At 38.7% G+C, this 144179-nt stretch overlaps 2 protein-coding genes across 2 annotated transcripts in view; one reads left to right on the top strand and one right to left on the bottom strand.

The window, feature by feature from the left end:
• Positions 1-33509, bottom strand: part of STAG1 (stromal antigen 1) — a 402070-nt gene extending 368561 nt beyond the window's left edge. Inside the window, exon 1 of the mRNA XM_049628788.1 lies at positions 33208-33509. The gene's annotated coding sequence lies outside the window, so the exon portion shown is untranslated. The remainder of the gene's footprint in view (positions 1-33207) is intronic.
• Positions 33510-95492: 61983 nt separating this feature from the next.
• On the top strand, positions 95493-140482 carry SLC35G2 (solute carrier family 35 member G2). The gene is made up of 2 exons (XM_049628790.1): positions 95493-95824; positions 138940-140482. Exon 2 carries the CDS (start codon positions 138958-138960, stop codon positions 140194-140196), a length of 1239 nt encoding a protein of 412 aa, XP_049484747.1. The 5' UTR covers positions 95493-95824; positions 138940-138957; the 3' UTR covers positions 140197-140482.
• Positions 140483-144179: the final 3697 nt, after the last annotated feature.

Genomic DNA, 144179 nt, shown 5'->3' with positions numbered 1-144179 from the left:
CAGAGAACAGGAAAACAATGGAGAATCAATGAAACTAAAAATTAGGCTTTTTAAAAGATCAACATAATTGACAAATCCTTAACTAGACTATGAATAAAATAGACAAAATACAAATAAATAAGATCAGAAATGAAAGGACATTGTAATAGTCCCCCCCAGCCCCTACACCCTTATTGCTTCCTGCTATTTCAATTACCTGTGGTCAGTCATGGTCCAAAAGCAGGCGATCCTCCTTCTGACTTATCAGAAGATAAATAGTAGCCTAATGCTACGTCACAATACCTATGTCATTCACCTCACTTCTCTCATCACAGAAACATTTTATCATCTCATCATGTAGGCATTTTATCATGTCACATCATCACAAGCAAAAGGGTAAGCACAGTACAATAATATATTTTGAGAAAACATTCTCATACCTTTTATTACAGTAAATTGGCTCTTATTCTATTGTACTTTTAGTTACTATTAATCTCTTACTTTCTTCAGTGATGGTCAAGGAGCTTTTGAGTAAGAGTAATCTCTTACTCTCTTGCCTAATTTATAAACTAAATATATCATAGCTGTGTTTGTATAAGGAAAAACACTATATGTAGGGTGGGGTACTACATGTAATTTCATGCAGTCACTGGGGGTCTGGGAATGTATCCCCCTGGATAAGAAGGAACAAAGGACTACTTAATTTCACAGAATATAAAAGGACTGTAAGAGACCACTATGAACAATTACACACTTATAAATTAGATAATCTAAATGAAAAGGACAAATCTGTAAAAACATGGAAATTACCAAAACTATCTCAAAGAGAAAAAAAAACCTCAACATGCCTGTAACAGGAAAGTGAATACTCAAAAACTCCCAAAGAAAAGCACAAGTCTAGATGGCTTCACTGGTGAACTCTACCAAACATTTTAAAAAGAACATTGGAGGTGGTTCAAGATGGCAATGTGGGAAGATCGTGAACTCACCACCTCCCACAGACACAAAAAACCTACAGCTACATATAAAATTACCTCTGAAAAAGATATGAAAACTAGCTGAACAGCTCCTCCAAAACAAAGGATAAAAGTGCTACATTAAGACATGAAAGATAGGGAGAGTCTCCTCAACAATCCTCTCTCACCCTCCTTCACCCTCAACAATCCAACTCCCACCCCCCTTCACCCCAGCATTACAACCCACAATCAGGAAGGATCTCACAACTACAGAGTTTCTCTCTGAGAAGCAAAGGGGTGTGCTCCACACCAGGCACCTCAACCCTTGGGACCGTCACCAGAGAGATAAGCCCCCAACATGTCAATCTTTGAAAACCAATGAGGCTTATGGTCCCAGAGGACCACAGGACTAGAGGATTATAGGGAACAGAGATTTCACTATTAAAGGGCTCACATAAAAACTCAACTGCCCTGGGGGCCAGCACAAAAGGGATAGTTTGAAAAGCTCCTTGACCATCACTGAAGAAGATTCATTTGCTAATATTAAAAGCATCAACCATACTGGCACAAAAACAGACACTTAGATCAATGGAACAGAATAAAGAACCCAGAAATGAACCCACAAACATATGGCCAACTAATCTTTGACAAAACAGGAAAGAATATCCAATAGAATAAAGACAGTCTCTTCAGCAAGTGGTTCTGGGAAAACTGGAGAGCAACATGCAGAAGAATGAACCTGGACCACTTTCTTATACCATACACAAAAATAAACTCAAAATGGATGAAAGACCTAAATGTTAAGACAGGAAGCCATCAAAATACTTGAGAAGAAAGCAAGCAAAAACCTCTTTGACCTCGGCAGCAGCAACTTCTTACTCAACACATCTCCAGAGGCAAAGGAAACAAAAGAAAAAATGAATGGGACCTCATCAAAACAAAAGGCTTCTGCACAACGAAGGAAACAATCAGCAAAACTAAAAGGCAACCAACAGAACAGGAGAAGACATTTGCAAATGACATTATCAGATAAAGGGTTAGTATCCAAAATTTACAGAGAACTTACCAAACTCAACACAAAAAAAACAAAGAATCCAGTGAAGAAATGGGCAAAAGACATGAACAGACACTTCTCCAAAGAAAACATCCAGATGGCCAACTGACACATGAAAAAATGCTCAACATCACTCATCATCTGGGAAATACAAATCAAAACCACACTGAGATACCACCTCACACCTGTCAGAATTGCTAACATTAACAACTCAGGCAACAACAGATGTTGGCGAGGATGTGGAGAAAGAGGATCTCTTTTGCACTGCTGGTGGGAATCCAAACTGGTGCAGCCACTCTGGAAAACAGTATGGAGGTTCCTCAAAAAATTAAAAACAGAACTACCTTATGACCCAGCAATTGCACTACTAGGTATTTATCCAAGGGATACAGGTATGCTGTTTTGAAGGGACACATGCACCCCAATGTTTATCAACAATAGCCAAAGTATGGAAAGACCCCAAATGTCCATCGATGGATAAATGGATAAAGAAGATGTGGTGTGTGTGTGTGTGTGTGTATACACACACATACATACATACACACACACACACACACACACACACATATACGCACACACGCACACACACACACACACATATACATACAATGGAGTATTATGCGGCAATCAAAAAGAATAAAATCTGGTCATTTGCAACTACATGCATGGAACAAGAGGATATTATGCTAAGCAAAATTAGTCAGAGAAAGACAAGTATCGTATGACTTCACTCATATGAGGACTTTAAGATACAAAACAGATGAACATAATGCAAGGGAAGCAAAAATAATATAAAAACAGGGAGGGGGACAAAACATAAGAGACTCTTAAATATAGAGAGCAGAGGGTTGCTGGAGGGGTTGTGGGAGGGGGGATGGGCTAAGTGGGTAAGGGGCTTAAGGAATCTACTCCTGAAATCATTCTTGCACCATGTACTAACTAACTTGGATGTAAATTATAAAAAATGAATATAGAAAGTAAAAAAATAAATATAATAAAACTAACTTCATATCTGTTACCAAAAAAAAAAAAAAAAAAGCATTAGCCTGAGGTACAGGAGACTATTAGAACTCCCTCCAGGGACAGAGGCATTGACAGATACCATATTTGCATACTCTTCCTACCTTGCCAGCGCCAGTGCTGGCAGGAGCCAAATCTGTACTCTCCCTCTAACCTGCTAACACTTCCAAGTGTGCTCTGCTCCCATATGACCTCCACTATCCTGCCAAAGCCAGGGGCTGTGTGTAGGCAGGGTACACCCTTTAATGCCTAGCCCTGATGTCCAGAGAAGATTGTGCTTCTGGGGTCCATGGATCTGAACCAGAGAGACAGTTCTTGGCAGTCTACCACTCCCAGGGCACTGCATAGACAGCAGACTGAAACACATCCCAGTCTTTCTGTGCAAAGGTCTATTTACTTGTACTGAAGCTTCAGCCTAAAGAGCATAATTCAGAATTGCCACTCACAAAGAGGCTACAAATGTGCTCTCAGGGAATGTAGGTCAGTGGACACCATCTTTGTGTTCTCCCTTGGCCTTGCTACAGCTTGCCGTTATCTAACACAAGATATCATACTCTCCAAGAGCCCCAATTTTTGCAACTGTCACCAAGAGGACACCTCTAGATTGCCTGGTCTGGAGTCCAGCATGATTTACGACTGCCATCCCACTGGACTGTGTATATCTCTGAGAAATTAAAGCCTCTCCCCACAGATCTAGCTTCTAATTAGCCTGAAACCAGAGGTGGACTGAGATCCCTCCCTCTGGAATACTCACAGATCTTGGCACTTCCTCAACAATTGAACTTATAAAGAATAAATTAGGCTGCTTAGACAATTACAAAGGCTAAAGAGAAAGCCAAGAGCTAGGGTAAGTTTGTTTAAAGGATAAGGTTTATCTCCTACACAAGGCCACTCCTTCAGGACTGGGAGAGATAGCTGTTTTGCTTAATACCCAGACAAAAACATGGAGAGTCGGGCAACAAAAGGAGACAGAGGAAAATGCTACAACCAAAACAAGATAAAACCCTGGAGAAAAACATTAATGAAAGGAAGTTAAGTAAATTTACCTGATTAAGAGTCCAAAGTAATGGTCATAAAGATGCTCACTGAATTCAGGAAAAGAAATCAATGAACACAGCAAGAACTTCAGCAAGAGACAGAAAATATAAGGAAGTACCAAAGAGAATTCCCAAATCTGAAAAATACAATAACTAAACTGAAAACTATAGTAGAGGGGTTCAACAATACGCTAGATGAAGCAGAAGAAACAATCAGTGATCTGGAAGACATGGCAGTGGAACTCAACAAAACAGAGAAAATAAATATAAAAATAATCATCATCATCATCACTATTATTAGTGATAATAGTGATTATTATTATTTGAAAAAGCAAATCAAGCTTAAGGAACCTACAGAACATTAAGCAGAATAACATTCACATTATAAGGGTTCCAGAAGGAAAAGAAAGGGACAGAAAACTTAATTTTAAGAAATGGCTAAAAACTTCCCTAACCTCTGGAAAGAAACAGACACCCAAATCCAGGAAGCCCAGAAGAGTTCCAAACAAGATAAACCCAAAGAGACCCACATCAAGACACATTATAATTAAAATGCCAAAAGTGAAACAAAGAATCTTAAAAGCAGCAAAGACAACAACTTCTTATATATAAGAGAACCTGTATAAAGCTATTAGCACATTTCTCTGAAAAATCTCTGCATACAAAAAGGAAGATACAAAATATACTGAAAGTGTTGAAGGGAAAAAACTTCCAACAAGAATATTCTCCCAGCAAAGCTATCATTCAGAACTGAAGGAGAGAGAACAGTCTGTTCAGACAAAAAACAAAAAAAAGGCTGAGTCCATTTCAACTAAATCAGCCCTACAAGAAATGTTAAAGGTTGTTCTTCAAGCTGAAAAGACATAAATTATAAGGGAAAACACACACACACACACACACACACACACACACACACACACAAGAAAGTGTAAAAATCTCACTGGTAAAGGTACATATAGGATAAACTAGTAGGTTCATTAGTTATAAAGCTAATATGTAGGTTAAAAGGTAGAAGTGGTAAAAAAAACCAATTACAATCATTAAGATATGTACAAAATTTTAAAAAGTAAAATGTCACATTAAAAACATTAAAAGGGGAGGCAGTAAAAACAGTTTCAGAATGCATTCAAACTTAACTATTATTGGAAGTAGGAAGTTAACCTGCTATCCTTAAACAGAAAGTCATCAAACCAAAAGGGAAAAAGCAAGAGAAGAAGAAAGGCATAGAGATGAACTACAAAACAGAAAACAATGAACAAAATGACATTAAGTACATACCTACTAATTAGTTTAAATGTAATGGAAGTAAATATTTTAAAAGACACAAAATGCCTGAATAGATTTAAAACAACAAGGGGCACCTGGGTGACTCAGTCAGCTAAGCAACCAATTCTTGATCTTGGCTCAGGTCATGATCTCAGGGTTCATGAAGTGAAGCCCCACATCCAGCTCTGTACTAGTAGCGCAGAGCTTGCTCGGGATTCTCTCTCTCTCTCTCTCTCTCTCTCTCTCTCTGTCTCTCTGTCTCTCTGCCCCTCCCCTACTCATATGTGCACTCTCTACTCTCTATCTCAAAATAAATAAAAAAACAACAACAAAAAGGGGCTCCTGGGTGGCTCAGTTAAGCATCTAGGCTCCACACTGGGCATGGAACCTGCTTAAGATTCTGTCTCTCTCCCTCCCCCTCTGCCCTTCCCCTGTTCAAGCTCTCACTCTTATATACATATAAGAAATGGAAATGGAAACATATATATAGAGTATATATAGAGAGAGTATATATATAATATATACATATATAATATATACATAATATATACATACATAGTATATATATAGTATATACATATATAGTATATACAGTATATATACAGTATATATATATAGTACATATATATATATACTATATGTATATAAAGAAAGTGAAGAAATGGAAAAGGATACAGACTGAAAGTAAAGAAATGGAGGTTTCATGCAAATGGAAACCAAAAGAAAGATGGGGTACTTATTGCTTTTGCCAGACAAAATAAACTTTAAAACAAAGACTGTAATAAGACAAAGATGGGCATTACATAATGACAACAGGGTCAATCCCCAGCAACAAGATACAACAGTTCTAAATATTCATAAACACAACACAGGAACACCTTAATGTATAGAGCAAATATTAGCATATCTGAATGGAGTAATTGATACAATGCAATAATAGTAGGGGGATTTAATACCCCACCACTCACATCAATGTAACCACCCTGTCAAAAATCTATGTAGTCAAAGTTGAAGAGTCAATGTAATTATCTAGTTTAAAAAAAAAAAAAAAAAAGGAAACAGCCTTAACACATCAGTTCCATAAAAACAAGCATATACAGAAAATTCCATACAACAGCAGAATATAGTTTTTCTCAAGTGCACATGGAGTATTCTCCAGGATAAGTCATATATTAGACCACAAAAACAAGTCTCGATAAATTTAAGAAGACTGAAATGTATCAAGCATCTTTTCCTATCTCAATGATCAGAAACTAAAAATCAACTGCAAGAAAAAAAATTAGAAAAATCACAAATGGGGCACCTGGGTGGCTCAACTGGTTAAGTGTGTGACTCCTGATCTCGGCTCAGGTCATGATCTCACAGTTTATGGGTTCGAGCCCTGTGTTGGCTCCACATTGTCAGCAGATTCTCTCTCTCTCCGTAACCCCTCCCCCCGGCTCAAGTTTTCGCGCACACGCTCGCGCTCACTCTCTGTCAAAAATAAACTTAAAAAAAAAAAAGACTACCTAAAAACTGTTAGAATAAATGAATTCAGTAATGTCGCAGGATACACATATGCTGCATTTTTATAATCACTTACTTTTAATGTTTATTTACTTTTGAAAGAGAAAACATGTGCAAGAGCAGGGGAGGGGCAGAGAGAGAATCCCAAGCAGGTTCTGCCTCCTGAGCATAGAGCCTGATGCGGGGCTTGAACTCACAAACCGTGAGATTATGACCTGAGCCAAAACCAAGAGTCTGATGCTTAATCGACTGAGGCACCCAGGCACCCTGGATCATAGTTTACTTCTTAATACCACTTTAATAATGGAAACAAACATTAACTTCACCCTTACTTACTCATGACCCTGAGATCATGACCTGAGCCAGAATTAAGACTCTGAGGGTTAACTGACTAAGCCACCCATGTGTGGCTTATCATTAAGCTCAATTAATAAGGCAAGGATAAACAGACTAATTTAACAGGATGGAGGATCAGAGACAGACCACGCATATATAGATATGTATTACAAAAAGATGACACTGCAGAGCAATGGGACAGCTTTGTGACACTGTGTCTCATTATTTATAAATGGTGCTGGAACAACTGGATATCCATCTATATGGAAAAAAAAAAAGTTAAAACCTGACCTAACACTATACATACACAAAAATCATTTCCAGATGAAGTACATCCCTAAATGGGAAAGGTAAATATTTCTTGGTGATATAGGAGAATAACTTCATAATTTCCAAGTAGGGAAAACAATTTTTAAACAGGGCAAAAAAGCGCTAAGCATAAAGGAAAAGACTGAAAAATGTAAATATATAAGAACTTCTCTGCACCAAAAGTTAGCATTTAAGCACCTCACCCAACTACAGAATGGAAGATATTAGTAATCTATTGAAACTGACAAAATGCTCCTATTCAGATTATATAAAGAGCCCCTATGAATCAAAATATAGACAATCCAAAAGAAAAATGGACAAGTGACAACAATCACTTTACAAAACAGCGTATCAAAAAGGCCCAAGTTGAGGTGCTCAACATCAATAATAGCCAGTAAAAATACAAATAAAAATGCTCAAAAATGGCTAAAACTTTAAAAGGCTGGCAACAAGTGCTCAGGAGAAAATTAAGGAAAGGCAATTCTAATATACTGCTGGCAAATTTAAAGTCTGGTAGAACCACCTTGGAAGCAACCTGTCATTTTCTAACCTGGTCTACCTTAGGACCAAGATATTTTATTCCTAGACATGGATCCAACAGAAATGGCTACCCATGTGCATTAAAAAGATACAAAGCAGTGTTTTAAGAAGCATTATTTGTAATGGCCCCAAACTGAAAATTATCTCATGCACATCAAGAGTAAAATAGATAAACTGTGGTATAATCACACAATTGAATACTAAAGTAATAAAAATGAACTGCAGATCCACACAACATGGATAAATCTCAAAAATGTGCTACTGAGTGAATGAAACAATACTCAAAACATACAGAGTGATTATGTCTACATGAGATCCAAAACCAGACAAAGCCAAACTATATAGCATTTAGAGATACAGACTTAGGTAGAAACGTTTTTTTTAAACAAGAAAATTATAAACATAAAAGTCAGGCTAATGGTTCATTTAGGGGAAAGAGGTAGGGCTTTAATGCAAATAGGCATGCCATGGAGGAGTTTCTTCAGTGCTGACAATGTTCTAGTCCTTGACCAAGTAAGAATTTCATAATGTTTATAATTATTTAAATAGTACATTTATGTTTGATGCACTTTATGTGCTTTATTTCACAATTAAAAGTTCTCAAAAGGCTTATTAATGTGAAAAGTCTACTAGACATTTCAGACAATTACTGTAGCTAAAAAAGATATATATCAAAGGTGTGTGTGTGTGTATATATATATATATATATATTGACATGAATAACTTATAATGGTTCCCATCACTTAGATAAAGACATCACTTTTGGTCTGATTACAAATGGTTTCTGCTCTGGCCTTGCTCTTGCTTAGTAATGATGAAGTATAGAAGCAGAAAAATGTTTACCTTTAGCCTGTAAGGCTGACCTATGGCATGCAAGTTTCGATAAGAATCAAATACGTGCTGGTTACTACATCCTTAAAGGGTCTCATGACTGCCTGCATATCTCACCAATAGTTAATATCAAACTGAATGATAAGCACCAGAGAAATAGTGCTAAAGTAGTTTTATGAGTAGAAAATCAAAGAAACATTTATGATCTAATACTCCCTGCACATCCCCTCTCCCTTGAGCACTAAGCATATAACTACCAGCCTCATACAGCACAAAGGGCAGTCCTTTCTGCCCATGAGTCCTGTCTCCATCCTTCTTAAATAAACTTACTAAATTGCACTATACAACGTCTCAAGAATTCTTGACCATCGCGCTTCACAACCCTACTCCAATACAAATGCCTGCACTTTCCTTCGATCAATCTTTATCAGCTTGTTTTATCTTGGAAAAAGATAAAATCCTTAGGGTTAAATCTTCCAAATAAGAGTTTTCCAATGAGCAGTAATGCAAACCACTAGTATCTAAGTAGTTTTGGGTGCTATGCTAACCAAGTTTTTTAAGTTATACTTGTTTACTGATTTTAACAGTTATTTTTTATTTATGGCAAGTGACATTAATTTCCCACTCACTATAATAAATATATATTCGTTTCCTTTTGAAATGAATTCAGAGAAAAACAACAATTTTAAAAACACACTAAGTAAATAACAGCAATGGTAGTAAATACCTATTGCAAAATTGATGACATTTGTACCTGAATAACTCAAGTTCTGCAAATACTACTATGATCCATAACTTTGACCATGTGCTTCTATGATGCTTATCCTACAAACCCAATTTAGCCATGTAGACAAGAAAACATGACTCAAACAAGTTCTCTTCTGTAAAAGCAAAATAAATTACTGACTAAACCCACAAATATGGCTATATTACAACTACCTTCTAATTAGCTAACTGGCCAAAGCAGCTTTTAACATTTCAGTGCTTGGGGGGGGGGGGGGGCGGGGGGTGTTAAAAACATCTGTTAATTCTCTCCCTTGTATACAACGGTCCATAGTAGAAAGAAGCATAAACTTTTAAATTAAAGCTGTCCTGGGCTCCAATGCTGACAGTAACTAGTTGTAAGCCGACTTTCTCCAAATTATTACACTTCTCCAAGCCTTAGTTTTCACATATATTATAGTGAGGAAACAATATATCCCTTCTGCAAATTATTTCACATTTCTGAACCTTGGTTTGGAAAGAAGATAACAATACATCCCTTCCAGCATTGTCCTATGGATTAAGTTGGAATTTATTTAAATGGCTCATCACAATTGTACTTAACAGGCCCTTATAAATAGTTGCACTCTGTCTCTCGTCTGGTCTTTGCTCTTCTTTATAAATGCATAGAGCATAAAGCCACACAGTATTGGTAACCCTGTCCCAACACCTATACCCAAAAAATAATCCACATGCACTTATTTAACTTCTTCATTTTGTCCTCTGGACAATCATGAGTGAACTAAGAACAGATATTATAATATCTCCACGTCACAAGTCAACTGAGGCTCAAAAAAAGCAGAGTACCCATATAGATCAGTAGAACTAAAATGAAAGCCCTACATTTACCATAAATAGGTACCAGTGATTTTGATGTTATAGGCATTTTAGTCCTAATAGACTAAATATAGTCCTACATATCAGGAAAAGAAAACCTATAGTGTTTTCAGAAAACAAACAAAACAGACCATGGATCTGAGAGTATCCACGGGCTCTATAATCCAAATCAGGAATCACATTATGGAAAGTAACACTTAAAACTTTAATTTTTAACGCAAGTGAATTCTGAATGTAAATGATAAAAGTCATTTTCCTAAAATGGTAATAAATTCTAACTAGAATTGGCAGATTCCAGAGGACCTGGCTGGCTCAGTGGGTAAAGCATGTGACTCGATCTCAGGGTCGGTAGTGAGTTCAAGCTCCACGCTGCGCATGGAGCATACTTTAGAAAAAAAAAAAGCGGCAAACTCCTTCTAACCTCATTCCGTGTTCCAAACATACTTATTCTCATGTAAATGGACCAAATGGTAATACAACCCAGCCTCCCTCAAAACTTCAAGATTTTTTTCCCCTGGAGGTGGAGAGGAAAATATACAATCTAAAAATTCTAAAAAAGGAAGAGATTTCTTAACAAACAAAAACAAACTCATGTTTATATAAAAGCATTCCAGGGGCGCCTGGGTGGCTCAGTTGGTTAAGCCGCCTACTTCGGCTCAGGTCATGACCTCGCGGTCGGTGAGTTCGAGCCCCATGTCGGGCTCTGTGATGACAGCTCAGAGCCTGGAGCCTGTTTCAGATTCTGTGTCTCCCTCTCTCTGACCCTCCCCCGTTCATGCTTTGTCTCTCTCTGCCTCAAAAATAAATAAATGTTAAAAAAAAAAATTTTTTTTTAAAGCATTCCAATTCCTCAGATTAGATCTGTTTTCAGTATTTACATTTTTAAATAAAGATAGACATACTTCAACTTTTCTTTCTGCATCTCACTCTTCAAAAGTAACAAATTATTAATAGTAAAGAATTACTATGATCAGCTGTAGGTAGGACAATTGCAATGTTTATCTTTAAGATGTCTAGAATTTGCTTCAAAATAATATGGGGGAGAGGGTTGCTAATATGGGTATAGATGAAACAAGACTGGGCATGACAACAAATTTGAAGCTGGGTGATGAGTATGCAAGGATTCACTAAACTTTTCTATCTTCATCTGCAGATTTTAAGTTATCTAAAATTAAAAGTTAAAAAAAAAGTTGTTTTTAACAAAGTGATAAATTTTGACCACTGTTCTATGGAGTCCTTTAACTTACTGTATTGAAATTTTTCTTTTTGTACTGAAATTTTTCAAATAATCACATTCACCTAGCAGAAAATCTGGGTTTTTAAATATTCAGCATCATATTTTTGCATTTAAGTGGAATTTTAGTATTTTTTTCCCAGCTGGAGTAGTAAAATCATGAGATGCTAGGATTCTTGTTTGCTGACAGCAGTTAATGTCATGTGATATTGTAATCTAATCAAATACACATCCTAAATATTCTGATAAAAAAAAAAAAGGCGGGCAAGCTGAAACTCTCATACACTGGTAAGCAGAAACATAAAGTGGTACAACGATTTTAAAAAGAGTTTGGCAATTTCTTAAAAGCTAAACATAAATTTACTAGATGATCCATCAATTCCTTCCACTAAAAATGAAGTATGTCCACACCAAGATTTTTACACAAATGGTCATAGCAGCATTACTTACAACACCCAATTGATAAATGGATAAACAAATGGAATACTCTTCAGCAATAAAAAGCAAAGTACTGAAACATGCTATAACATGTATCATCCTCAAAAACATTGTTAAATTTGGGGCACCTGGGTGGTTCAGTCGGTTAAGCCTCTGACTCTTGATTTCAGCTCAGGTCACAACCTCACTGTTGTGAGACTGAACCCCGCATCAGGCTCCATGGTGAGGAGCCTGTCTGGGATTCTCTCTCTCTCCCTCTCCCTCTCCCTCCCTCCCTCTCTCTCTCTCTCTCTCTCTCTCTCTCTCTCTCCCTCCCTCCCTCCCCTTCTGCCCCTCCACTGCTCACATGCACACACATGCTCAATTGTTCTCCCCCTTTCTCTCTCTAAAACTAAAGGAAAATAAAGTAAAACTGAAGAATAACTTTTTAAAAATTTTAAAAAAAACCCACATTGCTAAATGAAAGAAGCACAACAAAATATCACATATTGCATGATGCCATTTATATGAAATGTCCCAAGAAGGCAAACTTATACATACAAAAAATTGTTTAGTAGGAAAGTGACTGCAAATGGTGTAGTTTCCCTTTGGGGTGATGGAAATATTATAAAATTAGATTGTGCTGATGACTGCATAGTTTTGCAAATTAACTAAAAATCCCTGAATTATATACTTAAAAATGAGAGTATTTCATGTTGTAAATTACATAAGTGTGATGGAGAAGGGGAAGTGGAAAGGAGGAGGAGGATTATAGTGCCTCTGGGATAAAAGATAAGTAGATACATGGATCTTAAAGAAGTTAACTTGGGGGCACCTGGGTGGCTCGACTGGTTAAGCGTTTGACTCCTGGTTTCAGCTCAGGTCATGATCTCACAGTTCATGAGTTCAAGCCCTGCATCAGTGTGGAGCCTGCTGTGGACTCGCTCTCTCTCTCCCTCTCCCTCTCTCTCTTTCAATAAATAAATAAATAAGGGGCACCTGGGTGGTTCAGTTGGTTGAGCATCCAACTCTTGATTTCAGCCCACGTCATGATCCCAGGGTTGTAGGATCGAGTCTCGCATCAGGCTCTGCACTGAGCATGGATCCTGCTTAAGATTCTGTCTCGCCCTCTGCCCCTACCCCTCTCTGTCTCTCGCCAAAAAAATAATAAAATAAAATAAAATACTGGGGAAAAATAAATAAACCAACAAAACTTTGAGAATCAAATTAGGAAGAATCAAACATAAGATAAGTCATCTGTAGAATGAAGTAAATACAAGGTGGCACAGGAAGCAGAAGCCAAATCTTGCCCATGACTAGATGAAAGCTGAAACCAAATAAACTGAATAGTGAGGAGTGTTCAAACAAATTAAATTTGGCAGTTTGTCTCCAACACTGTCCCTGGATAGAGTATACTGACCCAGATCTGCTACAGTGCAGATTTGTCAGGCTATCACAGCTCAGTAACACTGACAACTAAAATGATCCAACTCGCTTTGGATTCATTCCAGGTTTCCTGGTCAATCTTCAGATTATAATCTGTGTCTGATACAGGTCTTCCTACAAGAGAAGGCACTGTTGGTGAGCACAGTCTATTTCATTTGAAGTTACATTTCTCAATGTATATCAATAATGTGATACTCCAGACTTGAAAACACCTGAAACCTGTATCACTCCAAGATGTAAATAAAGTGAACTTCTAAACATATCAATTCTGAGAACCAGAGTCTGATACATAGTTCATTGGTACCTGTCACGCTTAAGAACTGACTCATCAGGCAGTCAGCCTTCCCTAGAGACACACTACTGCCCTGCTGCATGATTCTGAAAACTGCAACTTGTATTTTGTTTTACAAACTGGATGAAGGCTGCTTAGAAATCTGCAAACGTACAAAAGGTCACCCAAAAAAGACAACTGCTTATATTCATATTTCATAGTTTACAGAGCACTGTTACATTAGCTCATTTACTAGCCAACACCCTCTGAAATGACCAGGATTACATGTTTATTTCCAATACAAGTGAGGGAGTTAGGTAAAAATAATTTACAAAAGGGCATGCTGCTAATAAACACACTGACCTGGATTAAAATCCAGGTCTTTAGTCTCTGAATCCAGTACTACTTCTACTTTATTCACTGCAGTCTCTAAAAGGCCAACCCAATAAAACCAAGAAGGCCTATGTTTCTGCCAGGAAAACCAATGATTATTTTCTGCAGTCTTATGAGCAATCAGAGAAATTCTCTAATAAAGAAGATAATCTTACTGGGATCAGAACAGACTACAACAGAGGAAAATGTTCAAATGTGAATAAAGGAATAAAATAAAATATTTATAAACAATACTGAAGGAAGTACTAACAGAAACAAGTAGCTTAATTTGGATCAAATGAAGAATTCTAATTTCACATGTAAATGAAAACAAAAAAGTGCCTTCTTTTAGACTCTTGCTACAAAATCTAGTTAACGCTCTCTTGTATTTTTGTATCCTTTATCAAAAGGAATGACACTGCTTATAGATAAGGGTGAAGTTAATGTTTGTTTGCATTATAAAAGTGGTATTAAGAAGTATACTATGATCCAGGCCTCCTGGGTGCCTCAGTCGGTTAAGTATCAGACACTTGGTTTTGGCTCAGATCATGATCTCACAGTTCGTGAGTTTGAGCCCCACATGGGGCTCGGCGCTGAGAGCGCAGAGTCTGCCTGGGATTCTCTCTCTCTGCCCCTCCTACTCTCTGTCTCTTAAAATAAACTTTAAAAAAAAAAAAAGTATACTACGATCCAGCATTCCACTGTAGATATAATCACCCAAAAGAAATGAGAGTTTATGTTCACCACAAAACTTGTATAAGAATGTTCACAACAACTTTATCACGATACCCAAAAAATGAAAACAGCCCAAATGTTCATGCACAAAAATTCACACTACCATAGCAATAAAAAAGAATTGCTGATACATGCCATTATATGGATGAATCTCACAAAAATCATGTTAATAAGTAAAAGAAGCCAGACAAAGTACAAATTTAACTGGTGGCTACAAAAGTTGGAACACACGTGGGAATGGGAGAGTGAGAACTGAGAAAAGATAGAGAAAACTTTCTGGAATGCCAGAAATGTTTTATAAACTGATGTAGGAGATTGCACAGGTAAAAATTCATCAAGCTTATAAACAGTGTACTTTATGTACTAATATGTTATACTGCAATTTTAAAAAATTGGCATAAGACAATTATTTGGAACCTTTTATACAATATAGAACTTCCTTTAATCTTCAATTTCAAAACACAAAACTACTCTGAGAATATAACTGTAATTGAGAAAAAAGTGATTTTATACTAAAATTAGTTCACAGTAGAGTTAACCAAAATTACCCTGAAGATACATATTTCAAATTCTGTTCTAAAATGTATATCTCAGCGTCCTGTCGAGGTTGCCAAAAAAATAAATTAAATTAAATTAAAATATCTTAGTTTATTGCATGCCTCCACAGGATGGGCACAGCAAATGTCAGGATAATCTCTATCCAGCCTCGTTTCAATCATTTCAGCATCTTCCAGAACTAAAATAATTAAATCTAAGTTTCTCAATGAATAGATGAGATCATCTACTGAGAGAGATGAAGGGTGCTATAAGAAGAGTAGAAATTTTTAAATAACTGCTATAAGAAATGAGAAAGAACTAACTAGGAAAAAAAAGGATTACTGGGTAATGATGGGGGTCCAATTAAGATCGGAGAGCTGGATATTTAGTGGCTCCAGTCTGCAAAGTTGTGATTTTCTCCAGATGTGCTTAGTAGCCAGGCATACAGAAATAAAAAGATTAACTGATCCATGGTTGAATGTTGGACAAATACAATAAAGAGACAAAAGTACACCGCAGCTCAACCTATCTCAAAAGTTAAATAAGGTGCCAGGCTAGCTAAGAAAATTAAGGCAGAAGGGAGAGAAAAGCTATCAAAGGACTAAAAGACTCTTTAAGACTGAAAACAAACTATTGCTATGTAAAAAAATAAAATAAAATAAAAAAGTTCAACAACATACAAAAATTAATGAATAGGTCTTTTATAGCAAAGTACTATTTATTATTTTAGAAACTGGAATGCTCCTCGCAATTCTACTTTACTTTTTTTAGAGAACTAGAAAGGTTCCAAATGCAAACATCCAAATGTTTAAAGTATTCTAATTGCAAATCTATTTGTTCCTCAACATTTCTATGTAAATCCAATGATACTTTCAATCAACAAAGGAACCTTCCAAATATCTTGGTGCATCAGTGAACCTTTACCAAAAACATTAATTGTAATCAAGCTAGTCACCCAACACATCAATACGATACCTTTTAATAGACAAGAATTTGTGTGTGTTTGTATCCGCTTAAAATGAGGTCATATGTCAAAAGAATTACTTCCTATTTCCAAGTTCTGTCTAGCTTGACCTTAGAATGAAAGTGGCCAGTAATAGCATGTAATAAATGAATGAATAAAGTAAGCAGGAAAAGGTGGCTAAAACGATTTAGAAACAAATAGCACAATAACAGAATCTGACGAAAGAATATTATCAGCATATATAACGTAACAATCACTAATTAAAAGGCTTAAAGTAGGGGCGCCTGGGTGGCTCAGTCGGTTAAGCGTCCGACTTCGGCTCAGGTCATGATCTCACAGTCTGTGGGTTCGAGCCCCGCATCAGGCTCTGTGCTGACAGCTCAGAGCCTGGAGTCTGTTTCAGATTCTGTGTCTCCCTCTTTCTCTGATCCTCCCTGTTCATGCTCTCTCTCTCTCTGTCTCAAAAATAAATAAATGTTAAAAAAAAATTTTTTAAAAAAAAAAAAGGCTTAAAGTAGACCAACCAAGCATAGTCTATGGTAGAAATCAAATTGCTCAATTTGGTTGAACATAAGTACTATTTATTGAATACCTATTACTTCACCCAGCACTGTGCTATGTATGTGTGCTATGGAGCACACAAAAGCACATCTCTTCCCTAAAGACACGTAAAAGTACAGAAAAGAAAACCACACCTGAATTATCAGTTTCTCACAATACAAACCATACTTAAGTGCCAAACAAGTAAAACAATGTCATAGTAGGGTATTTGCAACCTAACCAATGAATTATTTTTCTCTGAAAAGGTAATCTCAAAAAAAAAAAAAAAAAAGAAAGACTACGATTTGGGCGAAATTAATTAGAAAAAGTGTCACTATCAGACCTGAGAGGAGTATCTGATGTTTCTGTGATGTCTGGCTATGGCTTGAACTAAACCGCCACAGCTGTGTTCCTGCTGAAAAGTGGTGGTAGTAAGAGATTTGGGTTTTGTACATCGAAGAAATTATATTCACATACACATGCATATATGCACCATTTATACATACAGGAACTCTGCTTTGGTTAATAAAATTTCAGTGTATCTGTTTTAGGTGACAGTTACCATCCTTTTAACATAACAGCAAAACTATTAGCAAACTGGTTTTTCAAAGCTATGTAAATTAAACTAGAACTTACAGTGTAATGTGAAAAAAATGGCAGTTAGGTTGTCTGGCCAAAATTAAGATATATTTGCCTACAACGTTACTCTGTACTAACTGTGCTGCTAGTACTGGCATACACCCTCAAAACACACATGTACACAATTTCATCACTTTTATTTCATCACTTAGCTTATATAATATTGCCTAAGAACTATTTCTTAACTTGTTGCCTCTTTACCCATTCAACAAATTCTAACACTAGGTAAACAGCTCACTGCAAATGCAAATTTTCACCTCCCAGTGATTTCCTTAAAAGGTAAGCTTCCATAACACAAAACCATTCCTACTGTAAACACCAGTACCATTATTACCCCTATTCCCAAGGAACTATCACACCAATACAACCTAACCCTCCCCTCCTCCATTCCACCCCCATTGAAATCTAATATTCACACAGCAGGTGAAGTGTAAGTTCTCAACCTTGGCACTATCAACATTTTGGGGTAATAACTCCTTGTAGGGGGCCATCCTGTGCAGTGAATGTTTAGCAGCATCCCTGGCCTCTACTCACTGATGCCAGTAGCATATACCATCAGCCCCAGTTGTATCAACCAAAACTGTCTGCAGACACTGCCAAATGCCCCCTGGGAAGAAGCAAAGTAACTTGTTGAGAACCACTGAATTAGAGGGATGTTTTTAAATAATAAAATGTACACTCATTAGAGCCCTTACTAACCTAAATATACCCTACATAATCCCAACTCTGGCCTACCTCTCTAACCTCATGTAATACCACTAACACTCTTCCTGCATTATGCTCCCTCTATAGTCACTATGACCTTCTCTCACTTCCTAAAATACCACAGCCATTTCTGGTATAGAAATTTTGCTTTTGCTCCTCTTCCTTGTGCTTGATTCTCGCCCAGGTTCTGTGCATGTCCCAGCTTAAATTTCATGTCCTGGAAAATGCCTTTCCTGACTGTATATATGTATATATCTCATTATTACCCATTACAGTAACTAATTTATTCCCTTTATAGCATTCATCAGTACATGCATCAATATAGCATAATCACTACATGATTATTATGTTTACCTGATTCTTGACTGTCTCTCACATGAGGACATATCTTGTCTGTCTTATTTCTAGTAAGTAGCCAAAATGAAATGAACAAACTTATAACTGGAGAATCTTAAGTACCAGATGAACTGGCATCAATGATAACCTCAGCACAACCCCCACTGCATTCCCCACCTGTATTTACCATCATTCCCCCTTGAAGTGGAGGGGAGGAAAATGCAAGAAAGAGGAAGAGCCAACAATGCTCGTTTGTAAAATATCTTTGCCAACATCATATTCTCTGAAGGGCTGTGTAGCATGCCATATGTAATGAACCTAAAGCACTGGAAAGGTGTGATAAAGAGACTGTATTCAATAAATGGTGACTATGTATGTAAAGCACTAAGCACAATACCAATAGCAGATAAATGAAAAACACCACTTTTTTTTTTTTTTTAAAGTAGGCTCCATGCCCAATGTATGGCTTGAACTCACAACCCTGAGATCAAGAGTCACATACTCTGAACCAGCCAGGTGCCCCGAAAAATGCCACCTCTCTTGCCCCTTTTTATTTTTTAATTTTTTTTAACATGTTTATTTATTTTTGAGAGACATAAAGAGAGCACGAGCGGGGGAGGAACAGAGAGAGAGGGAGATACAATACAAAGCAGGCTCCAGGCTCCAAGCTCCAAGCTGTCAGCAAAGAGCCCAACGCAAGCCCGAACCCAGAAACTGTGAGATCATGACCTGAGCCGAAGTCGGACGCTCAACCGACTGAGCCACCCAGGCGCCCCCATCTCTTGCCCCTTTTAATCTCACTCTACCACAAGCTTGCTCTGAATATGGTTAAGAATAGAACTCCGTCCCCAAAAGATATTTCCCTTTCTGCACCTCCACGAACATACTGGGTGTAACGTAGATTAGTTATTCATATACACTGACTAGGGAAAGCCAAATATCCATTAACCAAAACCAATTCATCACAAAATGAGCTCAGAAGTACATTGCAATTAATGTCAGTAAACAAAATAATCATATTAAATATTCAGTTTTTGGACCCAGCTTTAAATTAACCTTGGGTGGGGAGGGGGGATCAAAATTGCTGTTTAATAATATCAGTGTTGGTTACTAAAAATACCTACTACATCTAATACAAGTCTACTTATAGGAAATAAAATAGTAAACTGAGTTCATGATTAGACTCAAATAACAACAAAGGGCAAAATACTATAAAGTACTACATAATATTTAGTTAATAATTAGAACAAAATTATTTCTCTTAAATTACCTTTAATATACTATTTCTAACAGCATTCTGTAATGCATTTGGGAGTTTGAGGAAAGTGATATTGCAAAGGGAGCATAAAGGAAGCCAAATAGCCAGTCTGAATCCTCGTCCTGCTAATTACTAGTTATGTGACCTTTGGAAAATCACTTCACTGGGTCTCAGTTTCCTCATCTACAAACTGAGACTTAACCATAGTACCCACCTCACAGAGTTGTAAGAATTACATAACATATTAAAATGCTCAGAACAGTGTTTGATGTATAAGAAATCCTATTAGCAATATTATACGATATTATTATATTGCTGTTAACTACTATGATATAATTTTGTTTCTTAAACATGTGCATCACTGCAGTAAGTTCTATTGAACAACACTGTATCAGACCACAGGGTAGTTATAATGCCTGGTGAGATAATGCGTATCTTTTTCTTCTCTAAGTTTTTTAGGAAGAGCTTAGAAAAAAAAGCACTCTAAACCCAAAACATTTTTTTTTTTTTAATCTAGTAACTTTCACATGTAACAAAGAATTTTGGTTTCAGTCCTATTTAACAAGTCAAAGAAGAGTGGGGAAGAAAAGAGACTATCTCTAAGGATCTCTTTTCTGAGAGATAACCAAATAAATGGACTTTTTCATTCCCTGTCCACCCTATACATCAAGCTATCCACTAAACTCAGCAAATGATACCATGCTTAGTTAAGGAATTACCTATTATATTCAAATATAATTGTTAACTAAAAAAGCAAATTTGTGATGTAGTAATATAAGCTTCTCTGACACAGTAAATAAAAGATCTGAAGTTGCATCTAACAATTAGCCTGATTTTTAAAGTACACATTATGATAAATGGTTTTTAGGACAACTGCAATATCTGCAACTTAAAAATACTTGATTTCTATTGGCAACAAAACCACAAGTATTGCTAGTGCATCTGTGATTTGCTGCACACATTCGAAATCAAAGAAAATGCCAAATCTTGCCTATAGGTTAATGAAGATAAACACGTGATTATGTTCTAATCAAAGTTCATGAGCCCTGGTTTAAAAAGATTGCTTTAAGGGGCGCCTGGGTGGCTCAGTTGGTTAGGCATCTGACTTCGGCTCAGGTCATGATCGTGAATCCAAGCCCCACATCAGGCTCTAAACTGACAGCTCAGGGCCTGGAGCCTGCTTCGGATTCTGCGTCTCCCTCTGTCTCTCTGCTACTCCCCCACTGGTACTGTCTCTCTCAAAAATAAACATTACAAAAAAAAAAAAAAAAGGGTTGCTTTCAGAGATTAGAGTCACAAAACCCTGTATTCAAACTCACCACTTCCTAGCTAGGTAATACTGGGAAAAGGTACTTAACCTCTATACCTCACCTGTGAAATGGGAATAATACCAACATAAGACTTCTGTGCTATCTAGGGGCACCTGGGGGTGTCTCAGTTGGTTGAGCATCCTACTCTTGATTTTGGCTCAGGTCATGTTCCCAGAGTTGTGGGATCTTAAGTCTCTCTCTTTCTCCCTCTGTCCTTTCCCCACCTTGTGCTCTCTTTAAAAAGAAAAAGAAAAAAAAGAAGATTGCTGTGCCATTTCATCACTATTATGCTACTAGATACAGTATTTAACACACCTTCAAAAAACGTATATACTATTATAATCAGTAACCAAGGTCTGACAATTATATAGTTCATAACCTTCACTGTGCATCAGAAACTCAGATTTGTGGAAGTTGATCTGAGGTAGATCCCAATCACTGGTATATTTTTAAAGCTCCTACATGATTCTAATGTGCAGCCACTGGCCTAAAGACAAAGTTCAAACTCTTTAGTTTGGCACACTAAGAATTCTTATCACTACTTACAGCTCTATATTTTAATCACTCCTCCACAGGTAACCAATATTCTGAACACACACTGAACTAACACTTCCTCAACAAGTGGACTATAGTAGTACCTCTCAAACTTCAGCATGTATCAGAGACATCAGAAAGACCTGTTAAAAATTGCTGATGTCTCTCTGCAAAATTTCTAACTTAGGTGGACTTGGGAAAGGTCCAAGAAGATGTATTTCTAAACAAGCTCCCAGATAATATTGACACTGCTGCTGCATGGACCACACTTTGAGAACCACCAGGCAACCCTAGATCACAACCCTGTCCCTTTATATTCACCTAAAATGGCATTCCTATCTCCACCATCCCACTCTTGACTGGCTAACTATCACTTTTCTTTCAAAACTTACTTAAGAATTCACTTTCAGGAAGCAATTGCTCATTTCATCAAATCACCTCAAGGCACTTATCACATACTATAAAACTTGACTAGGAAAAAAAACCACTATAGAATGTTCTTAATGGTACACTAATGCTAGCATATGCGACTACAAAAGTTAGGTAAAGAGGCCTCCTTTGGATGAATTTTAAAAAGGTGAAAAAGGCAAATGGACAGTCTGTCAAACAGAATGAAATCTGGATTTCAGCCCTCACCTACTCCCTTGGCCAGACACCTTTATGCAAAGCACCAATTCTACAATCAATCATGACAGCCCTGGCATAGCATTACTACTAAAACACAAAGGAAGTACACCTAGACCAACCCCGGATATGAGGAAAGGAGGGAGAGAAGGAGCAATAAGGCTATCAGGAAAGGATGGAGAAGGTATCAGTTAAGTACTAAGTCATGAGTTATTTTCTCTCTACATAGAACAACAAGAACTGTTTTAATGTCTTTATACCCACAGTGTATGGCTCACTGTAAATTTCAATAAATGCATGAATGACTTACAATGAATAAAACTGTATGAAAACAGTTGCTAATATAGCTCTTTCTCACCAAATAAAGAAGCAAACACACACCCATAGCTGGCACCAAAAGCTATAAATAACTATCTAAATAATAACGTTTTGGTCTGTACACTTATCAGCTAGAAGAAAGCACAAATTTTTCTAATAACCAGATGGGAGATCAGAAGGCATAAGGAGCCTGCAGAAAATACACTTAGGTATTTCAAAATTAAAGACTTTCAAATCAAAACCTATGCGTTACCTGATTCAGAGTTGATTTCCTGAGTATTTTTCAGTAGACACTAAAAAATGTACAGGAATCTTGGAAACTAGGTCCAAGACACTAATTTCACAATGAAGAAACTGAGACCCAGAGAAGTAATGATTCAAAGACACATAGCTAATTAGTGGTAGAGCTGTAATTAAAACTCAGGTCTCTACCCCTTCGCTAGTTTTCTAATACCATGCTGCCTTTACATTTATAAAATAAAATACTAAATATTCATAACTTAAAAACTTGAGGGTTTTGTTCTTTGTATCCCATTTTTATGAAAGGACAAAGCAGTCACTCACCATCTTATTTTGTCTAAGAATTTTCTCAAAGATGTAACTTTGAACATAAGTTCTGCTCTCAGTAAAATTCATTCCTAATCTCTTTGTATGCAAAATTACACATGCAAAACTAATATTTGTAAATAATAATCCTGATACTACAACCATCAAAATGTCTCAATTACCAAGAAAGGATTACAATACCTTTACAGGAAGCAGTACATTCTTAAGAAAGAAAAAAGATAGGGGAGGGTGGGTGATGGGTATCAAGGAGGGCACCTTTTGGGATGAGCACTGGGTGTTGTATGGAAACCAACTTGACAATAAATTTCATATATTGGAAAAAAAAAAAGAAAGAAAAACGAGCCTAATTTTTGAAATATGTTTAACAATAAGCAGAAAATTCTGGCTATAAACCTCATCTTAGTTAACCAGAATATCTCATCCTCTAACCACTCTTATTAATAGTTTTAATCTAATAGTAGTTCTATGTGCTGATAAGACAAAATTAATTAAAATTCTTTGCTTCTGGAAAGTAACCTCATCATTTATAATTTTATTCACCTTTTAAATGCAAAATTAATGTCCTTTGAATTTATGTGCAATGCAATACAGTCTAATAGTTAAAAGCTAACTTTTTAACTTCTACAGCAACCCATGACAGAGGTATGTTTCGGTTTTTTGGTTTTTTTACATACTTATTTTTGAGAGAGAGACAGAGCACGAGCAGGAAAGGGACAGAGAGAGACAGAAACACAGAATTCATAGAAGGCTCCAGGCTCTGAGCTGTCAGCACAGAGCCTGACACAGGGCTGGAAGTCACTAGCTGTGAGATCATGACTGAGGTGAAGTCGCACAACTTCACCCACTGAGCCACCCAGGCGCCTCCAGAGGTATGCTTTTATTCCCGTTTTAGAGATGAGAAAACTGAGGGTTAGAGAAGTTAAAGAACTCACCAAGTTTACATACCTAGGAAAGGGCTGCATTACAATTTAACAGAGGTGGGGTGCCTGGGTGGTTCTGTCAGACTCCTGATTTCAGCTCAGGTCATGACTTAGCAGTTTGTGAAATCAAGCCCCTTGCTGGGCTTTGCATGGACAGTGTGTAGCCTGCTTGGGATTCTCTCTCTCCCTCTCTGCCTGTCCCATGCTTGCGCACATGCTCTCTCTCTCTCACAAAATAAATAATTAAGCATTAAAAAAAAAAAGATTTTAATACAGGCAGTGTGACTCAGGTGCTAGCAATTCTCTTAGACAATGGCTTTCTTGGCCATTTATCATGGGATAGTGTTTCCTTCACCTGTAAACATACAAACTTTTTGACTATCCCTAACAACGTAAGACACACAGAAATGCATTTTCCTCCCAAAATGGAATTTAAGCTCTAATAATAAAGTAGAACACAACTTAAGATATTTTTAGCTTTTATATCCTGCATGTCATAAAAATTTCTGCACATTTGCTACTTTATACTATCTCTACTAGAGGAGAGAGGACACCTACCTCTCACTGCTATACGTGAGACAGAAAAATTAATAACCTGATATAATTAGGGTCAACAGAACTTTGAGAGTAAGAGGGAATCAGGTACCTCAAAAGGGACAACCAGGTCATGTTCATGCTTGACTATGTATAAAGCCCATTTTGTCTGCCTCTCTAAGATTGAGAAGATAGGCAATGATCTCTCAAATCTCTACCTGGACCGTTAAACCAATTAAACAATTAGAAGAGAAATTTTGTCAGAGAGCCTAAAAACAGTACCAGTAATATTTAATTATTGTCACCATGAATAGAAAAGAAAGGGACTCTGCTGAAAAACTCTTCTGACTCTTGTTTGTGGCTTCCATTTACTATTTCAGGGTGGAAGCCAGCTCCCCATAATTCTACATTTTATGCTTCCAAAGTATCTTGAACCTAACCCCCTGCACAACATTTCATGTATTATTCCTGTTGGTTTCCTTTACTGCTTTGGGGTTTTTGTTTTAGTTTTTAATCTCTCCTAATAGAACAGAAACTTAAGAGCAAAACCTATGTATTTATGAATTTTATATACTCACTACTCATCATGGAGTCGACCCTCAAAAATATTTATCGAAAAAAATCTTAACTGGATTCCCATCATAGAGATAAGACAACGAAGACCTCCAGAAATTAAATGTTCCACCCAAGACCACACAACCATCATATGGTGGAACAGGGAAGAAAACTAAATCTCTATAAAATAAACTTCAAAATGCAAAGGATTTCAATATGCAGAAATGAGGCTGAGAGAAAAATGACCTTTTAAGAGATTTAGAGTCTGGATTCAGAAAGTAAGCCTGGGCTGGCTTAAATACTGGCTGTATCATTTATTAGCTGTACAGCCTTGGGACAATCAATGTACAATACTACACAGGATACTGTGCCTCACGAACACTACCACTTATCAGATCTTGTGATGCCAACAATAAATGCAATAAAACAATTGGAACAAATGAAAATATATAGAGGATGATAAGTGCTGGCAAAGTTATCAGGAAAGATTTTACACAGACAGATCCTACAATTCAGTATTTACTTTTTATTTTTTTCTTTGTGAGCTGTATCAATTATGCAGCACAATACATAAAATCTCAATAACAGTTTAAAGAACTGTTTGCTTTTTAAGCAAACACCCCATATACCCCCTACTAAGGTCAACAAACAATACTCCAAAGATTTCTTTACATTGTGCCTCTCTCCCATCACAAACTTGGGAAGTTTAATCTAATTAATATTAAATTTAATCTAACCTATAAAATGGATAACAATAACTACCTCATCAGCTTACTGCAAAACATTTATTGATACATAGTAAATGCTCAATACACATATAAAACAGAACAAAGATGGGAAGATAGGCTAGGATACAGGTATGTTAATCCAATTTGCGGAAAGCAAAAACTCAAAGAGAAGCATAGTACAGAGATAGAGCTGAAAGGCTAGGTTGTAGCCATATGAGAAATATAAGGAAAACTAAATCACAAATAACATAGGGAAAACTAAGAAAATTCACTGGGCAGTTTTGGGAGACAATCCTCCATGGGTCTCTCACTTTTCTGCATATCTTCAAAACAGAGGCACTGAATGCCCATGTCCCAATCTTTTCAAGAATATTAGTATAGTGAACAATCTTGGAAAGACAAACAGCATCTCCTTCAAAGAAAATGGGAAGCATGCTTACCATTTATCATAAGGATTCAAGTTTCCCCACTGCATATACAGATCTTAACACTACCATAGTGCATAAAAACTGGGGCTCAGAGATCTGATGCAAATGCTGATTCTGTCATTAACTAGCTGTATGGACTTGAAAAAATTAGTATACAACACTACACAGGATACTGTGCTTTATAAACACTGCCACTTACCACTAATGGTATTGCTGTAATGCATTGTTCTTTACCTCTGATCAAGGAGCCCCATGGCTCCTACCAGCATCCATTAAACTGTGGCAGGTTAACTTGTTAGCCTTCAAGTAGGGTAAAATCTCAGGCCTTTCACCATTCATGACATTACCACATAATCAATGTCTATTGTAAGTGAAAGATTCCACTTCCATATTATCAGAAAGAAGAAAAAGCAAAACAACTACATGCTGCCTTCAAGAGGTATATGTAAAATACAAAGAAAAAAAGTTTTTTAAGTAAATCAGTAAAAAAGATATACAATGAAAAGAGTAAGCTCGAGAAAGTTGAAGTGGCTATATTAATATCACATAAAGTAGACCTGAAAAGTATTACCAGGGATACAGAAAAATATTTCTTAATGGTAAAAAGATCAATTCATCAGGAAGACATATTATAAACTGTATGTGCCTAAAAACAAGAGTTTCAAAATACATAAAACAAAAATTGACAAAATTAAAGGAGAAATAGATAACTGTAAGAAATAGGCAATTATGACTAAAGTCATAGTTGTATATTTTAACCTCCCTCTCAGCAACTAAAAGAACTAGAACTCTCTCCAAAATTAAAAAACAAACAAAAATAACAGCAAATACACAAATGACTTGAAAATGCTACACCTTAATCTAATTGATATTTACAGAATACTACACTCAACAACTGCAGAATACACATTGTTTTCAAGTGTGAAAGATACATTTACCAACACAGACCATGAAACAAGGTTCAATAAATTTAAAGGAATTAAAATCATACAGTATATTCTCTGACCTCGAAATTAAGTTAGAAATCAATAACAAGATCTCTAAAATCATCCCAAATGTTTGAAAATTGAACCCATTCTTAAGTAATCCACGTATCAAAGAAATTACAAAGCAAATAAACTACTTCAAGCTGAGTAACAAAAATACAACATATCAAAATCTGTGGAATACAGCAGTGTTTATAGAAAAATCGATAGTTTTCAATGTTCATATTAGAAAACAAGAAATGTCTATGGAGCACCTGGGTGGCTCAATCAGTTAAATGTCAGACTTCAGCTCAGGTCATGGTCTCACAGTTCATGAGTTCAAGCGTCAGGCTCTGTGCAGACAGCTCAGAGCCTACAGCCTGCTTCAGATTCTGTGCCTGCCTCTCTCTCTTCCCTCCCCCCACTCACACTCTCTTTCTTCCTCAAAATAAACATTAAAGAGAAAAAGGAAGGGAGGAAGGGAGGAAGGGAGGAAGGGAGGAAGGGAGGAAGGAAAGAAAACAAGAAATGTCCAAAATTTATGACCTAAGGTTCCACTTTAAGAAGCTAGAAAAAAGAGATGGGGCACTTGGGTGGAGCAGTCTGTTGAGCAGCTGACTCTCAATTTCAGCTCAGGTCATGATCTCACAGTTCGTGGGACTGAGCCTCTCATCAGGCTCTGCACTGAACATGGAGCCTGCTTGGGATTCTCTCTCTCCCTCTCTTTACCCCTCACCCATCTAACTTTTCTCTCTCTCTCTCTCAAAATAAATATTTTAAAAAGAAACTACAGAAAAAAGAGCAAATATGTAGAAGAAAAAAATTATAAGGAAAAGAAAAAAATGAGATAGAGAAGATGAATGGAGAAAAGTAGCAATGTTATTACCTGAAAAGACAGTAATACTGGTAAACCAAGAATGAAAACTGGTTAAGAAAAAAAGAAAGAACATACACCACCAGAAATTAAAGAGAAGATACCACTACAGATCCTACAGACATTAGAAGGATAACAAGGGAACCTTGTAAACAATTTATATCAATAAATCAAATGAGATGAACAAATGTTTAAATACAATTTATCAAAACTGACATGATGAAAAAAATCTAAACAGCCATATGTCTACTAACAAAACTAAATTTGAATGTTATCAAAAACCTTCCCCCTCCCCCCCCCAAAAAAATCCCTATCTAGGTGGTACCATTGGTGAATTCTAGTAAACACTCAATTGAGAATGAATATCAATGCTAGACAAATTATTTCAGTAAACAGACCTATTTTATGAGGCCATCATAACCATATACTGAAACCTGACAAAGACATTACCACCAAAGAAAACTACAAAGCAATATCCCTTATGAATATCTCCAAACCCCTAAACAAAACATTAAATATGAAACATGAAATACTCCAAGTGAAAATTACCCTAGAAATCAAGGATAAAACAAATTCTTCTGCAAAATTAACTGTGTCAATTTATACCACTGCCAAAAGCAGTATAATTTCTTCACATTCTCACCAACACTTGATATTATCAGAATGTTTAATGTTTGCCAATTTGACAGAAGCAAAATGGTTTCTTCTTATGGTTTTACTTGGCACCCTCCTGATTACCAAGGTATAATTCACTGCTCTCCAGTTCGAAGTCACGATATCACTTAGGTGAGATGCAACCAACATTCTTTATTTAAAAAACAAAATCTGAAAATATCTGAGAGCACTACATAAAGGCTAAATACTATTTCATGAAACTTTTATTTCGTGTGTGTGTGTGTGTGTGTGTGTGTGTGTGTGTGTTTGTATTGGGTCACAATGTAAAATTTTTTTGTTACCTGTGAGCTTCTAGCAAGTTAAAAGCTATTACTGTAGCTGTTTAATTACAGCAAAACTCTATGAGATATTTGGGCAACTTAATAGTGCACCCTTTCTGCCCATAGCACAAAGGAATGTATTTTATAAAAAAAAAAAAAAAAAGTAGGATTTAAGATGTCCTTCAAGCACAAACTGGCAAAAACAGAATTAAAAGAGGAGGAGGAAAAACCTAAGGGAAGCAATAAGGGATGAATTATATGGAGAAAAGATTCTATAAAACCAACTGGTCTATGACCTACTTAAAGCTCACTTTAAAAGAATCCCATTTCTCAATAAAACAGGGTTTCTCTCAGCACTAAGGTAGGAAGCTGGGATCCTATCCTCTTAACTATTGAAATGACAGAAAGCTAACCCCTCCTTCTCTGCAGGCATTCCCCTAATTCCCATCTCAAGATTCATCTCATCCTGGGGCTTAAGTAAGAATATTCTTTTAGGTCTCTACTTCCTGCTTTAGGTAGAAATACCTTAACTCTAAAAATTTATATGCTTATTCGGCTAACAAAGATTTACCAAGCCCCTATTATATCACCTATTAAGAAATCAAATTTTATCCCCCTAACAATTTTAACTCTTTATATTGAAGAGCTATATTCTTTAAATTCTTTATTCTTTAAAGCTTGATATCCTTAACTATAACTCTCCTAATTGCCTCCTCTTGAAAATATTTTGCTTCTTGGACTCAAACCATCCCACATACCACCTTCTGCTACCTTCTTTGTTCCACCAACAATATCTCTGACCCTTACAAATAACTATTTTCGTAAGAACAACTTCTTTACAATCTGCAGACCAATCAAGCCACAGCAATTGCCTGCTGCAATCAGTATGTGAATCTACCTGTCACTTAATGGCTTAAGCATTAAAATCTCTTACCTTATTAGATTCAATCTTATCTCTAAAATGGGTAAAACAATAGGTATGAAGGAATAATGATAATTAATTTCCTACTGCCTTATTACCTGAAGTTTTTTAATTCTAGTTTTTAATTTCCTTTAAATGCAATAAAATATTTTTATAGAAGGAGGCACTTAAAATGAGGTACGAGGAAATAATGGGAAAGTAAAAGGTTTAAAGACAAGTAAGTATGAGTAAATTTATCAAGTGGGTTATTGCTCTCCCTCTGTGCTCTCCTTATATGTCTGGATTCTAAAGACTCAAACGTAAAGATACCCCTTTCCCAATGGCAGGCAAAATTCTAAGAACTCTCAATGACCCACATCCTATAAATTACCTTCCCTTTGAGTGTAGGGGACCTGTAAACATAATGGGGTATCATTCCAGTGGTGGTTACATGGCAAACAGATTTTGCATATGTATTTAAGGTCCCTAATCAGTTGAGTATGCCAAAAAGGAAATTATCTTGGGTGGGTCTGGCCTAAGGAGATGAGCTTTAAAAAGGGGTCTTAAAGGGGAGTCTAAAGGTCAAAAGAAAATGAACATACTCCGGGGCGCCTGGGTGGCTCAGTTGGTTGAGTGCCCAACTTCCGCTCAGGTCATGATCTCATTGTTCATGGGTTTGAGCTCCGTGTCGGGCTCTGTGCTGACAGTTCAGAGCCTGGAGCCTGCTTCAGATTCTGTGTCTCCCTCTCTCTCTGCCCCTCCCCGCTCGCGCTGTCAAAAATGAACAAATGTTAAAAATAAAAAATAAAAAATAAAAAGAAAAGAAAGAAAGGATGAAAAGGAACATACTCCTTTACTATAGGATTAAGCAGCAAAGAAAAAAGGGGAAAAATCGAAGAAGAGAACTTCCAACTACCTCCATTTTGACATCAGTCTGTACTTTCTAACTGATTAAACTCCTCTTTCCAGCTCCTCTCTTAAATCAGGCAAAACACCCAAAAGGCAAAGCATCCCCTGATGGGACCAAAACTACACCCACAAGCAATAAAGACTGCACTGAGCCAGTAAGACCCATTGTGACTGATGCCTGGAGCCAGGTGCTCTTGTACCCATGCACCCATGCTGCAAAAAAGATGTATCTTTTTCCCCAGTACACTATATGCAACTGCACTGATTATGAAGATACACAGATCCACAATCAAAGGGAAAAGCTAAAATTGTATAAAATGTTTAAGCTTTGTTAAACTACCATATACTTTATAATCTTCCATTTTAGTGATGAGAAAAGTAAGGCTCAGAGAGTGATATCCCAAAGACAATAAACCTGGGGAATGTTTAAAGTAACTTCCAGAGCTCTTTCCCCTACACCACAGCCCCCTTAAAGCTTTAAAAACGCCATTGAAATCAACAGTTAATTTTATTACTGTCTTCAAAGCAAACAATCCTAGTAACATAATTTCCCACCTTTCACATCTATTTCAGTAACTCAGCTTTGTCAGAACATCAAAACTAAAGTGGATACTGAGAAATTTCCACTCAAAAGTAGTCTGGTTGTAAAAATGACCATCGGTAAACTGCTTGAATAAATTTAAAATACATTTATTATAAATGTGAAGAAAAAAATTAGCAAAACACCTGTAGGTTTCCCAGAACTTTATTTAGAAAACAATCGGTGTTATGTGTTTACAAAAATCAAAAGTAGACACCCTTTCCATATCTTTCAGTATTTCTCCCCTTGTGCAATTTTTTAAATCTGAAATCATCACTGTAAATATGAGAACATGGCACAATATTTCGTACAATAAATAAGTCCTTTTATGTTCACTGTTGCGTATATTTCACCATAAAAATTTGCAATTTTCTTAAAACACACATGGAAAACTAAAAGGTAGAGTCGTATTCAAATTCCACAAGTTACAAATCACAAAACTTTCTTTATACTAATTCAAATACTTTCACAAACACTGTATTTCCTAGGAAGATGAAAAATATAGTCCTTTCTAGTCACGACCACGCGAAGGAATAAACTATATTCATCACCTTAAGAATTTTAACAGCAAATAATTCGCTACCGTCACATACAAACAGCATTGTTTTGAGTCTATAAGCTTCCAAAACCATCCCATGATTTATACGCCCCGGGCACGATTCTCTGCAATGTGAAGAGAATCGATAACATTTCAAATGTGGGTAGAAAGGGTGACGTGACAATCCTAAGACCTGAAAATTTTTTAAGTCCCTAGAGCACACAAGAAGCACCCAGTTCAGACACTCCAATCGAGGCCCAGGTCCAACTCCAGGCACTCCAGTTTCCCAGCTCTTCACCCCGCCCCCACCCCGAGAAAGGAGGGAAAACAACTTTTATTGGCCTCTTCTCCCGGGGAATTGGCAAACTAGCGGGGCAGTGCTCCGGTCTGGACACGTTTTACAGTGAGGCCTCCGTCGGGGGCGGGGAGGGCAGATAGCGGGAAAGCCTGGCTTCGAAGCCCCCTCTCCCCCAGTCGCAAGCCCCCTGCCCCACCCCACCAAGAAGAGGCCCCAGCCGGCCGCCACGCCGAGCGACCCCCAGGCCCCTCCGCTGAGGCGAGCTTGTTGTCATGTGACGCCGCCGCCGCTAAAACACCGCAGAAACGCAGGGCGGCGGGCGGCGAAAGGCATTCGCACCAGCCCGCCTCGGCCCGGCCCCGCCGGGCGCGGGCGAGTCCCGAGAGTCCGGGCGGGGGGGGGGGGGGGGGGGGGGGGGGGGGGGCGGGCTTGGCGGCGGGCCCGAGCGCGCCACAAAGGCTTCCGCGCCCGTCGCTGTAGTGCCCGAGCGGGCGGGGGCACGATTTTCAGGCCCGCGGGAGGGGTGGGGAGGGACGAGGGCTCTGGGGTGCCCGCCGCGCCCACAGCCGCCCCCTGGGCGCCCGGACGGCCAGCGACCGCCGCGCCCCGCACAGGCCCACGCGGCCTCCCTCCCCCGCGCGGGGCCCGCGCCCGGCCCGCCCGCCCGCTCCTCGCTCGCGCTCTCTCGCTCTCTCGCTCTCGCCCGGCCTCCATCTTGGATCCGCGCTTCCAGCCCCCGCGCCGCTGCCGCCGCATTCCCCCTTTCCCGCCCCCCGCCGCCGTCGCCGCCGCCCGCACTCACCTCAGCTGCCCATCCGGGCGCCGCCGGCCGTCGACCTAGTTTCCCCCCAAAAGTCTCCGGTGTGTTATTCCCGATGTGGGGGGGTTGTTACGGGGTGGTCGCCGGGGGTTCGGGAGCGGGGGCCGCGCCTTCAACGGAGCTGCAATCCTAACCCGCCATCTGGTGGCATTTTCCACACGCCAATGGCGCCGCTGCAGACTTGGGTCCGGACCGCCCTCTGCTGGCCGCGGCGCTTACTGCCTAGCTGACGGGACGGGCCTGCCCGGAAAGGGGAGGGAGCTGAGGCGCGAGCTGGGGACCGCAGCGGGGACGCGCGCAAACGCTTTCCTGTGGGGATTGCGCGCACGCGCACCAGCGGGGCGGGAAACGTGGCCGCTGCGTGGAGACCCCGCCCCCACACGGAGCCGTAGCCTAGCTCAGCCAATCGCAATCGGCGGATACCTCTTGGTGAGGGCGTTGTGGACCGTTCTTGGGCCGCCTGAGGCTGGCAGAAAGACGGCCACGGTGGCGCCTGCGCGCCCTGCTAGCCGAGTTGCCGCCCGCCATTTTCGGAGCTTTTCCGAGACCTGGGAGGGAGGCCCGCCCCCGGCCGGTTCACTGAAGCCCCTCCCCAGGTCGCGAGACTGGCGCTTCCCTGCAGCCTCGTCTGACTAGTGCTGCCTCCATCCCACGTCCGGGAATCGCTCTGCGGAAATAGGAGGGAGTGAAGGTGCCAAGCTCTTCATCCAACTCTCCTGGGTCTAACGAGGGCCTCTGAGCTTAGCATTGTATTAGCTACCTTTTGTTGACTGTTGGGAAGACGGTTTTGCGAGCGAGGGTGAAAAGGTTTCGAGAACTGTTTAGGCCCTCCCTTGCCGACCTAGACGCTACAGTGCCTGCCCCAGGCCGATTGGCGTCGTCCCTGCCTCTGTAAAGCAGATCCTCTCCGTAGTGCCGGCTTTGCATAAGGCGGCAGCATTGGCTAGTTAGTGAAAAAGGAATGTAGCTGCACTGGGAAAATACAGCCTCAGCTTTGAGAGTTCTCTTCCCACAGCGTAGGACAACTCTCAGTGGCTCTGAAATGAACGTATTGACTAATGTGAAATGTAACCAAAATATGTCCTTGAACGTCGCCTCTTCTACCCGCCTTTCTGTGGCAGTGGCTCCTACATTTCACCTGCTCACAACTTTTCAATACAAAAGTGAATCCTTAATCTCCCTGGTCAGCAGCCCCATTCATGACAATTCTTTATTGCTAGAGCCAGCTCTGTTTTAATATTGCCTTAGAATCCCTCAAATCCTTTAGTCTTCAGACCCAATTTCCAATAAATTACCCCTATTACCTGTTTCTTTCCCAAAGGTCACAAAGTGTGTGGCTGTTTCACTGGAGGAAGTCACAGTCGACCTAGACGGGTATGAATTCGTGACTGGCCTCCCATCTATAAATTTTTTTTTTTTAACTAATCTCTGGTTGACTTCTCATATTTTCCTCAAAGACTTTACAGCTTTCCTTATTAAAGGTTCCAGTCCCAATCCATACTAATAGGTAACTTCATTTAGTTTCCTGGAATCTAAGCTCGAATTCCCAATTCTGGTTTGATTTCTCTCCATCTTAAAATATCTGTAGTCACATTCTGTTCATGATCTCAAAAATTCTCATCAAATTAGCCTGTTCTCCACTTCTCTCCAAAGCCAGTCCTCCCTGGACTATGAATGCCATCCCTTCCCACTTCCTTCCACCACTACTTTCTTAAGGTCTTGTATCTTCATGTCCTTATCCGTCAGTTTCTTTTCTGCTTTTCAACACAGTTTCCATTGTCTTTTTAAAATTTCTATTCTATTCTCTTGAGTAACGATACTATCAACGTTCCTTTCACTGTCACATTTCTGACAGGGTGTAATCACCACCTCCATTTACACTTTATTCCTTAGTTTGTATTAATCAGGCTATAACAGCAAAATGAAATTACACTTTAAGGTCAACAGAGTTCTAATTTCCAGCCATTCTTTCATTCCTCATTTTCTTGGCATACCAATCCCTATCCTCTCTTTAAAGCCCTATTTCCCTTTATTGTAAGACAATTCCTATTATCTACAACCCACCTGGTTTACTGGTCTTATTCCTTTGCTAGCTCCTCCTCTTTCTTCCATCCAATAATTCAACTCCTAGCTCTCTGTTCTTCTCCACTATATTCTTTCACTTAGGAAGTCTCCCAAAATAGGGGTGCCTGGATGGCTCTGTAGGTTAAGAGGCCCACTCTTGACTTCAGCTCAGGTCATGATCTCACGGTTTGTGGGTTTGAGCCCCACATAGGGGCAGATTCTGCACTGATGGCACGGGGCCTGCTTGGGATTCTCTCTCCCTCTCTCTGCCCCTCCCCTGTTCTCTCTCTCTCAAAATAAATAATCTTTAAAGAAAAATTTTAAGTCTCCCAAAATTACTGTTTCTGATTTTTCCTTAACTAAGATTCCTCATGTTCAGCTTACTTGCCAGGAAGCTCCAGCTCAAAATTTAAACATTTAAAATAAAGCATTTGGGGGGCACCTGGGTGGCTCAGTGGGTTGGACGTCCAACTTCAGCTCAGGTCATAATCTCACAGTTTGTGGGTTTGAGCCCCACATCAAGCTTTGTGCTGACAGCTCAGAGCCTGGAGCCTGCTCCAGAGTCTGTGTCTCCCTATTTCTCCTATTTTTCTGCCCTTCCCCTGCTCATGCTGTGTGTGTGTGTGTCTCTCTCTCTCTTTCTCTCTCTCTCTCTCTCTCTCTCATTCTGTCTCAAAAATAAACATTTTTAAATTTTTTTAAATAATGCCCTTTTCTTATTCAATAATAGCATTGTAGTCTCAGGACTCGGGAACCATACTGCTCTGGAAAGCTGTGTGATCCTGGACAAATCTCTTTGTGGCTTAGTTTCCCTGATTGTTGGAAATAACAGTAGTACCTATCTTATAGATTTGCTATGAGTATTAAACAAATTAACATTTATAGAAATGCCATTGGTATTGTTGCAGTGTTGTTTTTATCTTGCTAAGAACTTTTTAGCAATTTTTTTTTTTTTAATATCCAAGAGCATGGGTAATCAACTTTCTGAGTTTAGAGAAATCTAAAATTTTCTTTATTTTGCCCTCTCACTTAACTCAATAGTTAAGCTGGTGTTTGTAAATAATTACCTAGTTTCCTATGTTCTGAATTGTAGAGCTAGTCTTGACTCTTTTCCTTCAAAATAGCCAAACTCCCATGATATTGTTATTCAGATTCCTGGCTTTTTCTCCCACTGCTTTTATCCTTATTCAAGGCTGGCCCTCCTCACAAACTCCCATTGTCTTACACATAAGAATCATGATAGCCTTCTAAAAAGTCGATGTCTTTCATTCATCACCCTTTAAAAAAATGGACAAAAGTTTTCTATGATTCCTGGTTTATAAAATATAATTGAAAATACTTAATGATATTCAAGAAATGCCTTGATCCTTTTCCAGATTCTATTTTCTTATAAATTCTTCAAATTAGTTGATTTATTCTGAAAAATCATAAATGTAAACAAAGGGTAGATACATTTAAAGTTTAGCTATTTGGTAAAATAAAGTAATAGGTATTATAATGAGTTGACTTTGTTACAGAATCACACATTTCCCATGAGCCTTTGCTTTTGTGAAATTCTTAATCAAGATTCCAAAGTTCTTGGCAAAGATTTTCAAATACCACAATTTTCATGAATAGCTTCAAACCATTTTGTATGAACAAAACATCAAAAAAGGATATCTGACACTAGAACATCAAAAAAGGATATCTGACACTAGTGTGAGGAGGAACTAAGGATTCTTATCTATATCTTTATGTGTGTGTGAGAGAGACAGAGAGCCAGGAGCAGAGAGAGAGGAAGAGAGAGAATCTTAAGCAGGCTCCATGCCCAGCGCTGAGCCTTACATGGGGCTCCATCCCACCACCCTGGGATCATGACCTGGGCCGAAATCCAGAGTCAGATGCTCAAACAACTGAGCCACCCAGGTTTCCCAGGAGCTAAGGATTCTTAAATATTATTTAGAGTAGGGAATAAAGTATCAGTACAACAACCATTTGCTTAGTCCACATTTCTTGGAAATCTACCTCATTGCTCATTTCCACTGATCTGAGATGAGCCCTGACCACTTTGAAGATTCACCTTTGTAGGTTAGATGTCTAGAGAAGAACACACATACCCATTACACTTTTTTTTTTCATGTTTATTTCTTTTGAGAGAGAGAGAGCCACACATGTATGTCGGGGAGGGGCAGAGAGAGAGGGAAAGAGAGAAAGAGAGAGAGGGAGAGAGAAAGAATTCCAAGCAGGCTCCTCACTGTCAGCACAGAGTCCAATTTGGGGCTTGATCTGTTACCAACTGTGACATCATGACCTGAGCCAAAATCAAGAGTCGATGTTCAACCTACTGAGCCACCCAGGTGCCCTTTTGCACCCATTACACTTTTATTTCAAATCAATTTATTGGTCTTCCTGGTACAAAAATAGACATTTAAGGGACACCTGGGTGGTTCAGTTGGTTAAGTGTCCAACTCTTGGTTTCGGCTCAGGTCATGATCTCACAGTTTCATGGGTTCAAGCCCTGTGTAGGGCTCCATGCTGATGGTGTGAAACCTGCTTGGGATTCTCTGTCTCCCTTGCTTTATGCCCCTCCCCCACTCATGCTGTCTCTGTCTCTCTCAAAATAAATGAATAAACTTAAAAAAATTTTTTTCACCTAAAAAAAAAGATATCTAATATTATATATTTGAAAATTGCATTTATAGAGTTATACATCAATGTATTACAAGCGTAATGTAAATATAATACAAATGCGTTGCAGAATAAATGGTTAACGTTTATTAACAAATAACATGAACTTTCCCTTATAACACAAAGAGTCAGTTTGTGACTATTTAGATGGCAGAGTAACTTTAAAATTATCTGTTTTTCCCTCTCTGAATAATTTTAGCATGAGGAAGATTTGAAATTATTCCATTGACTTTAGAGTTCTGCTTAAAGTGAGAGATGTTCAGCCAACTTGTTTTCATAACGATAAGGCTGGTATTCCTTTCACAGAAACCTTTTTTTATTTTAATCACTTTGTGTTTTTAGATCAGTTTTAGGCACAACAAAATCTAGAGGAAGATATGGAGATTTCCCATATACCCCTGTCCACACAGGCATTGCCTCCTTCCCTATTATCAACATTACTCACCAGAATGATACATTTGTTACCAAAGATGAACCTATATTGACACATCATAATCACCCAAAGTCCATGATTTACTTTAGGGTTCACTCTTGGTGTTGTATATTCTGTGGGTTTGGACAAATGTATAATGATATATATCCATCATTATAGTAACATACTAGTATTTTCATTATCCAGAAATACCCTGTATAATATTCTGTATAATTCTCTCTATATTCATCCCTCCTTCTCCCTTACCCCTAACAACTACTAATATTTTTATTGTCCCCATAGTTGCGGTTCTCCCAGAATGTCATGTAATTGTAATCACAGTATGCAGCCTTTCAGATTTGCTTCTTTCACTTGGTAATATGCATTTAAGCTTCTTCTATGCCTTTTCATGGCTTGATAGCTCATGTTTTTTAGTGGTGAGTAATAATCCATTGTCTTGATATACTACAGTTCATTCATTCATGTACTGAGAGACATCTTGGTTGCTTCTAAATTTTGGAAATTATGAATAAAGCTGCTATAAGCATTCCTATGCAGGTTTTTTGTGAACATGTTTTCAACTCATTTGGATAAGTACCAAGGAGTGTGATTGCTGGATCATATGGTAAGAGTATATTTTGTTTTGTAAGAAACTACCAAATTGTCTTCCAAAGTGGCTAAACCATTTTACATTCCCAACAGCATTGTAAGAGAGTTCCTGTTGCTCCACATCCTTGTCAGCATTTGGTGTTGTCCATGTTCCAGATGTTGGCCATTCCAATGGGTGTGTAGTGGGATCTTTCTGTTGTTTCAATTGGCTTTTCCCTGATGACATGTAGTAGAGCATCTTTTCATATGCTTATTTGCCACCATATATCTTCTTTGGTGAAATATCTGTTAAGATCTTTGGCCCATTTTTTAATTTGGGTTGTTTGTTTTCTTACTGTTGTATTTTAAGAATTCTTTGTAGGAGCACCTGAGTGGCTGTCAGTTTGGCTCTTGATTTCAGCTCAGGTCATGATCTAATGGTTCCTGAGTTTGAGCCCCATGTCAGGCTCCACACTGACAGTGTAGAGTCTGCTTGGGATTCCCTCTCCATCACTCCCTCTGCCCCTATCCCACTTGCACTCTCTCTCTCTCTCTCTCTCAAAATAAATAAACTTAAAAAATTTTTTTTAATTTTTTAAAAGATTTTTTTGTATATTTTGGATAACAGTTCTTTATTGGATATGTCTTTTGCAAATATTTTTTCACAGTCTGTGGCTTGTCTTCGAAATCTTTTTACATTGTCTTTTGCAGAGCAGAAGTTTGTAATCTTAATGAAGTCCAACTTATTGATAATTTTTTTCATGGATTATATTTTTGGTGTTGTATCTAAAAAGACATCACCATACCCAAGGTCATCTAGATTTTCTCCTATGTTATCATCCAGGAGTTTTATAATTTTTCATTTTACATTTAGGTCTGTGATCCATTTTAAGTTAATTTTTTGTGAAGGATGTAAGATCTATGCCTAGATTTTTATTTATTTATTGCCTGTGGATGTCCATTTCTTCCAGCATCATTTATTGAAAAAACTACCTTTTCTCTATTTTGCCACCTCTGTTCCCTTGTCAAAGACCAGTTGACTATATTTAGGGGGTTTATTTCTGGACTCTCTATTCTGTTCCATTGATCTATTTCCATTGATCTATTCTTTTGCCAATATCACACTGTCTTGACTACTGTAGCTTAATAGTAAGTCTTGAAGTCAGATAGCTGCAGTCCTTCAGCTTTGTTCTCCTCCTTTAATATTGTGCTGCCTCTTCTGCATCTTTTGTTTCTCCATGTAAACTTTATTCTTTTTTTTTTATTGAAGTATAAAACATACAGTGTTATATTACTTTCAGGTGTACAATACAATGACTCAACAATTCTATACATTACTCAGTGCTTATTAAGATAAGTGTACTCGATGCCCTTTATCTATTTCACCCTTCCCCCACCCTGCTTCTCCATATAAAATTTAGAATAATTTGTTGATATCCATAAAATAACTTTCTGAGATTTTAATTGAATTGCATCGATCTATAGGTCAAGTTGGGAAGAACTGATATCTTGATATTGGTTTTTCTTATCCATTAACATGGACTATCTCTGCATTTATGTAGTTCTTCTCTGATTGCATTCATCAGAGTTTTGTAGTTTTCCTCATATAGATCTTATAAGAAAGACTTTTCAAAGTAACATTTTACTCATGATTTTTCCCTTCCCTGCCCCCTTTACAGAGTTCTAGGTGCAGCTACTAGATATTTAGACCAAAGAGAGGTCCTCTGATTATGCTTTCTCACTCTTCACTTTCATTACTTCTACAAAGCCTGCGAATATCTGTAACATAGTATTTTAGGGATTATGACCACTGTCTCATTTTACTCTCACAAAATAAAGTATTCTTCCTTTGCATTTTTGCTTGGTTATAGGATAATTGTTATTGCTTGTATTGCTAGATCTTTGCAAAAATCAGAAACAGTTTCCCTTTCTTTCCTACTCTTGCAATAAGGTGTGCTGCCAACTGTTGGTAATAATGTGTCATGCCTAACTATCAGAATAACCCATGGTTTTTCCATTCCTTTTTTAATACTAGAAACACTATTCCTTCTAAACATGAACAATCAATTACCAAGGTTGGTAATAAGAAGGACAAAAATACTTCCTTTTTCAGAAACAGTAACCTGGTTGCAGGCAAAACCCTATCCCCCAAAAATGGAGGACCAGAACTCAGAAAGAAATCTCATAAGCAGATGGCTAAAACTAGTGTGGATAGAAGCTAAAGGTTCTTATATATTCCTTAGGGTAGGTAATAAAATATTAGTAGAACATCCACTCGCTTACTCCAAGTTTCTGTGTGTCCTTGGAATTTCCACCTTATTGCTTATTTTAAAAGATCTGGAATGAAGCTTGACCCACTTTAGGGAGTCATCCTTGATAGGATAGATGTCTAAAATACTGTTTCCATGGGCGCCTGGTGGCTTAACCAGAAGAATGTGTGACTTTTGATCTTGTGAGTTTGAGCCCCACATTTGATATAGAGATTACCTAAATAAAACTTTAAAAAATCTATTGTTTCCATATAAACAAACAAACAAACAAAAAAACAGCATCTATTTTTTTTTCTAGTCAAGGAAATGCACACATGGCAACAAATAGAAGGAAACAAATTAAATTGTAATGGATCAAATAACACAAAAGAATTTATGATGAAAAGCAACAAACATCATAACGCTTTCTACTTCTAGAATCAATCTCTGGGGCCAACCTCTTTTACATGTTTTCGTTTGTGATTACTTAAGTATTTCTAAATATGCTCATATCAGCTATAGAATATCTAATGACTTCCTGGCATAAAAGGTAAGAACTATGCTAACACCCATTTCTCCAACATTTAACAGTTACATTAATTTTACCTTTTTTTATTGGTTATCTTTGCAACTTTTAATGATATACTATAAAACTCTAAATAATATTTCAACCTGAGGTAGATACTATTTCCACACTCCAATTTTAATATTGCCATTCTTCCTTCTCACCTTTCACTCACCTCCCTTGAATATAGTCAATAAGTCTTTTGTATTCTGTCCATGGGTTGACTCATCAAAGTTAACAGCCAACTTCAAGGCTAAGGAGAGTGCCAAGATTGCATTTTCTGCTCCACAAGACTTCTGTCAGAACCACTAGAAAGTCACTCAAAGGAAAATGTGCAGAACATCAACATCAAATGGATTCTCTTCCCTTACTATCAATTGCATAAGTATTTATGCTTCATATTTGGGCCACAAACTCTTATATGGCTTTGTTTTTCCTAGAGTTTCAAATTGCCTTTTTCCCCCCACTGTGTATTTTACCTAATTTGTCGTATCAAGTTTTTTCATTTTCCCTACTCTTTTACAGAGATATTCTCTTTCTTTGGCCCCCTGGTAATTGCCCCTAATCACCTAATGAAACTTTGGCTTTCTGTCCACTTAATCTAATTGTTCTTTAACCCTGCTACCCACCTGAGAACTTCCCTTTACTCTGCTCCAAGGTTGGAGCCACTCTTTTCTAGAATCCATGTCTACTTTTTTGGTTTATCTTCTTGGTTTTTTAGAGAACATCCTTGCTAACTACTTATGAAAGAATGGGAAAGAAACTTTTGGTTTTTTAATATTTGCAAACATTTTCATTCTGCTGGGTCAGTAGATCTGATTTACTTTCCCTCAGAACTCTAAAGGCATTATCTGCTGTCTTCCAGTATTCAGTGATACCGATAAATTGGATGGAAGTGTGGTCTTATTCTTAATAAATGACTAGTTTCTTAATTTGCTCATCACCACCAGAAGCTTATACACTTTTAATTTACTTTATTTGCTATAAATCATCTCTGGGTTAAATTATTTCATGAGGACACCTGGGTGGCTCAGTCAGTTGAGTGTCCGACTCATGATTTTGGCTCAGATCATGATCCCAGGGTCATAAGACTGAGCCCTGTGTTGGGCTCCACTCTGGGTGTGGAGCCTGCTTGAAATTCTCTCTCTCTCTCTCTCTCTCTCTCTCTCTCTTTCTCTGTCTCTCCTTTCCTTTCCCTCCCTCCCTTTGCCGCTCCCCTGCTCTCTCTCTCAATAAAATAAAATATTTTATGAAAACCTATTCAAATCACTTCCAAATCTTTTAGTGCATGTTTTTTATAATCAAGTTATTTCTAAAAAAGAACTTTTTAATATAAATATCATATGCATGCAAACTAATTAAAAAAGTGGAAGTTACTTGCTTTTCCTTTTCCCTTGACATCTTAGTTCTCCTTTCCAGAGGCAGCCACTATTATCCATTTCCAGAAGGTTTTAGACTATCTCTTTAATCTGAGTGTTATAACATTCCTAGGGATAAAAATTTAATAGTAAGCAATCAAGATCAGAAATGCAGATTTTTGTCTCTGAATCAACGTAAGCAAGAGTATAAATATCTTCTGTCAGTAACATCTATGTAGAAATTTATTAAGCACCTACTAGTATAAATGGCAGATACTTGGTGTGTGTGGTTTTTGTTTGTGTTTCGAGTTTTTTGTTTGGTTAGAGCTTTATTAAGGTATGATTGACATATAGTAAACTGTGCATGTTCAAAGTATGTGATGTAATGAGCTGTGACATATATATAAACCTATAGAACCATCACCACAGTCAGGATAATAAATATACTCATCAACTCCAAAAGTTGTAATTCATCTCCCCCTACCTCACTTATTCATCCCATCCCCAGGCAGCCACAGCTTTGCTTTCTGACTACTGGTCACTATAGGTTAATTGCATTTCCTAGACTTTTATATAAATGGAATAATACCATATGTACTTTTTTTGGTCTTATTTCTTTACTCAGCATAATTGAGATTCGACCACGTTGATGTATACATCAATCATTCATTTCTTTTTAGTGCTGCTGTAGGTATTGTATTGTATGATTATATTACAGTTTATCCATTTACCTGCTGGTGGATATTTTGTACTTCTTTTTTTTTGTCTTATAGTAAAGCTGCTGGATGCTCAGACACTGTGATTATGTTTCACTGAATTTGGTCGTTAGGTAGACTATAAAAAGCCTGTCTTTAGAGCAAGGGCCAATAATTCAAATGACTACAGGAGCCAGACAGATAACATAGGTAAGTAGAGGGAAGGGGGGAAACTCGGTGTAATAAAAGCAAGAATTTAAGCCTTATGGTGAATGACAAACTGACAGTTGGCCTCTGTGTGGGGAGGGGTAGAGATTATGACTTATGGGGGAGCTCATACTCAGTCTAAAAGAGGTACCTGCTTCTCAGAGCCAGTTGGTTGTTGCTATGTTGTCCATTGTTGCCAGGTTTTCTTTTTTTTCTTGTCCCTAGGGGCAGTCACAAATCCAAATTTTATGTAAAGCTTCTTGATTTTTTTTTAATCTTTAAAATGGCACTACTATTTTATTCCCATTCCAAGTATGGAAACAAATGGGAAATAAGATTCAGCAGTCAGACAGAAGAAAATTAAAATATTGACTTGAATAAAAAATCCAGACGTTTGTTTAATTGGATGTTTGTTTAATTGTTGAATATATTCTCACTCATTATATTATTCTCTCTCCTTTTGGTCATGTTTGAAATTTTCATAATAAATGCAATTTCTAAAAATTAGCGTGGATAAAGTCAATTAGAGAAAGAGGTTTGGTTTGGCAAATGGGTTTGCTATTGGTCTCCTCACTGTGACCCACAACTGAATACATCACCTTGTCATAGGCAGAACTGGACAAACTCAGGTCTTCCCATGGGATTCAGGCCTGCCTCATAACACTGAAAAGCACAAAATTTCTTGAATCCTATTGACAAGCCAGGTAAAAAGAAAGCCAGAGAGAAGGGGAGTGAGACAAAGACAGAGACAGAGAAAGCCCAGAAAGTGTTTAGTCTTTCAAGCTTGACTCCTTTTCATAATCTCACCTATCAGAGAAATCATTCCTACTTCCCTGGGGAGAGAGACACTGAGGAGTACTTCTCATTCTTTTTCCTCAAGGAGAATGGAAATTCTCTCCCCTCTATGGAAACAGGAGTGAAACATTTAAATGCTTCACCCCTGTGATGAACATTGCGATCCACTGCCCAGATCCCCCTACAATAAGGACTTGTCCCAGGAACTGGGTGTACTGTTAACAGAGCCTTTGGTATCTTCAGGATTGCTACAATTGCATAAAGCTACATTGCTGGAGTTTAGGCCCCCTCCCATGTTGTCCCACATTCAATTACTGAACAAAGTTGGGACATAAGAACCTGACTATCTTAGCCAACCTGAGACAACTCTGAAGGTCAGTTCTTTTCTCCTGAGTTCCCTATGGAACATGCAACTCAGTTTCTCCCTCTGCTCAATCTTGCTTCTTTCCCCTCCCTTCCACAACTATTAATCCTAAGGGCACTCCTTAATAAATATCCAGCCTTTTAAATTCTGTCTCATAATACTGTTCCCTGAGAACCCAACCTATGACAGTAGGTGCCAGGACTGAGATCTGAGAAAACAGGCACAAAGATGGGGTTTTGGAGCTTGAGCATTAGCTGCCTACCTACCTGACAATAAGGACCCCTATCACAAGATTACCATCCAGTTGTTGAAACTTTCATGGGCGCTGAATCAGGTTGGTATACCAGCGGAAAGGTATGTATTAACTGGTGTGATGTATCAACTATTTCAGAAATATGGGGAAAATAGTACCTATAAGGACAGTGAAATTGAGTGGTACTATGGATTCCCCTAAATTCACATGTTGAAATCTGAATCCCCAGTGTAGTTGTATTTAGAGAGAGAACTTTTAAGAGGTAATCAAGGTTAAATGAAGTCATATGAGTAGGAGCCTGATCTGATAGGATTAATGATCTTATAAGAAGAGAAACAGAGATCTCTTTCTCTCCCTCTCCCTCCCTTCTTCCTCTCCCCCCTCCTCTCTCTCCCTTTTCCTCTCGCTACGTCTCCCACACTCTCTCCCTCACTCTCCATGCATGCCAAAGAAAGGCCATGTGAGCACATGTGAGAAGGCAGCTGTCTGCCTGCCAGGAAGAGAGTTCTGAGAACCAAACTGACCAGCAGGTACCTTGATCTTAGACTTCCCAGAACTATAAGAAATAAATTTGTTCAAGCCCCTCAGTCTAATGGTATTTTGTTATAGTAGTCTGAGCTGACTAAAAGAGGTAGCTATTTCTTAGACAGATTGATGTGCTAGAAAAAGATAATGAAAAGCTAAGAGTGATTAATCATCAATTGAAAGTTAAAAGTAAAGACTACAAAGTCTTTTCAGGAGCATGTAAAGTGGTTCTCATCTCTTGCAGTGGGAGACTAAAGTGAGCTAAAGAATAAACTCAGTCATGGTGAACTATGCTCCAAAAATTAAATTTCTAATCAAATAAGTACACTAAGCCAAGGTCAAGGCTTTGGGTGGGAAAGAATGGGACTTAACACATTAGATGAGGATATTCCCAGGAGTGGCCCAAAACTTCCCTATTAAGACCTATCCCTTCCCCATTGTTCAGAGATGATGAAGAGACCTCTTCCTATCAAGACAACTAATGACCTCCCTCTCAAGTTTTGCTCCTAGGATGTCTCCTGTCCAGTAGGCCTTAATGATGTTAAGTCTCCATATGCTGGAAATGATAATGGAGAAAAGGAACTATACCCCAAAGGAACTTGAATAGCTAGTCAACATAAACTGAGATTGTATGTATAGAACTGAATTTTGAGGGCGCTTTATGAAAAGAAAAGGAACATAATGTGGAAAACAGAGAAGTAAGATTTGGGAGCACTTTCCCCATACTCAAGATTTAACATCATAATGAGAATCCCAGGAGACAGTGTGAATTTGCTATTAGGACAGTTTCTAGAAGCATGGAAAAAGTGATGGTCCCATACTAAATGATGTTAAAATGTTATAGTTGCCATGACAGACACTGGAAGAAAGAATTTAAAAGACCGGACAACTGGTTATGCTGGAGACCATGTACTATGTAATGATGAAAACCCCACCAGATAATTCATTTACAGAAGGTCAGGAGGCTGCACCATATATCAAGGACATAAGAAATGTACTGTTGTGAGGGGCACCGGTCTCATTAAAAGGCTCGGTGGTGACTTTTTATAAGCCAGATCAGATGGTAAAGGAAGCCACTAAAGAACTGGGTTTACTGATAGCAATAGAGATAATAAGACCCCCAAATTATAGAGGCTAGATTGTGGTGTTTGGTGTACAATTATTGTAATATAAAGTCAGAAGAACAGTCAGAGGGAAGTGATCCACAAAGAATTATGGAGATAATTAATATAACATGGTGTCCTGAGGGGAAAAATAGATGGGTAGCCTATGAGGGTACTACTCAATTGGTATTATCAGATGAATTAAAAAATATATAGCCATGAGACTGAGTCAGTCACCCCAATTAACATCATGATTCCTTACCAAGTTTCAAAATGTGAATCTGTTTTTAGACCTGGAGCCTATTAACTGAAAAGACTGAGTCCCCGTGAGGAAGGAACCTGCAACACTATGGCAAATGTACACAGTAATGATTTCTCAGTCTTTCCCCCCAAATTGTTCCAAAACCTTTGTACCTAAGGCTATTTACTCAGGCAACTGTACATTGGGAAAATGGGAACATGTAAATATTTCAAGGACTGTGATCACAGAGTCTGAATTGACACTGATACTTGGAGACCCAAAGACTCGTCATGGTCCCCTTGTGAGAGTAGGTGCATATGGGGGTCAGGTAATAAATGAAGTCTTATCCAAGTCTAGGTTACAGTCAGGCCACTGGTTATAGACCCACATGTTACTTATTTCCTCAGTCATCAAATACATAATCAGAACCTATATACTTCATAGGTGGTGCAAACCCCTCTGAGTCCTTGGCCTATGAAGTAACAGCTATCATAATGGGGAAGACCAACTGGAAGCTTCTGAAACTGCCCCCTCTCCTAGCCAAGATACAAATAAAAAACAATATTGCTGGGGGGAATGGTGGAAAATAGTGCTACGTTTAAAGAGCTAAAGGATGCAAAGGTGGTGAATCCCTATCATTTTTTTAAAAGTTTATTTTGAGAGAGAGAGTGAGTGTGCATGCGTATGCCTGACCGGGGGAGGCAGAGAGTGGGGGAGAGAGAGAATCCCAAGCAGGTTCTGAGCCACCAACGTGAAGCCCCATGTAGCACTCATTCTCACAACCGTGAGATCGTGACCTTAGCCAATAACAATAATCGGACACTTAACCAACTGAGCCACCCAGGCACCCCAAGAATCCTTATCATTTTTATTCACTGGTCTGACACTGCAAAAACCATTGACTCTGGAGAAAGATACATCTTGTACAGAGTCCATGGACTCTGTACTTTTACAGAGTAACATGGACACAGGTATATGCTATGTGATCTTTTAACTGACAAGTATATTCTTTTCCATCTATCTCAGAAAGGAGAAACAGTTTTCATTGATAAGGAATGGATAATAGTATATATTTACATTTATGCCCCAGGGCTATGTTAATTCTTTCACCCTTAGTAATAACATAGTTGTCAAGAACTGTGAAAGGTCTGAGATTTTACCCTATTTGCAAGCTAACAAGCTAGTCTGCCACTCTTATGAATGGTGGCAGAAGACATGAGACTCCTGGGTCAGAAACTGGAGATTTTATTGCTCACAGCACAGCAAGCATCATGAAACTTATGTTTGCATTGGTTTTCTTTGTTCCCCAAGTGGAATAACCTAGATAGACCCTGGGCATGCACTGGGTTTACATCATGGCTGAGGTACTCTGATCTTTTATCAAACAATCTTCCCAGTGTTTCCCCAGAGGGAGACATAATCTTTATTATCCTGGACAGCAAATAAAGCTGTCTTTTGTTCTGAAGAAAGAAGCCACCTCCACCTCTATCTTCTAAGGCTGTTCAGTATACCAACATCCTTGAAAAGATAGCTCAGAACTAAAGCTGTTGGTGTCTTCTTGCAAGATGTGCAGAAATGTAAGAGATCCATGGTAAATTGTTTCTCAACTCTGAGATCTGCAGGATTGGAGTTACAGGTCTCCAAACGGAGCACAATTTTACCAAGGAACACGGTAAGACTTCCACTGAACTACAAGGTATGGCTGCCAAACTGAGCTCTTTGTGTTCTTTGAATCCAGAGACCAGCAGGCAAGAAGAGGAGTCAACATTTTGGCATAAGAAGGTTATATACAGAGGCATGGAGGAATATGTTTGGCATTCAGATAACACAACTGAATACCTCTTGGTGATGTACCCTTGTCCAATTTTGACCATGAATGGACAGGTATAGCACTATCAGCCCAAGACAAGCATAGTGACTAGGAGTTTGTACCCTTCAAGGATGAGGGTCTAGGTCATGTCACCAGGTAAGCCACTGAGACCAGAAAGAGTGATAGCTGAGGGTAAGGGGAATCTAGAATGGACAGACCAAGAGGGAGATAATGAGTATCAGTTGTAGCCCTAAGACTAGCTGCTAGGCCAGGAATTATAGATTGTTTCGTCAACCTTCTTCTTTTTTTTTTTTAAGTTTCCCAAAGAAAAGGGGCCCACCCTAACCGTAGTGTTGCTGCTCCCAGAACATGTATGAAGAAATATATCTGGATAGAACAAAGGGTAGACTGGTGGATATTGACCATCATATACAGCCCACATCCCTCTTTTCCTTTTTTTAAAAATGTTTATTGATTTATTTTGAGAAACAGAGAGAGAGAGAGTGTGCATGGCATATGTATGTGGGGGAGAGGCAGAGAGAGAGAGGGAGAGAATCTCAAGCAGAGCCTGACAGTGCCTGACTGGGGGCTGGATCTCATGAACCGTGAGATCATGATCTGACCTGAAATCAAGAGTCAAATGCTTAACCAACTGAGCCACCCAGGCACCCCTGCCCACATCCCTCTTGAGTGAATAATTTGTTACCCTAACTCTCTAGGAATGCTGCTAGCTGCTTCAGGGATTGCCTCAGCTGCAGGGAAGCATGTGCCTTTCTGGGATGGCCCATATCCATGACTGATCATTGCCAGGCTATAAAAAGGCCTGTTCATCTCTGCCCAATTTGGGATAAATCTGAGAGGCTAGTCCAGCACCAGAACTTCTTATGAGGTCATCTGAGGCTCTTTAGCTGGCTTGCATCCCATTTTAACTTCTCCCCCTGTTCAATTCTGCTTCCTTTGCCTCCCTTTCACAGATGTTGCTATGAAGGGCACTCCTTAATAAATGTCTTGCATGTTAAAATTTATCTCAGAGTCTGCTTCTCAGGGGACACAATCTGAGACAGCCATTTATAGTATATCCTTATACTAGATTACTGTGTACCTATTAAAAAGATACTATATCCCCATATTATCTATTGGCTTGGAAAGAACTATTAAGTAAACAAAATCAGGTTACTATATATAAAGAAAAAGTCTGGATATATATTTTTGGTGTTAACAGTAAGTATCTACGGAGAGTGTTTTTTCTTTTTCTTTTTACAATTTACTGTTTCTGAATTTATATATTTAATGTATATTAATTTTATAATCAAAAAGTATAACAAAGGTATTTTCATTTTTGGAAAATCATCGTTATAGTAAATACACAATCTCTTCCACACCTGGGATGGTGGAATTATTCTGGAAAATAACTTAACATTATATATAAAGACTCTTAATTGTCAATAATTCTATTTTGCGTAATTTATACTAAGAAATTTTAAAATGGAATTAAATAAATTACTAGAATCAATTATGTATAAAGATATTTATTATAGTTTACTTATTTAGTCAAAAAGAAAAGATGAACAAGATAAATGATTCACACATATACACAGACATGTGTGTAAACATTTTTATAGAAATTCAAATATTCTTTGTTTTCCAATAATACTGACATAAAAAATATCATAATATAATAATAGTAAATGGTAGAAGTTAGTATACAAGATTAAAGATACAGTTTTATTGTATCTTTACAAAATTAAAGATACCAATTTTGACACTATTTTGGGATTGTTTCTTATCAGCACATATACATGGCTGGCTATGTATATATCCACACATACCTATATATACACACATAAAGGAAAGGACTGGGAGAAAATATGTCAAAATGTTAACAGTGGATATTGCTGAATATTAGAATTGCAGGGTCCTTCTAAACATCAGGAATTGGGGATCATTAAGGCCATCCCAGAAGTCTGCTTACCACAATGGGACAGGAGAGATGTTTTCACAATGGCCAGAGAGCAGAAATGAAAAGAAAGCTGAGGCAAGTGGATAGCTTGTGGTTCCCACATGTCTGGAAACAAGAGGTCAAAAGTCCAGCATGTAGAAACTTACAGTAGATTGCTGAACAAGACCAAGCAGCAGAAAGTTCTGTAGTAAAATATAGCACAAAATTCATTTTTGTTTGCTATGAGGTTTCTTGTCAGTAGAAATATTGGCTGCCAGTTATATTTATATTGCATTTTCACAGGGAAACAGAGTTTACATGTCACTAAAACTCAAAAGCATTTCTCACTTTTTCTTGACTTGCTGACCATTGCATTTCTCTCCTTCAAGAGCCTTACTTTCCATTGGCCACTTCTGAAATGTAGGTGTTGCCTATGGTTGAGAATTGTGCTCTTTTTTCCTATCTCTCATTTCTCTCCCTCACAGTTCTTTCACTTTCACACCATTAACAATGCAGGAAGAAAAATTCCAGATCTACCTCATTAGCTCTCACATCTCCAACTGCCTATTTAAAATATCCAGCTGTTTCTTGGAACATTGCCACCATCATAATCCTCAACTTAATGTGTCTCAAGCCAGAGTCATCATCTTTCCCTTAAAACCAATCCTTCAAATAAACACACGGAGGAAATCACTAACCATGGTTAACTGAATAACTACGGGGTAAGGGATTGGGGCTTCAGAGTGGGGGCGATTCTTACTTTTCATATTAAACCTATCTGTGCTATTTTTACTTTTCACACAAAGCACATTTAATATCAAAAGAAAATAATTAAAAAGAGATCATCTTTTAAACCCAGCCAGCTTTTCCTTCTGATTTAAGCTGTTGTGTTTGTAGTCATTGTTTCCCATCCCTGGTGACCTAGACTCTATCTTCTCTATGATTCTCTCTCTTTCAGGTTCTATTCAAGTGTCTAAAGTTATGAACACCGGTGTCACTTCCTACAGTGACAATAGTGACAGGCGATCAAAATGCAAACTAGAGACTCAGGAAAAAAACATAAACCTAATCAGAACAGGCTTTGGGCATGGATACAGGACAGAAACTCTTGAAGTATGCATTATTTTGATATTGTTATGGTGAAATTTTGTGCTCATCTGAGAGGGAAAAGACCAGCAAATTAGGAAGGCAGTAAGAGTGGGTAGGTCAGAGGACTATGTGGTGAGTTCCTGAGATCAGCATTAGGGTCAAGTCCAAATCTGCAAAGGCAGATTTATCGTGAAATCATTAGAGCTTAAGCTTCAGGCACCCTGACATGTACAGACCTTTTCCAGAGTTCTGGGAAGGACCCTAGTAGTATGTTTTTATGGAGATATATTTTTGTAAACCATACAAAAATAAGGGAATGATTTTCCATTTTTGATTCTCCTGTGTTATACTTCTTGAATTGTTTAGTGTTGGAATAGTCACGAGCATGTTGGGGATCTGGTTAAGAGGAAGTTGATTTGGAGAAACACTTAGTTTGAATTTTTAGTGAAGTGTATTTATATGCTCATCAGTCAATTTCATATGTAGCAATTTATTATTTGCTGTCCTGGTTAGAAGTGGTTCCCTAAAATCTCCTATTGCCCAAAATGCTGACTCACTTGGCTTCATGATATGAAGGCACTGGGTTAGAGGGCTGATTACCATATGAAGTTGTCTATAGAACCTGGCAATAGAAGTGTGTGGGTAGTGGAAAGATGATTTGAAATATATAGATCTGTATGTTAGTCTGTGGAATATTTTAGCAATCATTACACATGAACAATTGTAAGCAGGTAATTCTATTGTCATCCATGGATTTGGGGGAAATACTTAGTAACACAACATTTATTTTTTTTTATGGAATCTCTATGAACTAGAATTTGTCAGAATTTCTGTATTTAACTTTCTGGCTGATTGAATGTCAGATATCGATATACACAAAGACAATATAAGATGCAAAATATACCACACTACAACTGGAACATTGATAACGTACCAATGAGTGAGTGTCTTCAGTTTAAAAGGTATTTAAGATTAGCCCCTGTGTTAGTTTACTAGGGCTTGCCATAATGAAGTACCACAAACTGAGTGGTTTAAACACCAGAAATTTATTTTCTCACAGTTTTGGTGGCTAGAAATCCAAGATCAAGGTGTCAGCAAAGTTTTGTTTGTTTTTTTCCCCCAAGGTCCATTTCTTTGGCTTGTAGATGGGCATAAATGGAGAAAAAGCATATGACCAAATACCAGTTCATGATTAAAAAATTCTCAGCACATTAGGAATAGAAGGAAAACTTCCTTAATTTGATAAAGAACATCTATAAAAAACCTACACAGGATAATATACTTAAAGGAAACTCAAAGCTTTCCCGCTAAGATCAGGAAAAAAGCAAAGATATTCCCTTTCATCACTGGTTTTTGAAATCATATTGGAAGTCTAGCTAATGCAATAAGACAAGAAAAGGAAATAAAAGACATATATCTTGGGAAGGAAGAAATAAAACTTTGTTCAGAGATGACATGATTATCTATGTAGAAAATATGAAAGAGTCAACAACAACAAAAATCCTCCTGGAACTAAGCAGCAATTATAACAAGTTTGTGGGATACATGGTTAACACACAAAAGTCCATTTCTTTCCTACATGTCAGTGATGAACAAGTAGAATTTGAAATTAAAGACACAATACCATTTACATTAGCACCCCAAAAATGAAATAATTAAGCATAAATCTAACAAAACATGAATAATATCTATACAAGAAAAACTGCAAAACTCTGATGAAAAAAATCCAAAAAGAGGGGCAGGCACCTGGGTGGCTCAGTCAGTTAAGTATCCGACTCTTGATTTCCGCTCAGGTCATGATCTCATGGTTCGTAAGTTCAAGCCCCATATTGAGTTTTGCAGTGACAGCATGTAGCCTGCTTGAGATTCTCTGTCTCCCTGTCTCTCTCTGCCCCTCTGTCTCTCAGAAATAAATAAGTAAACATTAAAAAAAAAAAAGAAATCCAAAAGAACGAAGTAAATTAAGAGCTAGTTCATGTTCATGGATAGGAAGACAATATTGTCAAAGTGTCAGTTCTTCCCAACTTGCTATATAGATTCAACACAATCCCAATAAAAATTCCAGCAAGTTATTTTGTAGATACTGACAAATTGATTCTAAATTTTATAAGGGTGATGTCATCAAGGTAACAGTGTAGAAAATCCCAGTATTGAACCCCTCCCAATCAACAATTAGACAAGTGTCTGCAGACAAAAATAACTCTGGGAGAGCTCAGGAATCCACTTAAGAAACCTCAGCAAAAGGGGTGCCTGGATGGCTCTGTTGGTTAAGCATTTGACTTTAGCTCAGGTCTGTGGGTTCAAGCCCCACATTAGGCTCTGTGTTGACAGCTCAGAGCCTGGATCCTGCTTCAGATTCTGTGTCTCCCTCTTGCTCTCCCTGTCCCTCCCCTGCTCACACTGTCTCTCTCTCTCTCTCAAAAATAAACATCAAATTTTTTTTTAAAAAAGAAACTTAAGCAAGATTGGAACAAAAAAACCTGAGAACAACTACACAAAAAGAGAAGAAAGAACAGATTCATTTTGCCTACATTATCCCATCCTCCAGACCAGCACTGCTCAGTGCCAAATGAGAACTCTCTAGCTAGAAAGAGTTTTTCTCCAGTAAAGGGAGAGTGGGATGAACAACCAGCATCCCCAGCCTTTTGGGGCAATACATAAAGGACCCATTTCAGTTTCACCCCACTGTCAAAGTTGAAACATACAGAGATGGCTAGGAATAAAGAAGAGCAAGGGCTACCAGTAACAGCCATACAGTGGGAGACACTGTGATTCCCAGTGACCTGCTCTGCAGAGGACTCCAGCAGCTTATGTGACTGAAGAAACCGATGGCCAGAACAGCCACTGAGAATGCCTTGCAGATTTCAGTGTTTTTTGCCCCACAGATTTTCACATTCAAAGACATCAACTGCCTGAATACCTCCTCACTCCTTCCCCTGACCCCCTACCTGAACCCTCCCAGTCCAAGATCCACACTGGTAGTCAACCCCTATTTCTGCAGCTCCATGAGTGTAAGATGCAAGCCTAGACCCTAGGGTTGACCTCCACCACTGTGTATTTGCTTGTGGCAAACTCCTATAGCCACAGTAGTATATGCTGACAGCCAAGGCCCCCAAAGCTGCTTGTGGACCCAGACCTGGCCCTATCTCCTGTCACTGGCCTGTGTTGCTGGATTCATCTGCAGCTGGCCCCTCCAGCTATGTACTTGCCCCTGCTGGTCTGTGTCCTGTCACTAGCCTCCACTGCCATGCATCTATGGCAAGACTCTGCAGCTGTTGGAGTCCAGGTCAACAACCAGAGTCCCCACAGCTGCTTGTTGGCTCAGATCAAACCCTGTCTCCTGTCACTGGCCTGAACTGTTGGAATCATCTGCAGCTAGCCCCTCCAGCTGTGCATTTGTACATCACTGGCCCAACTCCTGTCACTGGCATCCACTGTTGTGTAATGCCTGTGGTGAGTCCCTGTGGTCACAGAAGTGCATGCTGACAGCTGCTATATACCTGAAGTTGGCTCTGGTCCTTGCTGCTGGCTCTGGCCCTTGCCACTATAAGTGTGTCTGCAACCAGCCCCTGACACCACATAGGCACCTATAGCTGGCCCAGACAGGCAAGTGCACATCCCTGGCTGTAGCCATCCCCAGTGCCTGCTCTGATCTTTAACTGCTGGACCTAGAAGTACCCAACAGTCCTTACAGGCATTGTGGACTCCCCACAGCATTCACCAAAGACCACACAGTTGTTGATGCCGTGGACCTCAGCTGCCTGAGCCATTATCATCATGCCACCCTGGGCCTGGAGCTGCCACATGCCCCCATACCCTTCACAACTAAACCTGCAATCACAGCATGCTCCAGTGTGCCCCTGTCACAGTGAAGGTCTTTTTTTCCAAAGTCCATCCAGAAATTCTAGAAGAGGCGACTGCTTCTTCAAATGTGCAGACATGTATGCAAGGTTATGAATGAAGATTATGAAGAATCAGGGACACATGACACCACAAAAGAAACAATAAACTTCTAGTGACTGACCACAAAGGAATGGAGATATATGAATTGCCTGACAAATAATTCAAAATAATTGTTCTAAAGATGCTCAGAGAGCTACAAGAGAACATAAATAAACAATTTAATGAAATCTGGAGAACAGTATAAGAACAAAATAAGGGGGCACCTGGGTGGCTCAGTCAGTTGAGCGTTCAACTTCGGCTCAGGTTATGATCTCATGGTTTGTGAGTTCGAGCCCCGTGTTGGGCTCTGTGCTGACAGCTGGGAGCCTGGAGCCTGCTTCGGATTCTGTGTCTCCCTCTCTGCCCCTCCCACTCTCATGCTCTTGTCTCGCTCTTATCTCTGTCTCTCAAAAATGAATAAACGTAAAAAAAATTTTTTTTAAAAGAACAAAATAAGAAGTTTAGCAAATAGATAGAAAACATAAAAAACTCCCACAAATTTTGGAGTTGAAGAAAACAATTACCTAACTGAAAAATTTAATAGAAAGCTTCAACAGAAGACTGGACCAAGCAGAAGAAAAAAAATCAATGATTCAAAGACTGATCATTTGAAATTATCCAGTTAAAAAGACAACAACAATAAAAAAAGGTGGGGGAGGATGAAGAAAGTCTATGGGACATCATTAAGATAAACAATCTATGCATTGTTGAAGCTCCAGAAGGAGACGAGAAAGAGTAAAGGATAGAAAGCTTAGTCAAAGAAATCATGGCTGAGAACTTCCCACAACCTGGAGAGAAATTTGGACATCCAAGTTTATGAAGCTAATGGGTCACCCCAAAATTTCAATCCAAAACAAACTTCTCAAAGATGCATTTTAACAAAACTGTTTAAAATCAAAGACAAAGAAAAGATTTTTACTTTTTTAATTAAAAAAAAGTTTATTTATTTATTTTGAGAGAGAGAACGCGAGCAAGGGAGGGGCAGAGAGAAAGAAAAAGAGAATCTGAAGCAGGTGTGGCACTGTCAGCCTGGAGCTTGACTTGGGGCTGAATCTCATGAACCAGGAGATCATGACCTGAGCCAAAATCAAGACTCAGATGCTTAACCAACTGAGCCACCCAGGCACCCCAAAGAAAATATTTTTAAAGCAGCAAGCGGAAAAATAATTCTCTCATATAAGAGAAATCCCCATAAAGCGATAAATGGGGTTATTAGCAGAAACCTTGCAGGAGAGCAGGATGATATATTCAAAGTGCTGCGAAAACAGAAAATAAAAAACAAGAAACTTGCTACCAAGAATGCTTTACCCGGCAAAGTTGTCCTTCAGAAATGAAAGCAAGATGGGGCACCTGGGTGGGTCAGTTGGTTAAATTCCAACTCTTGATCTCAGCTCAGGTCCTGATCTCAGGGTTGTGAGTTCAAGTGCCATGTCGGGCTCCATGTTGGGTGTGAAGTCTACTTAAGTAAAAAGAAAGAGAGAGAGAGAGAGAAAGAGAGAGAGAGAAATAAAAGGAAGATAAATACTTACCCAAACAAAACTAAGGATGTTCATCACAACTAGACCTGCCACACAAGAAGTGATTAAAAGAGTTCTTCAAACTGAAAACAAAAGGATGCTAATTAGTAACAGGAAAATATACAACATTGGCAAAGGTAAGTGTATAATCAGATTCAGAATACTCTAATACTGTACTATGGTGGTGTGTTAACTATTTAACTCTAGAATGAAGGCTAGAGAACAAAAGTATTAGAAATAGCTATAGCTACAATAATTTATTAATAGAGACACAATGTAAAAAGATATAAATTGTCACATCAAAATCATAAAATGGAGGGGGTAGTAAAAAGGTAGAGATTTTGTATATGATTGAAGTTGTTATCAGCTGAAATAGGTTATTATAGATACAAAATATATCAAGTAAGCTTCAGAGTAACCATGAAACAAAAACCTATAGTAGGTACACACGAGATAAACACAAGGGAATCAAAGTATACCACTATCAAAAATCATCAATTCACAAAAAAGCCTGCAAGAAAGGAAGAAAGAACAAAGGAACTACAAAAAAACAACTAATAAGATTGGAAAACTACATCCTTACCTATCAATAACTACTTTAAATAGATATAAATAAAATTCTCTAATCAAAAGGCATGGAATGGCTGAACAGACTTTTATTTTTTATTTTTTTTAGTATGAAATTTATTGTCCAAATGGTTTCCATACAACACCCAGTGCTCATCCCAACAGGTGCCCTCCTCAATACCCATCACCCACCTCCCTTCCCTCCCACCCCCATCAACCCTCAGTTTGTTCTCAGTTTTTTTTTTGTTGTTGTTTTTTTTTTATTTATTTATTTTTGGGACAGAGAGAGACAGAGCATGAACGGGGGAGGGGCAGAGAGAGAGGGAGACACAGAATCGGAAACAGGCTCCAGGCTCCGAGCCATCAGCCCAGAGCCTGACGCGGGGCTCGAACTCACGGACCGCGAGATCGTGACCTGGCTGAAGTCAGACGCTTAACCGACTGCACCACCCAGGCGCCCCAGTTTGTTCTCAGTTTTTAAGAGTCTCTTATGTTTTGGCTCCCCCCTTCTTTTACCTTCTTTTTTTTTTTTTTTTTTTTTTTATTCCTTCCCCTCCCCCTTGGTCTTCTGTTAAGTTTCTCAGGATCCACATAAGAATGAAACATATGATATCTGTCTTTCTCTGTATGACTTATTTCACTTAGCCACTCTGGAAAACAGTGTGGAGTTTCCTCAAAAAATTAAAAATAGATCTACCCTATGACCCAGCAATAGCACTGCTAGGAATTTACCCGAGGGATACAGGAGTGAATAGACTTTTAAAAACCAACTAAATGCAGCCTACCAAAGACTCATTTCAGCTTCAAGGTCACACATAAGCTCAAAGTTAAGGGTTGGAAAAAGATGTTCCATGCAAATGGAAACCAAAAGAAAGCTGGGATAGCTGTACTTATTTCAGACAAAACAGACTGTAAATAAAAAACTAGAGACAAAGGAGGTCATTATATAATGATAAAGAGATGAATTCATCAAAACTATATAACAATTATATATGTATCCAACATTGGAGTACCTAAATATATAAAAAAAAAATTGCTAACAGATCAGAAGGAAGAAACAGATTATATAATAGTGATAGGGAATTCCAATACCACTTAACCAATGGAAAGATCATCCAAACAGAAAAATAATAATAAGGAAACACTGGACTTGAGCTATAATTTAAAACAAATAGATCTAACACACGTATATTAAAACATACATCTAAGAGCAGTAGAATACACATTCTCCTCAAGAGCATATAGAATATTTTCCAGGAGAGATCATATGTTAGGTCTTAAAACAAGTTTTAGCAAATTTAAAAAGACTGAAATCATACCAAGTATCTTTTCTTTTTTTTTTTTTTTTTAAAAAGACACATTTAGTCAGCGTCATGATCAGACTATTACATTTAACAATCAACAGCATGGGTGCAAAAAAAACCTACATTAAAACTATGTGTTGCAATGTTTTACACTTTCCACAGAACAGAAATTAAAATAGCCTATTATACAATTAGTACAAATACAGTCCTCGAGTTTTTTGCCCATACATATGAGTATTGTCTAAAATATGTCTTCTTTGTGGCAGCGAGGCCCCGCCACCACTGTGCTTGGCTGGGTTCACAAATCTGTTGTAGCCTGTAGCTTCCCTGTCACTTCTCTAGCTCTCCTCTCCTGCTAAGCTTTGTTTCCTGGCAGTAATTAAAACCTTCTGCCACTGCCATAGCTACTGCTGCTCCTGGAACCACCATACCCACCTTGGTTTCATGGTTTGCCAAAACATTGGCCTCTACCACCATAGAGGACAGTTTCTGCCTCCGAAATTTTCTTCTTTCATGGGCCCAATATTTGAAGATTGATTGTTGTAATTGCCAAAATAATTATAGCTTCCACCACCTCCAAAGTTGCTTCCATCATTACCATATCTATTATAGCCATCCCCACTGCCACCATATCCACCACCACACTGACTGCCACCAAAGCCACCTTGCCCTCTAAAGTTTCCTCTACGACCAAAGTTGTCATTTGCACCAAAACCACCTCCACGACCACCACCAAAGTTTCCAGAACCACTTCAACATCTTTGGTTGAAGCACTAGCCATCTCCTGCTTAGATAGAGCTCTGCTTACTTCACAGTATGACAATCTTGTCCAAAGTCATGTTCATCAAGTGTTACAAAAGCAAGCCCTCTCTTTTTGCCACTGCCTCAGTCAGTCATGATTTCAATCACTTCAATTTTCCCATGATGTTCAAAATATTCTCTTAGATGATGTTCTTCAGTACCTTCTTTAATGCCACCAACAAAACTCTTTTTCACAGTTAAGTGGGCACCATGTCTTTGAGAATCTTCTCTTGAGACAGCCCTCTTTGGTGCCACAATTCTTCCATCCACCTTGTGTGGCCTTGCATTCATGGCTGCATCCATCTCTTCCACAGTGGCATAGGTGACAAACCCAAAGCCTCTGGAGTGCTTGGTGTTTGGATCTCATTACCACACAGTCTGTGAGTGTTGCCCATTTCTCAAAATGGCTCCTCAGACCCTCATTGGTTGTTTCAAAGCTCAAACCTCCAATGAAAAGATTCCACAGTTGTTCAGGCTCTTTGGGAGACTCTGACTTAGACATGACGGGGTGGGAGGGGAAGCTTTAACAATGCTTACTTGGCGGTATCCATGGGCAGAGAGTCAAGTATATTTTCTGATCACAATGGTATGAAACTAAAAATCAATAACAAGAGGAAAACTGGAAAATTCACAAATATGTGAAAATTAAACAACACACTCTTGAGCAGCTAATGGGTCAAAGATGAAATCCAAAGGGAAATAAAAAAATACCTGAGACAAATGAAAAGGGAAACTCAATGTACCAAAACTTATGGTATATAGCAAAAGCTGTGATAAGAAAGAAGTTTACAGTGATAAATATCTACATTAAGAAGAACAAAAAAAAAAAAAAAGAGGAGGAGGAGGAGTTAAGATGGTAGAGAAGTAGGGGGACTGGGATTTCCGTGGCCCTCAAACACAGCTGTATTGAGGCAAGAACACTTGGAACACCCAGGAAATCAATCTGTGGAGTGACAGAAAATCTCCAAAGGTGGAGGGAGACAGCTTGGCAGGACAGAGGTTCGTGTACGTGAATTGGGGGAGATAAAACAGCATAGGCACAGAGGCGAAGGACAAAAGGGAGAGCAAAACAGAGAGGCGGTGGACTGCGGTATTGTGTTAGTACAAGAGAAAAACCTCTCCAGGCCATGGACTGGGGAAGGAGAAATACGGAGAGTGTCACATTTTACTTTGCAAACAGCCTTACGAGCTGAATATCAGAGTTTTTAGGGGTGCACGACTTTCTCCAGACCGAGGCCGCCACCATGTGCATGCTCCTAGTGGGCAGGCAGCCAGCTCTGGGGTGGGGTAGTGATCTCAGAGGTGCACCGAGAGAGAACAGTCCCTTCCTCGAGTACTGTGGGAAAAGGGTTTATTGCCTCCTCCCCAAGGACAAAAGACCCTGAAGGTGCCAGTCAAAGGCCCTTTATCGGCTGGGTGAAGTGGTGCTACACCAGAACAGAATCCATGCAGTCATGCAGTGCAAGGCCCCTTAAGACTTGGGGATTTAAATCCCCGACGCATAGGAGGCACAGGAGAAGTGGAGCAGGGCAAGCTGACCGCTGGTGCTCCTGTGTGAGGGCTGCCAGAACAGCATGGTTTGATCCACCCAGTCCAGGGAAGAGAGATTGGGGTGTCGCCATTTTTTTCCCTATCCCCAACACGGTGGGGCTTCAGGGAATAAGATAGTGGCCCTGCCAATGGAGGTGGGACCGCTTATACCAAAGCCCGCCCCTCCATTCCTGGCAACTGCTTATCTACTGGAGAGGGACTGACACTGAGTGAACCAGAGGGCCAACACAGTGACAGGTCCCAGGCACCAACAGACAACTGTCCTGTGGTTGTGTATGTTAATCTGTTTCTTTCTTGTTTTTTCTTTTTTCTTTTCTTTTCTTTTCTTTTCTTCTCTTTCCTTTCCTTTTCTCTTCTTCTCTTTCCTTTCCTTTTCTTCTCTTTTCTTTTTCTTTCTACCCTCTTCTCTTTTTTTTTCCTTTGGAATCAGGTTCATACTTTCTGATTTGATTTTTGGTCAATTCTTATTATATATGTATATTTTTTTCTTTCTCTCTTTTCTTTGTTTAATCAGGCATTTTTACTCTATTCTTTTTATACCCTTTCTATATCTCCTTTTTCTTTATTTTCTTTTCTCTCTTCCTGGATTAAGCCTTATAGTTTCTTTGATTCTCTGCTTAGTCTCCCCCCCCCCATTTCATTTTTCTCTTTGTATGGAATCAGGTTCCCTGCCCTTTCCTTTTTTCCAGGGTTACTTCAATGAACAAATCCAAACACACCTGGTAGAAGATCCAAACAATCCACAACAATGAGCAAGGAGGAGCTTTGTAGAGGACTGACCAGTGGGATAGAGCAGCCAAATACACAACAACAGAGGGCACACAACACACTCCAAAAACACTTTCTGAAGAGTCATGCCCTGGGCAGTGTATGACCCCTTTTCAATATTGTAGTACTCACAGGTGCAAGACACCTTTAAAACACGTAAAAGACAGAAACTTAGCCACAATGATGAAATGGAAGAATTCTCCTTAAAAAAAAAAAAAAAAAAAAAAGAAATCCAGGAAGCAATGACAGTCAGAGAATTGCTCAAAACAAATATAAACAATATATCTGAATAAGAATTTAGAATAACAGTCCTAAGACTAATAGTTGGGCTTACAAAAAGCATAGAAGACAGCAGAGAATCTATTGCTACAGATATCAAAGACTGAAGAAATTGTCATGATGAATTAAGAAATGCTATAAATGAGATGCAAAAAAAACTAGATACAGTGACAGTGAGGATGGAAGAAGCAGAGGAGGGAATAGGTGAAACAGAAGATAAAATTATGGAAAATGATGAAGCTGAAAAAAGAGGGAAAGGAAATTACTAGACCATGAAGGGAGGATTTAAGACCTAAGTGATTCAATGAAATGAAATAATATCCATATCATAGGAATTCCAGAAGAAGAAGAAGAGAGAGAAAGGGGCAGAAGATTTATTTAAACAAATTATAGCTGAGAACTTCCCTATCTTGGGGAAGGAAAGAGGTATCCAAGTCCAAGAGCACCAGAGAACTCCCTTCAAAATCAACAAAACCAGGTCCACACCACAACATATCATAGTGAAACTGCAAAATACAAAATTAAGGAGAGAATTCTGAAAGCAGCTAGGGACAAACAGGTCTTAACCTACAAGGGTATACACATAAGGGTAGTAGCAGACCTGTTCACTGAAACTTGGCAAGCCAGAAGAGAGTGGCAGGAAATATTCAATGCGATGAATAGGAAAAATATGCAGCCAAGAATCCTTTATCAAGCAAGACTGTCATTCAGACCAGAAGGAGAGATAAAGACTTTCCCAAACAAAAACTAAAGGAGTTCATGACCACTAAACTAGCCCTACAGAGGATCCTATGGGGGACTCTGTGAGTGGAAAGTAGCAAAGACTACAAAGGACCAGAGACATCACAAGCATGAAACCCACAGATAACACAGTGACACTAAATCCATATCTTTAAATGATGAACCACTCTGAATGTAAATGGACTGACTAAATGCCCCAATAAAAAGACATAGGTTATCAGAATGGATTAAAAAACAATATCCATCTATATGCTGCCTACAAGAGACTCCTTTTAGACCTGAGGACACCTGCAGATTGAAAGTGAAGGGATGGAGAACCATCTATCATGCTACTGGACATCAAAAGAAAGCCAGAGTAGCCATACTTGTATCAGACAAAAAGATTTTAAAACAAAAACTGTAACAAGAAATGAAGAAGGGCATTATATCATAATTAAGGGGTCTATCCATCAAGAAGAGCTAACAATATTGTTTATGCCCCTAATGTGGAAAACCCAAATATATAAATCAATTAATCATAAACATTAAAAAATGTATAGATAATAACACCATGATTGTAGGAGACTTAATACTCCAGTTACAACAATGTACAGATCATCTAGGCAGAAAATCAATATGGAAACAAGGTTATGAACGACACATTGGACCAGATGGATTTAACAGATATATTTAGAACTTTTCATCCAAAAGCAACTGAATACACATTTTTCTTGAGTGCACATAGAACATTCTCCAAAATAGATCACGTACTGGGTCACAAAACAGCCTCAACAAGGCCTCAAAAAGGATTGAGATCCTACCATGCATATTTTCAGATCACAATGCTATGAAACTTGAAATCAACCACAAGAAAAGATTTGGAAAGCCCCCAAATACATGGAGGTTAAAAAAAAATCCTACTAAAGACTGAATGGATCAAACAGGAAATTAAAGAAGAAATTTTAAAATATATGGAAGCAAATGAAAATGAAAACAAGACAGTCCAAACCAGCACACCACATTAATAGCATGAAAGACAATAATTTTACAATTATCTCAATAGATGCAGAAAAAGCACTTGGCACAATTCGACATACTTTTATGATAAAAAAAAAAACTCCCAGAAAATTGGGTATAGAAGCAACATATCTCAACACAGTAAAGCTTGTATATGACAAATCTACAGTTAACATCATACTCAATGGTAAAAGGTTAAAGCTTTCTTTCTAAGATCAGGAACAAGACAAGGGTGCCCACTCTTACCATTCTTATTCAACATAATATTGGAAGTCCTAGCCAGAGCAATCAAGCAAGAAAAAGAAACAAAAGGAATCCAAATTGGAAGGGAAGGAGTAAACTTGTCTTTATTTGCTGATGACATAATCTTATATATAGAAAACCTTAAAGAGTCCGCCAAAACGTATTAGAGCTAATAAACCAATTCAATAAAATCTAAAGTCAACATATAAAAATCAGTTGCATTTCTATACACTAACAATGAACTATCTGAAAAAAATAAAGAAAACAATCCTATTTACAATAACATCAAAAGCAATAAACTACTTAAGAATAAATTTAACCAAGGGGGCACCTGGGTGGCTTAGTTGGGTAAGCCTCAGACTTCAGTTCAGGTCATGAACTCATGGTTCATGAGTTCAAGTCCTGCATTGGGTGAGCTCGAGCAGTGCTTTGGGTGAGCCCTGCCTCTCTTTCTCTCCCTCACTGTCTCCCTCTGTCTCTCTCCCTCTCTCTGCCCCTCGCTCACTTGTGCCCCCTCTCTCTCTCAAAAAAAGAGAATAAATTTAACCATGGAAATAAGAGTTCTATACACCAAAAACTATAAGATACTGATAAAAGAAATTGAAGAAGGTACAAATAAATGGAAAGATTTCTTATGTTCATACACTGAAAAAGTTAATATTATTAAGATGTCCATACTAGGGCCACCTGGGTGGCTCAGTTGGTTAAGTGTCTGACTTTGGCTCAGGTCACGATCTCACTGTCCTGAGTTTCGGCCCCACGTCAGGTTCTGTGCTGACAGCTCAGAACCTGGAGCCTGTTTCGGATTCTGTGTCTTCCTCTCTGTCTCTGCCCCTCCTCTGCTCTTGCTCTGTCTTTCTCTCTCTCAAAAATAAATAAATAAACATTAAAAAAATTAAAAAAAAAAAGCTGTCCATACTATCCAAAACCATCTATAGATTCAAAGCAAAAATCTCTATTAAAATTACAATGATATTTTCACAGAAATAGAAAAAGCAATCCTAAATTCATTTGAAACCACAAAATACTCCCTAACAGCCAAGACAATCCTGAGAAAGAAAAAAGATTGAAGTATCACAATTCCTGATTTCAAACTATAATATAAAGCTATAGTAATCAAAACAATATGGTCCTGGCATAGAAGCAGACACATAGACCAATGGAACAGAATTGACAGTCCAGAAATAAATCCACACATATACTTTCAATTACTATTTGAAAAGGGACCCAAGAATATGCAATGGGGAAAGGATACTGTCTTCAATAAAAGATGTTAAGAAAACTGGATATTTACAAAGAAAGGAATGAAATTGGATATCTATCTTAAACCACTCACAAAAACTACTTTACAATGGATTAAAGACATACCCACCAGCCTTGAAACCATAACACTCTTAGAAGAACTCATAGAACATAGAGAAAAAGCTTGGCATCAGGCTTGGCAATGATTTTTTGGATCTGACACCAAAAGCAAAAGGAACAAAAGCAAAAATAAACAGTGGGACTTCATCAAACTAAAAAGCTTCTGCACAGCAGAAGAATCAATCAATAAAATGAAAAGGTAACCTAAAAAATGGAGGCAATATTTGTAAACTATATATCTGATAAGGGGTTAATATCCAAAATATACAACTCAAGAATAAAAAGCCTCCAAATAATCCAATTAAAAAATGGGCAAGGAAATGAAATCACTATCTTGAGAAGATATCTGCTTTCTTATGTTTGTTGCAGTATTATTCACAGCAGCCAAGACATGGAAGCAACCTAAGTGTTCATCAATATATGAATGAATAAAGAAAATGTGTGTGGCACAGGTATATACACATGTACACATATATAAAATATTACTCAGCAATAAAAAATTCTGCCATTTGCAACAATATAGATGAATACTTAATGAAATAAGTCAGACGAATACTGTGTGATCTCACTTATATGTGAAATCCAAAAACATCAATATCAGGGCACCTAGGTGGCTCAGTCGGTTGAGCATCCAACTTCAACTCTGGTCATAATCTCATGGTTCATGGGTTCAAGTCCCATGTCGGGGTTTGCACTGACAGCTCAAAGCTGGCTTCGGATTCTGTCTCCCTCTCTCTCAGCCCCTCCCCCACCTTCAAAAATAAATAAACATTAAAAAATAAAATAAATAAAAATATCAATGTCATATAAATAAAGAATAGATTGATGGTTGCCAGGAGCTGGGCTGAGGGAGGCATGCAGAAATATTGGTCAAAGGGTACAAACTTAGATGAATTAGTTCCAGGAATCTAATGGACAGTGTGGTGATCATTGTTAACAATATTGTATTGTATACTTGAAAGGTGCAGTTAAGAATAAATCTTAAATGTTCTCATCATAAGAACCACAACAATAAGACCATAGAGAACAATGAAAAGTCAACCTGCTGAATGGGAGAAGATAGTTGCAAATGATATATCCATAAGGGGTTAACATCCAAAACATATAATATATTATATATCTACATCTCTATCTTTATCTCTATCTCTATCTATCTATCTATCTATCTATCATCTATCTATCTATATCAAAACAACAATGAAATATCACCTGTCAGAAAGACTAGAATAAAAAAGACAAAAGGGGTGCCAGGGTGGCTCAACTGGTTAAAGTGTTTGACTCTTGATTTCTGCTCAGGTCATGATTTCATCAGTGTTAAGTTCCAGCCTTGAATTGGGTTCTGCATTGACAGTGTGGAACCTAGATTCTGTCTCCCCCTTTCTCTCTGCCCCTCCCTGATTCATGTGCACACGTGTGTGTGTGTGTGTGTGTGTGTGTGTGTGTGAAAAATAAATAAGTAAACTTTAAAAAAAGACAAGAAATAACAAGTGTTGGTGAGGATGTGGAGAAAAGGAACCTTCATGCACTGTTGGTGGGAATGTAAATTGGTACAGCCACTGTGAAAACCAGTATGGAGGTTCCTCAAACTTTAAAAATAGAAATATCATATGATCCAGTAATTCCACTACTGGGTATTTACCCAAAGAAAACAAAAATACTAATTAAAAAAGATATATGCACCCCTATGTTTATTGCAGCATTATTTAGAATAGCCAAGATATGGAAGCAACCCAAGTGTCCATCAATAGATGGATGGATAAAGAAGATATCACACACACACACACACACACAGACACACACACACACACACAAACACACACACACATACACAGACACTGGAATATTACTCAGCCATAAAAAGGATGAGATCTTGCCATGTGTGACACCACGGATGGATCTAGACAGTATTATGCTAAGTGAAATAAGTCAGACAGAGAAAAATACCATATGATTTCACTTATATATGAATCTAAAAAAACAAAACAAAGGAATAAACAAACAAAAGCAGAAACAGACCCTTAAATACAGAAAACAAACTGAGGTTGCCAGAGGGTAGGAAGTTGGGCAAAATGGGTGAAGGAGAGTGGGAGATACAGGCTATCAATTATGGAATGGATAAATCATGGGAATAAAGGTACAGCATAGGAAATATAGTCAATTATATTGTAATAGGACTGTAGGGTGACAAATGGTAGCTACACTTGTAGTGAACATAGCATAATGTATAAACTTGTCAAATCACTATGTTGTATACCTTAAATTAATATAATGTATGTCAAATATATTCCAACAAACAACAAATAACAAAAATGCTAATTATGTGAGGCAAAGGATGTATTAACTAACCTTATTGCGGCACATACTTTGCAACGTATATGTCTATCAAATCATCAAATTGTACATCTGAAACTTATACAATGTTTTATGTCAGTTATATCTCAATAAAGCTGGAAAAAATACATTTAAATTTAAAACCATAAGCAAACAGTTTATAAGGAAAGGCAAAAACCCAGAGTAGCCAATACAGTATTGAAGGAGGAGAAAAAAGAAGGACTGACATTACCCAAGCTCAAGATTTAACAGTAAAGCTACAATAATCAAGACAGTGCAATATTGGCAAAAGAATAGACAAATTGATCAGAATAGAGAGGCCAGAAACAGACTTTTTTTTTTAAATTTTTTTTTAAAGGTTTATTTATTTTTGAGACAGAGAGAGACAGAGCATGAATGGGGGAGGGTCAGAGAGAGGGAGACACAGAATCCGAAACAGGCTCCAGGCTCTGAGCTGTCAGCACAGCGGCCAGATGCGGGGATCGAACTCACGGACCGCGAGATCGTGACCTGAGCCGAAGTCGGCGCTCAACCGACTGAGCCACCCAGGCACCCCCAGACTTTCATATAGTCAACTGATCTTTGACATGAAGTAAAGGTGGTACAATAAACAAAAGATAGTCTTTTCAACAAATGGTTCTGGAACAACTGGATATCCACAGGCAAAAAACAAAAAACAAAAAACAAAAAACCTAGATCTTATATCCTTTACAAAATATTAACTCATAATGGACCAGACCTAAATATAAAATGCAAAATTATAAAACTCCTAACTGATAACAGAGGAGAAAACCTTTTGACCTTGGGTATGGTGATATCTTTTTAGATACAACACCAAAAGATATAATCTGTGAAAGAAATAATCAATAAACTGGATTTCATTAAGATTAAAAACTTCTGCTCTGCAAAAGACAATGTCAAAAGAATTAGAAGACAAGTCACATTGTGAGAAAATATTTGCAAAAGACACATCTGACAAAGGACTGTTCTTTAAATGTAATTTAAATTACATTTAAATTTAATTCTTAAGAATAAGTAAACAACCCAAATTAAGAAAAATGTAAGAAAACAAACAACCCAGGTTAAAAAACAGGTCAAAGATCTTAACAGATATCTCACCAAAGAAGATATACAGTGGCAAATAAGCATATGAAAAGATGCTCTACATCATGTCATCAGGGGAAAGCCAATTGAAACAACAGAAAGATCCCACTACACACCCATTGGAATGGCCGACATCTGGAACACTGACAACACCAAATGCTGACAAGGATGTGGAGCAACAGGAACTCTCTTACAATGCTGTTGGGAATGTAAAATGGTTTAGCCACTTTGGAAGACAATTTGGTAGTTTCTTACAAAACAAAATATACTCTTACCATATGATCTAGCAATCACACTCCTTGGTATTTATCCAAATGAGTTGAAAACTTATGTTCACAAAAAAACCTGCATAGGAATGCTTATAGCAGCTTTATTCATAATTTCCAAAACTTGGAAGCAATCAAGATGCCCCTCAGTAGATGAATGAATAAGTGAGATTTGTATATCCCGACAATGGACTATTATTTAGGACTAAAAAGAAATGTGCTATCAAGCCATGAAAAGATATCGAGGAAGCTTAAAGCATATTATCAAGTGAAAGAGGCAATCTGAAAAGCCTACATACTGCATGATTCCAACTGTATGACATTATGGAAAAGGCAAACTATGGGGGCAGTAAAATATCAGTAGTTGCCAGGGATAAAGGTTGGAGGGAGGGATGAATTGGCAGAGCACAAAGGCTTTTTAAGGCAATAAAACTGCTTTGTAGGACACTATAATTATGGATACATTTGTCAAAACCTATATAACCCTGATATAAACTATGGACTTTGAGTGATAATAATATGTCAATGCAGGTTTATCATTTGCAGCAAATGAACCATGATGGTGTGGGATTTTGATAATGGGTGGGGGAGATTTTGATATGTGTGTGGTGGGCTGAGAGTATATAGGAAATTCCTGTTCCTTCTGCTTAATTTTACTGTGAATCTAAACCTGCTGTAAAAAAAAAAATGTCTATTTAAAAGTTGAAAAAATATGGGAACAGTTTACTATCTCAAATTATATTTTCTAGGAAGCAGATTTGAGGGGGAGGTTAGTGTGCTGGCTGTTTACTGGGAAGTGCCCTTGGGATCAATTCCTGCTGAAGGAATAGGAAGGAAGCAGGAGCTGACAGGGAGAAATCAAACTATGTTGCAAGCCCAACAGTAGCCTTGGCTCCTTCAAAGAGAGTTTCAGAGTGAGGATGGCCTTTCAGAATTTTCCAACGTTAGGCTTAAGTGGCCAGAATTTTGTTTCCTGCATCTTTATTTACTGGGCATGGCCAGCCCTGAAGAACTGACCTTGGTTGAGGCTAATCTCTACAGATGAGACAATTCCTGAAGGGACTGATGACTAAAGACTGTTTGCCAACAGCACTTCAAGCAGTTGGGTCAACAATCCTGCATTGAAGGGGACCTTAGTAGTATTCACCATGGCATACCATGACATTCACAAAGGAGAAACTCACCAGAGCTGAATGGCCCAGCTGTCTGGATGGAAGGGGGTAGCCTTTGACATTGTATTTAAGAAAAGTAAAAATACAGTTGGAGAGGGTTGCCTGGGTGGCTCAGTCAGTTGAGCATCCGACTTCGGCTCAGGTCAGGATCTCATGTCTCATGGGTTTGAGCACCATATCTGGCTCTGGTGCTGACAGCTCAGAGCCTGGAGCCTGCTTCAGATTCTGTGTCTCACTCTCTGTCTCTGCCCCTCCCCTGCTCACACTCTGTCTCTCATTCTCTCTCAAAAATAAAATAAACATTAAAAAAATAAAAATAAATTAAAAAATACAGTTGGTGAATCCTAATTTCAATTATTTGCTAATTAATAATAACAATAATTAATTATAATAATTAATAGTGGGCTCCAATCCCAGCATGGGGCTTGAACTCAACTCTGAGATCAAGGCCTGAGCTGAGATCAAGAATTATACGCTTAAATGTCTGAGCCATTCAGGCACCCTCTAACTTCAATTTTTTAAAGTTTTATTCGAATTTCTTATGCATCACTAACTAGTGTTGAAAAAATATTGCTAATACTTGGAGGATATGTCTCAAAAGTAACATTTTCAAACTTTGGGGTGTGAAGAAGGGAGAGAGAAGTCATTGCTAGGTAACCAGTTGGCCAACAGCTTGAAACTCTATAGTCTCTTCAAGTTTGGATATTATAATTTTTTTTAATTGGAGTTTTCTTTTGCACTCTTGATTCTGGCACTATCCTTGTTCACTTCCAGAAATTCACTTATGGTTAATTCTTCGGTCTTCTTGACAGCAACAAAGGAGCAGTGAAGCATATGTTTCATATTCCTTAATGGGATCTTCTTCTGGCCCTCAGCCTACTGGCAGCTCCTTGAAATGCAAGAAATACAGAGCCAACAGAGGCTGAGTGAGTGCAGCTACAGCCTCTGAGAAGGGCCTCTCTCTGCTTACATACAGAGGCAGAACTGACAGGTCAGCACAGAAGATTGCCCTCATCCTGTCTCAATTCTGTTTTGAATAGGACACAGAATCACTTCAAGAGTCAAGGGAGAATTGGCAGAGGGCACAGGAATTGGTGATCTCCAGGGCTGGTGGGAGCCTCAAAGGATATCTTCAATGCACAAATGCTCCATAAACTGGGATATACTGGACAATCACCAGGCGATTTTTGTGTTTCTCTTACAGTGTGGCTGCCCTTGTTAAATAAATACTTTTTCCTTGGCAAAAGAATTTTAGTCCCTTCTAAGAGCTGGGGGTAGCCTGGTGCCCTGAACGTGTCCTCAATTTCAGTCATGAGGTTTGGATTCTAATCCCCAGTCTCTTCCACCTTAATCTCACTTAATTTTCCCTCTGAAGTGAGAAAATCAGAATCCATGACTACAGGGTCCTCTCCTAGCTAGGTTAAGCTGATGTGTACTGAAGGGCACTGGACACATTGGGATTTAGGATATATGCAGAGGAAAGAACACCAACTAGAATATGGAAGACTTAGTCCTGATTCATTCTTCCATTAACCAGCTGGATGACCTTGGGCACACCACTCAAGCTCTCTCAATATCAAATTGGAAAATAGAGATAATATAACAGATTTGATGATTTATTATGAGGATTAAATAAAGTAAATTAGCTATCAGTGCCTGGTTGCCTTCTTAACTATCTCTTGGCCTAGCTGTGGCAGAAAGAAGGTAGCTGGCACTGCTTTCCTGTTAGGCTCCAAAATTTAGCACCTGCTATAGATAAGCTCCACCAACCTTGTTAGGGTTGAGTCATGAGATTGAAGAATGATGTTTTTAGAGTGAGCAGCAGAACTAAAGTTCATGTGTCCAGTGGAACTTCGTGACAGCTGGGATATTATGAGGCCTGATGCACAAAGCTGGGCCCACCACACAGGTCCCCTGTGAACTGAATGGAAGGCCAAGGAAATTTCAGTAAGTGTAGGAAAGGTACAATAGCATTATTGGGCTGAAATGTTCCAGGAATTGTTGGTGTACCTGCCAGTGAGCTACAGTCACAATAATTCTTTGTGGCAACTCATCCCAAATTCATTTATTCTTGCTTGTGTGTCTGGGAGTTGACTGATCTAGACTGGATTTAGTTGGCTCCCTCTGCTTCAAGCTGTGGGTTCACCTGTGCTTATCTGCTCATTAAGAGTAGGGCTCAGATATGCTCCATATGTGTTCACTCTGGGCCTCAGGCTGATAAGCCAACCACTCTGGGGACAGTTTTTCTCATGGTGATGGCAGAGGTACAAGAGAGCAGGCCCAACTGCATAAGCATATTTTAAGCTTCTGCTTGCATAATGTCTGCTAATATCCTTTTGACCAAAGGAAGTCAAGAGGCATTTCACACAGTAAGGAGAAACACATTCTGCCTCTAATGAGAGGAACTTTGAAGTCATATGGCAAGGGGTGTGGATGCAGGTAAAGGTGAAGGCTTGGTGCCAATAAATCAATCTATGATACTGTCTAAATGTAATACACCTCCATTTAATGGGCTACATAGTTGTGATAAGCATTCTGTCACATATTTCAGACAGGACTCATAATAGGTCACTTGAGTTCGCTTATATGAAGGATGCATTATTGTAAGAGGTCAATGGACAATGTCCTGAGCATCTGGGGGCAGGAAATGAGGCTGTACTTGTGACACAGGATTGAAAACAGAAAGTCAGGACATGAAGCTACCCTTCTAGTTTTCATGAAGTTGCATGACTCTTAGTATCTGCTTTTTTTGTATTTGCTCTATTAACCTGTTTCTCTGTGAGGACCAGTTTCTTCTGTCTTTCCAAGGTGCCTCTTCTCCCACTATTTTACCTTTCTACTGGTTGTGGTGCTGGTTTGTCCATGTGCTGATTTTGGTCTACACTCTATGGCTTTTTATTTTTTTTATTTTATTTTATTTTTTAACGTTTATTTATTTTTGAGACAGAGAGAGACAGAGAGAGACAGAGCATGAATGGGGGAGGGTCAGAGAGAGGGAGACACAGAATCTGAAACAGGCTCCAGGCTCTGAGCTGTCAGCACAGAGCCCGATACGGGGCTCGAACTCACCGACCACGAGATCATGACCTGAGCCGAAGTCGGCCACTTAACCGACTGAGCCACCCAGGCGCCCCCTCTATGGCTTTTTAAATTAAAGTGTCCATCAGAGACAGTCACTGGACTTCTCAGCTTAAATTACCAGGGAATTTGGTTGCCTTTAGGTCATTTTCATTGGTTCTAAGAAAATGTGACCAGAGGAAGTGGGATTACAGGAGAAGTAGGAGCTAAACAAGGCATCAAAATCTCTAAGAAGGAAGGATTGGCTTGGAGGCAAAAATAAACATGTCCATTTCACAGTTCCAAAAGATCTGGAGAAAGGGGAAATGTGCCATCCTGAAATATTTCAGAAAACTAATTCCCCAAAGGAATTTATGCAAGCCTTACTGACATAAGCTCAAAACCTCTTCTTATATTTGGCTCTTACTTCTCTGGCCTCCCAACATCTTCCATAAGTGCTCCTTCTTGGCTCTTCCTTCAAATATTTGTGCTCCTGGGACTCCTGCCTAACTGGACATCACCTGCAGTCAAGGCCATCTGCCTGATTGTACAGCTGGTTGTGAGGTTCAAACAATGTTTTCAGAATTCTGTCTTTATTTCCCTAAGCTTGTTTCCTCTCAGTTGACTCTTTGTGGGCTTAAGCAGTTGCAGGCATGCAGCCTACTAATTTCACAATGAGTGAAAGGAGAGATTATTTTCCCAATGGTTCCAAAAAAACTTTCAGAGTAGACTCTCACTGTCTAAGATTAGCCTGGTTGGAACAATATAGTAGTAGATGGTTTTGGCGCTCCACCCAGATCCACTCTGTCAGCTGGTATACCCCTTTCCTTCCTTACCTCTCTTCCCACCACCTATAGCTGTTTCAGAGCTGTGGCTAACAGCTTAAACCTGTGACCTTGACTTAATGAGAGTTGCCCTTGGTTGATAAGAACCTCTTAGCCCAAAGATGCCTGGAAGGTTACACAGCCTCTCTCTAGACCAATGACTGACAGATAAGAAGTTACAAAAGGGCAGCCAGCCTTGACTCACAGCAGAAACAACTCTGTAGTACCATTTGTGTTCCAGAGGCAAGCTTCCCCTTCCACATACAAAATCAGGCCAAATATCAGGCCTGAATGTTCAGGCTTTATCTGAAACTACTTCTCTGCTTGGGTTCTTTCTCTTCTCTATCTTGCTTCCCTCACTCCCTTGCATGTTTCTCCTGAGAGCACTCCCTGTCTTTTTTACATCTGAATCCTTGCTTCAAGCTCTGCTTAGAGGGAACCCCATCTAGGACACTTGCACATTTCTGAGCCAGTTATTAAATGGGTACTTAAGGGGATAGATTATATTAAGGGATAATCCAGATCATATGCCCACCTATACCACATAAACCTGAATTCCTGAATGTTTCATCAAGGACTTTGATTTGTTCACTGGTGTAAGACCCTATGTCCAGAATAGCACAGAGTAGACATTTAATAAGCCTATAAATAAATTGAGTGGGCTGGGTGTATATTTATTATTTCCCAAGAAAGCTGGAGAGTGGGGAAGGTTGGTGGTAACTGTTACCAGAGGAAAGGGGATTGAGTGTAGGAATGTGAAATGCTAGATATGTACTACAGAGATGAACAAACAAGCAGAAATTGACTTCAAAACCAAAATCTCTTTCTCTCTGCCAAAGGCCAAGTTCCTCTCAATGACAAAATGTGCCAAGCATTTGTGATCCTAAGCAGTGTTTTCATTTTAGGATTTAAAACACATTCTAAGGAATGTGTTGCTTTTTTGCCATCTGGTAAGTAGTGGAATTACTTCAAGTGGATAATGAGAATCTGCTTTTTTATTTAATATGGGAATTATAGAGAACAGTAACTAAAATCCAGGAAACACATTTCTTGCTGAGTCATTCACCCTTGTTCAAGACAAGCTTTCCTTTTCCATTGAATTTTAATGTGATGTTTCTTCATTGTCTCCTACCCCTCTCTTACTGTCAGTAATTTCTCTGGGGCTGGCGTGACATTGCCCTTCCAAAAGGATCAGGCAAACTCTGCTGAGACACTTTCAGGGATCCTCATGCCTTTTCACTTCCAAGTGCATATTCATGATTTCTCCCCCAAGGGAGAAAGACCTCATTGCAATACAAACTATGCATCTGGAAGAAAAATCCACTTGTTTTCTCAAAATACATTAATTGTACCAAGCATGCTAGCACAATTCCAGCCCAAAGTAAAGCAGGTTCAATTTACTTGCCCTGAGTAAATGTATGCTTCCCATCAAGCTTTATGACATAATGAAAATTTTGGGAGTCACTGAATATCCTTATTCCAGGGAGATGTATTTGCAAAGATCATACTGGGTTGGATGGGAGCAAAGTCAAGTCAGGAATAACCACCAAAAGATTTTTGGTAGTCCAAGAGAGAGGTTGTTAACTTTTCTTTTTTGAGAGAAAGAGAGAGAAAGTGTGGGTGTGGGTGATCAAGGAAGGGGCAGAGAAAGAGGGGGAGAGAGAATCTGTTTTTTTTTTTTTTTAATATGAAAGTTATTGTCAAGTTGGTTTCCATACAACACCCCATGCTCATCCCAACAGGTGCCCTCCTCAATGCCCATCACCCACTTTCCCCTCCCTCCCTCCCCTCATCAACCCTCAGTTTATTCTCAGTTTCTAAGGGTCTCTCATGGTTTGTGGGAGAGAAAGAATCTTAAGCAGGCTCCATATTCAGCACAGAGCCCAACACAGGGCTGGATGTCACGACCGTGAGATCATAACCTGAGTCAAAATCAGGAGTTGGGCCCTTGACCAACTGAGCCACCCTGGCGCCCGATGTTAATTAAAAAAATTTTTTTTTAAATCTTTATTTATTTTTGAGAGAGAGAGAGAGAGAGAGACAACAGAGTGCAAGTGGGGGAGGCAGAGAGGGAGACAGAATCCAAAGCAGGCTCCAGGCTCCAGGCTCCAAGCTGTCAGCAGAGAGCCCAACGTGGAGCTTGACCCCAGGACTGTGAGATCATGACCTGAGCAGAAGTCAGACGCTTGACCGCATGAACAAAGCAGGTGTCCTTCGTGCTGTGCTAATTTTTAAAAAATTGTTAAAAATGCCCCTTGGAGTAAAATTGACCACCTCCAAGAATCTGTCTTGACTGTACTATATGGGGGGACCATATATGGGAGACTGGAACTAACAAGACTCTCTGAGCCACTATACTCACCATTTCACCTGAATAATCTCTGTAGCTGTCACCAGATGGCAGAGGTTGGGAACCTGGGTCCTACATGTAACATTTGTGGTTAGGTGCTCAAAGCCAAGGACCAGTGAAAGAAGTTCAGTGCATATGATTTGGTTCTTAAATACAAAACTTATCGGGGTGCCTGGGTAGCTCAGTCAGTTAAGCATCAAACTCGTGACTGACAGTGCAGAGCCTGCTTGGGAGTCTCTCTCTCTCTTTCTCTCTCTCTCTCTCTCTCTCTCTCTGTCTCTCCCCTTCTCTCTGCCCCTCTCCTGCTCTTGTGCACATGCTCTTTCTCTCTCTCAAAATGAATAAACTTTAAAATTTTTTTCAAAAACAAAACTATAAAGCTTATCATTGATATGAATTAGTCAACTACTTGCTACTAGCAGGACTGACTTATGACTTTCATGGGCCCTGGGCACTTTTGAATTTTGGGGCCCCTTCCCCCATAAAAAATTTTAAAAATTATATTTTGAGATTGTGTTGTCAAACCAACCAACCAACCAACAAACAGAAAGATACGCAAGTACAAACTAGTGGTTGCCAGAGGGAAGGGGGAGATACAGGCTTTCAGTTATGGAATAAATAAGTCTCAGAGATGAAAGGTACAGAATAGGAGAGTCAATGGTATTATAATACTAACATATGGTAACAGACGGTAGCTACACTTGGGGTGAGCATAGCATAACATGTAAAATTGTTTAATCACTATGTTGTATTGAAACTACACCTGACACACACCTGTGTGTCAACTCTTTCTCAATTAAAAAAAAAAAAAGACTGTTGGAATAAAGGTTAATATAATGCAGGCTGGATTTACTTTTTTTGTTGTGGTAAAATATACATAATATTAAATTTACCATTTTAGTCATTTTAAGTTTACAATTCAATGGCATTATGTATATTTATGTATTTGTTATTACTATATTTTATTTTTATTTTAAAAGAGAATTAAAATTTTCATGGACCCTTAAAAGTATCATGGATCCTATAGGCTTTACTTGCTCTGTCTAATGGGTATGTTGGCCTTACTATAAGATGGCAAAAAAGGGCAAAACAGAGCAAAATTGAAATGCTCTCAAATTCACTTTATAGTTCACACACACAAAATGACATTCAAATTTACCTTTTCTTTCTGCAGGGAAATACTAATCCTGGGAAGTCACGTGTCTGAGTGGATGGAGGCAGACTGAGATCAAGCCCTATTTGTAGCCCTTACTAGCTGTATATCACAGCCAGCACAGCGGGGGCTAGAGACAGGCCCAGTGAGAAGCCTTGGGAACAGGTGGGGATTGAGGGGGACAGTGCCAGCAGGCTCAGAAGTAGTGCCAGCTCCTGGCCAAGAAGTCCGTTCAGAGACTCCAGATGAAGCCCGGGACAGTCCCCAGGATTCCAATGGGGGAGAATCCAGAGTTCAGTGGAGAACATATGTATCAGTCACAGTTGCAAACTGGAGGACAGAAACATACAGGCAAAAGGGAGACCTAGGGGAGAGGAGAAAATGCCAGCTAGTCCACTGCTGAGTACTGCTTTTCAAGAGCCTGCTTTTCAAGAGTCTCCTTGTTCTTGCTGCAAGTGCCACCTGTTGCCTGAAACTGTGCGCCCGTGGGCACTTCTCTTCTCAAGTCTCAGTTTCCCCATCTGTGCAATTAGAAATCAGACTAATGACCCCTAAGTCTGATGAGCCATTTGCCTATTCCCAGTTTCCTAATAGCTCCAAAACTTTTTTTTTCCTGTTTAGAGCTTGTTGAAACTCAGAGCTTAATGTCCGTCCAAATTTCTTAGCTAGCAGAGGTTGCAAATTGTTAGCTGCTGGACCAAATCTATCCCACAAGTGGGCTTTGTTTGGCCTGCTCAATGTTTTTAAACTTTGGCTTAAATGCCAGCACCCCTGAATCAGGAGATGCTTCATAGAACTCTGAACTTCTGCCTTCTCTTGAAAAGTTGGCAGTGTTCCCTTGCCACTCACTACCAAGCCTTGATTCTCTGGTCTTTCTGCCACCTGCGTGTCATAAGGGGAGGCTGGTTTACCATGTTTACTTAACAGAGGTGGAGAGATAGAGAAGAAGAGAAGGCAATTTGATCTGCATCCTGTTAGTAGAATCCAGTATCTTTTTCTGTATCCGAATAATTCAGAATCAAGGAAGCTTACAAAAAGCTTTCCAGGGAGTGGACTACACTCACTCATGCTGCTTCTCCCCTCCCCCACTGCTTGGCCCCTTCCATCCTTTGTGTGAGCTTCAGTTGCAGCACATGGCACACTAGTATGCCAAATTTTTTCAGTTCCAAAAGCTATAGATTGTAAGATGTTTTTTAATCTATTAAATTAATAATAGATATCTAGGTCAGAGGACCCCAGGACATTAAATGAACTCATCCATCAACACATGATTTCAGAAGTGTTAAGGTGTAAAGGGAAAAAAAAGCATTTTTAAATCAAGGAAACTAAGGTAATGATTATTTTACACTCTTTCTCTCCAACAGACTTGTGAACTTGGTTGGGTCAGGGACAGTACCTTTTTGGCCCTCTCCCTTTCCTGCTCCTGCCATGCCTATTGATGCCCTGAATGAATGTTTCATTTGGAGAATTTTCTAGATGCTCCCTTAGTTACCATGGTAATCCAAAATTGGTTTCACAGTCCTGTGCACCAAGGGGAGCCCTGCTGAGGAGGGCTGCCTGCTGACCTGGACCCTGAACCGTGTTGCATATGCTGGCTTTCCTTCCTGGACAAGCAGAACATTGACGGAAATCAAACACTTGCAATGAAAACTTCAGGGATAGCCTTGTGAATATAAAACAATTTATTTAAAATAATTCTGTTGTCACTTGTCAGATTTTATATTAATGCACAAAAAAACACCAAAAAACACAAAAACAAAACTGTCCTTTCAAAGTGGTTTCTCAGTGAGCCTTAAATAATTTGAACAAAAGACTCTCAGTGGAGAGTTGGAAAATCTATTCTCACGGTTCAGCAATTTGTTGAACTTCTGTTGAATCCAGTTATTCTAAGAAAGAATGCCTATAAATACAACAATACCTTCCATTTCCTAGGTGCCTGTTAATGTTCCAGGCACTTTGCATACACTTACTTGACAAGCACTAATGCATTAATTCCTATGTGCCAGGAACTGTTCTAAGCACTTTGCACATAGTAATTCATTTAATTCTCATAATGAGCCTATGAAGAAGCTTCTATTGTTATCACCATTTTACAGATAAAGAAATTGAGGTATAAATAGGTTAAGTGACTTGCCTAAGGTCACATAGCTAGTAAGCTATAAATACAAAATTCAAACCCTGGTTGCCTAGCTCCAGAATCTGTGCTCCTAATCAAGTTGTTACACTACCTCTCTTAATCCTTTCAATAATTCAATAAAATAGGTGTTACTATGGTTACTGTACAGATTGGATACTGAGGCAATTGGTCAGGTAGTATGTCTCTATGGCTTCTCTCTTCCTGACCACATTCTGATCTGGGGAAATTCTGGAAACTCTCCTAAGGGTTAGACTCAACCCTCCATCTTCCACCTCCCCCAAACACATCTTCATACATTCACGGAAAATTTATAATGCTTCTCTCAAACTTATTTTTAGGAGATTAGGAGCCCGATCTTTGTAGACAAATTATTTTGAAGTGATGATCTAAGGCATGCACTGGTAGGAACTGAATATGCAAATTTAATGAGTTTAATTAATTAGAAGAGAGTGTTTCTTTTAAGATCACAAAATAACTGCTTTTTGAAGTGGGAGCTGGGCACTGGGTGTTGTATGGAAACCAATTTGACAATAAATTTCATATGAAAAGAAATGCAGTGAGAGCTGGTAATTGGGAATATAGTAACTTAAATGCTTAAAGCATCTGAATTGTATTATCCTAGGAAAGTGCTCTTGGAATATGGAAGAGTGATTGTCTTCCACAGGTGAGAAATCTGTCAGAAGGGAGAAAACATAAATTAACAACCTAAAGTTAGGGTCACTTTTCTGAGAAAAATTGTGAGTCCCTTGAACATGTAATAACAGAGGGGCCAACCAGGATGGAACTGTCTTGATTTTAGCACTGAAAGTCCCTCATTCCAAGGAAAGCTCTCAGTCCTAGGAAAACTGGATGGTTGGTCACCCTAAATTAAGGTCAGTTATGGATGACAATTTATGGGAGAAATTCACTGTTGGATAGAGAAGAGGAACGGAAGGGAGAGGGGAATGGTCAGTTATGGATGACAGTTAATTAAGGTCAGTTATGGATGACAATTTACGGGAGAAATTCACTGTTGGATAGAGAAGAGGAACGGAAGGGAGAGGGGAATGGCATCTTGGGCAGAGAGAGCAGCTTGAACAAAGGCCAGAGGTATGAAATGGAGGTTTTGGGGAATTGCAAGGATCCTGTATAGCTCTAGTTTGGAGCTGACAGAAGAGGCAGAGTGGAACGTAAGGGGAAGAGAGGTGGCTGGCCAAATATCAAGTGATGGAATGTGAAATGGGCAGATAGAATTCTATGAGCTTGGCTCAATGCTGAGAAGCTTATCCTTGGTACTAACAAGCAGTTAGCAGGACCAGGAGCCCTTTTATGGTGGTGGTTTTGGGTCTTGGGTCCTAATTTAAGACAAAACAAAATAGAAATTGGCTTGGCTTGCAGAATCTTAACTCCGTGGTAGTCAAAGAATTTTATTCCTAAGTTCCCTAAAAGAATTTGAAAACTATGCATTCCTTTGTGTATTTTTAAGTTGATCGTTAAAATGTTTATCAAAAGTTTAATCATTCCATAGGATATACTTTCTGGTACTTTATGAATATTGGAATTTTAAAATGAATGGTTATATAATTTTTTTAAATGAATCCAATGCAATCTAAATACCAAAGCAACTAGGTACCCTGCTTCAACTAATATCCGCTTCAGACATATATGATTAACCTCTTTATCAAGGGGAAATTTTAAATCATTCTTTTTTACCTCCTTTTTTTCAAAGTTTATTTATTTATTTTGAGAGAGAGATAAGGGGAGGAGCAGAGAGAGGGGGGAGAGAGAGAGAATCCCAAGCAGGCTCTGCACTGTCAGTGTGGAGTCCAAGGCAGGGCTCGAACCAACAAACCGTGAGTTCATGACCTGAGATAAAACCAAGACCTGGCTGCTTAACTGAGTCACCCAGTGCCCCCCTTTTTTTCCTCCTTTAACTTATATTTCCATTTTACTTTTTACACAGAATTTCATCCTAATATATCTTTATACTTGAAAGGCTTTTATTGATTACAATACTGTACTTCTTCATGACAAAAATTATGTATATAAATGGAAGTTGAATTTAAAAATATTTGCTATGACCATTAGACTTAAATTATTTAAACATTGCTTCTGGATTGAATCATCATTACAATTACTATAAGCACATAATCAAATCAAAAAATATCACAAACTTTGATAAATAATATTAAACATAAAAATTTATCAGAATAAGTCTATTATAATGAGGAGAAGGGCTATTTAAAAACTTGGTTCATGGGGGTGCCTGGGTAGCTCAGTCAGTTAAGCCTTCAACTCTTGATGTCAGCTCAGGTCTTGATCTTAGGGTTGTGAGTTCAAGTCTTGTGTTGGGCTTCATGCTGAGCATGGAGCCTGTTTAAAAAAAAATTAAAAATTGGTTCATGAGTGCATGGCTGAAAATTACTTATTGCTTGAATGAGACAGCATTCAGCATCAATCACATTTTTTGTTTATATATAAACCTTGAGAAATCTTTTTATTTTTTAAAGATTTTCTTTTTAAGTAATCCCTACACCCAACATGGGGCTCAAATTCACAACCCTGAGATCAAGAGTCAAACGCTCCACTGATTGAAACAGCCAGGTGCCCCAAGCCTTGGGAAATCTTATTTGTGTAAATAAGATGATGGAGGGGCACCTGGGTGGCTCAGTCAGTTGAGCTTTTGACTCTTGATTTCAGCTCAGGTCATGATCCCAGGGTCATAGGATTGAACCCTGAGTGGGGCTTCTTGTTGACTACAGAGCCTGCTTAAGATTCTCTCTACCTCCCTCTGCTCCTCTCCCAACATCACGTGCACATATTCTCTCTCTTCTCTCTAAAAGGTAAAATAAAATAAGTTGATGGAAATGGAAGGCATTTTGTTATTAACAAATGTCACCGAATGCTTCAAACTCCTCTTAAATTGTATGCCCCAAACTAGCCATATGATATAAAAAATTATTTTTGTTGAGATATCAGCTGATAACTTTGATTAGATCCTTCAATTTTGTTGAAGAAAGGATAGGAAACAACTGGCTCACAGAAAGCTTTTATCCAATGGTTCACTTTCTCAGCACCAACACCAAAAAATCAAATCCTAAGAGAGCCAAAGCATAAGAGACTCCTAAAAACTGAGGGTTGATGGGGGTGGGAGGGAGGGTAGGGTAGGTGATGGGCATTGAAGAGGGCATCTTTTGGGATGAGCACTGAGTGTTGTATGGAAACTAATTTGACAATAAATTTCATAAAATAAAATAAAATAAAATAATAAAAAAAATAAAAAATCAAATTCTTCACAACACAACACATGCATACTTTTTTGGGGGGAACCACAGTGGGATTCAGGATGGGTGAGGAGTGTGCCTTTCTTTTGTAAAGAGGGAGAAGAATAACTATAAAATAGTAGGTAGGAAAGGAGAATGTGCAGGATATTAAACCACAGCAATCATTTAGAACAAAAGAAGACAGTTGAGGATCTGAAAATTCTTCTCTTAGAATCATCTTGCCTTTGAACCCCTTGGAAAGTCTTCATGGGCCTCTAGGGCAGCACGTGCCTCCAGTTGAAGACCACTGTCTTAGGAGATGTTATTGCTGACCTGTGTGGGAGCTGGGATGGGAATGTCTGCCTCCCCAGTCCAGAGCAAACTTTGTAAATAAGAATTTCCTAAGAGAAAGAAATCCTCTTCTTGTGTCTTGCCATGTTGGCCTTTGCCTTAAACTCGAAGATGTTTGTCTTAGAAGGGTTCCTATACCTTGAGCGTTCTGTGTCTGTATCATGACCCTCATTCAGCTCTACTTCTTAATCTTGGGCCCTCTGCTGGGTGGCTGTTACCAATAGATGCAAAATACCAGGGTATGTCTTTCCTATCTCTACCCTGATTCACAGGGGCTAACCCCAGGAAAAGATTCCAATGGAGTCATTATCTTTGGTGATCATGGGCAGATTCTTATTTTGAATCTACTGAAAGGGAAATGCAAATGTACCCAGAAGTCTGATATTTTTCAGGCTGTGTCCTTAGCACAATTTTCCCCAACTCTGACCATGAACATCTCTCATCCATCTAAAGATCTCTCTCTCTCTCTCTCTCTCTCACACACACACACACACACACCCCAAGACTAAAAGCAATGAGACAGTGAGACTACTTAGGAGACCATTATGGTCCATGCAAGAGATGATAATGGTCTGAACTCAGGCAGGAACAGTGGAGATGGAAGGAATCAGTAGTCTTGGGAGATGTTGAAGAAAAGGAAAGGACTTATTCAACTTAATGACCGATTTGATTGATCAGAGACAGAGCGGGGTTCATGATGAGTCCCACTTTTCTGATATAAGTAACTAGATAAAAGGTAGTACATCCACCAATGAAATACAAATAAAAAACGATTTGAGGGGAAGATGGCAAATTCAATTTTTGCATGATTAATTTGAGGTGTCTTCTGGATAGATAGGAATAATTTTTTTCATTTTTTTAATGTATATTTGTTTTTGAGAGAGAGAGACAGAGCACATGTGGGGGAGGGGCAGAGAGAGAGAGAGGGAGAAGGAAACACAGAATCTGAAGCAAGCTCCAGGCTCCAAGATGTCAGCACAGAGCCCGACATGGGGCTCAAATCCATGAACCTTGAGATCATGATCTGAGCCGAAGTGAGATGTTCAACCAACTGAGCCACCCAGGTGCCCCAATAGGAATAATTTTAAAGTAAGCTGTTAAGTACATGGGTCTGGAGCCCAGGAAAGGGGTCTGGGTTAAAGATACAAGTTTAGGAAATCAATACTCTATAGGTGGATGTTTAAGTCATAGAAGAGGATTAAATTACCAGACAGAGGATGTAGAAAGATGAGGAGAGGACCAGGTGCAGAATCCTTAGAAAAACAAACACTTAAATCTGGGCAAAGAAGAAGAGGAGCTAGCCAGAGATGATAAAAACAGAAGAAAGGTGGAAAGTGAACCTAGAAAGGGAGGGGAGCTTCCAGAAAGACATAAATGGTCCCAGAGTTTAATGTTTAAAAAATATGCTTTGGATCTTTCCTAGATAGATGCAAACACATTTTCCCCCCAATCCCATTGCCCCATTAATAATTCCTCCATTTCCTTCCCTTGTCTAAATGCTAAAATTCTGGAAGGAGTTGTTTTCAATTTTTGTCTCCAATTCCTCATTTCCAGCCATCTCCTTAGAATCCAGCAGTATGGCTTCTGTCTATTGTATTCTACTGATCTTGATCTTTCAAGGACTTTCATGCTGTTTTATCAATGGCTGTTTCTTATTCTAGTCATGTGGAGATGATGCCAGGAAGTACCAGTAGAAGTGTAGGGAAGTGAGAAAGAAAAAGGAAGGAAGCCAAAATAAATGGTGCTCTATCAAGTCAGTAACCACTGTGAGTAACTAAAACTAAATCTTGCCTGGGCACTCTAAGAATTGGCATAGAGCATAAGCCCAAAGTTATCGTAAAAGATGTGGGATCTGGGGTGTTTATACATCTGCTCTAGTCAGTCATTGGTTGATAGTTGCTGTATTGGAATGAGGACAGAGAAGCATCAATTCCCCCAGTGTTTCTGGCTTGATACTGATGGCTCAGAGTGGTTTCCAGCAGCCAAAGGCCCTTAGACAATTGGAATCAGGAGTCCTATCATGTAACTATAAGACCTGAAACTATCTGGATAGGGCACTGACTAGGTCTGCTACATTCCTTCTTGGTCTCCTCAGCATATTTTATTCTGCCCACTACTGTTTCTTCAGGTAATCTCTTTAATTTCTGTCCTGGTAAGCTAACCAGGTTCTTATTCCCATCTTTGCCCCCTCTCTTTCTGTGGATGGTTATTTCCTCCTTCTGTCTCAAACAAGAGCAAATTGGAAGGTGAAACTCTAGTCCTCAGCTCTCTTGTTTCTGTACACACATACTTGATATTTTTTCTGTCCTCATTACCTCAACCCTTGCTTCTATGCAGATTACTCCCAGTGTGTTGCATATAATTATGTTCAATGACTTAACTGTTGAGATCAAAATTTATTTAAAGGTCTTCAGGAAAAAAAAGACTTTGGGTGTCTTTTATAACTCAACAGACTGAAAAATCTATAAATGTCTGCTGGGAGTCATTCAGGAATTACACTTCCCGCTGACAGTGTGAGAAGCAGGCTCAATATATGACTCAGCTTGCAATCAATGGAGCATTATGCTTCAAGAAAATGGGAAAGTTTTATACCAATTTAGAATTTGTCACTAAATCTAGCCTGATTCTTTGTCCTCAAAGAAGTGCAGCTCCCTGCTGTCAAGGCCTGAGCTCTTGGGATCTTTGCCTATTTCCTTGGCAGAGCCATAATTAACAATGTTTGCTATCAAGAAAAGTAGCATGATTGAAGCCCTCAAGTCAAGACAGTGTGACAGAGAGAGAGAGAGAGAGAGAGAGAGAGAGGGGGGGGAATGGGGCAATGAGTGCAGAAGAGTGGTTATTGCAGAGGTGGAGCCTAAGGGAAGAGTAAGGGGAAGGCTTCCAGGCAGGTTTTTGGCTCTTGCTCCATCCATCCCTGTGGCTTCTCAGGGAGTAGTGGAGAGGAGAGGGAGTTTTAGACTTTTAGACTGGACTCAGTCTTCTGCTATCATCATTTACAGTTTTCCTTTGGCTTCTGTCTTTAACTCACATCTGTGTTTTTAACTATTTAAGAGCGGAGCACTGAAAATTTGGTTGGAAGCTCTGAGCACATCACAGGGGCTTTGTTAAGAAGCCCAAGAATTCTGATTCCTGATTTTTTTTTTTAATATGGCCTATTTAAAATTTTTTGTTTATTTTCTTTCTAGAAGATACAAGATGTTCTGTGTGTTCCCAGAGTTCTGAAATTTCACTAAGATATGCCTTGATGTGGGTCTATTTTAGAGTACTGTGCTGGGTACTTTATAGGCCCTTTCACTTTGTAAAGTAGGATATTATCCTGAATTATTTCAAGAATTATTTCCTTCCCAGGGTGCCTGGAGGAGGAGGGCTCAGTCAGTTAAGCATCTGACTCTTAATTTCAGCTCAGATCATGATCTCATGGTTCATGAGATTGAGCCCTGGGGTCAGGCTCCTTGTTGACAACACGGAGCCTGCTTGGGAGCCTCTCTCCCTCTCTCTCTCTGCCCCTTCCCCATTGACTCACATGTGCACTCACTCTCTCTCTTTCTCAGAATAAATAAATAAACTTAAAAAAAAAAAAGAATTATTTCCTTCCCTCTGTGTTCTCTGTTCTCTCTTTTTGGACTTTTTATTTGGATGTTGGACTTCCTGAGCAGGTATTTTAATCTTCTTACCTTTTCAGGTTTTTGGACCTTCTAATTTTCTTATCTTTTCTTACCAACATTCCATCTTACTGTCCTTTTGCTTCCGTATCATGGGAGACTGGCTCTTTCAATCTTTTTATTAAGTTTTTAAAACATTTGTACTATCACATTTAAAATTTTAAGGCTCCTTTTCTACAAATACACCCTTTACCTTTTTGTAAATACTTCCTTTCTGGGGCATCTAGGTGGCTCGGTTGGTGGAGTGTCTGACTCTTGGTTTCAGCTCAGATCGTGATCTTGGGTTCATGGGATTGAGCCCCATGTGGGAATCCACACCCAGCATGGAGCCTGCTTTGGATCGTCTCTCTCCCTCTACCACTCGTGCTCTCTCTCTCTTTCTCTCTCTCAAAAATAAAAAAGCTTATAAATACATCTTTTTCTTATTTTAATGATATAATATATCCATCTGAGAAATTTGATAATCAAAAACTTTTTTTTTTCTTCCCTGGATAGGCTCTGTTTCCTCTAAGTTATCTTTATGTGTTTGTTTCTTTTGATCTATCTGAGGCTTTCCTTAGATGTGTGGTGATCTTTGGCTTCCACTCATATTTAAGGATGGGCCATAAAAAGCTGACTGGAAACTCTAAGAACATTAATTGGGGCTTGTCAGTTGTGGATTTCGCTGTGCAGTGGTCTAGTAGGGCCAACTGATTAGCAAATCCCTATGTCAGAATTTGAAGTCTTTCTCTTGAGCTTGTCAGAATAATCAGAGAAAGATCTTCTAGTCTCTGGGACAGTACAGACCTGGCTCCCAGTCTTCTGGGGGCTGAGAGGGAGAGAGGGCGGGTGGTTTCAATATTCACTGTGTAAACATTCACATCCTTCTGTTTTCCATACGGATCTCCCTATCCTCAGCTGTGCCTGATATCCCCCAGAGTAGACCTTCAGATTTGTCTTCTTCAGGGAACATTCCTCTTTATTCTCAGAGGAAAGGTCTCCAGCCTCCCACTAGGGTTGGAACCTGTGATTTTTAATTTTTTGTTTGGCATTAAGTATACTTACATTGTTGTGCAATCATCAACACTCTATTTCCAGAACTTTTTACCTTTCCCAACTGAAATTCTATACCCATTAAATATTAAGTCCAAATTTTCCCACCCATCCTGCCCCTGATGCTGCCATTCTGAAATAGTGTCTATGAATTTGACTAAGGACCTTATGTAAGTAGATTCATGCAATATTTGTCCTTTGTGAGGCACCTGGATGGCTCAGTCAGTTAAGTGCCTGACTCTTGGTTTCTGCTCAGGTCATGATTTCATGGTTCATGGGTTTGAGCCCTGCATTGGGCTCTGCACTGATAGTGCAGAGAGCCTGCCTAGGATTCTCTCTCTCCCTCTCTCTTTCTCCTCCTTCCCTGCTTATTCACTCTCTCTCTCTCAAAATAAATAAACATTTTTTAAAAATTTGTCCTTTGTGACTGGTTTATTTTACTTGGCCTAATGTCCTTAGAGTTCATCCATGTTGTAGCATGGGTCAGAATTTTCTTCCTTTTTAGGGCTGGACAATATTCCATTATATGTATGTATCACATTTGGTTGATTCATTCATCTGTCACTACATATTTGCTTCTACCTTTTGGCTATTGTGAATAGTGCTGCTATGAACATAACGGTATAAATATTTGTCAGGTCCCTGCTTTCATTTCTTTTGGGTATGTACCAACAAGTAGAATTGCTGGATCATATGGTAATTCATTTTTAATTTTTTGGGTAATTGCCACACTACTTTCCATAGTGGCTGTTCCACTTTACATTCCTACTAGCAATGCACAAGGGCTTCAATTTCTCCACATCCTTGGCAATACTGGCTATTTTCTTTTGTATGTTTCTTTTGTTTTTTATAACTAATTGTTGTGAAGTGGCATCTCATTATGGTTTTGATTTGCATTTTCTTAATGATTAGTGATACTGAACATTTTTTCATGTGCATATTGGCCACTTGTATACCTTCTTTGAAAAAGCATCTACTCGAGTCTTTTGATAATTTATCAGTTTTTTTTAGCTGTTGTTGAATTAAAAACCTTTCTCAGATAAATTATTTGCAAATATTTTCTTCCATTCCATGTGTTGTTTTGGTTCACTCTATTGACAGTTTATTTTGATGCATAAAAGACATTTCATTTTGATTTGTTTCTTTGGTCATTTAAGAAATCAATGCCAAATCCAATGTGATAAAGTTTTTGCCCTATGTTTTCTTCTAAGAGTTTTGGCTCTTATATTCAGGTCTTTGACCAATTTTGAGTTAATTTTGCACATGGTTTAATGTCATTTATTTGCTAGTGGATATCCAGTTTTCCCAACATCATTTGTTAAAAAGATGTCCTTTCCCCATTGCATGGTCTTGGCACTGTTTTCTTGACCATGTACGTAAGAGTTTATTTCTGGGCTCTCTATCTTACTCTATTGGTTTGTAGGTCTCCCTTATGCTACTACCACACTGTTTTGGTTACTGTAGCTTTGTGGTAAGTTTTGAAATTACGATATGTGAGGTTTCCAATTTTGTTCTTTTTCAAGATTGTTTTGGTTATTCAGGATATCTTAAGTTTCCATATGAATTTTAGGATGGAATTTTCTGTTTCTGCAAAAACATCTTTGGGATTTTGATAGGGATTGCATTGAATTTGTAGATCACTTTGGGTTGTACTGACATCTTACTAATTTAAGTCTTATAGTCTGTGAACATGGGATGTATTTCCACTTATTTTTGTCTGTAATTTCTTTCAGTGATGTTTTATAATTTTCAGTGTACAAGTTTTTTGTCTCTGTTGTTAAGTTTATTCTTAAGCATTTCATTCTTTTTGATGTTATTGTGAATATAATTATTTCTTAATTTCCTTTTTAGATTGTTCATTGTTAGTATATAGAAATGCAACTGATTCTTAAGCATTGGTTTTGTGTCCTTCAATTTTGCTGAATGCATTTATTAGTTCTAACAGTTTCCTTTGGTAGAATATTTAGGGTTTTATACATAGAAACTCATGTTGTCTATGAACAGAGATAATTTTATTTCTTCCTTTCCAATTTGGGTGCTGTTTCTTTTTCTTGCCTAATTGCTCTGGCTAAAACTTGTAGTATTATGTTGAATAGAAGAGATAACAGTGAGCATTCTTGTCTTATTCCTGAGGAAAAGTCTTTCACCATTGAGTATAATGTTAACTTTGGGTTTTTCATATATGGTCCTTATTATGTTCAGATAGTTCTTCCTATTCCTAGTTTGTTGGGTGTTTTTATCATGAATGTATTTGCATTTTTAATAATCAGAAATTGTCACACACAAAAAATCAAGGTTTCTACCCCTTTTTAAAAAAATCTCAAAATCTTTTAACACTGAATTTACATTTCATTATGGTTTCTGAAGCCGAATTAGCAACTACTCTCTTTATACAGCATGTTCTTTAGACATAATCTCCATCTAAACTTTTTCACTCATTTTACATATCTAGAGGGATTTACTTTTTGGCCTCTGTTATCATAATAGCAAACATTTACTTAGTGCTTATTGGTGCCAGATACTGTCCTAAGTCTTTTGCATATATGAGTTTAATCTACACGATACCCCCATGTGGTAGTTACTATTATCCCCCTTACCTGATAAAGAATCTAAAGCACAGATCAAATAAGTGGTAAAGTGAACAAATATGGTAGTAGATTAGTAAATGATAATGAAGAAAGAATTGATTGGGGAAAACAGATATGTATTATTTTATACATAATTTTTAAAAGTTTATTTATTTATTTTGAGAGAGAGACAGAGAGCACACACGAGCAGGGTGGGGGCAGAGAGAGAGAAGGAGAGAGAGAATCCCAAACAGGCTCCGCACTCTGAGCGCAGAGTCTGACATGGGGCTCGAACCCACAAACTGTGAGATCATGACCTGAGCCCAAGTCAAAAGCCAGACACTTAACCAAATGAGCCACTCAGGTGCCCCAATTTTATATATAAATTGAAGACTAAGGCAAGTGCTTATACGTTGTGACAGTTAAGTTGCCTCACTTATTTCAAGATGTGTGGTTATGTGCCAGGTACTTGAGGCTGATAGAAGTCTGAATGCACCTTAAATTTGGTGTTACTGTGTGCCTTCCTGCGTGGGTATACAAACCAAATCTTAGTTGTTTAGCCCAGAGCGCTATAAGTACTGAGATTTGTGTCTGATTGTAAGATTGAAGTAGTGGTGCTGATGGGAGAAGCAAGTATTTCTACAATGGTAATCAGAAACTCTAGAAATTTCTTTGGACTTTGAGGGATCTGAATTGTTTCTGGGACTAGAAAAAGGACCTCTTCACTTGTTTTATTTTACTATTTTTAAAAATGCTTATTTATTTATTTTAAGAGGGAATGAGAGAGAGCATGAAGGAGGAACAGAGAGAAAGGGAGAGAGAGTATCCCAAGCAGGCTCTGCGCTGTCAGCACAGAGCCTTACACAGGGCTCAATACCACAAACCATGAGATCATAACCTGAGCCAAAATCAAGAGTCAGATGCCAACCTATTGAGCCATCCGGGCACTGTGACCTCTGTACTTAAATAAAGGCTATGTGTGTATGGAAACTCAGAACAAAATACATTAAAAAAATCTTTTCTAGTACCTCTTCGTATAGGAATGGCAAGACATTTCACTTTATTTTTTAGGTCAAAAGAACATTTAAGCTGATTTGCTGCTCATGTCAACATGTTTCTTTTCAAAAGAAACACTAGTCCGGTATAAAAAAAAATTGAAAAGTAATATAGATCTTAACTGAAGTTTCTTTGAGAAATACCTGTAGTAAACATGTCCTTTTTCACCTGCCCGTCACTATATGATTTCTTCTGATAACAGAACCTTGATTTTCCTTTGGAGAATGAGCTCTCCTCCATTCTTTGTGCTCAGACTAAGGCATATGGTTGGGTATATGATCCAGAATGCTAATGAGACATAATTCCAAGACTTTGTTGGAATTACTCGGAGGTAAATGCTCTGTTTCTACTTGAATTGTTATCTATAAGGATGGCATAAATTGAACACTGGGGAAAGGTGGGAAGGTGGGAAGAAATCACTAAATGTGAATAAACTCTTTGAAGTCAAAGAGAATAGAGACCATAGCCTGATGACATTGTTTGTACTCTGGTTCTGGCCATACCTGAAGCTATCTATACAGATATGTAATTTTCAAATATTAAGCTACAAATATTCCTTTTCTTAAGTCAGTTTGAGTTTGAGTTTTTGACACTTAAAGAAAAATCCCTCAATGCAGGAAAGAAATCAATTTGTTACATATAAAGAAACATCTAAAAATCCTTTCCCTTGTTTCTCAGTATCTTTCAGCGTCATTCAGAAAGGCAGCTATTTTAAATACCTAGTTTTACCCTCTCAAATCTCTCAGAAATCTTCTCTCCTAAACTTGGCTCACTCTACATCCTCGTTTTTCTCACTCCAAGACTCAAAACTTTCCTGGCTCTTTTCCTCCCTTCCCCTTCTTCCAAGAGAAACATAAAATCTAGCTGAGTTTTGTAGATTGGTCTAGCCTTCTGAGGCTTCTTTGCTTTTGTAACTCTTCTCCTTATCTAGATCGGTGCAATTAATGTCCAGGCTGTTTTCTGAACAACAAAGGATCCTTTCTCTTTGAAAGGGTGAAAGGCTGAAAATACATGTTAAATTTTCTATTCTGGTGTCATTTATATTCAGTACAAATAGTGTGTTTACTTGGATGTTAATTCTGTTTGCAAACAGCTACTCCTGGGGTTCTTTCTCTTTGGGTAAGTTTTGTGACAATAGTGACTTTTTTGTTTTGTCTGTGTTTTTTGAAGGGGAGTGGGGGAAAGAAACTAGTTAAACCAATTTGATTGCTTTTAAAAGCCAGAGAAAAGATCAGGCCCTGGATTTAGACCAACCTGATATGGAGTGCTAGGGGCAATGTAATGACTGTTACTCTATTGCTTTTTATTTCTCCCCTCTTTGGGAGCATTCTTTGGGTTTTCTACAGAAACGGCCAGATACTCTCATTGACAATTGCCTCACTCAGCAGCTCCTTCATAAACACATTTTTCAGACACTGTGCCCAGGACTCTTTTAAGTGTCCTAAGAATATTGACTCATTCAATATTCAGCTGCAGTTGGGAGAGCACCAGCACTTGCTCCATAAAGATCTGGATTCTCTCTTCACATCAAGAGGCATCCAAAAGTTCTATTATGCTGGACACTCAGATGATCCCCAGCTTCTTCATGAACACATTGATTATGAGTGGTCTGAATTCCTTTCTTGAGTCTAGTCAAATTGTCTTTGGTGCCCTCACAAAGGGGGGACCCACTGGGGAGACCACCTAGCATGATGGCTGCCTGGAGCCCAAAAAACTGTCAAGATGACTGTGGGAGACATCTCACCTTTTAAAAAACACATTTTTCTTTAACATTTTTTTGTTTTTGTTTTGTTTTGTTTTCTCATGAATGTTCCCAACCACAGTGAAGTATAAAATCAATTATAGTGTCCTGGAATGGTAAGAAAAAGATCATGCCACACCCATGGGTAGTTGAGGATTTAAGGAAGGGACTTTAAAAAAATTTTTTTTAATGTTTATTTATTATTGAGAGACAAACACAGAGCGTGAGCAGGGGAGGGGTAGAGAGAGGGGGAGAACAGAGTCTGAAGTAGGCTCCAGGCTCTGAGCTGTCAGCACAGAGCCCGACACAGGCCTCAAACTCACAAACTGTGAGATCATGACCTGAGCCTAAATCGGTCGCTTAACCAACTGAGCCACCCAGACGCCCCTAAGGAAGGGACTTTTAAAGGTGTGGGAAAGGTTAAAGGAAACCTCTGTGAGCTATTACTAGCCCCATTCCTGAAGGGGCAGGGGCAGTGAGTGATAACCAGATCCAGAGAGAACTGTAGGAGAGGGCCACAGGATTGGAGTAATGGCTTTCAGATAAAGAATACAGCCACTGCTAACAGAAGGACCCTCTGGGGAGATGGGGAGCGGTCCTGAATACTATCCTGCCCTGTGATGTCCCGCAGATGCCTCCCATTGGCCAAGACCAAGTGAAAGCTATTGAACAACAACTGATGTAGTTCATAAAGGTCAGCCCTGAGTCACAGAGCAGGACGGAGAGTGGATCTGGGGAGACAGAAGAAAAACCAGCAGTCACGTTCTGTCTTTTCCCACAGCTAGCACCTTGGTTCAGTCCACATTCTTTGTTGCCTGGCCTAGGGTAGTAACAGCCTTCCTGCCTGTCCTCTTGACCCATCTAGACCATTGCTTTTATGACTAGGTATGTTTCCAAGAGACTATATTCATTTCGCACGGGATGGGGTGTATAAACGTGAGTCCAGGAACCAGCTCAGCAGTGTCAAGACCCTTATGTCAGAGATCTCATCGGTAAAATGCCAGGTGGACTCAGGGATGCCCAAAGCCCTTTCCCGACCACGATTTACCGACGCTAGACATATTTTTTAAATACCGAGGCATCGACTAGCTACTTCTAAACACAAACAGATGGGTGGAAATGGACCGAGGCTGCCTCCCTGCCCCCTTCCAGAAGACCACGTCATCCCAGCTGACGAGCGATTGCTTCAATCCTGCCGTCTCCAAGGGCGTGGGCTAAAGGGGTCCGGGGCAGGCAGTTTCCCGGCGCCTTGGACCCTCCCATCGCGCGGGTAGGGGAAGTCGCGCAGCTCAGGCACAAATCCTGGGCGTCCCGGCGGTCTTCAGCTCGGGCCCTGGCCGCGTTGGGGGCTGGGGAGTGGGCAGCAGAGAGCGCAGGCGCAGTGTCTGCACCGCGGCGCCCCTCTCCACTCCCCGCCTGGCGGCCTCAGCGGCCCTGGCCACGTTTTTTCCTGGCGAAGCGCGCGGCGGACACAGCCGTCCTAGAGGCTGGACTAGGCTCGCGGTAGCGGGCATCCCGGGCCGGAGCGCCGCGCGCCCCTTCTTCGCAGTGAAACGAAGGTAACCGGGCCCGGAGCCAGGCGGCAGCGGCAGATTTGCACCTTGACGCTGCCTGCCAGGCCGCCCCACCCGAAAGGAGTGAGAGCCGACCCCGAACCCCATACACCCACTTTTAGCCATGGTACCTAGGGGGCAGAGCCCCTCTTTTGGGGTTGGGCGGGGCCCAGGGCGAGGCACCCCGCCCTCCTTCACAACCTTCGTATGGGGCTCTGTTGGACGTCAGAAAGGCCGCGGTCCCCTCACTGCTCTCCTGGAGAACCGGGACACGGGGTCAGCCGGGGTCAGCGTCAGCTAGGGCCCCTGAGCCCCCCGTGTTCTGCCACCGTCGCACCTATTGGGCCCTTCCCCAACCTCCATGATAAAGGCTAGGGTAGTTGCTTTCCTCTGGCCCGGGAGCCCACCCAAGTGAGTCCCTGTGGCGTCATGAGATCAGTTTCAAACCCAAACTTTAAAAAATGCTGAATGGTTTTAGAAACAGCCAAGAATTGGTAGTTTTCTTTCTTCTCTTATGTGTGTGATTCTGGAATGCCAGTCCATATGGGTTGAAATTTTCGTGGAGAATAGATGGCTTGTAGAAATTTTTCCACAACGAAAGGCGAAGGCAAGGCGTAGTTGGAGGAAGGGCGGGCTATGGCCAGGTGTGCTGGCTAGAGGAGCAGGGCAAGTCCATTCAGCTTGCTCAGCTCCGGGGAGGGAACCACGAACCCTCCCTGACCGGCCTCTGGGCGCTGAAGAATTTCCACACTGCGCCCGTTTGGCCTCTTTTGAGAGGAGGAAGAGGATGGAAGGGTCGCGCGGTCCAGCCGGAAGGAGACTCGTGTTGGGGCGAGTGGAGCCCTGCATCTCCATCCAGGCTTTCGCGGGGTTTGGCGAAGAGCGAGACGGAAAGACTGCCTCCGGGTGACGATTGAGGGTCCGGAGATAGTGACGCACTGGGCGGAGTGGGCTGGGGGCGACTGGAGAGAGGCGGTTTCCGCTGGCAATTCTGCCTTAAAGGACTTTGATTGGGGTTGCCCGTGTCCTTGGTGCTGAAGTAAGTGCCTCAAGCGCCTTCGTTGGCTCACTTCTCGGGCTAGGGCTTCCTGTACCCTTGTACTCTGCACCTTTGCCAAAAATAGCCCATCTCCAAAGCAGGTGCCAGAGTGGAGCCTGGCCGACACTGAATCCCTTTGTAGATGGGTTAAATGCTGGTTTCCTGAAGATAAGGTGAAGGCAAATGTAGCTCCCTTTTGTGGATGCAGATAAAGCATTTGTGTAACAGGTTTGATTACTTACATGCAAGTACTCACGGCGACCTTAAACATGAACTCTCACGTATGCATCTGTAGGATTCAAGTAGGTGTATATGCACGCAAATACAATGCACATGTAAATACACTTACTGTTTTCAATGCCATCGCACGCTGCAAGTTACATTTTTTTCCCAGAGCTTTTTTGTAATCCATCTTTATTTTCTGACATCTCTGGTGTTTCTCAACTCTGCAGAACCATTTTCATAATCATCTGTTCCAAAGTACAGAGCCTGTGGATTAAAGTGTTTGGTATTATGCTGAGCAATTAAGTGTTTATGCATATTTTAATTTGAAACAAAGATAGTCTAAAAAGATGTAAAGTTGATATACAAAAAATGTTCTTAAGGGAAGTTTAAAAAAAGAATTAATGAAAAATTTAATAGAGAACAATAGCTAGATAACATCATACGGAAAGCTGTAATCTGAAGAAAATATGACTAAGATGTGTCATAATGCTGACAATTTCAAATATACTGGTGGTATATACTTTGTGGACTCAATAAAGATTATATAATGTATTTTTTAAAACATCAATATCTATGATTTTTCTCTCATAAAATGTATGCTTATTGTAAGATATTTAGGTAGTAGAGGAATGCATAAAACCAGAGAAACCAGAGAAAACCATTGTAAACAGATTTTCTTTTAGGTGAACATACATGCATTTTAAATGGATCAATCTTCTGTTGGTTGCATTTGCATTATAAAATTTATCACCAATATCTTTCAAAACAATACATATAAAAACTAGGTCATCATTCTTAAGGGTTGCATAATATTGCACTATGTGGATAGAACATAATTTATTGATTTAAACAATGCCATAATTATGAATATTTATGTATTTCCAGTTTTATGCTATTACAGACAGCTCTGCAAATAACATATTTGTTTTTACTTCTTTCTTTCTTTCTTTCTTTCTTTCTTTCTTTCTTTCTTGACAGAAAGCACAAGCGGGGAGAAGTACAGGGAGAGGGAGAGAAAGAATCTTAGGCAGGCACCAGGCCCAGCACAGAGCCTGACACCCACTGGGCTTGACTATGAGATCATGACCCAAGCCAAAATCAAGAGTCAGATGCTTAACTGACTGAGCTACTCAGGCACCTCTGCAAATAACATATTTGGTCAAACATTTGTGCACTTGTTTTGTTCTACTCTTAGAACAAATTCCTAGAAGTGAAATTGTCAGTTCAATGGGTTAACACATTGGGTTAACACATGTGTCAGTTAAACACATTGATTTGTTCATTTATTTGTTCAGTAATTTCCTGTCTCCTCTTTTGCCTGTTTCATTCTTTATCATGTTCTCAGCATCTACAACAATGCTAGATATATAAGTATTCATGAAATATGTATTGGAAGAACACTATTTCCAGATTGTGCTACAGAAACTGTGTATTAGTGTATATCACTATAAATACTGAATTAGAATGTTGGTATCCTCACACTATCACCAAAATTAGGTTATTAGGTTTTATCACTCTTTTAAAAGTATTTTCCAATTGGATAGGCCAAAAAGAACATATTTTCCATATGTTTGTATAGGTCATGCTTATTGTTTCTTCTGTGAGTTTCCAGCCTTATTTTTCTATTGGTGTGCTTGTATTTTTTCTTGTTTGTAGGAGCTCTTTGTATAATGAGGACTTTGTTACATATGTTGCAATTTTTTCTTGATTTTTTTATTTTTAAACTTTGTTTATGGTATTTAAGCTGCCATAGAAAATTTTAATTTTTATGTAGTCATATATATATACACTATATATACACAGTATATATACACATATTATTTTCTTTTAATTTCTGGCATTTATATCAGTATTCACTTTTCTGTATTAAAAGATAATCTGCCATATTTTATGGTTTTATAAAAGATTATATTTTAGACTCTAGGTTATACTTCCTTTTTAGTAAATTAATTGCTAAATGTAAAATTCTATTGACGATAGCTTCGTAAGAAGTAGTTCTTTATTTTTAACTCACATATGCACATGTCCTCTATGAGGAGTAACATATTACTCAGTTTGAGCTCTTTAACATGATGTATTTAATTTCTAGATACTTAATGAAAGTGTTTTTCCTTAAAATGCTTTTTAGTCTGTATGATTATTATTATTATTATTATTATTTGAGAGAGAGAGACCGAAAGCAAGCCAGGGAGAGGGCCAAAGGGGGAAGAGAGAGAGAGAATCTTTTTTTTTTTTTTTAAGTTTATGTATTTATTTTGAGAGGGGCAGGGTTGCAGATAGAGGGAGAGAGAGAATCCCAAACAGGCTGTCAGCGCAGAGTCCAATTCGGGGCTCATACTAATGAACCATGAAATCATGACCTGAGCCGAAATCAACAGACGCTTAACCAGCTGAGCCACCCAGGGGCCCTATGAGAGAGAATCCCACAACCCTGGGATCATGACCTGAGCTGAAATCAAGAGTCAGACGCTTCTGCCCCTAGTCTGTAGTATTTAAAAACATTTTTTTTAATGTTTATTTATTTTTAGGGGGTGCCTGGGTGGCTCAGTTGGTTAAGTGTCCAACTTCGGCTCAGGTCATGATCTCACGGCTTGTGAGTTCGAGCCCCGTCAGGCTCTGTGCTAACAGCTCAGAAACTGGAGCCTGCTTCGGACTCTGTGTGTCCCTCTCTCTCTGTCCCTCCCCTGCTTATGCTCTCTCTGTCTCTTTCTCTCTTTCTCAAGAATAAACATTAAAATAAAAATAAATAAATAAATAAATAAATAAATAAATAGTTTATTTATTTTTGAAAGACAGACAAAGATAGAGCACTAGTGGGTGAGGAGGAGAGAGACACAGAATCCAAAGCAGACTGCAGGCTCTGAGCTGTCAGCACAGAACTCACAAACCATGAGATCATGACCTGACCCAAAGTCTGATGCTTAACTGACTGAACCCCCCAGGCGCCCCTGTAGTATTTTTAAACTGTTAGTATGCAATCTTTTAAAAAAGGAGCTATTCTTTTTGTATTTTGTTTTTTGTATAAGAAGGAAAATATGACAAAGTCTACTTTTTAGCCAAATTAAGAATTGATGTCATTGAAATTCATAAGAATGTGCACACATAAGTTTGGTCAAATACCTTAAAAATTTTTAAAAAATTACTATTTTTTGGTATCTGTCATGGATCAAAATAACTTTTTTCCAAATAACAAAAGATTGGTTATTGGAGCATTGATGAGCTATTCTGTATTATTTTTTTCCTGGGATTTAAAAACCTTTTAGAACAGCAAAATGGAAATAATTTTATTGTTATTATGGAATAATCCTAAGATGTAGCTGATTATAAAAAATGAGATCAACATCAAAATAGAAAATAAAACCCTCTAGTAAGACATTCTCCACAGGTAACTATGCATATTGGTTTGGAATACAGACTTCCAGATTATTAAATTTATAAATAATGATACATTTCATTGAATGTAAGATGTTGTCAATTGTTTTTTTTTAATTACAGTTTTTTTTTAATGTTTATTTATTTTTGAGAGAGAGAGACAGAGTTTGAGCAGGGGAGGGACAGAGAGAGAGGGAGACACAGAATCCGAAGCAGGATCCAGGCTCTGAGCTGTCAGCACAGAGCCCGACGCGGGGCTCGAACTCACGAGCTGTGAGATCAGGACCTGAGCTGAAGTTGGACACCTAACCAACTGAGCCACCCAGGTGCCCTAATGTTTATTTGTCTTTGAGAAAGAGAGAGAGAGAGACAGAGCATGAGTGGGGGAGGGGCAGAGAGAGAGGGAGACACAGAATCCAAAGCATGCTTCAGGCTCTGTGCTGTCGATACAGAGCCTGACGCAGGGCTTGAACTCATGAACCGGGAGATCATGACCTAGGCGAAGTCAGACGCTTAAGCCACTGAACCACTCAGGCGCCCCAAGATGCTGTCAATTGTAAGATGCATTTTAATTTTACGAATGTGAAAAAATGTGCATGTTAAATTTGGTGTATCATAAATAGAATCATACTGTATCTATTTTTCTGGTATTTTTTCCACACAGCTATAGATATGTTCTTATCTGATACATGTAAGTATTGAATTAATCAACATCCTATTTAAGTTCAGATTATTTACAACTTTTGCATAATAAAAACAGTGCCATATTGAATATTCTTTTAATATACATCTGTGTAATGATATTCCTTCCTTAGGATAAATTCTTAAATGAAATTTATAGGCTAGAGAATTAATACTTTTGGTGCAAAATTAACATTTTGGTGCATATTGTCTATTCTCCAAAATTCTTATAACAATTTGCCCTGCAAAAATAGTGCATGATGTTCTAGATTCTTCATTCACGCCAGAGATAATCAGCTTTTCCTATTTTACTCACCTAAGAGGCAAAACAGGTATCTCACTCTTTTTTAAATTCTTGTTTTTCTTTTATAGAAATGTGCATATATGCATCTTTCCATATGTCTATTGGTTATGTGTATTTTTTTGTGTGAATTGCCTATTCATGGGCTTTGTGCAATTTTTTTTGAGTTTTTAAGAGCCCATCTTGTATGAAAGATGTTAACCCTTTGTTGCTATTGTTGTTTTTAATTAATCATTTAAATTTTTTTATGGTTTCTTTTTTTGCACAGATGATTTAAATTTTCATGGAGTCAAACCAGTCCATTTTTTCTTTGTGATTTTTCACCTTGGTGTTACACTGAGAACACTATTCTAGTTCCCCAACCCAAGATTATAAAAATATTCTCTGGTGAGGGAAAGAGCACAATTAAATTTTCAAAGGAGTAGCACTTAAAACCATATTATATTTAGATATCACCAATTCTGTTTCTAAATAGGATTTATTAAGTTTTGTTTATTTGTGTTGGTAGATCTATCAATCAGCTCCAGCCAAGAGGTGGGTAGCTGTAAGTAGAGGGGCCAAGCAACCTGAAGAGGGGCAATGGTCACACACTGGTTTCATTTAACTAATATGGTTAACATTTTTGCTTTACCTAATAGAAATGGGAGTTAGTGAATTCAGTCACAAGAGAAAATAGTATTTGGGAGACTGGCAGGGAGATTGATTAATCATACCTTTTTCCATATTCTTACATAAATTAGAGTATTTTCAAAGACACAAAATTAATGAGAAAATGTAAAGATGTAAATAATTCAATTATTAAATTTAAGTTTGATTGGAGTTTTTGTAAGGTTCAAAATATTTTAATTCAGGTGTGAATAGCTGAATTCTCCAGTACCTTTTAACTTGGATAGCTTTGCTATCCATGCTTCAGACCTAGCTAATCTCAGCAGTTGTTGACCTATCTAGCAATCTGACAGTTTGTGGTTATCATGAGGATTAGACACACCTCCCACCCCCGATTATTAGATGCTTGAAGAGTCTTTGCCTCCTGGTGACCTGAGTAGAAATATAATTTTCCAGTTTGGCATTGGAATTTGTTGGTGAGGAAAAGATGATGTCATTAATCATACTCTAACTAACCAAGCCTTTTATTCTGAACACTTTTTTTAAGCTTATTTTTTTATAATACATTTTTAACTTTTTATTAAAAGTTTTTTAATGTTTTTATTTATTTTTTGAGAGACAGAGTGTGAGTGGGGGAGGGGCAGAGAGAGAGGGAGACACAGAATCCAAAGCAGGCTCCAGGGTCTGAGCTGTCGGCACAGAGCCTGACTTAGGGCTCAAACTCAGGAGCTATGAGATCATGACCTGAGCTGAAGTTGGACACTTAACTGACTGAGCCACCCAGGCACCCCTTTTCACGTTTATTTTATTCATTCATTCATTCATTCATTCATTCATTTATTTTGAGAGAGACAGAGAGAGCCCGAGCAGGGGAGAGGCAGATAAAGAAGGAGAATCCCAAACAGGCTCCAGGCTCAAACCCATGAAACTGTGAGATCATAACCCAAGCCAAAGGAAATCAAGAGTTGGACGCTGAACTGACTGAACCACACAGGTGCCCCTGAATGCTTTTAAGCACTTCATTGGCAATGAGAGTCTTGTTTCATCTTCCTTGGTGAGGCCACCTTGCACTATGGATGGTATTTCTTAAACACTCTGATAAATCATAGTTCCAGGATGTTATGGGCCACTACTATATCTTCCTTCTTATTTCATGTTTCTCCTGCATTATTTTGATTGTAAAATCAGGCAAAGTACCCTTATTATCACCACACATATTTTTTTTTCCATCCTGCCCTTAGTAATGATTCTCCAAGTAACTAAAGTGTTACATGAACAGTCACTGTCTGCTGGCTCCCGGCTTAGGTATGGAAAGGAAAATGATGATCACTGTAGTATCTCTCCTTTCTTACTTTTCATCCATCTACCTTCTAGTCTAGACACAGGAAATAGCCTTCTATTTGGTAGGAAATGTCAGAGATAAGTTGAGGTCACAGTTTTTTTTTTTTCTTCTGAGGACCAAAAGTTTATTTTGCCCTATAAATTTTAATATACATATATAATTTTAAAATTTTGGCTTATATACCATTACACAGGTTAGATTGTTTATTAATTCTGGTTTCTCTTACAGTCATTGCTGTAATAGAATTGTATGTGATCAATGGGCACTTAACACTATTTCATAGTTAAAATTATATAGGAACTTAATTCATATACCTGTCATCTTTACTGAAGTTCATTTAATCATTTTCTGACTGTATCAAAATCACTTGGTTTGTATCTCTTTACTTTTATCTAAGATCCCAAAATATTAGCAGATTTACTGAACTTTGACTTTAAGAACTTGACGAAGGAACGAAGAAATATTAGGTAATTTCCCATTTATTTTGCCCTGGTCTCTGTGTAACTCTAGCTGAGCCATTGTTCTAAATGGGAGTGAGAATCCCAATGGTAAGGCTTCTGAGGGTGGTGGTGAACCAAAGCCAGATACTCACATTACTTCTTGGATTCCCTTAAATTAGGGTTAGGAGATAGAAGATAGAGTCAGGTTGCAGGAGTATGATTACCAAAGCTCAGCGCCACAACTAATCAGATCCAGTATTAGAAGTCTCTGCTAAGAGGGTGACTTTCTGCAAAGCAGGCCAGCTATGCCAGAGGACTCCCAACATTTGTTGAGTTCTTGGAACAGTAACACTTTATTGGTGATTATATAATTCATAAGTTACATATGCAACTCACAGCAATACCATATGGCAAGGACTCTAACAGAGTCCTGTAGAAAGTGTGTTTTCTTTTTAATTTTTTTTTTTTTTTTGAGAGAGAGAGAGAGTGTGAGCAAGGGAGAGGGGCAGAGGGGAGAGAGAGGGGGGGAATCCCAAGCAGGGTCCATGCTGAGCATGGAGCCCAACGCAGAGTTTGATCCCATGACTATGGGACCATAGACCTGAGCCCAAACCAAGAGTTGGATACTCAACCAACTTAGCTGCCCAGGTGCCCCCAGTAGAAAGTGTTTTTTTTTTTTAATTTTTTAAAATGTTTATTAATTTTTGAGAGAGAGAACGCACAAGCAGGGGAGGGACAAAGAGAGAAGGAGACAGAATCCAAAGCAGGCTCCAGACTCTGAGCTGGCAGCACAGAGCCCGGCATGGGGCTCGAACCCACAAACCATGAGATCATGACCTGAGCCGAAGTCAGACACCTAACCGACTGAGCTACCCAGGTGCACCTAAAGTGTTCTTAAACACAGGGAGGGGGGCGCCTGGGTGGCGCAGTTGGTTGAGCGTCCGACTTCAGCTAGGTCACGATCTCGCGGTCCGTGAGTTCGAGCCCCGCGTCAGGCTCTGGGCTGATGGCTCGGAGCCTGGAGCCTGTTTCCGATTCTGTGTCTCCCTCTCTCTCTGCTCCTCCCCCGTTCATGCTCTGTCTCTCTCTGTCCCAAAAATAAAAAAAAAACGTTGAAAAAAAAAATTTAAAAAAAAAAAACACAGGGAGGAACAATTGGTTACTGAGAGGCTTCTCCAATTAACTCACCAGGAGCATTGTGAGTTTGTGTTTAGAGATTCGCCAGAGATTGCTTTGTGGGGTTGATGGCCTCAAGTTGGGCTGGAAGCTGAGGGTTTGGATGTGAGGCCTGGCTGTCATGTTTAGCACCTTTGGAAGCTTGGGCAAGTCACTGTACCTGGCTGAGGTTCACTTAATTTTTTTTTTTTTAAGAGCAAATAATAGGGGCGCCTGGGTGGCTTGGTCGGTTAAGCGTCTGACTTCAGCTCAGGTCAGGATCTCACGGTCCGTGAGTTCGAGCCCCGCGTCAGGCTCTGTGCTGACAGCTCAGAGCCTGAAGCCTGTTTCAGATTCTGTGTCTCCCTCTCTCTCTGCCCCTCCCCCGTTCATGCTCTGTCTCTCTCTGTCTCAAAAATAAATAAACGTTAAAAAAAAATTAAAAAAAAAAAAGAGCAAATAATATTAGTGCCTACCTTGTTAGGGTTGTTGTGGGATTAAGTAAAACATTACATGTAAAGCACTTGGTATAAGCCTATAGTAGTCTAGTTTATTTATTTTGCCTTTATAGAGCTGCATGTAAATCACTCTGGACAAATGATTTTTGATTCTTTTGTCAGAGTTTTCAATGGCAAAATGGACTATATAAACTTTTTGTGTCTTCTGGATCTGTATGATAATTCTCTTAATTTGGAATTTTCTCTTTTAATGTAGCTTAAATAAACCCCAACCTTCTGCTTTTTATCAATTCTCTTACTATCCCAAAACAAAATAGGCCTAGTGTGGCATTGTCATGACTTTAGCATTGTCCTTTAGTACTCTGATGTTAGACTCTGGTCTAACTCTGATGTTCCTTCCTTTTACTGTGTATAGAAGTTTCTGTGTCTGTTTTGTGGCATTTGTAACTATATATTGTTTCTCCCAAACTAACATGCATTTTAAGAGAAAGCTTGTGTCTTCCTAATCTTATCTCTCATAATGTCTTATACTAGTGCCTTCCACGTCATAGGCACTCAGTAAATATTGACTGAATGAAGGAATAAATATGAATGCACGAGGCTGCCAGAATACCTGGTGTGATCTCAGGCTGCCCCCATAGAAACAGAGTCTCCTGAATAGGAGAGATTATAAAAACCTGGTGTATGTTCAGAGAAGAGTGGTTAAGATGGTGAGAGGACTGAAAACCATGGTTACACATGAAATAATTGAAAAAAAAAAGAGGTTTTCAGTTTGGAGAAAACTCATAATGGGGGACTTGCAATAGGGAAGGTAGAAGGCAGGAAATAGTTCCTGATATTGAAATGTTGTCATGTGGAAGATGGAATTGATCAGTGACCCCAGAGGAAATACATAGGTACAGCCTCTGGAAATTATATGGAGAAAGATTCTGACACAATGTTAAAAAAATAATTTTCTAGCGATCAGTATGACTCCCAGGTGGCTGCCTTGGGAAGGAGTGAGCTTCCTGTCATTGTAGGTGTTCAAACAGCGTCAATGCTGTCTGTCCACTGGAGATGCAGTAGAGGATATACAGATGGTCCCTGACTTAAAAATGATTTGACTTATAATTTTTCAACTGTATGATGGTGCAAAAGCCCTATGCATTCAGTAGAAACAGTACTTGCAATTTTTATTTTTATTTATTTACTTATTTTTAAGTAGGCTTCATGCCCAGTGTGGAGCCCAATGCAGGGCTTGAACTCACTACCCTGAGATCAAGACCTGAGCTGAAATCAAGAGTCAGTTGCTTAACTGGCTGAGCCACCCAGGTGCCCCCAACATTTATTTTTTATTCATTAGTTGATATTTTATTATATAAGGAAGAGTTTTCTCTTCTTCCTTTTTATTTATTTATTAATTCACTTATTTACACCAGCATAATTTGTAGATTTCTGTTTTATTCAATGGGTTATAACAGACTGTCATTATTGATTTCAGTGCTAAAATAAATGGTCAGAGATTTGGCCATTCAAATCTCACTCAAGCTGGTTCTTGGGTTCTTTTGACATCTCTTATTTTAATCTTGGAGTACTTTCTGGTGTAAGATGTTTCAGGCTTGTCTTGTACTTTTCTTACGCAACCATTGCAGTCATTTCAAAAGCTATTTCTTCAGGAAGCCATGGTTCCTTTTAGTAGACAATGCAAGATCTAGGTGCTAGGTGTGTTTATTAACACTGGGGTGTCATCACTTTTAGACCATCCTAGCAGACCAAGCCAGGAAACTTACAAACACATAAACACATGCATCTATATCTATTTCTATATCTCTTCATCTACTTATATTAAAACCCATGAGTTTAGTCTAATATCTCCAACTCCACTAAATACCACAGGCTTCATTCCAGTCTATTTGTAATTTCCTTTCTGATGATGAGAAATTTGGCCCCCATTATCCTCAATATTTAATTATTTGTTCATTCTCCTGTTATATAACCAATACCCTGGCCTCATGGGCCACCTCCTTGGCCCCAACTCCTCCTCAGACTCTTTCCTGCTGGCCCCACCAGCCTCCTCACAGCCTTAAGTCACAAAGCTGGAAAGTGGTAGAGCAGGAAAAAAACCCCAAAAACTCTGACACGCTGCTAATTACTTGACAGAGAGTCCTTTTTTGAGTCTCCAAGGGCATCTATTTGTGAAAATGCTCCTGTGAAGATGTTGTAAGGAAAAAGGGCCCTTTAGCTAATGAGATGAAGATTTAACCTAGTAGAGTGGCAGTCCTCAGGGATGCCCCTTCTGTGAGAAACTTGGAAAATGAAGGGTGGAGACAGCCAAATGCTACCACCGGCCAAAAACCACAATGAAGGAATTCTCCAAAATTGGTTTGGTTCAGGGTTCAGTCAACCACTATCTCCAGTGCCACTAATCTCTCACTATGTTTTGTTACTATGTCAAGAACACATTCCATTAAGACAAAAACTTATCACTTTCTAAAGAGGAAAATATTGCTTTTATTAGGAGCTTCTTAAATTGAAATTGAAGTTGAATTTAGGAGATGGATGATAGTGTCTGTTGTTTTAGTGCTGACTTCATTTCCTGGTCCAGAAGATCAGAAATCTGTTTATGTTTTAGAAAACAGCATGAGGTCCATCTGTTCAGGTCAGATTTCCCCAACACAAAGACTTATGGAGTGGTAACTTATGTAAAAAAAAAAACCAATGGTAGTTATATTATTTGTTGCCATTTGGAATCATCATTATTTTTTGTTAGCCATGAAAATATGGTAATAGACACACAAATGTGCACAATGAATTACTTTCAAACACTATGTATGATAAAGGCATCCTCCTAAGTTTATGTAGTGTTTCACTTCTGTTTTGGTTTGTATTCTAGACACTATCCATTCAAATTCTGTGATACTGTTTATCCACAGTTTTGCTTCCAACAGAAGGTACAGACAGACACACAAGAGCTACATTTGGCTTTCTCGGTGACTATTCTGGTCTGACTGAAATATAGAATAATGATTTTTTTTTCTCTGATGAAAATAGCTTGATCCCCCTACACCCCGGTTTTGAAGTAAACACATACTTAGAAAAATTTTTAAAAAGTATTAAGTACCAAAAAATTGAAGTTCTACCATCCACAGTATAAATTGTTTTATATTTTAAAAAATCATACTATGAATAGTTTTTTATGCCTTTTTTTTTTTTTACTAGCAATGTGACATGAAGTTGTTTTTTTTTTTATGTCATCAGGTATGCATATATTCTCTTTTTGGATGACTGCATAATATTGCATTGATGTTTTCATTTAGCCAGTCCCCCATTAAAGGTTAATGAGGCTATTTTCAATTTTTTTTTTATTGTGTAAAGAAAGCCATGATGAATATCCTTGCATGCCATCTTTATATATTTCACTAGTTATCTCCTTAGGATATATTCCTATAAATGGCATTCCTGGGTCAAAGAGTACACACATTTAAAATTTTGATACATGTTGCTGGTAAAAGTAACTCTTACTGAGATAGATTATACTATGCTTGTCCTTCATATACAGCGTCTCTGCTAATGATGAGACTTTGCAAAGTCTCTTTTCAACTTTGCAGTAGTATTATAAATATGTGTGTGTGTTCTCTAATAGACATTTAAGGGAGTGATTTTAATAAATCTAGGTATGCAGCTTAACCAACCAGGTGTTGTCAGGTTTCACTCAAAATATGATTTTTGGTTCTGTTTGGAGCAAGATGACATTTGGTCACCCTTTCTTTCTTTTTCTTTTTTAAAGTAATCTCTACACCCAATGTGGGGCTCAGACTCATGACCCCGAGATCAAGAATCACACACTCTTCTGAGTGAGCCAGCCAGGCACCCCTGGTCCCATTTCCTAATTGTTTTTTCTTATTTGAGTTTAATGAATTATAGTATATGGTATATATGACTGATGTAATTTCATGGAGTGATGTCTATAGTGTGCAGAATCAGATATGATTAAATGAAACCAAATTTGTGAAATTTTGATCTGATTCATGTGGCATTTTCATATGTCTTAGCCTCAAGAGGGATTTCAGGCTTGGCTTTCTCGTGGATAAACAGCAGCAAGAACAGGGCAAATGTGACCAGGTAGTGTATGTAGCATTTGAGGGATTTGAGAGTAGACTCTGTTGATCCTTGGTGTTCCTTTTTTTTTTTTTTTTTTTTTTTGGGGGGGGGGTGGGGGGGCTGGGGGGGGGGGGGGGGGGGGGGGGGGGGGGGGGGGGGGGGGGGTTGGTAGGCTTCTTTGAACTCACCTGGACTGTTTGATACTTCCTCATGAGAATTAGGTGAAGGATAAGCAAGCATTCATACTTCAAGCAAATCAGAACAGCCCTAAAATCTGTTTTACATTTAATTAGCATCTAATGTAATTGGTGGTTTAACCACTTAGGCACGTACAAAAATGGAAAAGGATCATTTTATTCCTGCCCCTCCCCCTTCTAAGGATGGCTCCCTGCCACTCTTAACAGATTTACTCAGCACAAGTGATTTTTAAAGGTGCTGATTCACTGCAGACTGATGCTGCTTTTTTTTTTAAAGACAGTAGAAAAGTAAGTGGTAGAGGATAAATTCATCTTTCAAATTCACAGTGTTCAAATTCTCAGTGTTCACTGAGAATGTCATAGTTTATGCAAATTGATAGGTCCACTGCTTCAGAGATTAGAAAAGCTCTTTCCTGGAAAGGGAAGTGTCGATTATAAATGGTGAAAGACTCTTACATTCCAGCAAGTTCTTAGCTGCCAGCCGACATATTCATCAGAGTGTGCCAGACTGGATTTTAAAACGGTGCAACATAAATTGCTCTGCTCCAAATCAGGCATCATTGCCTTCACACAAGCCAAATCAACCTGCTTGTTTGAAAACTGCCAAATAAGGCTTTCTTTCAATCTCAGTTAACTTTTTCCTTTCTTGGTGTGCATAGTTCATTACAGCCTACTAAAGTCATCAACCACAATTGAGTATAGAGGAACCAGGCTCCTCACCTTGGTTTTGCCTACACAGCAACAGGTGCAGTTGCTTCCAAGCTGATGGCAGGAGAGAATGTTTAGCTTAGCTCTACCAGATTGATAACTCCCTTCCCTACTTCCCCTTTTCCACCCCTTTTCCCCTCCACTTTCTGCTCTTATTTAGTTCTTTTCTTTTTCTCACTTGTTCCTCCCAGAGCTAGCTGTTGATTCCTAGCAGCTCTTGCACAGTTGATAATCCCCAATGCATCCCTTCAGTAACTTTCTGCCCTAGAACTGTCCAGAGTCTCCAGCTCAAACTTGGGCTAAGCCTCCTGTTTGGTGCATCTCTCCCATTTCTCCTTTCTATCTCCCGCCCCGACTCCACACCCATCCCATCAAATCTGTCTCTTTACCTCACCTTATCTCCAAGTCTCTTAGCTGTAATTTTCTCCTCTCCAGGAAAAAAAAACTGTCTAGGATATATATCTTAGACTGACATAGCCCAGAAAAATCCTCAGGTCTCTCTCCTATGTTCTCATATCCCACACCTTAGCTCACTTCCTCCCAGCTCCCTTGCTCCTCCCAGTCGGGCCCCCTTTGGAATCCAGTGTCCACTGCCTTTCCTAGTTCAATTAGGCAGCCTTCATCCCCAGCCCATCCTGCTATACCCCTGGCTTCAGCCTGGCTTAGCCCTATCAAAGCAGCCTTAACCCACACCCTCTTGGGCAGCTTCTGCTTTTCAGTGCAGAATAAGGTTTCTTTCATGCCTACGTATCTCTTTGTTGAGCTTATGTTAGCTAACATGCTGAAGAGCTTATCGTTGAGTCTGTGTGCCTCAAATCTATTTCTAGCCTGGAATGGGTGAGCTGTCATGCAATTTTGGTGCTGTTGTGCATTTATTAGCACTGCAGGGAATGAACCTCACAGAAATTGTCACCTCATTGACCTGTCACCAGCAAAGTATAGTGGTGACAGGGCAATTGGATTTATTCTTCCACATTCATCCCTTGATTTTTCTTTCTTTCTGTTTTTTAATGTTTATTTACTTATTTTGAGGGGAAGGAGAGGAGCAGAGAGCTAGGAGAGAGAGAATCCCAAGCAGGCTGTGGACTGGCAGTGCAGAGCCTGACGTTGGGCTTGGTCTCACAAGCCACAAGATCATGACCTGAGCTGAAATCAAGAGTTGGACAATTAACTGAGCCACCCAGATTTTCTTCCTTTGATTTTTCTCAGCAAGAAGATGCATTTGTAAGATGGTTATCAGGGTCAGGAGGTGCAGTCAGTGGCTATGGAAACAAAAGCTAGCTATTGCTCCAGTAGTACAGAACTGAGCCTTATCTAATGGCTGGGCTGTCAAGGTGAGAGAACTAATACCAGATTCCAGAATGCAACAAATTTGCCATTCCTCAGACTCTAAAAGTAAATTATTTTCCCTCAAGAACAAGATGCCTATGTGTAGCATGAAAGACTTTCATATCCTACTAATTTTTGAGCCAAGATGTTTCTTACTGGTAAATAATGTGAACATAAAGACCAGAATTCATCCCCAGCAACCCCCCAAGTAACATTTTTAGGGTACCTAAAGAGTTTCCACCATATAGTCATGTCTACAAATCATATGGGAAATACTCAAGTTTATAGCCAATTTAAAGTCCATTCTAAAATTATAACAGAGTTGCTGGAGGGGAGGATAGTGGGGGGGGGGACTAAATGGGTGATGGGTACTAAGGAGGGCACTTGTGACAAGCACTGGGTGTTGTATGTAAGTGATGGATCACTAAATTCTACTGAAATGAATATACTATATGTTAAGTAAATAAAATTTAAATAAAAACTTTGAAACATTAAAAAAATGTATCTTTTTACTCCAAAAAATCTAAAATGTGGGAGGTAATCACTTCTGGCTAGTATAAATGAAAAGTACTAATTAAGCAATCATATTTAACACAGAGTTTAATAAAATGTCATAAAACTTCTGGTAAATATTTAGATGATGACTGAAGTGTTTTGAAATAAAGGAAGATACTACCCTTATTTCATAAAGCTATGTCTAATATATTAATACTTGTTGCCCTTAAGGGAATTCAAAGTATAGCTTATTCTAGCCACCAAAACATTTTGAAAATGGAAAAAATAGTAACACCAATAATTTTTTGGTCTTTTATATTCCAAATACTTAATGCCAGTCTTTCCATGAATATGCTTACTCCATTCATTCAATCTGATCTTATTGCCATTTCCTTATTTCTTCCTTGCTGGATAGTTCAGGATCAGCTTCAAATGACAAGGAGGTATGAAAAATGAGGTTCAAGGGCTTTCCTATTTTTAGATTGAAAACTCTTCAATGAGATAGCACAAATAAAGTTCTCTCAACCCAAGAACTCTGCAGAGACGTTGTCCCTTCTCCCAGGTGAATCCTTGCTGGGTTGTTCTGACAATTCTGGGCCAGCATGGGGCCAACATAGACTCAAGGGCAACCCAGACCATGAAGGATTCCTCAGTGATGTAGAGCCAGTGTCCCAGCACAGAGAGTCAAAATTGCAGCTAAATGACAAAGATAACAGTGTGAGGACGATCTCAAAAGTAAAATCAGGACAGAAGTAGAATGAGCAGCAGAGCTGTGAGACTGTGAGAACTGATAGCAAGATGGGACAGAGTTCTAGGAACAGTTGTAGAATGCAGTTCAGGACTGACCTTTTTTTTTTCCCCCTATGAGCATTTATTAAATGTGTTATGTGTGCTAGGAACATAAATATTAATGAGAACTCTCTCTCTCTTACTCATGGAACTCCCGGGCCACAAAGGAGATCCTGACTTTGGCATGCTCCCTTTAGATGGACCTGAATCTGCTGAGGGAGTGGATGCGGCAGATTAAAGGAGCCACCTTAGGCTGTGCACAATCCAGAACACTTGGGATGTGTTGACAAATTCTGCCCAGCATGAATGTGGGAGGAGGTGGAGTCATACAATGGCAGCTTCTAACTTTTCTGTGGCTCTGAGCCTTTTCAGAAAGAGCACTTTAAAAATCAGAGGTGTGGGGGCACCTGAGTGGTTCAGTCAGTTAAGTGTCCAACTTTGACTCAGGTCATGATCTCACAGTTTGTGAGTTCAAGCCCCACTTAGGGCTTTGTGCTGACAGCTCAGAGCCTGGAGCCCGCTTTGGATCCTGTGTCTCCCTCTCTCTTTGGCTCTCTCCTGCTCACGTTCTGTCTCTCTCTAGCTCAAAAATAAAATAAACATTAGAAAATTAAATAAATAAATAAATAAATAAATAAAAATCAGAGGTCTGGGTACCTGGGTAGCTCATTTGGTTAAGCATCTGACTTCAGCTGAGGTCATGATCTCACTGTTCGTGAGTTCACGCCCCACAATGGGCTCTCTGCTGTCAGCACAGAGCCTTTCCCCTGCTTGTGCTGTCTCTCTGTCAAAAATAAATAAACATTGAAAAAAAAATCAGAGGTCTGAGTGAAATTTTTTTTAATGTTTTTATTTTTGACAGAGAGAGACAGAGCATGAGCGGGGGAGGGGCAGAGAGAGAGGGAGACACAGAATCCGAAGCAGGGTCCAGGCTCTGAACTGACAGCACAGAGCCGAATGCGGGGCTTGAACTCACGGACAGTGAGATCATGACCTGAGCCAAAGTCGGACGATCAACCAACTGAGCCACCCAGGCGCCCCCTGAGTGAATTTTAATATTTGCCCCTTGGCATGGAATTTGCTAGGTGGGCCTAGATGAAGATTTGAGTAGAAATGCTTAGGGGAGGGGCACCTGGGTGGTTCAGTTGGTTAAGCATTTGACTCTTGATCCCAGGGCTTGATGTCAGGGTTGTGAGTTCAAGTCCTGCATTGGGCTCCATGCTGGGTGTGGAGCCTACTTAAAAAAAAAAAAAGTGTTTGAGAGAGTAGATAGAGTGTGCAAGGGAGTTAAAAGAAATCAAATTATCTTGATAACTGCATTTCCAGAGAACTATCTAACTAATCACATAAAATTTAAAACGTTCCCAGTAGAAAATGGCTTGAAGGAGTTATTCAGATTCTGTCCTGTAATTAGCAACCCTAAGTCCTTATTTACCATAATTGACATGTATTTCTTCAGTATCAGCTCAAAGTGCTGTCTACCCATCTTCAAGGAAATCTTATTATTATGCCAGACTGCCAACCAATTCTGGTTGATTCTTTCAAATATCTACTCTAGCTTTCTTGGTAAATTGTAGGCTATTTTCCCCAAACAATAACCACATGAGGATCAAAATGTAGACAAATTGTCTGCTATGAATTACTGTTATATATCATCCTATGCCATCAAGAAAATAATTTAAGGCATTATCTTCAGTTTTTGATTCATTAGACCACCATTATGTGTGAATGAATACTTTTCCATAAATTTCAAAATATTAATGCTTTATTAGCATCTGTATTAAAATAAGTATTGTTAAGAGCAGAATAGGCAGAAAAGGTTCCTTGATTGATGGGATTCAATTTTAAACATTACATGGTATGCTAATGTATATGTGTATGAGATAGGGTTTAGTTACAAGTAACAGAAATTCTTTAAATCAGAAAGAGATATAATACAAGGAATCTGAAGTTTCTGAAATCTGTAGAAGGACTAGAGGAGCAGATTTCAAGCTGGGCCTCCAGGCATTCTTCCCTGAATGTATGATTTTATCCTTAAAAAATTCTTAATCTAGCAATTCATAACCTGTATATAATAACCTTCTTGCTATAGAAACAGCAGAGAGGAAAATAAGCCTCTCTTCTATGCTAATGTCAAAATCTTCATAGTATTTGACAAATAGGAAACAAGAAAGCTAGTATTTATTGAGCACCTGTTATGTGCCAGGAACTGTTCTAGATGCTTTTCATCTATATTTTCATTAAATCCTTATTAATAATCTTTTCAAGTCAGTAATATCAACCAATCTTACAGATGGGGAAACTGAGGTTTAGAAAGATTAGGTGATGTATGCACAGGTAGAAAATGATAGGGGCATAATTCAAATGCAGATTTGCTGCCTCCAGAATTGGTTAGACTTGTTTTCCAATATTGGTTATTAATCTAAAATCCTATTTGATAGCATCCAACCAAAGTTTTGATTCAACATTTAATAACTACATCCAGGAGGCCAGTTAGCTCAACCGTTAAGAGATGTTTTATAATTGGGGCACCTAGGCGGCTTATTCGGTTAAGCATCCAACTTTGGCTCAGGCCATGATCTTACAGTTTGTGAGTTCGAGCCCTGCATTGGGCTCTATGCTGACAGCTCAGATCCTGGAACCTGCTTTGGATTCTGTGTCTCCCTCTCTCTCTGTTCCTCCCCTGCTCACACTCTGTGTGCCTCTCTCTCTTTCACAAAAATAAAGATTTTTAAAAAATTTAAAAAAAGAGATGTTTTATAATTCACTTTTCTATTATTTATTTATTTATTTTTAACTTTTTAATGTTTACTTATTTCTGAGACAGGGAGAGACAGAGCATGAGTGGGGGAGGGGCAGAGAGAGAGGGAGACACAAAATCAGAAGGAGGCTTCAGGCCCCGAGCTGTCAGCACAGAGCCCGACGCGGGGCTCGAACTCACAAACTGTGAGATCATGACCTGAGCCGAAGTCGAACGCTCAACCGACTGAGCCGCCCAGGCGCCCCAATTCACTCTTTTTTAGATGATCCATGAGGATGTGGGTTTTTTTTAAGTTTATTTATTTATTTAAGTTTATTTATTTATTTTTTAAGTTTATTTATTTAAGTTTATTTATTTATTTTAAGTTTATTTATTTATTTATTTATTTATGCAAGTTGGGGAGGGGCAGAGAGAAAGAGAGAGGGAGAGAGAGAATCCCAAGCAGTCTCCGTCCTGTCAGTGCAGAGCCCAACATGGGGCTCCATCCCATGAACTGTGAGATCATGACCTGAGCCAAAATCAAGAGTCAGATGCTTAAACCAACTGAGCCACCCAGGTGCCCTGAGGATGTGGTTCTTAAAAACACGACATTTCAGACAGTATTTCAGGGGGCAAGCAAGCAGCAAGTAGTTTCTATCTTAGGACAAAATAATCTTATCCATGTCACTTGACCTAGAACTTTGTAGTCTTATCCAACATTTTTGTAGATCTTAAGAAGATCAAAAATTATTTTGTAGGAAAACTCATGGGTTTACATGCAGGCAATTTTTTTGTTCACATTTGTACTAAATGTGTGGGTCTTCTAAGAATACAATTGGATCTTTAGACACAGAATGATGGTTGTATAAGTTTTGTTTGCTGCTATAACAAATTACCACAAACTTGGTGGCTTAAAACTACAGGAATATTATGTTACAGTTTTGTAAGTCAGAGGTCTAGTATGGATATCACTGGACTAAAACCATGGTATTGGCAGCATGTATTCCTTACTGGAGGATCTAGGGAAGGATCCATTTCCTTGCTTGTCAGAGGCTGTCCACATTCCTGGGCTTATGACCCCCTTCTGTCTTCAGTACCAGCAACAGCAGGCTGAGTTCTCACATTGCATCACTCTGACCTTGCTTCTGTTGTCACATCTCTGATTTTTCTGTCTCTGTCTTCCACTTTTAATCACTTGTGATTACATTAGGCCCAATCAGATAATCCAGGCTAGTCTCCCTATTTTAAACTCAGTTGATTAAAAGCTTAATTCCATTTGCAACCTTAATTCCCCTTTGTCATATAAGGTAATGTATTCAAAGCTTCAGGGAATTAGGATGTGGACATTTTGGTGGGGATGTGAGTGGGGCATTATTCTGCCCACCATGGATGGTTACTTTGCAGAGTAGTACAGAAGAAAGGGCTTGGGAAGGCAGATCTGGATCTGAATTTTGTCCATATCATTAACTGGTTATGTCACTCACTAACTGGCAAGTCACCCAAACTTTCTGAACCCATTTTTTCATATGTAGAATGGAAATTATAATACCTACTTCATAGAGTTGTTTTTTACCTTTAATTGAGAAATAAAGTTCTTAGCACATGCCTGGCACAGAGATAGGGCTAAATAAACATAGCTATCATTATAGTTAGAGAATCTAGAGCCATATTCAGGACCAAACAATCCAAAAGAGTGCATCCCAGGTGTATGGAAGTGTCTCTGCTTGATATTTCCTGTGGTTTTATTTTTCCTTTAACCCTCATTGAATGATTACTGCAAATCCTTTCAAAACCAGTGTGTTGATCCTAAATAAACACACAAAATATGAATGAAGACACACTTTATTTTACTTTTAGTCTCAGCTAGTTTCTCTCCATAGATGATGTTGTGAATGGAGACCAAAGAAGCAAACATGAATAATCTTGATTTATCTCCTGTTTGTTCTTCACAATTTTCCCCTAGCCACCAAAGCCTATTTCTTCATTTACATTCAGTGGGAAAACTTCACAATTTTTTCTGTTCATTTTCATGTATGTGGCTTTTCCCATGATGGTTATGGATGTATCCCTGCACAAAGAATCAGTGACAGTGGTCATCCCATTTGCCTTTTAGCTCTCAGAAAGCTAATGAGTGACTTATTATGTTCAACACCCTTGTTAACTAGCCATTAAAAATGATGTTATAGAATATTTAGTGACATGGAAAAATATTTACAATGTATTGATAAGTAGAATGAGGGAAGTTATACACTGGGATATAGTGTTTGATGCCTTTTTTTTTTTTTTTTTTTTTTTTTGGAAAAAAAAATGTTCACAAATAGAAAAAGGCCTGGAAGGACCAGTGATTATCTCTGGGTGATTACAAGTGGTTTTATTTTATTTGTTTGCTTTTCCACATTTCTGAATTTTGTACAATAAAAATATATTGCTTTTATAATAAGAATACAATTTTTTTTTAATGTAGAGATCTGATGGTGATAAATAGCTTCTGAGTCAGAAGCTTGTTTTGACAGGCCCAGGGAAGCCTGATGAGGGACTGCAGTGAGTTTGTGGTGGTGGGACTTACCTGACTGAGCCAAGCTGTGAGGTGTGCACTGGGAAGCAGGGACATAGCAGCTAAGTTCAGCCTGGAAATGCTGAGACACATGTTTCTTCAGCACCCTTCCTCAGTGATTGAAAATGGTTTATTTAAGAAAAGGAGATACATATTACTTAAAGAACACCTCCAGTTATGCCTGGGAAATTTAATATTAAAGAAATATGGGAGACGTATCAGCAGAAACAGAGCCAGAGCTAGAGAAGCTAAATAAACAAGTTATCTTAATAGACAAACTGCACACTGTAATGTGTATTCTTGAAATATTATTAAGGACAGTAAAGTGTTTTAGTGGATACGGTTCCTTACTTGAGTTACATGAGCCATTTAAATTCATTTAAATATGTTACTTAACTTTGTTCTTAACAAAATTTGCTTCATTAAAAAAAAAAATAATCCATTAATTCATTCAACAGCACTTACTGAACTCCTGTCTGATGCCAAGCACTGTGCTAGGTGCTGAAAATATAAAAATTAGAAATGCCTAATTTTAATACCTGTGGGGTTAAAACTCTCATGGGTCTAGTGGAAAAGAAAGACAAAAACATAGTTGTAATTCAGTGCAGTAAATTCTATTATTGAAGGTATAATGAAAGAATGAGGGTGTGGGCACATAACGTAGATGGAGGTAAGAGGTAGGCCAGAGAATTTTGCAGAGAAGGTGGTATTTCATCTGAGCCTTGAAGAATAAGCAGGAATTTACAAGGTAAAAAAGCAGGAAAAAAGTATTCCATAAAGGAGGAATAGCATATGTAAAAATCCAGAGGCATGAAATAGCATGACATTTTGAAAGAGTTTCCTGTAGTTTGAAATAGCCAGAATTTTTGTGCATGTGGAGGACAACCAGAGGATGAGGCTGTGATAATTTTATGTGTCAACTTGGCAGGCTAAAGACTATTCTACATGTTTCTGTGAAGGTGTCTTTGGATGAAATTTACGCTTAAATCTGTGGGATTGTGGGGTGCCTGGGTGGCTCAGTCAGTTAAGTGTCTGACTCTTGATCTCAGCTCAGGTCTTTTTTTTTTTTTTTCCAGCTCAGGTCTTGATCTCAGGGTCATGAGTTCAAGCCCTGTGCTGGGCTCCATGCTGGGCTCTGCCCTAGGTGTGAAGTCTACTTAAAAAAAACAAATGAAAGAAAACATTAAAAAAAAAAATCAGTGGAATTGAGTAGATTGCCTGCCATGATGTGGGTGGGCCTCATCCAATCAGTTGAAGTCCGTAAAAGAAAAGACTACTATCCCCTGAAAAGAAGGGACTTCTGCCAACAGACCATTTGGACTTGAACTGCAACTCTTCCCTGGGTTTCCAGTCTGCTGGCCAACCCTGAAGATACTGGTCTTGTCAGGCACCACAATCACATGAGCCAATTCCTTAAAATAAATCTCTCATACGTATATGAGCATGCCTAATTTATTGCACATTTCTTTAGTGTGCATTTTTTACAGATTGAAATCTTGTGGCAACCCTGTGTCTACTGGTATCATTTTTCCCACAATATTTGCTCATTTAATGTCTGTGTCACATTTTGGTAATTTTCACAATATTTCAAACTTTTTCATTATTGTTATATTTGTTATAGTGAACTGTGATCAGTGATCTTTTATGTTATTACTGTAATTGTTTTGAGGTGCCATGAACTGTGTCCATATAAGATGGCAAATTTAACAAATGTTATATGTATTCTGACTGTTTCACTGACTAGCTGTTCCCCCACCTCTCCTCAGGCCTTCCTGTTCCCTGAGGTATAGTATTAAAATTAGGTTAATTAATAACCCTACAATGGCCTGTAAGTATTCATGTGAAAGGAAGAGTTGCACGTCTCTCACTTTAAAACAAAGGCTGGAGGGGTGCCTGGGTAGCCCAGTTGGTTAAGCACCCAACTTCAGCTCAAGTCATGATCTCACGGTTTGTGAATTCAAGCCCCATGTTAGGCTCTGTGCAGACAGCTCAGAGCCTAGAGCCTACTTAGGATTCTGTCTCCCTCTCTCTGTCTCTCCCCCATTTGTGCTCTGTCTCTGTCTCTCTCTCAAAAATAAATAAACATTAAAAACAATTAAAACAAAGGCTTGAAGTGATTAAGCTTAGTGAAGAAGGCATGTTGAAAGCCAAGATAGGCTGTAAGGTAGACCTCTTGTGCCAAAAAGTTAGCCAAGTGGTGAATACAGAGGCAAAGTTCTTGAAGGAAATTAAAAGAGCTACTTCAGTGAACACACAAATGTTAAGGCAAAGCAGCCTCATTGTTGATATGAAGAAAGTTTGAGTAGTCTGGATAGAAGATCAAACCAGCCATGGGGTGTCTGGGTGGCTCAGTCGGTTAAGCATCTGACTTCGACTTAGGTCAAGATCTCATTGTTCATGGGTTTGAGCCCTGCGTCAGGCTCTGTCCTGACAGCTCAGAGCCTGGAGCCTGGTTCGGATTCTGTGTCTCCCCTCTCTCTCTGCCACTTCCCCGCTCACACTCTTTCTCAGAAATAAATAAAAAATAAAAATGTTAAAAACCAAAAAGATCAAACTAGCCATAACATTCCCTTAAGCCAAAGCCTAGTCCAGAGCAAAGCCCTGACTCTCCTCAGTTCGTTGAAGGCTGAGAAAGATGAGGAAGCTATTCTCAAAAGAATATCTTGAAACTAGCAGAGGTTGGTTCGTAAGGTTTAAAGAAAGAAGCCATCTCCATAACATAAAAGTGCAAGGCGAAGCAGCAAGTACTGATATAGAACCTGCAGCAAATTATCCAGAAGATCTAGTTAATTAATTAATTAATGAAGGTGGCTGCACTAAACAATAGATTTTCATTGTAGATGAAAACAGCCTTTTATTGGAAGAAGTTGCCATCTAAGGCTTTTATAGCTAGAGAGGAGATGTCAATGCCTGACTTCAGAGCTTGAAAGGACAGACTGATCCTCTTGTTAGGGGCCAATGCAGCTGGTGACTCTAAGTTGAAGCCAGTGCTCATTTACCTTTCCAAAAAACCTAGAGAGCTTAAGAATTATGCTTATTTACTCTGCCTGTGTTCTCTAAATGGAATAGCAAACCTGGACAACAGTACGCTTGTTTATACAATGGCTTACTGAATATTTTAAGCCCACTATTGAGAGCTACTGCTAAGAAAAAAAGATTCCTTTCAAAACATTACTGCTCATTGACAATGCACCTTGTCACCTAAGAGCTCTGATGGAAGATAATACAACGAGATTAATGTTGTTTTTCATGCCTGCTAACACAACATCCACTTTTTTTTAGTTTATTTTTTTTTTTAATTTTATTTTTATTTTTTAAAACTTACATCCAAATTAGTTAGCATATAGTGCAACAATGATTTCAGGAGTAGATTCCTTAATGCCCCTTACCTGTTTAGCCCATTCCCCACCCCCCCACAACCCCTCCAGTAACCCTTTGTTTGTTCTCCATATTTAAGAGTGTCTTATGTTTTGTCCCCCTCCCTGGTTTTATATTATTTTTGTTTCCCTTACCTTATGTTCATCTGTTTTGTATCTTAAAGTCCTCATAGGAGTGAAGTCATATGATATTCATCTTTCTCTGACTAAATTCACTTAGCATAATACCCTCCAGTTCCATCCATGTAGTTGCAAATGGCAAGATTTCATTCTTTTTGATTGCTGAGTAATACTCCATTGTATATATATACCACATCTTCTTTATCCATTCATCTGTGGATGGACATTTGGGGTCTTTCCATACTTTGGCTATTGTTGATAGTGCTGCTATAAACATGTGGGTGCATGTGTCCTTTCAAATCATCACACCTGTATCCCGTGGATAAATGCCTAGTAGTGCAATTGCTGGTCGTAGGGTAGTTCTATTTTTAGTTTTTTGAGGAACCTCCATACTGTTTTCCAGAGTGGCTGCACCAGCTTGCATTCCCACCAACAATGCAAAAGAGATCCTCTTTCTCCACATCCTCGCCAACATCTGTTGTTGCCTGAGTTGTTAATGTTAGCCATTCTGACAGGTGTAAGGTGGTATCTCATTGTGGTTTTGATTTGTATTTCCCTGATGATGAGTGATGTTAACCATTTTTTCATGTGTTGGTTGGCCATCTGGATGTCTTCCTTGGAGAAGTGTCCATTCATGTCTTTTGCCCATTTCTTCACTAGATTCTTTGTTTTTTGGGTGTTGAGTTTGATAAGTTCTTTATAGATTTTGGATACTAACCCTTTATCTGATATGTTGTTTGCAAGTATCTTCTCCCATTCTGTCGGTTGCTTTTAGTTTTGCTGGTTGTTTCCTTTGCTATGCAGAAGCTTTTTATTTTGATGAGGTCCCAGTAGTTCATTTTTGCTTTTATTTCCCTTGCCTCAGGAGACATGTTGAGTAAGAAGTTGCTGTGAGCAAGGTCAGCGAGGTTTTTGCCTGCTTTCTCCTTGAGGATTTTGATGGCTTCCTGTCTTACATTGAGGTGTTTCATCCATTTTGAGTTTATTTTTGTGTACGGTGAAAGAAAGCACAACATCCACTTTGAACCCCGTGGATCAAGGAGTAATTTTTACTTTCAAGTCTTATTATTTAAGGAATACATTTCATAAGGTTATAGATGACATACATAGAGATTTCTCTGGTGGATCTGGGCAAAGTAAATTGAAATCCTTCTGGAAAAGATTTGCCAAAGCGGGGTACATGCTCACCTAATGTGGGACTTGAACTCACAAACAGTGAGATCATGACCTGAGGCAAAGTCAGATGCTTAATGACTAAGCCACCCAGGTACCCCAAAGATTTGTCATTTTAGATACCATTAAGAACATTCATTAAATAAATTTAAAAATATTTTTTAATTTTATTTTTTAAAATTTACGTCCAAATTAGTTAGCATAATAGTGCAACAATGATTTCAGGAGTAGATTCCTTAATGCCCCTTACCCATTTAGCCTATCCCCCCTCCCACAACCCCTCCAGTAACCCTCTGTTCGTTCTCCATATTTAAGAGTCTCTTATGTTTTGCCCCCCTCCCTGTTTTTATATTATTTTTGCTTCCCTTCCCTTATGTTAATCTGTTCTGTGTCTTAAAGTTCTCATTGAGTGAAGTCATATGATATTTGTCTTTCTCTGACTGACCAATTTCGCTTAGCATAATACCCTCTAGTTCCATCCATGCAGCTGCAAATGGCAAGATCTCATTCTCTTTGATGGCTGAGTAATACTCCATAGTATACATATAGCACATCCTCTTTGTCCATTCATCCATTGATGGACACCTGGGCTCTTTCCATACTTTGGCTATTGTTGATAGTGCTGCTATAAACTTTGGGGTGCATGTGTCCCTTCGAAACAGCATCCTGTATCCCTTGGATAAATACCTAGTAGTGCATTTGCTGGGTCGTAGGGTAGTTCTATTTTTAATTTTTTGATGAACCTCCATACTGTTTTCCAGAGTGGCTACAACAGCTTGCATTCCCACCAGCAATGCAAAAGAGATCCCCTTTCTTTGCATCGTTGCCAACATCTGTTGTTGCCTGAGTTGTTAATGTTAGCCATTCTGACAGGTGTGAGGTGGCATCCCATTGTGGTTTTGATTTGTATTTTCCTGATGATGAGTGATGTTAACCATTTTTTCATGTGTTGGTTGGCCATCTGGATGTCTTCCTTGGAGAAGTGTCCATTCATGTCTTTTGCCCATTTCTTCACTAGATTCTTTGTTTTTTGGGTGTTGAGTTTGATAAGTTCTCTATAGATTTTGGATACTAACCCTTTATCTGATATGTTGTTTGCAAATATCTTCTCCCATTCTGTCAGTTGCCTTTTAGTTTTGCTGGTTGTTTCCTTTGCTGTGCAGAAGCTTTTTATTTTGATGAGGTCCCAATAGTTTATTTTTGCTTTTGTTACCCTTGCCTCTGGAGACATGTTGAGTAAGAAGTTGCTGCGGCCAAGATCAAAGAGGTCTTTACCCGCTTTCTCCTGGAGGATTTTGATGGCTTCCTGTCTTACATTAAGTCTTTCATCCATTTTGAGTTTATTTTTGTGTATGGTGTAAGAAAGTGGTCCGGGTTCATTCTTCTGCATGTCGCTGTCCAGGTTTCCCAGCACCACTTGCTGAAGAGACTGTCTTTATTCCATTGGATAGTCTTTACTGTTTTGTCAAAGATTAGTTGGCCATACGTTTGTGGGTCCATTTCTGGGTTCTCTATTCTGTTCCATCGATCTGAGTGTCTGTTTTGGTGCCAGTACCATACTGTCTTGATGATTACAGCTTTGTAGTATAGCTTGAAATCCGGGATTGTGATACCTCCTGCTTTGGTTTTCTTTTTCAAGATTACTTTGGCTATTCAGCGTCTCTTCTGGTTCCATACAAATTTTAGGATTATTTGTTCTAGCTTTGAGAAGAATGCTGGTGCAAGTTTGATTGGGATTGCATTGAATATGTGGATTGCTTTGGGTAGTATTGACATTTGTTTTTCCTATCCAGGAGTATGGAATCTTTTTCCATTTTTTTGTGTCTTCAATTTCTTTCATAAGCTTCCTATAGTTTTCAGTGTATAGATTTTTCACCTCTTTGGTTAGATTTATTCCTAGGTATTTTATGGGTTTTGGTGCAATTGTAAATGGGATTGATTCCTTAATTTCTCTTTCTGTTGCTTCATTGTTGGTGTTAAAAATATTTTTTAAATTAGTGTCTGGGTGGCTCAATTGGTTAAGCGTCTGACTCCTGGTTTTGGCTCAGGTCATGATCTCACGATTTTGTGAGTTCGAGCCCCACATACAGCTTCATGCTGACAGTGCAGAGCCTGCTTGGGATTCTGTCTCTTCTCTGTGCTCCTCCCCCACTCATGCTGTCTCTCTGTCTCTCAAAAATAAATAAATAAACTAAAAATAAAAAAGAAGAACATTGGTGATTCATGGGAAGAGGTCAAAATAACATTAACAGGAGTTTGGAAGAAGTTGATTCTAACCCTTGTGGATGACTTTGAGGGTTTCAAGACTTTAGTGGAGGAAGTTGATCACAGATGTGGTAGAAATAGCAAGACAACTAGAAGTGGAGCCTGAAGATGAGATTGCGTTGCTGCAATCTCATGATAAAACTTGAATGGCTAAGGAGTTGCTTCTTATAGATGAGCAGAGGAGTGGTTTCTTAAGATGGTATCTACTCCTGGTGAAGATGTCATGAAAATTGTTGAAATGACAACAAAGGATTTGGAATATCACATAAACTTAGTCTCTGGATCATTTGAGGGGATGACTCCAATTTTGAAAGAAGTTCTGCTGTGGGTAAAATGCTATCAAACAGCATCATGTGCTACAGAGATCATTTGTTAAATGAGAGTTAACAGATGCAGCAAACTTCATTGTCATCTTATTTTAAGAAATTGCACCAGACATCCCAAACTTCAGCAATCACCATCTGATCTGTCAGCAGCCATCAACACTGAGACACTCCCTCCCCTGCTCACTCTCTCTCTCTCTCTTTCAAATAAACATTTTTTAAAAATGTGAGATCATGACCATGAAGTAATGACCTGAGCCAAAATCAAGAGTTGGGCACTTAACAGACTGAACCACCAGGGTGCCTGTAAACATTAGTTTTATACACATGGGAAAACCAAAAAATTTGTTTGATTTGCTTTATAGCAGTATTTGCTTTATTGGGATGGTCTGGAACTGAACCTTCAATTTCTCCAACATATGGCTGTATATGCACATCCTATTGATTCTGTTTCTGTGGAGAACCCTCACTAATACAGAGGGTAAAGGCAGAAAATAGGGAAAATTTCTGTAGTGTTATCAAGGGAAGCAAGGCTTTCAGTCACCCAAGACTATTAATGATTGAGTGGATATCTGGGCCTACGAGATCCTATAGAGATGTCAGTAGTCTTTTTTCCTTTATCTTTTTTATTGAAGTATATTTGACATATAATATTCTACTAGTTTCAAGTATACACCATAGCAGTTTGATATTTTTAAACATTACAAGTTGATCCTCTCAATAAGTCTAGCCACCATCTGTCACCATACAAAGTTATTATAATATTATTGACTATATTCCCTATGCTGTATTTTTCATCCTCATGACTTATTTATTTTATAAATAAAATAGTTTGTTTCTCTTAATACTCTTTACCTATTTTACCACCCCGAACTCTTCCCCTCTCTGGTAGCCAACAGTTTGTTTCTTGTATCTATGAATCTGTTTGTTTTGGTTTGTTTTGTTCTTTAGATTTGTGAAATCATATCATATTTGTCTTTCTCTATCTGACTTATTTCACTTAACATAATACCCTCTAGGTCCAGTCTTACAAATGGTAAGATTCCATTCTTTTTGAATGGCTGAGTCATATTCTGTGGTGTATATATATATATATATATACCATATATATATATATATATACACCATATATATATTTACATATATATATATATATATGTATGGTGTATATATATATACCACATCTTTATCCATTCATCTATCAATGGGCACTTAGGTTACTTCCATATTTTGGCTATTGTATGTAATGCTGCAGTGAACATAGATTGGTGTTTTTGTTTTCTACAGATAAATACCCAGAAGTGGGATTGCTGGGTTGTATGGTAGTTATATTTTTAATTTTTTGAGGAATCTTCATACCGTTTTTCCATAGTGGTGGCACCAATTTACATTCCCAACAGTGTTCGAGGTTCCCTTTTCTCCACATTCTCACCAACACTTACTGTTTTTTGCATTCCTGATAATAGCCAATCTGATTATATGTGGGTTGTATGAGTGATATCTCATTATGGTTTTGATTTGCATTTCACTGATGATTAGTGATGTTGAGCATTTTTTCATGTGCCTGTTTTCTATCTGTATGTCTTCTTTGGAAAAATGTCTACTCAAGTCCTGTGCCCATTTTTCAACCTATTTTTTTAAATATTAAGTTGCATAAGTTCTTTATATATTTTGGATTTTAACCCCTTATAGGTTGTATGATTTGTAAATGTCTTCTCTGAATCAGGAGTTTGCCATTTTGTTTTGTTAATGCTTTCCTTTGCTGTACAAAGGCTTTTTAGCTTGATGTAATCACCTTTATTTTAGCTTTTGTTGCCCTTGCCTAAGAAGACTAGTCCAAAAAGATATTTCTAAGACCAGTGTCAAAGAGTTTACTGCCTATGGTTTCTTCTGGGAATTTTATGGTTTCAGGTCTTACATTCAAGTCTTTAATCCATTTTGAATTTGGTTTTGTATATGGTGTAAGACAGTGGTCCAGTTTCATTCTTTTGCATGTAGCTGTCCAATTTTCCCATTACCATTTATTGAAGACACTGCCTTTCCCCCTTGTATACCCTTGTGTCCTTTGTTATAGATTAATTGGCCATATATGTGTGGATTTATTTTTGGGATCTCTTTTCTATTCCATTCATATATAGGTCTTGATTACTGTAGCTTTGTACTATAGTTTGAAATCTGAGAGCATGACATCTCCGGCTTTGTTCTTCTTTCTCAAGTTCGCTTTTGCTATTTGAGATGTCAGTAGTCTTAACATCATTCCCTATTCTTTTCCATGTCTCCCTCTTGGTTTTCAAATCCATTTCATTCCAGCCAACAAATATTTACTGAGTGCCAGGATGTGCCAGCTACTGTGTTAGGAGCTTAGGATAAAATGGCATGGAAGTCTGCTATCCAGAAGTGTACCATCTGGTGGGAAAGATAGGATAGAAACAAATGAATGCAGGGATAGTGAGGGCACAAAGGTGGGAGAGGTCAAGGAAGACTGCAAAGGAGGAAGTAACACTTGGGCAAACCACTAAAGCACAGATGTGAACTCAACAGATAGACAAGGACAAAAAGGAGGACCAGATCATTCCAGGCAGATAGAATAATGTGAAAGAAAAACTAAAATTAATTGAGCACTTGCTCGATGTCAGATACCAAGTTTTTGTATTAACTGATTTAATATTCAGTCTACCCTATGAGGTAATATTATTATCGCAATTTTACAGAAGAAGAAATAGGCAAAGAGGTTAAAACAAGTTGCTGAAAGTCATAATTTTAATAAGTTCTGTAGCTAAGATTCAAATCCAGGCAGTCTGGCTTCACTATCTGTTTTGTTTTGATTTGTTGTAACTTTCTAGCCCTGTGCTACTGTCTTCTTCAGTTATGCAGTAACACATTCGTTAAATCTTAAAACCAGAAGGGCCCTTGGATAATTTATTCAGGTGGTTCTTGCACAAGGAAATTATACATTCGGATAACTAGGAGGCCTAGCACTGCCTCCCCCCTCACCTCCAAGCCACACAGGAGGAACCACAACTCCCTCACACACTGCCCCACCCCCGCCTTTTTAAATTATAAGTTAAAAAAATTTTTAATGCTTTTATTTATTTTCGAGAAAGAGAGAGACAGAGACAGAGAGAGACAGAGTGCAAACGGGGGAGGGGCAAAGAGAGGGAGACACAGAATCTGAAGCAGGCTCCAGGTTCTGAGCTGTCAGCACAGAGCCCAATGCTGGGCTCGATCTCATGAACTGCTAGATCATGACCTGAGCCGAAGTCTGCTCAACCAGGTGAGCTACCCAGGTGCCCATGCCTTTTCTAATTTTAAAACTTGTGGTCAAATATGCATAACACAAAAATTACCATATTTGCCATGTTTAAGTGTATATAATTCAATGCCATTAGTTACATTCTCAGTATTGTGCAACTGTCACTACTATTTCCAAAGCATTTTCCTTATCCCAAACAGAAACTCTGTAACTATTAAGCATAATTCCCCATTTCCCATCTTCCCAGCCCCTGGTAACTTCTAATCTATTTCCTGTTTTTAACAATTTGTCTATTCTAAATACCTCATTTAAGTGAAATTATACAACAGCTATCCTTTTGTGTCTGGCTTGTTTCAATTAGCATAATGTCTTCAAGGTTTGTCCATGTTGTAGTATTTGTTAGAACTTCATTCCTTTTTATGGCTGAATAATATTCAAGTGTTTGAATATATCACATTTTCTTTAGCCATTCATCTGTTCGGGCACATAGGGTGTCCTCTCCTGCTCCCAACCCTGCCCACCAAATACACATGGGGGAACCACTACTTTTTATTTTTATTTTATTTTAGTTTTTTTAACTTTTTAAATGTTTATTTATTTTGAGAGAGAGAGAGAGAGAGAGAGAGAGAGAGGGGTGGGCAGAGGGAGAGGGAGACACAGAATCCAAAGCAGGTTCCAGGCTCGAAACTGTCAGCACAGAGCCTGACACGGGGCTTAAACTCAGGAACCATGAGGTCATGACCTGAACTGAAGTCGGATGCTTAACTGACTGAGCCACCCAGATGCCCCAGGAACCACTACTTTTTAAAACTTAACATTGTCATACACAAAGAGAACAAAATGACAAAAGGAGGCAGAGGCTGAGTACCAAGTGGCACAGGGAAAAGGCCCAAAGGAGTGAAAATGTGTACAACTAGTTTGGATGGCAAGAAGCCAAGTTTTCGGGTGGGATTCTCTGTGGCAGAAGTGGTCTTGTGATTGAGATTTTTCTCCTACTTTCCATACAGATATTTTGTCATCATCACTCCTATTACCTATCAGAAAACTTATGATTTTTGGAAAATGAAAATAGTTTTGTCTACTATGAAAGCAGAATGTGATCCTGATGGTGATAATACTTTGTCATTAAGGCAATGAGATAAATATTTTTCTTGAGATTATTTGCGTGAAAACAGCTACTTCCAGGCTAGAATGTCAGACAGGGCTCCTGTGGGATACAGGAGTCAAATTGAGAATATAAAGTAGGGGAAGAGGGAGGGAATTGGGAAGAGGAAAGGAGAGCAGAATAGGGAGACTAATTTTGGGTACTGTGTGAAAAAGTTCTAAACAACCCTCTGGCACAAATTCTTTTTGACAATAGAACCTACTGACCTGCTCTGTGCCACATAGCCTAACTGGTGTCCTTCACATGCAGTGTATTCAGTAATGTCTACCAAATTAGTTTCTTTTACCTCCTTTTAAGTTCTTTCAGTTCAAAGTGAGGTAGGCCATTAGCTTTCTCCAAATTTTTAATTGTTTCTTCAATGCTTCCCTACTCCTAAACCTCCTAAGGTTTCACTTCCTCTCAAAGCTGAGTTAACCCATGTTTAGTGCTTAGCACGGTATCTATACAAATGTAAATATCAGTATACCTGGCTATTGATGTTATTACTGTCACTGACTTCTTCCACCTTTCCTTCTTCCTTCTGTTTTCACTAGATTTTAGAGCCATTAGTTTTGCCTTTCTTTATTCTATTTGATTTTCCATTCTTGCTTTTATCCTATTTTGATTGTTTCGGTTAGAGTGCTGAAAATATTGTTGTGGTGTCTGGCTAGATCAAGGTTTTCTTTGTCTTCTTAGTCTCTTTCTGATAGCTCATTGCAAGGATGCTTTAATCTAAGTATTACAAAAGGGGAAATGATTATTTGCCTTATATTTTGTTTTCCTAAGTGAGAGGTAGATGGACTTTTTTTTGTCAAGCAATAAACTGTTGCAATATGAGTGATATTTTTATTACAAGTTCTGCCACTACATATAGTATATATGTCCTAAGTAATACATCTGATTTTCAGAATTTGCTCCAGAAATTTCCTTTTATATTTTTATAGAGGTAATATTCAGTTGGTTCACCATAGGAGACTACTATATGACTGTAGTATATGTCTATACTATAGGAGACAATATGTCTCCTCTTTTATTATTTATTCTTCTGTCAAATTTGCCTGTGGTGGGCTCCTATATAACCTGAGTATTTGATTGAAGTCTTATACAATTAACTTTTCCTGTAGGCTCTCTTTTACATCTTCATAAACTGTTCAGTTTCATGATTTGATTTTATTATTTGCTACTTACATGCAACATGAATATTATCACACCTTATAAGAAAGGCAATTACTTCTGATAAATTCTTCACTTCCTAAGTGTGCCTGATGCAAGAAAAGGCATGTCCTTTATCTTCTACTCTGTTATTTCGCACTTATTATCAATATTCTTGTCTCTCAAACTCTATTAGTTTAAGAAGTGATTTTCTAGTTTGAGAGATGGGAGTTTAGAAGCAAGTTCTTTTTTCTCTAAAGCAGTGTGCCTTTGCACACAAAGGTGCAGGCTCAAGGAGTATTAATAAATTACAAGCAAACTTAAATGCTGCCTCTAGCCACCCTGACCTTTAGGAATTGCAGTGGGGAAGGGAGAAGAATCCTTATTCAAAGAGGGGTGTTAAGAGTTATGCCAGCCAGGGTTCAGCCTAAGGATGGGTAGAATCATGCTGACAGCCTTTGGGGCCTCAGAACATGGGCCCCCATCATCATTTTGGAGGGAGGAATGGCTTCTCTCAGGAGGTATATTTAACAGCACAGAACCTGTGCATGTCCTAATGTCTCACGATATCCTGGAAAGGTAGTTGTTGTGTCCTCCCTTTTAGGTGATCGGTTAGGTGATCATTTTCACTCAGGGGCAAGACTGTCAAAGCAAATTGGGTTAATAAGCTATTGTAGGGCGAGGCTGCTCAGGTTTAAGGTACTAACCTATTAGTTCTTTTTGTTTATTTAAAAGCCAATTTTATTCATATGTGTCAAATGTTACATTAGTACCTACATTTAAACCACTAATATTATAATCAAATTGTAGTTGCCAGTTTTATAGCTAATACTTTTTACCACTGTAGGGATCAGTCTGGTCACTAAAGAAAGAAACTCTCACTACCAAGTAGCATTTGCTTAAAGTATAATAAGGGTATTGTCCCAAGGATTCCTACCAAGACAGTGGGGATGTCAGTGTTAATTTTCTCAACCTTGGGAGAGAATTAATCATGGGCCTTATGTTGTGGAATGTAGCTTAGGAAACAGAGCCTCTTATGGAAAAAAATATTGGTTTCAGGCTGACCACACTGATTTGTCCCCATTGTTCAAGCAGACACCAAACTGTGCATCCTTTTAATCCATTTGTGTCAAGCATTTTAGCCTTGTGTCAGGCTCTGCACTAACAGCACAGAGCCTGCTTGGGATTGTCTTTCTCTCTGTCAATCAATCAATCAATCAATCAATAAACATTTAAAAAAACACAAACTGATTTTAAAGAGAGTTGAATCAAAAGATCCCAATGATTACCATCTAAAACTCTTTCTCTTGAAATAGAATAATTATTACTTTAGTTGGTGGCAGAGCCAGAACTAAAAACCAACTTTTCTGACTTTTAAATTTCTTATCTCTAGAAAAAAATTTTTTTCTCCTCCTTTTTACTTGACGAATTGTCACATATGCATAAAGTCCCAATTCAGGTATCCTTTTCACCTGGAAACTTGCTAAGATTCCCCTTTATCTGGGTTAGATGCCCTTTGTATGTGCTCCAGCCTCTCCCTGAACTTCATATAGTTGCTTGCATTATTAACTTATTAAAATAATAAATTTGACTTTACTTGTCTCTTCCACTAGTCTATGAGCTCTCTGAGTGCAGGAACCATGCCTATTTTATCTTTATATTTATAGAGCCTAGCATGATGCTGAATTTATGGTACCTCAATTAATATTGATTGAAGTGAATACATGTTGACTTACATGTGCAAAAATGTAAGAACTAGTCAGGATTTCAGGTTCTTTTCAAGAACTGTTTTTTATGAAAACTATAATTAAATCAAAACTAGAGAGACTGAAGAAGATTATTATGTATCTCTTTAGTATAAGATGGCTTTTGTATTTTTTAAAAACTGTTTATTTATTTTGAGAGAGAAAGGAAGAGAGAGAGAGAGAGAGAGAGCTCCCATGCACCCGGGGGATAGGCAGAGAGAGAAGGAGAAAGAGAATCCCAGGCAGGCTCCACGCTGTCAGTGTGGGGCTCAATCCCATGAGCTGTGGGATCATGACCTGAGCCAAAATCAAGTCGGACACTTAACTGACTGAGCCACCCAGGCACCCCTATAAGATGGTTTTTGAATCAGTGGGACACAATATAAATTTAATAGTGTTGACAGATACCAGTAATATATCTGTCATAAACTAATTCATGAATAGAAATGAACAAAAATTTCACCATGTGAATAATAGTTTAAAGCATGCAGGTGGACTAAGGTTAAATACACTAATGTATGCCTAATAGGATGTAGAATAAAACTTTTATCTTGGAATTAGTGTCCATGATCTTACAATGGAGGGCAAAATGCTCCACTTTTGAAAGTCCATCATTTAGGGCCAGATATAAGAGGCCTTTCCTTTAATTATCACTGAGATCCCTACTCCTTCCCATTCCTTAAAATACTGGGGAAGGCACTGGATAACTGGTATTCCAGGTATCTACCACAGGTAACAAATCACTCCAAAGCTGAGTAACTTAAACAACAATCATTTTATTATCTGTCATAGTTTCTGTAGATCAGGAATTTGGAAAGTACTTGGCAGGGAGATTCTGACTCAAGGTCTCTTATATACTTGAAATCAGATGGGTGGCTACAGTTGGAACAGCAAGGGGTTAGAGCAGCTGGGGGCTGGGGCGTGGCCAGGCATTTCTCTCTCTTTATATAGTTTCAGAACCATTCTATATGGTTTCTCTACATGGGCTAGTTTGAGCATCCTCACACCTTGGTAGCCTCAGAGCTACCAGAGGAAGGCATAGCGGTTTCACTTCTTATGACCTCACCTCAGAAGTCACAATATGCCACTTGTGCCATACTCTATTGGTTGAAACAGTCACAGAAGCCTACCTACTTTTAATGGGAGGAGATATAGACCCTACCTCTCTATTTAATAATGTCAAATTCACATTAAAAAAAAACAAAACACAACCAAACATGTAATATAGGAGATACTAGATTTGTGGTTCTTTTTGAAAAATACTATCTGTCACAGGGATCATATTATCTTTATGGTCTTTGGTTTAAGAAAAATGTTATGCTTTTTCCTAATGGGAGAAAGGAGAGGCAAGTCCCCTCTTATAGCTGACTGAGGGTAAAGGTTACCAGATCATTATGTATGATGATTGAGTGTGCCTTCTCATTCTCCATTTCTAAGTCTGCTTAGATAGCACATTTTAATTTGCCCTTTGCTTGTTTGAATGAAGAGAAATAAAGTTGGAGAGAAGGGGACAGCGGCACACTCCACTGAGTGGTAAGGGTATGTGTTTCCGGTAAATACTGTTGGTGCCTGCCCAAGAGAGATGTCCTCCAGGGAAGAGGACCTAGCAGCAAAAATCTGTGGGCCATAAGCCCTAGGGGAGGAGGTGCTGTCACATCAGGGATTTATGCACTGGGGAGGCCCTACAAAATTTCCCCAGGATAGCCTGAATTTGGATACCTACAACCTAGAAAGTATCAGTGACCTATCAGAGCTAACAGAGAAACAAAGACAACAATCAAAGAATGAATTCCAACATGTTGTCAGAATCAGGGTTCAACCTGAGACTCAGAATCAGTAAGAGATTTATTACAAGGAATTGGCTAATATAATTGTGGGGACTGGATAAACAAGTCTGAAGTCTGTAGGGCAGGCAGTCAGGAAGAGAAGATCAAGAACATGTTGGAATCTCATGAACACAGGCTGAAGCTTTGCCCACTGGCAATGAGGAAAGAAGATCGAGAGTAGGCTGTAACCCTAAGGGAGTTAAATATTTGGAATATCCAAACCCAAGAAAAGCCTAAGCCCTGTTTTAAAGGGCTCACCCAATCAGGTCAGGCCCATACAGAGTACACTTTCTTTTGATTAGCTTAAAGTCACTGATTAGGGATTTTTCTCACATCTGCAAAATACCTTTACAGCAACACCCAGATTAGTTTCGATTAAATAACTAGGGAATGTAGTTCGGCACAGCCAAGTTTATACATCAAAAAGCCACAAAACTGGAGCCAATATAAAACATGTGTTCTTTTCCTTTTCCTTTCTCCCTGTGCCAATATACCAGGGGAGCTAGAGCCTAGAATAGGGAGATGGAAGAGGTGTCCCAGAGGCAGAGTCACCACCGTCCCACAGACTCCAAAGGGAGGGAATGGGAGAAGGAGCAAAATGGCAGAACACATTCTCTCCCTGTCCGTGCCCCTGGAGCTATAAATCTGGCCTGCAATGGGAACGGGAAAGTTTTTAATGGATATAAGACAAAACTTTAACAATGGGTAGCACATGAGAAGTTATGCGTTCTAACAGAGATGTCATCAAGATACTTGCTGACTAGCAAGGAAAAGAGATTAAAAAAAAATCTTTTTTTTTTATCTTTATTTTTGACAGGGTGCGCGTGGGAAGGAACAGAGAGGGAGACACAGAATCCGAACCAGGCTCCTCTCTCTGAGCTGTCAGCACAGAGCCTGACACAGAGCTCGAACTCACAAACTGTGAGATCATGACCTCAGCCGAAGTTGGACGCTTAACCTACTGAGTCACCCAGGTGCCCCGCAAGGAAAGGAGATTTTAAGATAGAAATTTGAGTACAGTAGCTGGAGATGAAATGCCACCGAGTTGAGACAACTAAATAATAAAATGATTAGATTACAAAAATTAGAAGAACTACTGCAGATGTTAAACAAGAAAGGAAAAAAATAAGAGGCTAGAGTGACCAGGGAAGGCTTGTTTCTAAAAGGCAAAATTTGGACTGGCCCTTCTTAAAAAATGAGCAGTGTTTAGAAAGTTGGAGCAGAGGAAACTCATGAGTATAAAGACTTAGACATGTACATGTAGGGAGTGAGGTCAGGGAGGGCACTGGACTGATCACAGCAGTATGTGTGTTAAGGAGTCAAGTACTGATAGGGGCTAGATGAGGTAGGGTCTGGAGAGCCAAGCAAAAGAGTTGAGATTCAGTGAGGTAGCCAGGAAAAAAAAAAATCACTGTAGGTTCTTAAGTGGGGAAAGCTTAAAGGAAATTTTTGTTTTGTTTTGAATCTTTTAAAGACAGACTAAAGTGGCAGTGGTATAATATAGACAGATTTTAAGGGAGAAGGGTTAGGATTTAAGGGGTCTAGTTAGGATGCTGTTGCAATATTCTAGATAGGAATTCACAATAACCTGATCCAGAATCACAAAGGTAAAATGGAATTGGAGAAGAAAGGAAAAATCAGAAAGATTTCAAAGACAAGAACAGTAAGATTGATGACCAAATGGAAGCATAACAGCAAAAAGGATAATTGAGAGTATTCCCTGGTTTCTAGTTTGGGGAACCGGAGAAATGGTGGTATCGCAAACAAAAATGAGGAGGTTAGGGAAGGAAAATCTATGTGGGAGATGAAGACTATTCAATTTGGGATTATTGAAGCTGAAGTCACAACATGATAAAAGTTGGAAGAAAAAAGGAATACCTGGGTGGCTCAGTTGGTTAAGCGTCTGGCTCTTCACTTTGGTTTGGGTCATGATCTCACAATTCATGAGTTCGAGCCCCACAGTGGTCTCTGCGCTGGCAGTGTGGAGCATGCTTGGGATTCTCTTTCCCTCCCTCTCTCTCTCTGCCCCTCCCCCACTTGTGTGTGCTCTCTCTCTTTCTCTCTCTCTCAAAATAAATTTTAAAAAAAGTTGGAAGAAAAGAACATCATATTGGCTTGATAGCAATATGCAGGAATGACTGTAAGTGGGAGGTCCAGGCTAGGAAAGTGAAAAACTTGGATGTACAGGTGGTGTTTTTTAAAATGACTTCTTCCAACTGAAGATGGTGTTGTTTAGAAGAGAAAAGAGTAAAGAGGAATGAAACAGTTGGCTACCCGGATGGTGTCAAAGAACAAAATAGGATTTGATTTCTAGACCATGGTTTAAGATCCTGGAACTGGTGAGTTTTTGGCAAGGACAGGGAGTATGTTATAAGGACAAAAAAATAAAAAGGTTTCTTTTCTTTCTTTCTTTTTTTTTTTTTTTTTAGAAGGGAGAAATCATTGGGAAGGAAATAGGAAATTGTTCTTAGAAAAAGAGAGAGAGAATGAACAGAAAAGAGAACTGAGTGAACAGATACAAGTCTTGAGGAAAGAAACAATGTAGAAGATACCTAGTGTTTTAAGAGAGTTAATTATAGGTAAAAGGAAACTGAATTCTTGTCAACATTTATTGAGGATTCATGATGTGCCTGCACTGTGCCAAATTTTTTATATGCATTATCTCATTTAATCCTTACAACAAGCTTTTTTCCTACTTAACAAAATGTCATGGACATCTTTCAGTGTCAATAAAGATCTGTCTTGTTTTTAATGGATGTATAGCATAGTATTTTAATTTATGAAGGGACATTGGGGTAAGCTACAATGAACCCTCCTATTCATACATTTTTTTCCATAATTTTTTGTATGCTCTTTTTCTAAAATAGCAGAACATTTTGTTTTAGTTTGTAATCTAATTTTTTGAACACTATTGTGATTCAAAAATAAAAATACAAAAAAGTATACAGTAAAAATGTTTTCCTCCATTCTTGTTCCTTGTTCTACCCTAATTATTGTTAGTTTACTTTGTATCTTTCCATAATTTCTGTATGTTATATAAGCACATATAAAAATGTATTATTTTTCCTTTTTTTAAACACATAAGATAAAAAGCATCTTGTGGTCAATTCTTCAGGATAAAATCTTAGAAGTGATATTGCTGAGGGGTGCCTGGGTGGCTCAGTTGGTTAAGTGTCTAACTTTGACTCAGGTCGTGACCTCACAGTTCATGGGTTCGAGCCCCGTATTGGGCTCTATGCTGACAGCTCAGAGCCTGGAGCCTGCTTCAGATTCTCTGTCTTCCTTTCTCTCTCTGCCCCTCTCCCCACTTGTGCTCTCTCAAAAATAAATAAATAAACAGTGAACAAAAAAAAAAAACAACAAACCTTGAAGCTCCTTTAAAAAAAAAAGAAGTGATATTGCTGAGTTAAAGAGTAGTTTCAGTCAAAATCTTAATACATATTAACCAATTGCTCATCAGAGATGTAATACACACCAACAATGCATGACTGTCACTAAAGCCACTTATTTATTTGTTTGTTTGTTTATTTATTTATCTATTATTTTTTAAGTAGCCTCCACACCTAGCACGGAGCCCATCGTGGGGCTTGAACTCATAATCCCTAGATCAAGATCTGAGCTGAGGTCAAGAGTAAGATGTTTAACTGACCAAGCCACCCAGGCACCCCCATTTTATTAATTTTCTAATTTTTGTCTATCTAAATATGTATGGGGAGCCCAGAATAAATGTCTAAAAGACTATAATTAGTAATATAGAGGTAAATGTGATATTATACAGAAGGGATTATTCAAAAAACATTGGACTTATCCACTTAAAATTTATAATAGACAAGGAACACAGTAGAAAGGAAAGATTTTATCTAAGTTGTTATTTACTTTTCTGTGTTTTTCTTATTGGATGAGTGGAGAAACACATAGGAACGAAAAGATGGGAAAATATCAGTTGTTTGAGGTGTAAAGATAAGCAATGGGCTGCACGAGACAAAGAATAAGCAGAATGAGAAATAGGGGCAGACATAGAATAAAAGTGAAAAAAGTGCAGACAATTTCATTGGGCCTCTTACATCTGATAAGGCACAGCCAGATCTTCTCTTCCTATTACTTTTTTTAAAAACTCCTGTTAACAACCTCTACTTTCTATTACTAAATTGGTGTGTATGATTATAATAGAAATTAAAATTAAATTTCCACTGAATGAATATGTACATTTGTCTTTTTTTTTTCTTAAATAGAATTGCTTATCTGAAGAAATGGATACTTCTCCCTCCAAAAAATATCCAGTTAAAAAACGGGTGAAAATACATCCCAACACTGTGATGGTGAAATATACTTCTCATTATCCCCAGCCTGGGGATGATGGATATGAAGAAATCAATGAAGACTATGGAAATTTTATGGAAGAAAATCCAAAGAAAGGCCTACTGAGTGAAATGAAAAGAAAAGGAAGAACTTTCTTTGGAACCATGGATACTCGACCTCCACCAACGGAAGACCCAATGACGGATGATATTGGACAGTTCCAGAGCTTTGCAGAAAAAAACATTTTTCAATCCAGAAAAATGTGGATAGTGCTGTTTGGATCTGCTTTGGCTCATGGATGTGTAGCTCTTATCACTAGGCTTGTTTCTGACCGTTCTAAAGTTCCATCTCTAGAACTGATTTTTATCCGTTCTGTCTTGCAGGTCTTGTCTGTGTTAGTTGTGTGTTACTACCAGGAGGCGCCCTTTGGACCCAGTGGATACAGATTACGACTCTTCTTTTATGGTGTATGCAATGTCATTTCTATCACCTGTGCTTATACATCATTTTCAATAGTTCCTCCCAGCAATGGGACCACTATGTGGAGAGCCACAACCACAGTCTTCAGTGCCATTTTAGCTTTTTTACTTGTGGATGAGAAAATGGCTTATGTTGACATGGCTACTGTTGTTTGCAGCATCTTAGGTGTTTGTCTTGTCATGATCCCCAACATTGTTGATGAAGACAATTCTTTGTTAAATGCCTGGAAAGAAGCCTTTGGGTATACTATGACTGTGATGGCTGGACTGACCACTGCTCTTTCCATGATAGTATACAGATCCATTAAAGAGAAGATTAGCATGTGGACTGCACTATTTACCTTTGGTTGGACTGGGACAATCTGGGGAATATCTACTATGTTTGTTCTTCAAGAACCCATCATCCCATTAGATGGAGAAACCTGGAGTTATCTCATTGCCATATGTGTCTGTTCTACTGCAGCATTCTTAGGAGTTTATTATGCCTTGGACAAATTCCATCCAGCTTTGGTCAGCACAGTGCAACACCTGGAGATTGTAGTAGCTATGGTCTTGCAGCTTCTAGTGTTACACATATTTCCTAGTGTCTATGATGTTTTTGGAGGGGTAATCATTATGATTAGTGTTTTTGTCCTTGCTGGTTATAAACTTTATTGGAGGAATTTAAGAAGGCAGGATTATCAGGAAATCCTAGACTCTCCCATCAAGTGAAGACTTGATTATTATTTTGTTAACATTCACTTATTCATAGGTACACTGCCATTTTAATGTTTACCTATAAATGTTTTGTGTTGTATAAGTGACAGAGTGCTATATAATATATAATTAATATATGCAGATGTAGAAAATTCTAGTCTAATATATTCAAAAACAAATATTAATAAATATGTGAAACATCATGAACCCAGTGTCTTTACTGTTATTAACAAAAGGTAATTGTGGTAGGAGAATGTTAACTTTCATCACTAAAGAACAGAAGACTTGAGGAAATGACCCCTTTTGAATGGAACGTCTGTTGTCCTAAAAAAATGTTCATGCCCAATGTTCTACAAGTGTTCAACAAAAATCCTTCAATATTCAAAAATATTCATTTTTGAAAAGTACACAATAAGGTAAAATGCTTAATACCAAGCCCTGTTTTGTCACCTATTTATATTAGAAAACTAGAGGTGAGGGGTGCCTGGGTGGCTCTGTTGGTTGAGTGTCTGACTTTGGCTCAGGTCATGATCTCATGGTTTGTGGGTTTGAGCCCCACATCAGACTCACCACTGTCAGCACAGAGTCTGCTTCAGATCTTCTGTCTCCCTCTCTCTGCCCTTCCCCTGCTTGAGATCTCTCAAAAATAAATATACATTTGGAAAAAAAAAACATTTAAAGAAAAAAGAAAACTAGGGGTGATTGGGTTGGGTAAGGAAGCTTGAGTTGAGGCAAGAAAGAGGGAACAAAGGAATAGTGTTGCTTTTTCAATGACCATAGTGGTTGTCCTACTTTCAAATAGGAAATTTGTCTTCTCTTTGCTAAGGCTACATTAAGTAATGCATACAAAATGGAAGTAGGGAGAAGACTGGATTCTTGACAGCTCTACTTGGTCTATGCCTTTTTGTGCCTAATTGTGGGAGACGTAATGTGGGGGCAGGGTCTATTTATCCTCAGTTTTACAAATCTTTTCCAAAACTGTCCTTGTTTATGATTTTGTAGCAAGTACATATGTGAGCTGCCATAAAGGTACTCTTTACTAAAGACAGTAACAGGAATCACAGTATAGCAGAAAATTGTTATAACATGGTAACTTGAAATTCTTTTCAGAGGGGCATACAAGTCTGTAAAAGCATATAAGCATACAAGTATAAAAACATACAAGTCTGTAAAAGTATTAATTTGGGTCTAATTTGGGCAATTTTTACTAATTTAGCACAACAAATGTTAATATGGTTATTAAGATATTGTTATTGAGGTATCTTAGCTCCAGATTCACCCTTCTGTACTTTCCTCTGTGATGCAATGGCTCAGACCCTGCAAAGAACATTTTTCCTGTGCCAGCTGGTGTCTCACTAGGTCCCACCAATAAAAGGCATTAAAGGGAGACTGGAGGACAGAAGGGGAGAAAGGATTTCCACCTTTCTATTTGTTTGCAGTTTCTGTCATTGTTACCCCAGCGGTAAGCAATAGTCCTTTGCTTCAGCAGCAGCAATTGATCTCAGCCTTGAGCTTCTTTTGGCACTCCTCCATCCCCAACCAGCTTCATCTTATCCCTCTCAGCGGTTGGAGGACCAGTTAAACAGCATCCTTTCAGGGAACTGAGCTACTGCTCAGCTGGGTCATTCCTCTGAGTGTCAGAGACCTTATAGTCCAGCCTTGACCCTTCTTTTTCAGTTGCCCTAATGGCCATAGCTGCTCTGTACAGTTATCCTTCTGGTCTACTGCAGCGCTCCCTTTTTTGCTTTTTCAGTCCTTCAGTACCCAATACCAGATTCTCTCTGTTGTAGTATCTTGTGATTTGTCTTCTTGACTAATATGTCTCTAAACTTTCCTCAAAGGAACCCACAGTCATTAATAGGGTCACTGTGCTTTTGGGAAAATGTTAATGTTCAGATTTTCAGGAATTACCAGACACTGGATCTCAATTATCTAAATTGAAGAAATTATCCAAATTGAAGCACAGAAGAAAAAAGATTTGAAAAAAAAAAAAGTGAACAAAGCCTAGAATGACTGGTACTAAGGACAAAGAAGTCTAGCATAAATGTAAATGTCTCAGAAAAGAGAGGGAAAGGGGCAGAAAGAAATATTGGCCAAAAGTTTTCTAAATTTGATAAAAGGAAACAGCAACAACAAACAGCAATCCACAGATCTAGAGAAATAGGTGAACTCTAAGCTGCATAAATACAAAGAAAACCAGCCACACCTAGAAACGTAGTGCAAGTGCTGAAAAACCTAGAAACAAAACTTTAAAAGCAGCCAGGGTGGGGGTGGGGGTGGGGGGAAGACATACAGGAAAACAATGAAACTTACAGCTAGCTTTCCGTCAGAAACAATGGAGGCCCGAAAACAACACAATGAAATTTTAAAGTGCTGAAAACAAACAATCACAAACAAAAAAACCCTTCGATGGCTTCCTATCATCTATAGAATCAAGTCCTTAATTTCTATAACCTGCTAGTGCTTACATTTCTAGTCATCTTCAGCTCCAGCAATGTTGTGTAATACCTTTTTGATTGTGTAATACCTTTTTCAGTGCAGGTCCCTCTATGTGGAAAACCCTTCTCTTCTTTGCCTTCTTATTTGCCTGACTAGCCTGACCACACAACTCTCCCTGTGGCTTAATGCTCCCCTGTACATATCTATAGCTGTATTAACTATATTAATAATAAATATATTTAAAGCTCATTCTCTGACACTGGATTGAGCTCCTTTCAGTTTAAGACTGATCTTCAGATCTCTAGCACCTATTGCAGTGCCTACCACAGAGAGGACTCAATAAATTTTTGTTGAAGTAATTCCTGTAAAGGCATAACAATACTCAGTCCAGATATTAAATTTAGTTACCAGGGTCCCCTAATTTCTATACTTCACAGTCAAGCTTGTGATTAGTTACTTCTTATTGATTAGCAGGTAGGGCTTTTTTTTTCATTGTTGTTGTCCTAAACTGTCCTACCCAGCAGTGATGCTCAAGCAGATCATTGTCTCATCATTTCTAACTATAAGCTATATCAAGCTTATAGTTATAAGTTATAAGCTATATCTAACTATATCAAGTCTCCTGGGAAAGGTCTTGAGATACGGAGGCTTGTTTTTCCCTTCCTTGTCTTCCCAAATCCTTTCCTTTGGGATTAATGAAGTGAGCTGCCTGCATGTTTTTATCCTAGACCTGCTATTGCTTACATTTCCAAAGCCCCATTTCCAGTCCAGAGGTCATATGTTTTGGCCCAAATTTTATTGTCATCTGATTCTGGCTAGTACCTGGTCCACTCAGCACTAATTAGCAGGGGTGATTCCCATTTTTGGTTTGAGTTCCGCTAAAAGAGAGGAAGAAGAAGCCATGCGCATGTTTATGTTTGGAAGTTGGGGAGAGAGAGTGTGTGAAAGGAAGTCTCCGGGACAACTCCCACCCCATGACAACATGTACTCCATTCCTTCTAAGTCACCATAATGCAATTTCATACATGATTTTTGCCTATCTACCCTTTTCCAATGCTTTTTTGTTTCATCATTATTTTTGTTTCATCATCATTTTTATTCAACTTTTTCTCCTTTTCATATTTTTTTGAACTTTTCTTTTTTTTTTTTTTTTTAAGATGTCCTGGTAAGAATGGGTGATGAGGAAACTTGAAGAAGGACCACTAAAAGGAAAAAACAAAACAAAACAAACATGTTTATGGGAACAAAAATCCTTTTTAAAAAACTCTTTCTCTTACTTCTTCTATTGTTTAAATATGTGACACACAGAACTCAAGACATACATATTCCCTTACACAATAAAATCTAAACTTATGACTTCAGCATATTTTTCTGGGTTTGTTTTCCCCACTTAAGGCAGTGGTTAAGACAGAGCTACCTGATGGCAAGAACCACTTTACCTGTAGTATTTGTATTAACACCTCCAACCGCATCACATGTCAAATATGTAAGTAGAATTGAACTGAGCCACATTTTGCTAATAGTTTGTTGTATGATTTTGGAGGAACAGCTTTAACCTT

Source organism: Panthera uncia, chromosome C2 (genome assembly GCF_023721935.1).
Source record: "Panthera uncia isolate 11264 chromosome C2, Puncia_PCG_1.0, whole genome shotgun sequence".
In the NCBI taxonomy this organism is placed as follows: domain Eukaryota; kingdom Metazoa; phylum Chordata; class Mammalia; order Carnivora; family Felidae; genus Panthera; species Panthera uncia.
Note: the sequence above shows the minus strand (reverse complement) of the source record. Positions and strands in the feature narration are given on the sequence as shown.

Excerpts from the sequence above, each read along its gene's own strand:
- SLC35G2 (XM_049628790.1), top strand. The coding sequence starts at position 138,958 with ATGGATACTTCTCCCTCCAAAAAATATCCAGTTAAAAAACGGGTGAAA.